At 42.5% G+C, this 144,179-nt stretch overlaps 2 protein-coding genes and 1 long non-coding RNA gene across 6 annotated transcripts; 2 read left to right on the top strand and 1 right to left on the bottom strand.

The window, feature by feature from the left end:
* Positions 1–25,256: 25,256 nt before the first annotated feature.
* On the top strand, positions 25,257–104,834 carry gfod1 (glucose-fructose oxidoreductase domain containing 1). 4 transcript variants are annotated; one of them, XM_052016442.1, is made up of 3 exons: positions 25,516–25,651; positions 37,630–37,711; positions 103,908–104,834. In XM_052016442.1, the coding sequence occupies exons 2-3, from the start codon at positions 37,630–37,632 to the stop codon at positions 104,825–104,827; spliced, it is 1,002 nt and encodes a 333-aa protein (XP_051872402.1). In that variant the 5' UTR covers positions 25,516–25,651; the 3' UTR covers positions 104,828–104,834. The 4 variants fall into 4 exon arrangements, with proteins under 4 accessions (XP_051872401.1, XP_051872402.1, XP_051872403.1 ...); XM_052016443.1 differs by lacking the exon at positions 37,630–37,711 and adding an exon at positions 73,202–73,307 and having other exon boundaries at positions 25,634–25,651; XM_052016441.1 differs by lacking the exon at positions 37,630–37,711 and having other exon boundaries at positions 25,257–25,651.
* A 574-nt stretch (positions 104,835–105,408) lies between these two features.
* Positions 105,409–133,656, bottom strand: LOC127570671 (uncharacterized). The gene is made up of 3 exons (XR_007956375.1): positions 133,448–133,656; positions 128,083–128,175; positions 105,409–105,548 (listed from the first exon to the last, which is right to left on the bottom strand). It is a non-coding gene; the product is annotated as an uncharacterized LOC127570671 (long non-coding RNA).
* Positions 133,657–133,784: 128 nt separating this feature from the next.
* Positions 133,785–143,278, top strand: smim13 (small integral membrane protein 13). Its single transcript, XM_052016027.1, has 2 exons — positions 133,785–134,121; positions 138,442–143,278. Exons 1-2 carry the CDS (start codon positions 134,046–134,048, stop codon positions 138,633–138,635), a joined length of 270 nt encoding a protein of 89 aa, XP_051871987.1. The 5' UTR covers positions 133,785–134,045; the 3' UTR covers positions 138,636–143,278.
* Positions 143,279–144,179: the final 901 nt, after the last annotated feature.

Genomic DNA, 144,179 nt, shown 5'->3' with positions numbered 1-144,179 from the left:
CTTGGCCCATATTCTTTTAATTACTTTGCCTTTGTGTGACATGTTAAATTATTTGTAATTGCATGACTGTGTTTAGAATCATAGAATCATACAGCATGGAAACAGGCCTCTTAGCCCAACCTGTCCATGTCAACTGTGTTGCCCAGCGAGCTGGTCCCATCTGCCCACGTTTGGCCCATAGCCCTCTAAACCTCTCCGTTCCAAGTACTTATCTATATGGCCTTTAAATTTTGCTAATGTGCCCGCTTAAACCACTATTTCTGGCAGCTCATTCCAAATACGCACCACCCTTTGCGTGAAGAAGCTGCCCCGGATGTCCCTTTTAAACCTCTCACCTCTGTCCTTAAACCTATGCCCTCTTGTTTTTAGCACCCCTTCCCTGGAAGAAAAACTATGTGCTTTCACCCTGTCTATACCCCTCATGATCTTGTATACCTCTATCAGGTCACTCCTCAGTCTCTTACATTCCAAGGAATAAAGTCCTAGTCTGTGCAACCTCTAGCCCTTAATTAACTTTATATTTTATTTTATAAAACGCTGTGATTTTCTTTTCCCAATTATTTACTTCAATGTTAATGCTTTTTGCCTTTTGCTGAATGTTAGGGACATTTATAAATTATTAAAATCGATGGCAGCTCCCCTCCAGCTTTGCCATCTGCCAATGCTTGTCAGGGACATTGTGAGGAAGGGATTGCCTCTATTCTATCACTACCCAAGGTCCAACTACCATCAAGACCATGTGGCCTGACTCGGGGGTGCAGACGCCCAGCAGGATTAGCCCTTGCATCCTGTGGGGTATCATTGTCAAATGGACGGCATCCTGCGGGGGTCAGTTGGGGTCCTGATTGTGGGTCCCATTCCATGAACATGTTTTACAGGCAGACACTTAAGTGTAGTGCTGAGGGCAAACTACATTGTCATGAAAACACCAAGTCCTTTTATATCCATATTGCTATTTCAATCTTTTGCAAGCATTTAATCACCATGAGAATGTATATGCCTTAAACCCCTTAATAAAGTACATCAATTCCAATTCTTGCTCATCTGAAAGCTCTTCTACCTCATTGCTCTCTGGTTCAGCAGTCCAGCCAGGATGTAGGTGTCTTCAGGTGGTGGGCTCTCACCTCCCATACTCTTCTCTCTGTCTTTGCTGCCAGAAGTTATCTTCTTATAGTCATTTTGGCCATTCCAATAACGTTGCCAAATTGTGGTCCATGCTTTTAATTAAGCCATCTGTACCAAATCAAAATCAGTAGCACCGGAATAACACCACAGCATCACACCCATCAGAACCTAAGCAAATGATGACTCCCACCAGCAAAGGAAAAGAAAGGCAGATGCTGGTTCAGAGAATGCTAAAAACATTCAGCGGGTCAGGCAGCATCTGTGGAAAAAGAAACAGTTAACATTTCGGGTTCCTAAAAGCATGGACCACAATTTGCAATACTACTGAAAAGGGCAAAATGACTATAAGAAGATAACTTCTGGGAGCAAAGGCAGAAACAGGAATGGGAGAGTGTGGGATGTGAAAAAGCTTTCAGAGGAACAAGCATTGTAACTGATGTGTCTTACTTAGAGAATTAAGGCATACATTTTCCCATGATGACTAAACACTTGCATGAGGGCAAAAGAGCAAATAACTGTGGGCATAAATGGATTTATAGAGAATAGATCTATAAATAAATTTATAGAGAATAGGTTTATCAATCTATTCTCTGTATGTTTATTTACATCCATTGTTATGTGTGGTTACGTGATAATATCTTTTGCCCTCAGTACTGCACTTAAGTCAGAACTGGGAAAGAGAGAAAATAAATTAGTTTTCAGTAGCAGAGAAGCTGGGGAAGGATGGATAGAAGTAAAGCGAATATCTTGGATAGGCTGACACCAAATGACTTAATGCGACACCTAAGTAGAAGATTATGCCACAAGAAGGCATTTGGTCTCATCCGTCGGTGATATTCCCCTTATTCAACCCATTCCTCCCCACCCCCTCTGCTACTGAAATCAAATGTTTTCTTCACGATAACTGTTTCCCTTTCCACAGATGCTCCTCACCTGCTGAATGACACTTACCAGCTCGTCTAATTCAAAGTTGAGCAAAACTTACCAGTTTCAGCAATATGGTAGTTAGTGTTCACAACAATCGCTTGATTCAAACATTTGATTGTACTTCACATCTGTATCTCTTTCTTCCAAATTGAACACAATTAGGGTTGAAGTAGCGTTGAAGTAGAATTAGATTCATCAGATACAAAGTTAAAGATCCATGATTATTAATTGTGTTGACCACTCAACAATAAGACAAGATTGAATAGGCAAAATAAAATCCATCTTCCAGATGTAAATTTACCTGAATCTGATCATTACTGTACTGCAAAACCGTAACGAGGACTCAAATTATACCAAATCAGCAAATCCACAATCACAGATTCGTTTAACTTCAACAATGCATGAGAAAATAGATTATTTGAGTAAATTAGAAAAATATATTTAAAAAAATGGACAGTTTGACTGTTTACTTATAAAAAGAGATTAGTCTGAGTAAATGTTTGACCCTTGGAGGACAACACTAAAGAATTAATAATGAGAAATAAGGAACTGGCAGATATTTTAGATAAACATTTTATATCTGCCTTCATGGTGGAAGACACTAAAAACACCTAAATAAAGGCAGAAAAGGATGAAACAGGTCACTATCACCAGGGTAAAAGTACAATGCAAACTAATGGGACTAAAGACTGATAAGAAATCATCTTATCTGAATGCATCACAGCTTGGTATGGCAACTGCTCTGCCCAGGAGACCAAGAAATTGCAGAGAGTTGTGAGCTAAAACAGCCTCCCTTCCATTGACCCTGTCTACACTTACCGCTGCCTCAGGAAAGCAGTCAGCATAATCAAGGACTCCTCCTACTCCAGTCTTTCTCTCTTCTTCCCTCTCCCATCGGGCGGAAGGTACAAAAGCTCAAGAACCTGTACCAAAACGCTCAAGGACAGCTTCTTTCCTGCTGTAAACTACTCTTATATGGACCTCTTATATGATAAAGATAAACTATTGATCTCTCAATCTACCTCATTATGGCCCTTTTTTTGTCTACCTGCACAGCACTTTCTCTTCAACTGTAACACTATATTCTACATTGTTCTTTTTTCCTTTTAACTACCTCAATGTACATATGTATGGAATGATCTGTCTGGATGGCATGCAAACAAAAGCTTTTCGCTGTACCTTGGTACATGTGACAATAATAAACCAGTTACAATTAAGTCCCCTGGACCCAATGTCCTGCATCCTGGGGTCTTAACTTTCCACTAAATAAAGGATGCATTGGTTTGTGATCTCTCAAAATTTCCGAGATTCTGGAAAGGTCCCAAGAGAATGGAAAACTGCAAATAAAATTCAAGATAGGAGACAGCAAGAAAGTGGGAAACTATGTGCCAGTTAGTTTGACCTCTGGCACGGGGAAATTGTTGCAATCCATTATTAAGAAAATGGTATCTTGATATTTAGAAAATCAAGCAGAATCAATATAGTTTTATGAAAGGGAAATAATGCTTGTCAAATTTATTAAGTTCTTTGGGGATTTAATGAGTAAGGTGGATACAGGGGGACCAATAGATGTAGTACATTTGGATTCCCACAAGGCATTCAGTGAAGTGCCACAAGAAAGGAATTATGGCACAAGAGCTCAGGGCACTGGGGTGATTGGCTAACCATATTAATCTATATTAACGACATAGATCAAAGGGCTGAGTATATTGTAGCCAAATATGCTGCTGTCATAAAGGTAAACAAGAAAATAAGATGTACAGAGGATATAAAGAGTCTGCAAAAGGTTAAATGAATGAACAAAAAAAATTAGCATATGGAGTATAAAGAGGGAAAACTGTAGGAACTGTAGGTTATTAACTTTAGTAGGAAGAATAGAAAAGCAAAACATTGTTTAAATTGAGAGAGACTGCAGAATACTACAGTATAGAGGGATCCAGGTCTCACTGCATACAATACACAGAAGGTAAGCCGAAATAAAAACAAAATGCTGGAAGAACTCAGCAGACTCAGTAGTGCCTGTGGAGAATTTCCTGATGAGTTTTTCCTGAATTTTTTGTTTTTATTTCAGACTTCTAGCATCTGAAGTTTTGTTTTAATTTTAACAGGAATAAGCATGCAGTTTTAGCAAGTAATTAGGAAGGCAAATGGGCTTTATTCCAAGGAGAATGGAGTGTAAAAGTGGGAAGTCTTGCTACAACTATACAATCGCAGCCGGAATTTTGGTTTCCTTATTTTACAAAGGATATACTGCATTGGAGGTAGTTTATAGGAGGTTCACTACGTTGATTCCTGAGATGAAGTAACTGAGTGGATTGAGCTAATATTCATTAGAGTTCAGCAAACTGTGAGGTGATCTTATTAAAACACATAGGATTCTGAGGTCTTTTGACAGGGTAGATTGGTGTGAAGGTGTTTCCACTCGAGAAATAATCTAGAACTGGGGCCTTGTTTCAGAATTAAAGGTCACCCATTCAAGAGAGAGATGAGGAGGAATTTCTTCTCTCAGAATGTGAATCTCGGTTCTTTAATCTGGAGGCTGAGTCATTGAATGTCTTCAAAACTGTTTCATAGATGGTTCAAGATTAGCCATAGTCTTATTGAATGGCAGAGCAGGCTCGAAGGACCATAAGACTACTCTTTATTTCTTATATTCTTCTACAATATTGTTCCACGTAGAAGAATCCTGAGCAAAGGGTTCAGGGGAAAGCACATACCACTAGACTCAAGGACAGCTTCTATCCCGCTGTTATCAGACCCTTGAACAGACCTCTCATATGTTAAAGATGAACTCTTGATCTCCCAATCTACCTCGTCGTGGCCCTCGTATTTCATTTGTTTACCTGCACTGCACATTCTCTGTAGCTAAAGCCGTACATTCTGCATTCCATTTTCTTTTTACTACCTTGATAAACTTATGCATGGCACGATCTGCCTGAATGGCAAACAAACAAAGTTTTTCACTGTATTTCGGTGCACATGACAATAATAAACCAACACCGATTCCAATACCAATAATTGCAGAACTACTGAGGAAGAACAAAGGAGTCAGCATTAACTTGAAGGAGGCCTAATGGCCTCCTTCTTTGCTCTAATTATTCTATCATTCTAATTACCATTGCCCTGATAGGAATTACTAAATATATACCATCAAACTTGCAACAAACCACAAAACAGTTTCCATGTCCAAGTTTGCTCCTTTTAAAAATAATCTACATCTGGTTCTCTGTGACTTTATTATTAAAGAGACAAGATTTACAGTGGGAATCATAATTCACTCATTTCCATTACAGTGACGCAAGACCAGAAATGAGAACCATCAAACTGACAATCCTATAAAAGAGCTTTAATTAATTCACGCCCAAGCAGTCTCAGAGCATGTAAACCAAGTTCAGTGGCCAACACTGCTTGAATAGATGTCAAATAATATTCCTTACAATTCATACAAAGTTAATTGCACATTTTGCCAAAGGCTGTCTCACCTCTGCACCTTTAAATTTGCTAAGACAGTCAAAACTAACTAGATTTTCTGACTGAAATTAGTGGAGGCATTGATCAGGATTTTCCAGTCCTTACTTATAATAATCTTGCTGTACCCATTCTTTTATGTCAGCCTGGATCATTGCCAGTAATTTGTTATATACTCAAATTCCACTATGCTCAACAGTAATACAATAATTTACTGTTGGTATAACGTTACCAGTAGTAACAGGCAAATGACTCTGATGTCCTATCTGCATTCCCATCTATCTCCATAGTCTCTTGTTTAGACTTGGATATGGTTTCTGTATATAGGACAACTGGGTTATTCAATTAGAGCTGATCTGAAATCAGATCTTTTACCATTAAAATCAGCCAATACAAATCAATATGAACCTAACCTAGAGACTTGTCGAGGGCTTGAACTTTGGGGTACCTTTCCTGGGTAACATTGTCCAAAATTTAGCATGGCAATAACATTCCTAAACTACTTTCTGGGCTTGGCTTCAATAGAGGAGAATTTTTGTAGAATTATAGAAATTACAGTGAACACTGTGACCATTCACCCCAGTTCTGGGCCCCTTTCCTGTAAACCCCATCCACACCAGTTTCTTTAATATTCCTCTTCTCGATTACATATCCTTTCCCCAGTTGTTTATTTTCTGCCTCTATAGCCACAGGTAACAAAGGAGTCTGTCTAATCGTTCATAAAAATCTTCCTCCTCCCTCCTTGGTTCTTGCAATGAGCAACTTTGGTTTCCATTCTCTAGTACCCCTTTATCCACCTCCAGAAATTATCTTTCACTGTTGACTCACAGTAAGATTTTCATATTTCACTTACTTATTCACTGGCTGTCCCAAGAGAGCACACCAGTGCCTCTATTTCCTCAGAAGACTAAGGAAATTCAGCATGTTCCCAATGACCCTCACCAATTTTTATAGATGCACCAATGAAAGCATCCTATCTGGATTCATCACAGCTTGGTATGGCAACTGCTTTGTCTAAGATTGCAAGAAATTGCAGAGAGTTGTGGACACAGCTCAGCACATCATGGAAACCAGCCTCCCCTCAATGGACTCTGTCTACACTTGTTGCTGCCTCTGAAAAGCGGCCAACATAAACAAAGACCCCTCCCACCCCAGACATCCTCTCTTCTCCTCCCTTCCAATGGGCAGAACATTCAAAAGCTTGAGAACATGTACCACCAGGCTCAAGGGCAGCTTCTATCATGCTGTTATAAGACTTTTGAAAGAACCTCTTGTATGCCAAAGATGAACTCTTGACCTCACAATCTAGCTCATCATGGCCCTTGCACCTTATTGTCTGCCTGCATTGCACTTTTTCTGTAACCATAACCATAACACTATACTCTGCATTCTGTTACTACTTTTCCTTTGTACTACCTCAAAGTAGTTATGGAGACATAAGAGAGTGCAGATGCTGGAAATCTGAAGCAACACACAAAGGAGCTGGAGGAACTCAGCAGGTCAGGCAGCGTCTATTGGAGGGAAATGGACAGTCGATGTTTCGGGTTGAGATCCTTCATCAGGACTCAAAGTACTTATGCTCTTGAAATGATCTGTATAGATGGCATGCAAAATAAAGTTTTTCACTCTATCTCAGTACATGTGACAATAATAAACCAATACCAATACTCTCTGTGATGCTCCCAATCACGGCATTGCTACTGCTTACTGATGCAGCAAATTCTGCCCCCCAGACGCAACTTCATTCTCTCCCTCTGCTTCACATGCAATCCTCCAGACTCCTTGCCTCTCCTGACCTGTCATTCCAAGCTCCATTTCCTATCACTCCCAAAGCCCAACCCCCCCCCAAGCTCCCATTCTCCCCTCCCCCCCCATCTTTAAAGTCTCCCTACAGTCTTCCTGCCAGACTCCATCCCCACATGCATAACCTCTGGCTGATTTTTGATCGCTCTAAGTTTTCAGAGCCAGCCTGATTTCAGAGCCCCTTGATTCCCTTTGTTTTAAAAAGTTATTTACTTTTCCAATGTCAAGTGGTACCTGTACACCCAGAAATTGGTAAAAATCTGGGAATTAAGTGAGGCAACATGTGGTGGATGAGGTGAAGGGTTACAGCAATAGGTTCAGCCACCGTGATATTAGCCCATGAAATTCGGTCTGCTGCTATCCTACAAACAGTAGCTGAACTGGTTCTACTCGTTTGAACTTCTGGAGCTATGGACAGAAGGTTGATCCTGCTTAATTCTACCATTAGGAATGCAGGGAGCAACCTGCACATTTTTTTGATTTCAAGTTTGCAAACAAAATGAGCAAGAGAGTGCATTCCCCAAAAATTTCAGCTGGATGATTAAAAGCTTGGTTGGTAGATCTTAAAGTAGATATACAAGGTGATATTCTTTTACAAACAAGAAAGGAAGTCTTCGAAGCTGTAAGCTGCCACAAATTTTTTTCTCCCTGAAGCTTCTATTCAGGCACAGTAGCGTAGCGATTAGCGTAATGTCATTACGGCACCAGCAACCCGGGTTCAATTCCGGCTGCTGTCTGTAAGGAGTTTGTACGTTCTCCCCGTGTCTGTGTGGGTTTTCTCTGGGTGCTCCGGTTTCCTCCCACGTTCCAAAGATGTATGGGTTAGGAAGTTGTGGGCATGCTATGTTGGCGCTGGAAGCGTGGCGACACTTGCGGCCTGCCCCCAGAACACTCTACGCAAAGATGCATTTCACTGAATGTTTCAATGTACATGTGACTAATAAAGATATCTTATCTTATCTTATCTTAATAAACTTTGGAGATTTTGAAAGTTTCTATAAAGCTCCAACTTGCAAACTTCTCCCAAAACAGTCTTGATTCTCAGTTGATCTTTCCTTGGCTCTCTAAACATAAAACCCCTTTCAAGTACATGCAGTCCCCAGGCTTTTAATACCTGACTTATGGACATCCCTACATATGAACGAGCTCCCATAATATTATTAAATTCAAAACTCCAACGTATGTACATGCTTTCACGCATACGAACACAAAACTAGTTTCCTCTCTCTGTCCACTTTTAGTAATTGTTCTTTCTTAATAGTCTTATGTGCTTTTGATGCCATTCGTTACAATACTGTGCAGGCATGGTTTCCATATGAGGTGATTTATATGTATTTTCAAACTTATGGACAAAATTGACTTATAAATGTCTGTATAAGTGGAACCCATTTGTTACCCAGAGATGGCCTGTATTGTGAATATCAAAAGATCAATCCTAAATGGCAGGAGTGCAATTTTCAACATGCTACATTTAAAATAGGTTAAAGTATCTAAATAATTCAACATTGAGGTGAGTTGGAGCCATGGCAGGGACAGCTTCAGGGAGAAAACACTCAGCAAAAAACATGGTCAGCACAGATCCCTCATTCTATGCATAATTTCACAATTCAGATCAAATTGCACATTGACATAGAGGCAGAAAACACAGGAGATATTTGATAAGGCTGGACCTGGAGAGCTGCCCACCATTGTAACAAGTTGGTCACGATTCATGCACAAAATGCAGATGATGGATGTATTATTTATGATGTGTTACAACATAGAGTCAGAGTCATACAGCACAGAAACAGGCCCTTCAGCCCACCTTGTCCATGCTGACCATTTTCCCCATCTGCACTAATCCCATTTGCCTACATTAGGACCGTATCCTTCTGTGCCTTGCTTAGTTAAGCATCTACTAAATGCCTCTTAAATGTGGTATTTGTCTCTGATTCCACCACCTCCTCTGACAGCATGTTCCAGATATCAACCTCTCTGCATAAAAAAACTTGCCCTTCAAATCCCCTTTAAAGCTCCTTCCTCTCACCTTAAACCAATACCCTCTTGTTTTTGATATCCCTACCAGTAGTAGCGCTATCAAAAACAAGAGGGCAAAAGATTCTGACTATCTACCTTACCTATGCCTCTTATAATTTTATATACCTCTATCAGATCACCCCTTGGCCTCCTTCACTCCAGGACAAAACAAACCCAGCCTATCCAATCTCTCCCCATAACTAAAGTCCTCCAAACCGGGCAACATCCTGGTGAATCTCCTCTACACTCTCTCCAGTGCAACCACATCCTTCCTACAGTGTGGTGACCAGAACTGCATCCAATACTTCAAGTACGGCCTTGTGTGCACGCCAGATGCTATCGCAAGAAAGAATACCTGTGTCAAGTTTCCATGGGAGATCCAAAAGCTGTTAATAGCTAGTGTCAAGGTTTTTGTTTTGCTGAGCATAATAACAAGAGTGCTAAAGGAAAGGGACTAAATCACTGGGGAGCCAAGACTGTGGCTCAGAAGATCCGTGGTATGAGCATGACCAAGTATAAAATGTGGAAAAGGCAAGTGGAGAAGATGCAACACTTGTCAACAGCCACGTCAATGCCACCAAAGCCAAACACTCAGAGACCAAACCCTTTGAGACTGTTGAAGGAGATCTGATCAAAGCTAGGGAAGCTCAGGTTGCACTATGGATTGAACACAGGTGTTTTGCAAAGCCATCACCCAATTTGCGCCTGGTTTTTCCAATGTAGCAAGACACTGAATGCAGTAAACTAGATTGGAAGAAGTGCACGTGAATTGCTGTTTCACCTGGAAGAACTTACTGAGTCCCAGAATTGTGGGAAGGGAAGACGTGGAAGGGCAGGTATTTGCCCTGAAATGTTAACTCTGTTTCTCTTTCGACAGATGCTGCCTGACCTGCCAAGTATTTCAGGCATTTTTTCCCCAATTTCCAGCATTTGCACTGGTTTTGATGTTCATGTACTGGTATAACATTCTTAATTCAGCCTTCCTGCTCCTGCAGAACATGCAAGAAACCCTAGTTACACAAATAGTCACTTTAAAGCCAGGCCCCAGTAAAGTATCCCTGGGAAAACAGGTGCTGAAAGCAGATCCTGCTTCAAGAAACTCTCGTTAACTTGCAAGGAAGCCACCAGGTAAACAATTAATTGATAAGAAAAATTTGAACATGATGAACAAATGCAACACGGAAATGTATATCCTTGTCGTGGAGCACTTTGCTTGTTGTATTACTGTCCTCTAAGGTTCCAGTTCATCTTCTGGTGACAGGGCAAGGTCACCACAGATCAACATTTTTAATTTGCCATATTCCCCAAGCATAGTGAAATTCAGCTCAATGACTGTTGAAGCAAAGAACTGTCTATACAATTAAACGATCCAATGAAAACCCATTTGTCAAAGTTAATTAGACAGAGCAAAATGCAGGGCTGGAGCCGCCTGATCACGAGATTTAAAATCATTAGTGCGTGATAAAACAATTCAGCAAAATTTCTGGTTACTCACCTGCCAAGAGAAAATGCGCCTGCTATTTCCATGGTAACACTGCTGCTTCTCTGATAATTGCAGTCAATCAGAGTAATGAGTCTCTTAGTGAATGTACAAGGTCAGCAGCACAAACAATGTTCATCGCCAAGCTCTAAAGGGCAAGTTCCTCGATGGGGAGGGGTACACGGTTCCTAAAGTGCAATCCTACTAAAGGCAATTGATTGAGACCAGATTTTGGTGGGTGCATGTTGTTGTCAATTCCAAATTCAACTATCCTACAGTAAAAGAAACCCTGGAAACTTGAGCTATTAGCCCTCATTTAAATGCTGCCATCCAAATTACCCATTAGTTCCAGGTAAAAGGTGGTGCAAGTCCTCATGGCCAGAGCTGGCCTGCTCAGCAGGTAACTGAGGGACCAGTCACCTAGCAATCCCACTGCCATCCCCACAAATCTGTAGTGGGAGCCAGACTGCAACAGTAGAGGCCTCAGGTTTCTTTGTACAGCCTGGGTTTACAAGGATATTTAAAACAATTTCAAACTTTGCAGGTTTTTTTCAGTGATGATGCAATCAAACAATGTTCTGCTGAAAATATATATTGTAGTCTCAGTCATTGAAATGCAATATATCTAATCAGATGTTAGTTGCTGCTGACTTTAATAGGATATAGAACATAGAACATAATATAATCCAGCACAGGAACAGGCTTTTTGACCACGATGTTGTACCAAACAAATTAAACTAGTAATTAAACACCTAACTAAACTAATACCTTCTGCCTACACAGTGTCCATATCCCTCCATTCTCTGCATATCTAGGAGCCTCTTAAATGCCTCTATCGTATTTGCCTCCACCACCACCCTTGACAGCACATTCCAAGCACTTACCACTCTCTGTGTAAAAATCTTGCCCCACACATCTCCTCTGAACTTAGCCCCTCTCACCTTAAATGCATGCCCTCTAGTATTAGACATTTCAACCCTGGGAAGAAGATACCGGCTGTCTATCTATGTCTCTCATGATTTGACAAACTTCTATCAGGTGGCCCATCAGCCTCCGCCGCTCCAGAGAAAACAACCCAAGATTATCCAACTTCTCCTTCTAGCACATGTCCTCTAATCCAGGCAGCATCCTGGTAAACGTCTTCTGCACCCTCTCCAAAGCCTCCACATCTTTCCTATAATAGGGCGACCATTATAAGTATAATGAACTTGCGTTATTAGGCTTTTTTCATGTCTTTTAAATATCTTAAAGCTCTTTGCAGCCAAATGAGATACTTTTGAAGTGTAGTCACTCAGTCAGGCAGAGCAGGCTCCCACAACTCGGTGGCTGGTTATTGGCATGAATTGTTACTGCAGAGAAATCCAAAATTTGCTGTCATGTTACCATGCTTACTTGGAAGAGGGTTAGACTGAAGATCTGAAAGTGCCTGGTTCAATCACATGGTAGTTTTGTGGCAGCTTCCAGTGTATTCCTTCACTCCATTGGGTGAACTTTATCAATGCGATCTGAATTAAAGATCTCATGTGAACTTTAGTGCTTTACACACTTTGCTCATTCTAAAAATGATTGAAGATGTTAGTCCTCGTTGGCAGGAGTAGCTATGACTCTCTTAGCGGCTATGACCTACGTAGTCACTATGGTTAAGATCCAAACTAGTTACTGGTAGCTGTGGACTTCCACAGTGAGTCACGCCTCCTTGCTGTACCACTGGGCAACGCCACACGCCACCCTGTGTGGCAGCCAAAGTGACTTTTAGGAACCCAGGACGAGTGCGGTGTATGCGGCAACAAAAGAAAAAGCGTGACGCAGCTAAAAAGTGGGCTTGCAGTGCTGGATGAGTTGGGTACCGGATAACTAACAACCTCGCAGAGGTACTTGCAACCGTACATTGTGTTAAATGCATTTGTTGCACAAGGACCGGTACTGCTGCAATACTGGCACATGTGACTACTCGCTAACCAATGTATTCCAGGTATCTGTGAAGGGATGTTTATTTCACGTCTTTGGAATGTGGGAGGAAACTGGAGCACCTGGAGGAAACCCACGCAGACATGGGGAGAACGTACAAACTCCTTACGGACAGTGGTGGGAATTGAACCTGGATTGCTGGCGCTGTAATAACGTTATCCTAACTGCCACACTACTCTGCCTGCCACTAATATAGAGTCCCTTGAATTCCTATGGACTGGCTTCTTTGAGATCAGAAATGAGCTTCATCTCTTCACTCCAATCAGAATTTCACAATCAATTTTTAAAAATGTTTTGCATTGGGGCAGACTCCCTCTGCAACCTTGTGGGGTGCTCACTGGAACTGTCAGAGAGTAGGCCTGGAACTGGTTATACTGGAAATGCTGTCAACCACAAGGCCATCAGTGTATGGTGAGCTGAGGCAGGTCTAGTCAAATGTTATGATGCTGGAGGAACTCAGCAGGCCAGGCAGCATCCGTGGAGAAAAGCAGGCGGTCAATGTTTCGGGTCAGGACCCTTCTTCAGGACGCTTTTCTCCATGGATGCTGCCTGGCCTGCTGAGTTCCTCCAGCATCACAGTGTTTTTCTTCTAGATTCCAGCATCTGCAGTCCTTTGTCTCTCTAGTCAAATGTTGTTCAATTTGAGTCTCCGGGCATATTTAGTGAATTGGCAGTTTCCAGTTTGGCTGCATGAACGTTGAATTCTCAAACATCTGGTAACCACTCCCCCTCTGTCCCTGTTCCCTTTCCTCTTTTCTCTCTTGTCCTGATCCACCTGGCCCCCATCATCCTATCTCTTTCTCCTCCCCACCCTCTCTATCTGCTCGTCACCCACACACTCCTCCCACCAGTTTCCCTCCTCATCTCCCTCCTTTATTCCATGTTCTACCATCCTCTCCCATCAGATTCCACATCAGCTCCCAGCTTCTGATATCATTCCCACTCCCCCCCCCTCCTCACCTGCCTATCAACCCCCTCACCTGGATCCACCTATCACCTGCCTGCTCTTGCTCCACCCCTTCCCCCCACCTTATTATACTGGTTATCTCCCCTCCTTCTTGCCAGTCCTGATGAAAGGTCTCGACCCGAAACGCTGTCCATTTCCCTCCATAGGGGCTGCCTGAATCACTGAGTTCCTCCACTGTGTGTTGCTCCAGATTTCCAGCATCTGCAGTCTCTTGTGTGTCCATCTCGCCACAGATACTGACTGACCCGCTGAGTTCCTCCAGCAGCTCATTTTTTGCTCGTGTATCTGGGTCATGGGGTGGGTGTTTTTGTTTACACTGACTGGATCAGTGCAAGGGCTTGAGTATGGGTAGAGGTGGGGCTTAAAACTGCAAGTATATCTGGAAGCAGCTCCACCCTGCAATTAGCTCAGTGAGTTAACCTGATTGCATCCATTCCACTGGGGAATATGGTTTGTTTGTTAATGTATGTTAATCACGCAACTGAAGTGACATTTCATGCCATGTTGACATTGAATGGTGCATCCATTAATGAAAGCAAATTTAAAGTATAGCATGGGTGTAAGGAGTTAATGATGGATCACACAGTGTTTCATATTCACTACTGACTTCCTGTTAGCATGAGGACTTGTCTGCAGCAGTTTTGGTGAGAGCTTACTTTCTGCATTTTGGAGGCTTTCTCATTCACAGCGGGAAATGTGGCGGGTTAGAGGGGCGGAGAGCAGCTGAAGGGGGGGAGAGTAGAGAAGGAAGCAGAGAGAGGGGATGCAGCCCATGGCGGAACAGCAATGGAGAGGATGGAGGGTAGCAGCAGAATGGGGGGGAGAGCAGAGATGGGAGGAATAGAGAGGGGAACAAGAGGGGGAGACAGAATGGGGAACAGATAGGAGAGCAGCAGAGAGGGGAACAGTAAAGAGGGGCGAAGAGGTGGGTGGAGCTGCAGAGGTGAACAGTGGGGAGCTGAAAAGGTGCAGTAGAAAGGGGAGTAGCAGCGTGGGCAGGAGCAGAACAGGGAGATCTGGGAGGAGAGCTGCAAAGAGGTCCAATTTTCTGCAGAGAATGCCCATGAGAAAGAATATACATTAGAGGCTCAGTTTCCTTGACGTCCAGTTATAGATCAAAGATCATAGAACATTACAGCACAGTACAGGCCCTTCAGCCCACGATGTTGTGCCGACATTTTATCCTGCTCTAATATCTATCCAACCCTTCCCTCCCAAATGTTAACCCTTCCCTCCCATTTCTCCATCATTTACGTGGCTATGTAAGAGTCTCTTAAATGTCCCTAATGTATCTGCCCCCACGCACCTACCACTCTCTGTGTAAAAAAACTTAGGACTGACATCCCCCTTGTACCTTCCTCCAATCACCTTAAAATTATGCCCCCTCACATTAGCCATTTTCGCCCTGGGAAAAAGTCTCTGAGTTAGGCTCAGATTGTCACCTCAGCAGTCACTGCAGCCTTGCAGAGGAATGCTTACTCCTTGGAGGACTTGCGTTAATAGTAATCATTGGAGTCGCTACTCCCTTCAACCTGCCCAGGTTCTTTCAGAGACTCATCCAGGATTCCCATCGGCAGTCCACAAAAGCAGAAGGCAGGTAACTGATGGTTGGTTTCCCAGGTCTGGATATGGATTTAATCTGCAGTGACAAGAGTCAGAATGAACTGGTGCTTGGATTTACACCTCTGGGTGGCTCTCCACTGCTGAGGGCATTATTAACTGCAGACACAATGTAATACGAACAGCTCAGATCAACCAAGAGTGTTCAGCAACCACAAAGGCTACAACTCCATCAAAGTGCAGCCGGTGAGCAATCACAGTGAGGTCCTAATGTACTGTATGTGAGCACAAGGTATCAAGAATTAAGGTCACAAGGATTCAAGGGTATGAGCTATAAGGAGAGTTTGGGGAAACTTAGGTTGTTTTCTCTGGAACGTCAGAGGCTGAGGGGAGACCTGATAGAAGTTTATAAAATTATGAGAGGCACATATAGAGCAGACAGTCAGAATCCTTTTCCCGGGGTAGAAACGTCAAATACTAGAAGGAAGTAAGAGGGGGAAAGTTTAAAGGAGATATGCTGGGCAAGTTTTTTACACAGAGAGTGGTGGGTACCTGGAACAGGCTGCCAGGGGTAGCGGTGGAAGCTGATATGACAGTGGCGTGTAAGAGGCTGTTAGATAGACACATAAATATGCAGAAAATGGAGGGATATGAATCATGTGCAGACATGTGCAGAGATTTAGTTTAATTTGGCATCATGTTCAGTGCAGACGTGGTGGACCAAAGGCCCTGTCCCTGTGCTGCACTGTTCTGTGTTCTATGTTCTATGTCTCAAGAAGCTAGCTTGCACCATAACTGCACGAGATGTAACACCAGTCCTTTCACCTCTTCTCTTCTCATCATCCAGGCATCCAAACAGTCTTTCCAGATGAAGAAGTGATCCACTTATATTTCTTCCAATCTAGGGTACTCCACTTGGTGTTTACAATGTGGAGAGTCCTCTTGGCAGATTGGGCGATTGGTTTGCTAAGCACCTGTCTCCAGTCCACAGGAGATTCCTGCCACATTAATTCACCATTTCACTCCCTATTGGCCTGTGACTTCTTGCACTGTTATGAGGCCCAATGGGGAACAACACCTCATCTTCCATCTGGGAATGCTGCAGCCTTCCAAACAATGTTGAATCCTCCAGCTTTGAATAACTCTTTCTTTCTGCTTGTATGAGAACTGCCCATTGTTGCCTGTCATAATTTTGGCTCAGTTTTTCCATTTTTTTGTATCGTCTGGCCTGCCTTTAGCAACACATTACACATATAAAGTAGCTCAATTTAATCTTAACTGCTACTTAACATTAAGTAATTTAGTCTCACCCTATTCTCACCCTCTTCTCCCCCTCCCCCACCCACCTACCTTCCCCCTCTCGCCTGGACTCACCTATCACCTGAACTCACCTATCCCCTGCCTGCGTGTGCTCCTCCCCCTCCCCCCACCTTCTTATTCTGGTTTCTGCCCTCTTCCTTTCCAGACCTGATGAAGGGTCTGGGCCTGAAACATCGACTGTTTATTTCCCTCCATGGATGCTGCCTGACCTGCTGAGTTCCTCCAGCACTTTTTGTGTACTGCTCCAGATTCCAGCATCTGCAGATTTTTTTGTGTCTCTATCTAAATAAAGGGAGGATAATATTACTTCCATTTATCACCCTAAGCGTGGATGGTGTCAGATTTGTGTCACATGTGGGTGTGAAATTCATCAATCATGTGCTTCATCATGCTAAACAGAAGTGTCATGACAATGCTTAGTTACTTCATATGGGTGTATCCCTTAAGAAGAGCAGCAAGCCTTACACAGGACCGCCTCATATACCTTGGTGTCCCTATCCAATTTACCCATTAGCAGATAATTAATCCAAGTCTTCATGTAGCACGTCTTAACTGGAGAAGGAGTATTAGAATGAATGCTGTAGTTGCTCAGAAGATAAAGGGAGACTAAAAACAACATGGGCTCCATTAGTGCTCCAAATACAGGACATACTAAAATAAGAAACATACATTTACCATGGGCAGAACAGCAGAGAGTAAAATGGTTGGTAATTTTACATGCCATCCAAGTTTCATGTCCAGTGAAGTCAAGAAGTCCTGGATAGAGGTTCAAGATACAGCCAGGGTCTGGGTACCAAAATTGGTAATCGGTTTATGTACCGAGTCTCATGTATCGGTCTCATATACTGAGATGCAGTGAAAAACGTTTTGCAGGCCATCCATACAGATAATTTCAAAACATAAGTACATTGAGGTAGTACAAAGGGAAAAGCAATAACGAAATACAGAATATAGTGTTACACTTACAGTAACAGAGGAAGTGCAGTGTAGGTAGACAAATAAGGCTGTGATGAGGTAGATTGAGAGATCAAGAGTTCATCTTTGTCATGCAAGAGGTCCGTTCAAGAGTCTTATAACAGTGGGATAGAAGCTGGTCCTTGACCTTGATGTTGTGTGTTTTCAAGCTTTTGTATCTTCTGCCTGATGGAAGGTGGAGTGGGGGGAGAAGAGAGAATGACTGGGGTGGGAGGGCTCTTTGATTATGCTGGCTGCTTTCCTGAGGCAGTGGGAAGTGCAGACAGAGTCAATGGAGGTTTTCATGATGGACTGAGCTGTGTCCACAGCTCTCTGCAGTTTCTTGCAGTCTTGGGCAGAACAATTGCCATATCAAGTTGTGAAGTATCTGGATAGTTGCTTTCTATGGTCATCTACACAAATTGGTGAGGGTCAATAGGGATATACCAAATTTCCTTAGCCTTCTGAGGAAGTAGAATTTTGTCTTCCTTTAGTGTTTGAGCTCCATTTTCACTGCAAATCACATGGGTTATTGGAGATGGGAATTCACTGACTATCCTGGGCTGGGTTCATTATGCAATCTCAATTCATCAGTTGAGGTGGATGCTACTGGGAAACTCGTAAATGTTGTGCAGAGGGTCTGTGATGTGCTGCTTCTTGAGTCATGGAATGGTAACTTGTAGGCAGGGACAGTTATCTATTAGAAAAAGAAATCATATGTTGGCCTTTATTGCAAGGGGATTGGAGTACTTACAGTGATATCCTGTTGATTTTGTACAGACCTTTGTTGAAGCATCATTGAGCATTGTGTGTAGATTTCATCTGTACAATGAAGCAGGTGTCAGTGTAGTTCTGAACACTGGATTATTTCTTGGGGTGAGAGGGTTGTCCCTCAGACAGAGTCACCTAGACATCTCCCCCTTGGCTCTTGCAAGATGTTAGGCATGGCAGTGACTTAAAGTGAACTCAAGAGAGTTTTTGAATCAAATTCTGAGATAGGCGAGATAGGAGTCTTACCTTGCACAAAGAAAGGTGGTTGTGGTTATTGGAAGTCAATCATCCCAGACCCAGGACATCACTGCAGGAGTTCCTTGAGACAATGCCCTTGATCAATCATCTTCAGTTGCTTCGTCCATCGTAAGGTCAGAAGTAGGGATATTTACTGATGATCACACAATTCTCAATTCTATTTATAACTTCTCAGCAAAGCGGTCAGCGTAATGCTATTACAGCACCAGCAACCTGGGTTCAATTCCAGCCACTGTCTGTAAGGAGTTTGTACGTTCTCCCTGTGTCTGCGTGGGTTTCCTCCCACGTTCCAAAGACATACAGGTTAGGACGTTGTGGGCATGCTATGTTGGCGCCAGAAGCGTGGCGGCACTTGCGGGCTGCCCCAAAACGCTCTACGCAAAAGATGTATTTCACTGTGTTTCGATGTTAGTGTGACTAATAAAGATATCTTATCATCTTAGCTTATCTAAATGGTCTCTATCTGCATGTAGCAGGACCTTAGACAATATTCAGGCATAGACTGGTAACTGGCAAGTAATATTCATGCCACAAAAGTGCCAGGCAATGACCATCTCCAATACGTGAGAGTTTAACCACCTATCCTTGACATTCAATGGCATTACCATCATTAAGTCCCTTACCATCAACATTATCAGGGTCACCATGGACTAAATATTCAACTGGAACATGCACATAAATACTGCGGCTATGAGAACAAGTCAAGGATGTGTATTCTGCAGTGAGTGACTCACCTCCCAGAGCCTGTCCACCATCTTCAAGGCACAAGTCAGGAGTGTGATGGGATAATCTTCACTTTCCTGGATAAGTGGAGCTCCAATAACTCCCCAGGAGTTTTACCCCATCCAGGACAAAGTACCCACTTGATTGGTACCCCATCCACCATCCTAAACTTTCATTCCCTCCACCCACTGGCACAAAGTGGCTGCAGTGTGTACCATCCACAAATTACATTGCAGTTACTCCCCTAGGCTACTCCAGCTGCACCTCCCAAACCAGCAGAGGATAAAGGGTGGTAGTGCATGGGAACACCACCACTTGTAGGTTCCCATCCCAGCTGCACACCATCCTAACTTGGAAATATATTGTTGATCCTTCATCGTCACTGGCTCTAAATCCTGGAATTCCCTTCCCAACAGCACTGTGGCAGCACCTTCACCAGGAGGATCGCAGCAGTTCAAGAAGGTGCCTCACCACCACTTCTTAAGGACTTATGGGGTGGCTTTAAACAGTGGAACTACAGGGCTGTCACATTTGATCGAAGAAATAGCCAACCCTAACCTGTATATAAAAGAAATAAAAGGATGGTATGCATGCATTTGTTAGCTTTCACGGCCTTGGCAGATCCAAAATTGCGTTACTTCAAAAGAAGCAGGGCAGACAATTTGTGTACAGCAAGATCTCACAAGCAGCAATATAGTAATGATTAGATATCAGTTTTTGTGATATTGATTGAGCAGTAAATGTTGGCCAGGACAGTGGGGACAACTTTCCTTCTTCTTCAAAGTAGTTCAGTGAAATCTTTTATTGAGAGACCAATTGAGAGACCAGACAGGGCCTCAGCTTAATATTGCATCTGATTAATAGCATCTCTGACAGCATAGCACTTCTTCAGTTCTGCACTAAAATGTCAGTCAGTCTAAATTTTTGAGCTTAAGGCACTGAAGTGGGACTTGATTCACAGTCAATTGAGCCTCAACTGAAAGTAGAGCCATTGAGCATCCCTGTGTATAGTATAGGTGGGGGTGGGTCTTTATGGTGCGTAATCTCATTTCAGTTATGTGAGTTTAAGAGAGAGCATAAGCTGGGTGATGGAACTCTAAAATATTTGTGCTGGTGCCAAGTGATATCACAATCTGGCTTCTCAGCATGTTATATACATGCATACTCAGTCCTTGACCAAATGATGGTCGGTATGTTTTGTATCAGAGGTGGGCACCCATGCCTCAGTTACCATCTTGGAAACTTCAAAGTATTAATATAACCCCAAAAAAAGACCTTACTGAACCTAATCTCACCCCAGTCTTCTCTCTATGTTTATCTTATCAAATCATATTTTGAAACATTCCATAAGGCTAACCTTCAGCATTCTCCTCTCTAAAGAAAAGAACTCCAGGTCCTTCCTGATCATAATTCACCCAGTCAGACAATGGAGGAGGTGTATCCCAGGAGGATGGTATGGTCAGCAATGCCAAAAGTGGCAGGCAGGTTGAAGGGACGGTGTACCATTGTTGCACCAAGTGCCACTTGTGGTTTCGAGTTTGGAGTTGTGACTGGGATTGAATGTAGAGTTGATCATTGGTCTGAGAATCAACAACACAATCAAGGACATTGGAAAGGAAAAGGAAATTGGAAATGGGTCAGTGGTTTGCGCGGATGGGTGAGCTACAGAGCATTTTTTAAACAGGTTGAAGTTGGCAGCTTTGAAAGAGAGAAAGAACCAATCAGATTGTCAACATGAGTGCCGATAATGGCAGATGGATGCTCAGCAACTTAATGGGAATGGGATCAAGGTAACAGAGGAAAACAAAGCAGGCATTGGGAAGATAGAAGAGAGAAAGAGAGAGAGAGAGAGAGAGAGAGATAGAGAGGGAGAGAGAGAAAGATAGAGAGAGGGAGAGAGAGAGGGAGAGAGAGAGAGGGAGAGAAAGAGAGAGAGAAAGATAGAGAGAAAGATAGAGGGAGAGAGAGAGAAAGATAGACAGAGGGAGAGAGAGAAAGAGTGTGAGAGAGAGAGAGAGAGAAAGAGAGATCAGGTCAGGTCTGCTGTAAAGTCCTGGGAAGATCTTGGGTTACTTGGCAAGCAGCATGGCACAAGCAGCAGAACTGACTCTATTTTAGTGACAAAAGTCCATGAACTCCTCACTTAGGTAAGTGTCAAGGGGTCATTTTAAGGGTTTAGGTAGGTGGTTGGTGGTTGAGAAAGTAAGCCAGTGTCATTAGAATTCTCCAGTAGTGGATAGTTTTGGCAGAGGAGACAGGAGATAAGCTGACTGTACACCGAGCTTGCTCAAGGAAAGTCCTTTGGGTCAGGAAGGAAGATACAAATATGGTACTATGGATGGATGGATGGATGCAAATATGGCATCATGGGTGGGAGCAGGAAAAGGTGATCAAAAATCAGGTTATGAGAGGAATTGATATGGAGCTCAATATTGTGAGTTGTTACGATGCAATAGTTAGAGAGAAACTGCTCCCACTGACGGGATAGTCAGGAGTATGTCGACACCGAATGGAGAATTATTAAATTCCAGAGGAACTGAGGACTTTTTTATACAACAAGTTGTTATGAATGTTGCTAGAAGTTTGAAGAGCAACTTTCAAAATTGGATGTACTTGATAAGGTGAGCTGGGGAGGGTGATGGGAACAACGAGGGTGTACAACTAATTGGATATCTTTTTCTCAGTCCCAACTGCCTTGCCTTTGGCTGAACATCAACTACCTATTTACCTATATGTTTGACCTCCATAAAACTGAAACTTGATGATATTATGTAAAACACTCATGCCTGTGTTCTTATCTAACTGGAAGTCTTCATTAGACTAAAAACTGATCGGGTTAAAAACAACCTGCAGGTCAGCCAGTAACTGTGGAGAGGGAAACACAGATGCAGCCTGAGCTGCTGAATATTTCTGACATCTATTATGATTTAAGATTTCCAGCAGCTGCAACTTTTTACTTTTAGAAATCTCATTCCTTCTCTTCCTTGGAGATCCAGTGTGGTGCACCCCTGTGGCTTCAACTGGATAGAGGCAGTCTGGTCAGATCCCTGCCCTGAGGGCTGAGATATTCTTGACAACCTCTAGATCTTGAGGCCTGTGAGAACACCTTCATAGACTGTTCCACCTGCACGTGTACACAGACCGAGTCAGATACAAGTGGCCACTGGACAGCATGTGGACACTTACTGAAAGTGACAACATTTGAGAAGGAAGAGAATTTGATCAGAATCTCCACCACTTATCACCACTGTTCTTCTTTGTTCCTGTCATTGTAACACTGTTGGCATTTGTCTATCATTGTCATTTCAGTCTCTGTGTGTTGGTTTCCATCACTGGTTCTGAGCCTGTGTCAGTATGTCAGTGCCTGTCACAATCAGCGGGTGAGTGTCAATGCGTCCGTATCTCTGAGCCAGTATGGAAGTATCTTCGTGAGTGTCACTGTCTTGATCAGTTTGTTTGTCAATGTCTGATGTCAGTATGTTGGAGACTGACACTGTTTGTATGTCAGTATTTGTAGTCGATTTTTATCACTATGTCAATACCTCTGTGTCAATACCTGTCATTACCTGTGTCCCTGTCCCTGTGTCCAGGGTCTGTGGGACTCTGCTTCTGTGCCTGTATTGGTACCTCTCTGTCTGTGTATGACTGCCAATGTGTCTACATTGGTCTCTCTGTTGACCACTAACTGTGGTTCTGTGTCAGTGATAGTGTGACATTGACTGGGTGTCACTTCCTGGGGACACTGCTCATGTTCATTAGATTCTACCTGTGTCTGTATGTCTATTTCTCTGTTTGTCAATGCCTGTTCGTATTTTTATGTGTCCCTGAACCTGTATGTCAGTGTCTGTCAATGCTTATCACTGTCTTTGTCTTTGAGCCTGTACCTGTGTGTCAGTATCGGAGTGCCTGGTGCCTGTGCCTTGGTGTGTGTGTGTGTGTGTGTGTGTGTGTGTGTGTGTGTGTGTGTGTGTGTGAGTGTGTGCGCGCGCGCATGAGTGTCTCTATACCACTATCAATTTCTGTGTGCTTGTGAATTTGTGCCTGTATGTCAGCATTTATGTGTTGTGAGTTATGTCTGTGTTTCTATGCCTATGTCAGAGAGGTTGTGTCTTCATGTCAATGTGTCTCTCTCTGCACCTGTGTCTCTGTGTATGTCTCTCTGTACCTGTGCATCAGTGCCTGTCTACAGTTGTGTGCCAGTGCTTGGATCTCTGTGTTTGTCCCTTGTATCTGTCTGTATGTGTCTATTTCTGTATGTTTGTACTTGTGTAGCAGTGTCTGTGTGACATTATGTGCCAGTATCTGTCTCTCAGTGTCTGGCTCTCAATGTCTGCTTCAGTATGAATGTATTAGTGTCTCTTTTCAGTTGTGCCTCAGTGTCTGTGTGTTGGTGTCTGATAGAATCTGCTTATGCCTGTGTGTTAATGCCTGTGTGTCTGTCAGTCTCTGTCTACGTCTCTGCATATCAGTGTCTAGCTCTATTTTTCTGCGCTTATAGGTCTGTATTTGCATGCTGACTTGGCAATGTTTTTTTCTGTGGCTGTGTGTCAATGTGCCTTTGTTTCCATGTGTCATTGTTTATCACTGTGTCTGTGTGTCAATGCCTGTGCCTATCACTTTCTGAGCCTTTGCGCATGTGTGTTAGTATGTCAATATCTATTACTGTCTGCTCCTCTGTGCCTAGATCTGTGTATCAATATCTCTGTCTCTGTTTCATTGTTAGTCTGTATGTGTCTCTGTGCCTTTGTCAGAGCATGTCAGTGTTAGTCTCTGTGTTTGTATGTCAGCATGCGTCAGTAAGTCCCTCAGTACCTGTGTGGTAGACTGTATCAGTGTGTGACAATCTACGCCTGTGTGCCAGTGTCTGTGTGCCTGTCTATCAACATGTGTCTCTCCACACCTGTACTTCCTCTCTCAGTATCTCCATCCTGTTATGCCTGCCAGTGTCTGTTTCTGTGTGTCTGTACCTAAGCACTTGTATGTGGGTCAGTCTGGGTATCCATCGGTTCATCCCTGTATCCAGGGGTCAGTGCCTGTATCAGTGGGTCAGTGCCTGTATCCATGGGTCAGTGCCTGTGTCTGTGGGTCAGTGCCTGTATCCATGGGTCAGTGTCTGTGGGTCAGTGCATATGTCTGTGGGTCAGTGCCTGTATCCGTGGGTCAGTGCCTGTGTCTGTGGGTCAGTGCCTGTATCCATGGGTCAGTGTCTGTGGGTCAGTGCATATGTCTGTGGGTCAGTGCCTGTATCCGTGGGTCAGTGCCTGTCTGTGGGTCAGTGCATGTGTCTGTGGGTCAGTGCCTGTATCTGTGGGTCAGTCGCTGTATCTGTGGGTCAGTGCCTGTATCTGTGGGTCAGTGCCTGTGCTTGCGGGTCAGTGCCTCTGTCTGTGGGTCAGCGCCTGTATCAGTGGGTCAGTCGCTGTATCTGTGGGTCAGTGCCTCTCTCTATGGGCCAGAGCCTGTATCTGTGGGTCAGTGCCTGTACCCGCGAGTCAGTACCTGTATCTGTGGGTCAGTCGCTGTATCTGTGGGTCAGTGCCTGTATCTGTGGGTCAGTGTCCACGGGTCAGTACCCGTGGATCAGTTCCTGTATCCCTGGGTTAGTACCCGCGTGTCTGTGCCCATCTGCCTCCCCTTCCCCGCCGACAGGAGCCCCGTCAGCCGCCCTCACCCACTGATTGGGCGCCGATTGCGACCTGCGACCGGGATAGAAAAGGCGAGCCAGCCCGTCGCAGAGGAGCCCGCGGACGGGGCTGAGCCGGAGCTGGAGCCGCGCGTCCTTGGGTCAGGCTGCCGGGGCGGTCGGACCTAGAGGGCAGTGCAGCACCGGCGGAGGGCGGTCCCTGCACCCTCGCTCGCTGCAGACTCACCCTCTCTCTCTCTCTCTCTCTCTCTCACACACACACAGACAAGCGCGCCAGGAAGCGCGGAGCCGGAGCCCCCCGGACCCTTGCAACAGGAGATGAGAGCGGCGCGTCTGCCCATCGTGCCGGGACGGTGCTGCTAGCCCCGAGGGGGGCGAGCAGCTCTTCCGCAGGGGTGGGGAAGGGAGATCACCATGCTGCCCGGCGTGGGGGTGTTCGGCACCAGCCTCACCACCCGGGTGATCGTCCCTCTGCTGCAGAGTCAGGGCTTCCCGGTCAAAGCCCTGTGGGGGAGGACGCCAGAGAAAGCCGAGGAGCTGGCCAAGGAGATGGATGTGCCCTTCTACACCAACAGGATCGACGACGTCTTGCTGCACCACGACGTCGACTTAGTTTGCATCAACCTGCCGCCTCCACTCACCCGCCAGATCGCCGTGAAGACCTTGGGTAGGTGGCTTAGGGGTCTGGGATAAGATGGTCTACAGGGGTTTAGTGCAAGGTGGGCTGGATTATGGCAAGACCATACCGTGTATCTTGTTCCTTTATTTCTTCTCTCCCTGCGTCTCTCGGAGTCTCTCCGCGAGTATTGTTATGTTAAGGTGTAATTTCGTGTAAACCCGTTTGTCATTCCCATTGCAAACCACCCCCCAACACACATACACACACAGGTACACCTTTGGCCAATTCAGTGTCGGGCTGTGCTGCTCCTCCCCAGTTCCCCTTCCACTGCAGTGACATTGTAAGCGCAAGGTAATGGACAAACAGAATGAGAGCTATCGATTTGTACTTGATGAAGAAGAAGGACTCCCATTAGTCAAAAGAGCTTTTACTCGCCAGCAATGTAAATAGAGGATGTGTCATAGCTAGTGGCAGGATATGATAAATATTGCTACTGACTAGATAATCGGATACAAAGCCACAAACGGCTTGAGCCATTCTGTTACATCCCAAACTGTGCCGCTGGTTGTGACATTATACTCCTGCTGTAGCATCCCAAAATAAATTCGTGTTTTGGTCCCCCACACAAACTGCAGAGATAAAAAAAATGGCTTTACACTTCCTAGAAATGCACATGGTCCAGGAAATGATGTGTCGCTTTCTTCACCTGTTCAACACTTATGTGTGACCACTGCAAAACAATATAGGTCTGGTTGTTTTCTTTTTTCAAATGTAACAGAATAATATGAGAGATTTTGTTTGGTTGAGCAGTGGCAAGAGCTATGCCTGTACAGGTGTTTAATTTTTGGCAGCCAGGAACCTGTCATAAGTGGACCATAGTTCTCCAAATCAAGCTACTGATATTTCAGTTTATGGTTCTCCCAATTATCGAAACTCAGAAAACCTAGATAAGGGTAGGTTGGACAAATACTTAGAATGTCCAAATGTGTTCTTGGGAACTTCCAGCATAAAATATTGGTAAGCATTCTTCTATTTCAACAGCCTAGACCATCCAGTCTGATGTGACTGGAACAAATCCTTATCGTTCTTTTCTGCAGATGCCATTAATAAACCAGGCAGGCTGGCCAGTCATCTATTATATTGTTACCTCAGCTCTGACTGGTTCAGGTATTGGATTAAGTCTATCACAGATGATCGATTCACATCATTTAATCCTGGAGACACCTTGTCTCCAATTTAACCAAGCTTCTGGTTCCTGAAGCAGAGTTGCCTATGTGTAGAAACAGAGTGAGAATGTGAATGTAAATTTAATCTGTCATATTGTCAGTAATATTTTACCTTCAGTTAAATCAATTACTCAAGGCACCCTGATGCAAGGCTAACTTAGCATTTAAAAAAAATAAGTCATCAGCTAAAGAATGTGGGATGGTTCTGAAGGAGCAACAATGTCATGCGCTCTGGTGTGAAAGTGACTTCTTTCAGTCCTGGGAGACACCTTCAGAGTTCATACTCGTGGCCTTTATTAGACCGGCTGCAGTTTTACTGGAGTGCTATCCTTAATCTGAAGTTGTCAGTGTAACTGTTGATCGTGCACTTCTGCCAATTATTGCATACTGTTTGGTGACATTCAGCAATGTTTTTTTGGATTTTGATGATTTTGCAATAAGTGACCAAAAGGGTAAATGGTGTGCTACAGGGTAAACTGGAATTTTTTAAATGCTTTCTTAGGTTCAGGCTCTGCATGCTTAAACATCCAGGGGGATCCATATGATCTGCACAACAATCACCCCTATCAAGTAACAGTGCATATTTTCAACACATCTGCTGACTTTGTTTTACCTTGTCTGACTGTATTTTTAAATGCTAGACTCTTTTCATTCAGTGGTTCTAAGCAGCTTTTCCATGTTGTGGAAGGTCTTTACAGTGTACTCTTTCAGTACAGGGGGCACTTGGTAGGGGTCTCCAGGCAAAGGTTTCTGTATTAGCATTTGGATTTTTCAGCTGTTGCTTACATGGTTTAATGCATCATCCAGATGTAGAGCAGTTCAATGTCATCAAGGTATTCGGGCATGTTATAGGGTTGATAACTTTATAGGGTAGATCCCCCCATGGTTCCTGTTGTTAGTGCAGGGAAGAACTATAGCCTAGAAGTTCAATTGTGAGGTGCTGTTTATTTCAGCACCATGTGGAGTGAAGCTCTATAACCATCCTTTCCACATCCTTTTGTGTTATGACCATAGTTTGACCTGGCAGTTTCCAGGTGTGTTACGCCTGCACATCTGATGAAACGTTAGCAATGCATCTTTTGGGCATCTATTTATACATTTATTCACTTTTTTTTTCTGGATCTGAGCCTGATTGGTAAAGCAAATATTTATTGTCCATACCTATTTACCCTTGAAGGTGGTGCAGAGCTGCCACTTTGAACCACTGCAGTCTGTCTGGTGATGGTACTCCCACTGCTGTTGGAATGGGTGTTGCAGGATTTAGATTCAGTAACGATGAAGAACCAGTGATATATTTCCCAAAAGGCGTGTGACTTGGAGAGGAATCTGACGTTGGTGGTGTTCCCATGTGCTGGCTACTCTTGTGCTTTCTGGTAGTTGAGTCATGGGTTGGGGAGGTGCTGTTGAAGTAGCCTGGATGACAAACAGTATACACTGTGGCCACTTTATAGCGGTAGTGGAGGGAATGAATGTTTAGGATGGTGGATAGGGTACCAATCATGCGGGCTTCTTTGTACTGGGATGGGATAAAGCTTCTGGAGAGTTGTTGGAACTGCACTCATCCAGGCAAGTAGAGAGTGTTCCATCTCACTCCTGAGTGGTAGATGGTGAAAAGGCTCTGGGATGTCAGAAGGCGAATCACTTACTGCAGGATATGCATCCTCTGACTTGTTCTCATAGCCATTTTTTTCTGTAGAAGTTCCACTTGAAGTTCTGATCCGTGGTGACCTTGACGATGTTGATGGTGGGGGGATGCAATGATGGTGAATGCTGTTGAATGTCAAGGATGGGTGGTTAGACACTCATATGTTGGAGATGGTCATGGTTTGGCACTTTTGTGGCATAAATGTTACTTCCCACTTACCAGTCTATGCCTGAATGTTGTCCAGGTCTTGCTACATGTAGGCATGGACTGCATCATTTGTTGTGGAGTTGGAAATTGAATTGAACTAGACTCATAGAGTTACACAGCATGGAAACAGGTGCTGTAGTCCTACTTGTCCACTGTCACTGGTCCCAAGCCTCTGAGGCCTCTTTACGACTATCCCCGCCCCTCCCCCTCTCCCCCAGTGGAACACCGGCCAGAGGTTCTGACTACCTGATGGTGAAAACGTCCCGATGGAGGCCCCTAATTCACCCGTCTTACCAATGGACAACCAAGTAGGGTACAGGGCAACTGGTTTTCTCTTCCCCTGGTGGTGCCCTCAATCCGGTATTGCATGTTTCCACCTGAGCCTCTGCAGGATGAAATGTAAGAGTGGCCCAGTATCTATCCAGTCATTGGTCTGCCATGCAATGACCAAACACTGCGCTGTAATGGTCTAGAAATGGCTTATAATCATTTCAAGGCCAGATGATTGTGAGTGGGATATGATATTTGGTCTGATTCTTCAGTCTGTGATTTACTGGTGTAGGAAAATTGTATATTGCACAAAAGGCCCCTCATTAAGCAGCTGAACAAAATATAAATCACCAAGTGCTGCCATTTCCTGGGTTTCTCACTGGGTAAGTGTTGATATCTGCTGAACCAATAGAAAATGGGCTGTACCAAGAAGTCATGTAGCGTAATTGTAGAGCTGTGGGAGTCTCAATGACTGGAGTTCTAATTTTAGATCTGTTTTCCTGAATTTTATCTCTTGTTTTCTTTTGTTTTTTCCTTTTTTTTCTGGTTTGGGTTTTGCCTTGTTGGGACAAGCTCTATTGTCACATTTACAGTAAGACTTTGATAGCAGTACAACAAAGATCTTCACTTTTCCATGTGGCCGGTTTCTCTAGAATGCAGGCTATCATAGATAGCAAAGATGTGCCCAGTACCTCTGCTATCAATTGAGTTGCTGTTGAAGCTGCAGTGATTTAAGTGGTTGGATTACAATAGTAGTCCTGCGGAGGTTATAAGTAATAAAATAAGATAAGATATTTACTTATTAGTCACATGTATATCAAAACACACAGTGAAATGCATCTGTTTGCGTTACTGAGAATGTGCTGGGGGCAGCCCGCTGGAGGATTCATTCCACTCCTGATTAAAATGGTAGGCCAACACATTCACATAGTTGTTGACTAATTTAATCAAATATGCCCAGAACTTATTGGTAAATGTGCTGTATAATAATACTGGCACATTCCACTCTGTCTCAAAAGTACATTCTGGTAACTTCTAAGGATAAAATTCTATGCAGTGATAATTTTATCTGTCAGGTTGTAAGTGCAAGATTTGTGGCATTACTAGAGGTATTCATCAATTTATGAGTTTTCACTAAGACACTTTTGGTGCTCATGTCTTTAACTTTCAAAGCTATTTTTCAGTTTAGCGACTCTCCAGAATGCAATGCCCTTACCACATTTTCACCCAGTTTTCTCGATTTATGAAAGTTTGCTTAATGGAAGATTTCCAGGAACATGTCCCTTTTATAAATCAATGAATAGCTGGTAGTTACATTGCCAATATGATAGTAATATCTTACCTGAGATCCTGGGGCAGTGTATGGTAACCAAACCCTTGAAGCCATCCTTACTTGATCATTTTGAATTTATATTTCTTATGTGCAACTTGAATTTGCTGATCTGAAATTTTGCAGAGTTCATGTTTTAGCAACAGAGCCTTTTTGTTGGATAAAATCCAAATCAGAACACCAAGTTCTATCGCTATCAGAACCTGAATTGTCTGCAAACTAATGGGAACATAGCTCATAACTCTATTTTGTGTTGGCCTGAGGCTCTATTCAGATAGTACATCTACAAAGAGCAAAAGGTTGGACAGTCCTTCAGTAGATGTGTTCATCTGAAAAGTTGCTTGATGAATTGGCGATGGAAGTAAAGATGATGGGCTGAGAGTTTTTCTCTAAAAGCTCTCACTGCATAAGTGTAACCATAACACAAAAAGTTATCTTGGAGATGCAGCAGGTGATTAAGGCAAAAGGAATTTTGGCTTCTTACATGGAGAATGGAATGCCAGCGTAGGGCAATCTTGCTACAACTGCAACTGTACAGGGCATTGGTGAGATCACACCTTGAGTACTGCATACTTATTTAAGAAATGATAAATGTGCCTTGGAGCCAGTTTAAAGGTTCACTAGGTTGATTCTGGGATGAGGGGTTGTCTTCTGAGGGAAGGTAGATTAGATTGAGCCCATCTACTCTATAGTTCAGAAGAATGAGAGATGATTGTAGTGAAACGTACTGTGAGGATGCTTTGCCAAGTGGAGGAATCTAGAACTAGAAGACAGTCTCAGAAGAAAGGGTTGCTCATTTAAGACTATCTTGAGGAGGAGTTTCTTTTTGCAGGTTCTGACTTGTTGGGATACTCTTTCCCAGAGAGCAGTGGATGCTGAGTCATTAGGCTTACTTAAGGCTGAGAGAATTTTTTGGAATGCAGAGGAGTTGAGGATTGTAAGGAACAGGCCTAAGAGACTAAGGTCAGATTAACCACGATTGTATTGTATAGCAGAGCATGTTCGAGGGCTATATGACCGACTTCCGTTCCTGTTTCTTAAGTTCTTATGTAGATCCACCATCAGGTCTTAAAAACCATGGAACTTGTGCTTTTGTTTCTGGTTTGGGTTTTGCTTTGCTGGGGCAAGCTGTAACTGTAACACTATATTCTGCATTCTGTTATTGCTTTTCCCTTGTACTATCTTGATGTACTGATGTGATTAAGTGATCTGCATGGATGGCATGCAAAACAAAGTTTTTCACTGTACCTCGGTACATGTGACAAAACTAAACCAATTACTACCAATTACTTTGTGACTGACTCATAAAAATACAGCTGAATTCTGCAGTTACAGCAACACGTATTTTGCATGCTAATACTCTGGTGCAGTTCAAGTATTCACTAGTATAAACATCTGTTACGGATTAGGTTACTATTTGGTGAATGTCCCCTTAAGACATAGTACAGTAGTGTGTGCGTGTGCGTGTGTGTGTGTGTGGCGTTATTACGACAACAACAGGAGATAACGAGGTGCTGACGTTTTGGTTTAGTCAGAGTCAGAGAGAAGGAGAAGAGAGAGAGAGAGACACTGACTGCTGGTCTCTGTATCGATGGATGAAAAACAATAACTGTGTCTGTCATTACAATCCATGTATCGATTTTTGGAATAATCTGGTGGAGTCCATTTTGTCGTTAACTCATGAAAAGAAACAGGTATTTGTGTGGATGGCCACGTCTCGAATGCCTTTCAGGGTGGCAGATACTTCGGAACAAAACAATGGAGATCATCAGTGACGGTATGGGTTCCATCGTGGAACATTTGGATTTTGTAATTTCTCTCTATTCTCTCTCTACATTTTCTCTTCAGTCAACGGTGGTTTTGCAAAAGCCTTTGCTCACGTTTCACCTTATGGCTTGCTGAATTGAACTTTGAGAAATATTCCTGGACTTGGAGTTTGGGAATTTGCCACACACACATTTTGGGTTTAGTTTTTGGAGTTAATGTTTAATATCTAACATTTTTACTTCTATCATTCTAACAGTTTTACTTTTTTTTCCTTATTATCATAAGTAGTTATTAATAAAATAGCTTCTAACACTTATACATGACTCGGTGTGTTTCTTTTGTTGCTGGTACGTAACACATCCAATTGAGTCCAGTTCTAGTCACCTCATTTTACGAAGGATGCACAGGTGTTAGAGAGCATGTAGCAAATATTTATTCGTGTGGTTTCATGGTTCAGAGAATTTGGTGATAAGGTTAGACTGGATAAGCAGGAATAAAAGGGGAAAATGCTGGAAACATTCCACAGGTCAAGCAGCATCTGTGGAAAGTGAAACAGAGTTAACGTTTCAGGCCTGGGACCCTTTGCCAAAACTGAAGCATTAACTCTGTTCCTCTCTTCACAGATGCTGCCTGACCTGCTGAGTGTTTTCAGCACTTTCTGCTTTTATTTCAGATTTCCAGCATCTGCAGCTATTTTTTGATTTTGATGGAAAAGGTGGGTTTGTTCTTGAAGCAAGGAAGGGTGCAGGAAGGTTTGATGGATATCATGGTTGCTTTCAACAGGGTAAATGAAGGGAAGCATGAATGATTCAAGGACTGGGGGGCACAGGTTTTGGCCAAAAGATATAAAAGAGATGTTCGGAGGAACTTTGTTAGGCATAGTAGTTATGACCCACAGCTAACTGCCCATAAAGGTGGAGGAAACAGAATCAATCGGAGCTTTCAAAAGAGAATTGGACAAGCACCCGAGGGAAAAAATATTTTCAGGGTTATGGGGAAAGTCTAGGGAAATGGAACTAATGAAATTATAATAGGAGCTGGCACAGACTCCATTGGGATTTTTTGTAACAATTTTATTATTCTGAGGTTAGTCATGAAACTAAAAGGCCAGCCTCTGAAGTGAGCAGGAAACTTAGCTGCTTGGGCTAAATGTTTGCGATGGGCTCCATCTTCTTAGAGTTATACAGTCTGGAAACAGGCCCTTTGGCCCAACTCGTCCATGCCAACCAAGATGCCCATTAAGCTAGTCCTACTTACCTGCATTTGACTAATATCCCGCTAAACCTTTTCTATCCAGGTACATGTCCAAATATCTTTTCAATGTTGTTAATGTACCTGCCTCAACCAATTCCTCTGGCAGCTCATTCCATATATGTATCACCCTCTGTGTGAAGAGATTGCCCCTCAGGTTCCTATTAAATCTCTCCCCTCTCACCTTAAACCTATGTCATCTAGTTCTTGATTCCCCAACCCTGGGAAAAAGACTGTGTGCATTCACCCTATCTATGCCCCTCATGATCTTATACACCTCTATAAGGTCACCCCTCAGCCTTCTTCGTTCCAGGAAAACAGTCCCAGCCTATCCAATCTCTCCTTGTAGCTCAAGCTCTCCAGTCCAGGCAACATCCTTGTGAATCTTTTCTGAACCCTTTCTAGCATAATGGCATCTTTCCTTTAACAGGGTGACCAAAACACAATACTCCAAATGCAGCCTCACCAATGTTTTGTACAACTGCTACATGACATCCCAACTTCGATACGCAATGCCCAGTCTGATGAAGGCCAGCGTGCCAAAAGGCTTCTTCTCCACCCTGTCTACTTGTGGTGCCACTTTCAGGGAGCATTTATGTGATAGGTGATCTCCTAGTTTCTTTTGACTATCTTTTGACTGGATAAGACTCACCACTGTATTAAACATGGTTAGATCACACTTGGTACACTCTGCTTAATTACTGTGGTGCACACCATAATCCATGAAAACAATAGTGAGAAGCTGGATAAAGTGCACCAATGGATTTACAGGAAGAATCCAGTGATCATGTGAGGATGAACCGGCTGGAGTTCCTTTTTCTGGGAAAGACAAGGAGACTGGGTGGAGGTCTACAGAACTATGATTGGATAGATACAGGGAAGATATCTTAACAAACAAGTATCCAAATAAACTTGTATTATAATAAAAGGTAACTACCAACAAATCAAATAAAAATCAGAATAAACTTTTTACACTTGGGTGGTGAAAATATGAAACTCACTACTGGTCCTCTTTGGGTTACAAACTCCCAATTTATGGACATCCCCTACATAGGAACGTGTGTTTGGAAGACCTTGCAGGATGGATTTGCCGGCTGCTGCGGGGCTGCAGGCACCTTCTGCTGGGTGGGAATGGGGCATTTCCATGTGACTTCTCTCACAGCCACACACCCCAACCGCAAGCCACAACCGGGGCTGGGTGGAGCCAAACTGAGCTGGCAGCGCTGAGTAAACTCACTCACTGAGTCAGTGAGGCCGACTGGTGGCTGCTCTTCCCGCACTTGCCTGCTGTCGTGTCAGAGCTGTCTCTGTGATCCTCTTCCACACACTGTTTCTGTTCATTTCCAACTTACAAGCAGCTCGGGTTATGAACAATTCTCAGGAACTGAACCGTGCCATAACCTGGGGACTGCCTGTAAATATACTTCTATAAATTGCTTTTGATGCTTGCTAATATGGAGCAAGGTAGCTAGGAATAAAAGGAGGATTTTTATACCATGTGCCCTATATAAATAATACACTAAGGAGGTCAAAGTATTTTTATCAAAATAGGAAAATTGACAAATGAATCTGGGGCTCTTGAGGATTGATAATATGATTAGGGAAGTGTAATCTGCAGAAATCCTCGCATGTTTATTCTGCATCACTATTATTACATTTTATGTAAGCTTCTAAAAATTAATTGAAAGTTTACGACTGTAAATGTTTTTATTCCAGTAAGGGGTGGTAAGAAAGGTCAGAATTTGATTGTGCTGCCTGTACAAGATGGAGTGGACGTGGCAGTTATCACAGAGGTACCTGAGAGCAAGCTGGATAAAACGAAAGATAAATATATAGGTTGACCAGGTGATCTGAAGCAAGTCAGGAGGAGGTATGTGCATAACTTAAACAGTCATAGACCCATTGGCCTAGAAGGCATGGCTTCTGCCCTCTATGTGATTATTAAGAAGGGTCAAAACATTGAAATACAAATAAAGGTATCATTTAGCGGGCAGAAGAATTGGCTTCACACTACTCATTTAGATTAGTATTCTATGCCACTACATATTGACTTAGAACATAGAACAGTACAGCACAGGAACAGGCCCTTCGGCCCACAATGTCTGTGCCAACCACGATGCCAAATTAAACCAAATCTCTTCTGCCTGCACATGGTCCATATCCCTCCATATTCATGTCTCTTAAATGCCACTCACGTTTCTGCTTCCATCTACTCTACCCTGCCAATTTCTCTACAAATATATCAATGAATGGTTGGGCCCTAGGGAGTATTGAGGAACAGAAGGACCTTGGTGGACAAATCCATAGAACCTTGAAGATGGCAGCACAGTTATAAGGAAACAGGAAGCAGCAGGTACAAGGGATCAATCTGTCGATAGTCCAACGAGAGGAGTGGCCATACTGGACCTGGTGTTGGGTAATGAGCCTGGCCAGGTGATCCACCTCTCAGTGGGAGAAGAGTTAGGGAACAGTGACAACTCCTTCAGTTTTAAGATAGCCGTAGATAAGGATAAGTATGGACCTTGCAGGAGAATATTAAATTGGAGCAGGACAAATTTTGATACTTGCCTTCATTAACTGGGGCATAGAACGCAAGAGCAGCGAGGTTGTAGCTGCACTAGTGCAGACGCCTGGGTTTCAGGAGGGATCTGAGGTTCTTGAAGCCGGTAGACTTCATGGGTATTCTAAAGTGAGGAGCAATGTCATTTTCATGTGAATTTGACCCAGAGCTAGATGCATTGGAGTTAGGCCCAGCTCCATTTATAGTAGGGAAAGCCACCGCAGTGGATCCAGGAACAAAAAAGGCCCAGGGTTATGATGCTTCACATTTTAAAAGAGTCCTTTCTGGGCCAGAAAAAGAACGGGCGATTTATCTTTCATTTTGTGGAGGCCTCAATAGAAATCATTGTTCTCCTTTTCACCTCCCTGCGGCAATAATTTTGACAGGCGCCTCTGATATTTCACGGCGATGGTCTAATGTTACATGATTTCTGCCGTCGTTGCCAGCTGTTGTCAGATTCCAGTTTGAAAGGGCCAGCACACGGATAATAATCTGGAGGGGGATTAGCATAGATCTTATAAATGGCAGAGTTAACAACACAGGAGTGGGAAGAGAGACCAATGTAGGTGCTTCTTTGGATAGCTGAGAATGGAATCAGTTGACCAGTTGAATCAGTTCATCCAGTTGAATGGCAATGGAAAGGCACTGGAGGAAGATGGTGTCATCAAATGTATCAAAGGCTGCAGGCAGCTCAAAGGAGGAGAACAAGGAATCATTTACATTTGTCGTATTTAGGTGAAATCGATCTAGCCCAAGGCTGCACTAACCACACGGGTCTCTTCATTGTAGCAACCACTTTCTCCATTTATTCTGGTCCATCCTTGTACAATCATCTTTTTAATGCTGTCCAGTCTTTGATGTTGGTCATCCAACTTGTTCCAGGGCTTGCTCTTTCTCTTGGTCTCACCAGCACTCCCCGAAGGATGATGCTAGTGATGCGCTGGTGTTTATTGTTACCTGACCAAATCAGCGCATCTTTTTTTGTACCTTATGATGTTGAATAAGGGTTGTTTTTCCAACTTCTGATTTGACCTTTCACAGATTCATTGTTCCAAGTTCAGTCCAGGGTACATATAAGGGTGTTTCAAAGGACTGCATTTCAAGGGTCCCAACTTGCTTTTCTTGGGAGTGATGTTGAAATGGCATAAAATAGGTGAAGTTTTATTTTCATTGCGATGTTGCTACCAGTTCAGCTCGTCTTCAACGTTTCTTGTGGTCAAAAGGTGATGACTATTTTTGTCTTTACTTCATCTTCTGTGATCTTCTGTATTTAAAGTATTTTTATCTTCTTTGTGTTCTCATTGCCAAATTTTATTGCAACAACATTACAACTGTATGATGACATTATTAGCTTGCTTTCCTCTATGGTAATTTTCTCTCTGCATCTCTCTGGCTGAATGCAGCCTTGCTATTAGTTCCTTAAGCTTTTCTACAGCCATACATCAATGCCATCCATAAAACAAAGGCCATTAATTTCTCATCCTCCCAATGCCACTACTTCAGTGATATTAATGAAGATGAGAAGAAATTTGTTCCAGGTCTAAATGAAATAAGCAAGAGGCAACAACAACTGACGTCAGCATTGCAGTGTACTGTCACAGTTTCAAAGGATGTCTTTTATGACTTTGATCAGAAATGTTGTTAGCTTCATTGCAGAGTTAGAAACCTGATTGACAAATGCAGTTCCAGGGAAGGTAGGCATGGCGATGCTGGAGGAACTCAGCGGGTTAGTCATGATCTGGAATGTTGACTGTCCATTTCCCTCCATAGATGCTGCCTGACTCGCTGAGTTCCTCCAGCGTTTTGTGTGTTGCTCCAGATTCCAGCATCTGCAGTCACTTCTGTCTGCAAGGTAGGCATGTATTTGGAAGGCAGTCTTCAAGGCTTTTGGAGAGTCGAAGGAGATTGGAGATGGCAGGTAGCTTGGGACAGAGTGTTAGGGGAGTGTGGATGGGGGTGTGGGCGAGATTGGTGGTTGGGGTCCACTTGTCCCTTTCTGAAAAGAATAATGACAGCAGATTTGAAGGTGGGGGGAGATAGTTGTTGATATTATCAGCTAACATGAGAGCCAGGAGGGGAAAGGGTTTGGTGGGAATATGGTTATGGGTAGGTCTTGTGGATGAGATAAGCTTCCAGAGTGTATGAGAGGTGAGAGGAGGGTAACTAGAGAAAGATACAAGTTCAGGCCTAGGAAAAGGAGAAACCTTGGAGGAGATTTCTCGTGGTACGCGACAAGAAGACAGTGATTGAGGTAACCAATTCTGTCGAAGTAACGAGCTCCACACTCTTGTTGTTGGAAGATGGAGAGAAAGCTTTAAAAAGGTGTGAGGTTTGAACTAAATAACCCAGAATAAAAGAAGGTTGTTAGCCCATGCTGAAGATTTAAATATGTAAAAAATATTTTCCTCTGGTAATTGAGCAGTTTTAATTTCATAAAGGAAACTCTTGGTGTATTTCCAGTGAAGGCAATTGCTAAAACTAAGCACAGAATCTAAATAATGGGTGAAACCAGTGGATTAGATTGTTGGCTTATATTACTGACTGGTCTTTGCATTGAGCTGGTGTTTGGGTGCTGCTCCACTTACAGCTGGAATCAGTTGCAGCTCATCCCACGTGTAACTGATGTCAAATTCCCTGACACACAAATCAGGCTGAGAAAAGGAATCTGAGCAGAATTCATTTTAATAAATTATTTTTTTAAGTGAAAATAGAAGCTTAATGTCAGTATTGTAACACAGAGAATAAATTAGAGCTCTGCATTAATGACAGGTTTCAAAGTGAGGATGGGAGAGCTGGAGGAAAGACAGGCAAATCAGACGGAGGGAATTGTGCAATTTACACATTTGCATTACATTATTCTGACTTTTTGCATATGTGTCTCTATGTTACATCCTTGGTTCCACTACTTGTCCAAATTTGGCATCAATGACAAACTTTACTTTGCATGAGCTCTCTGAATCCATCACTTTATGTAAAATAGGATCAGTGGTATTTCCCTATCTGATGTCACACCTCTTGCTTGTGCTCTTTGACTAAGGAATGCACCTGAGCCATGCCATTTTCAGGTGCTTTAGTCTCCAATAGCTGGCAAAAGATTCCCCCCTTTCAAGATGTAAATATACCATCTATCATTTGGAGTGGGTGTTTAGCCAAACATGGAGAGTGCTCACCAGAGTAATGAATTATTTCCATCAATAAAGGGCCTATGTTCTTGAGGATTTTTTTCTGATTTTGGTATGGGCCAGTGTATGTGTAAAAATCATGGTATAAACAGGTGGCTAACTCTTTATAAAGGCCTCATGTATTACTTATAGAATTGTTGTTTGACATTCAATTTTATTTGTTACTTTCAGGGAATTTTTTAAAATCGCTCTGGAACATTAAATTTAATTGCTAAGAGCAGATGTTATGGTATAGCTTTGCTTGCAATGGGTGTTTAAATCACCATGGTGTTGTGGTAGAATGGCCTTTGGGACTGTGGAGTAGGGTGAGTACATTAAGAAAGAAGCAGGAGGAAGGCATTGTGCAGGAGGTCATGCCCACGGCAGGTATACAGGAAGCACTTCTCCTGTGTGAATTTTAACAAGGAGCAATGGTTGATGTATCTGTTGTCTTCCCTTTAATGCTGCAGACTATTTTGCTTCTGGAGCAGGTGACATTAGTGACATCATGCATTCCCCTTCATTGCTGTATCAGGGAGCACACCAAGCTTTTCCCAGTGGAAGGGACATTGACATCACGTGCCTTGTGTGATGAGAGAAGCGGAACAAATTCACTTGTTTCCCACACTACTAAACATCAGGGTGTTAGGCACCACAGACTCTAGCCAAATTGTCTTATGTGTTTCCTTGTCACCAGCCCAACATCTTTAATCATCTTTATCGTAAAGCACAGCATCGTGCCACAGGCAGCATATTCTGCAAATCAGTGGCAGCAGTCACGGTTCATTCACCCTGGATTAATCCCTTGATGCAGACTTTGTTTTAAGGCAGTAACCCTTACAGAGCTGCAGAGCTCACCTGGATGTGAGTTATGCTGCCATCAATGAACAAAAAGTTGTCACTTTAATGCTTGGACTATTAAGGAGGAGCTGTGTGACCTTGTGGTTGTCTGCTGCATGCTCCTTCCTGCTCTTCATGAAGGACTGAGAAAGCATTGATAAAGTGACGCTGGTTGGCAGAGCTCACAAGGACAATGAAAAGTGCTTCACATGAACCATCCCTTCCATCCCCACCGTACTAACACTGTCACATTCCTTACCACTGAGCATAGTGCTGCAGTCTGATATTTTCTATTAGTCCAAACTCTAGTGTGTGACCGTACACATATATGAACAGCAAATTTATCAACCACTTCATTTCTATCTCAGGGGTGATGGAAATTATTATGAATCACCCATGGGCAAACTCTTACCGGTTACAAATCCTTGCAGCCAAACATTAACCTCACAAGTACACCCTAACCATAATCCTGGCCTAGAATTTTGGTGTATTATTTTTTCATTCATTTATCAAAAATCCAATCATTAAGTAATCAAAAACTTCATCTGGAGATTTTTCTTGAGTCCTGTGTGTATATGACACATGCTTTGACAACATTTGGGCAAAATTCTTGTGCATCTATGCTGTACACCAAAACAGGCCTTTACTGGAAAATTGAGGCTTGCTTCAGCAACAGGTGAAGAGGGTTATTGGGAACTGACCTTACCTGGCCCACTGCTGGGAAATCGAACTCTATTGCCTTCCAGTTAAAACCTTTAAGTAGTTTTCCAACTGTTCATTTTCTTCTTTCCTGTAACTCATTGCCATTGGTAGCCTCAGGTAAACTTGTCGTCTCCTCAGTTCTACGATGTGTCAAGTATGCAGTGGATGAGGGTGTCCTGACATCCAGAACACTAACATTAGCCACAAGTTGCATCAATGGGCCAAATTGTTGAATTCCAGTCAAGTGTCTTATCCTCACTACAAAACATTGACAGAAGTAAGCAGTTAGTGTGTTGAGGGTTGTGTCGAGTTACATTCTTTGTACAGTGACCTATTACATCTTTCAGCAGCTCAATTAAAATATCTTTACTCATTTCAATATATGTCACATCATTTTATTTAATAATGCATGGCTTTGTCAACAAAATGTGCTTCCTTTCACCTTTATCTGAATCATTGTATTTAACAAAATATGAACACAATGGACATTTTATCAGAGAGTGGATTATTTCCTTGTATTATTCTGAACAAACAGTTGAACTCTGGAATCCCCTATTCTCAATCACAGGTTGTTCATTTGGTTTAATTAAGCTAGCACAATTTAAGGTTACTTATATATGGATGTATTTCTTTTGCCCCAATTTTTCTAACTGCTTTTCTGACAAGAGTATTTTGTATTGAGATATGGTTCTGCAGGTTTACTCGTATTTTCTCCTTCATTTGCACATAGAACGTAGAACAATACAACACAGGAACAGGCCTTTTGGTCCACAATGTTGTGCTGAACTAATTAAGCTAATGATGCCTAATTAAACTAATCCCTTCTGCCTGTACATGGTCCATATCCCTCCATTCTCTGCATATTCATGAGCCTCTATTGTATCTACCTCCACCACCACCCCTGGCAGCGCGTTCCAGGCACCCATCACTCTGTGTAATAAAAAAACTTGTCCCGCACATCTCCTTTGAAATTTATCCCTCTCACCTTAAATGCATGCCCTATAGTATTAGACATTTTGACCCTGGGAAAAGGATACCAGCTGTCTACTCTATCCATGCCTCTCATAATTTTATAAACCTCTATCCAGTCTCCATTCAGCCTCCACCGCTCCAGAGAAAACAACCCTAGTTTGTCTGACGTCTCATCGCAAATGCCCTCCAATCCAGGTAGCATCCTGGTAAACCTCTTCTGCACTCTTTCCAAAGGCTCCACATCCTTCCTATAATGGGGTGACCAGAATTTAATGCAATACTCCAGATGCAGCCTAACCAGAGTTTTATAAATCTGCAACATAACTTCCTGGCTCTTGAACTCATTGCCTCGACCAATAAAGGCAAGCATGCTAAACACTGTCTTTACCACCCTATCAACTTGTAATGGATAGGAAGGACATGAGAACACCATTTCCTGTAGGTTCCCCACCAAATCTCACACCATCCTCACTTTGAAACACATCACTGATCCTTCATCAATCGCTGGGTCTAAATCCTGGAATTCTCTACTCAACAGTACTGTGGGAGCATCTTCACCAAAAGGAGTACAGAAGTTCAAAAAGCTGACCCAGTATCACCTTCTCAAGGACAATCAGTGATGGGCAATAAATGCCAGTCTTTGCAACATCCTGAGAAAAGAACAAAACAAAATGTTTAGTCTCCATTTTATTTGTGACTGAGGTGCATGTGGAAAGCTCCTCTGTTAAACAGAAAGCTTCATAGTACTGTTAAACTGGCCTGGAAGAAGGCTGTAGTGAACCCCACAAGACACTATAATCTTTTTTGTGCAGTGGCTCCAATTACAATTTATGCCCGTGGGATCAACCGCAGGTGAAAATGCAAGAAGAACTCAGTACATGATTAATTTTCGTGTCATTTTTGCACTGAAAATGTAATTCTTTTCCTGCAGCTCTCAAGTTCCCGTGAGCCTCTGTAGTAATTAGTTATGATAAAGTGGGACACATGGCATTTCTTAAAAAAAGCTGTGACCTAGCTAATTTTATGGGTGGAATTTGTCCATTTGACAGTTCACTACATCTGATGATGTGCAGGTCCTCATTGTAGGGGTGGAGTCAGCTCTGTGTGTTGTAATAAGGATTGATTTATTTTTTTAAATTTCTTTTTCTTCTTCGACTCTGCTGCCAAGGCTGTTGAAAGCAGATAGGACAGGACAGGTAGGCCCATGTTCGGGCACTGATTCCAGTGGCGAATGGCCAGACCCCTGTAAGGGCAGGCACTGGGCTACCTCTGGCAGCACTATAACTCCAGTTCTTGGAGTAGACAGTGAAATTGTCTTCAGGGACTGTCTGTATCCTGAACACATCTATTCTGTATTTTCCTCAAGGGAGCCTTCCTAGTTTAATTGCTATCCTGCATAGTCTAATTTACTCAACTCTCACTCTGTACCCTTCAATATAGCACCCAGTTTTGTCTCACTGCTTATCTTTAATATCGATTCAGTCTGCTCCCAGTCTTGCTGCACCTTTTATAATCCATCTCGTCTAGCCTCATTCCAACCTCATTCTTTACTGCCTCACTCCCTCCACACGCTGTGGAACTATTAGGGGTCGCCCTTCTGGCCTGCTGTCATGGCTGGGACCCCACTTCTGCTCTTGCCCCCTTTGGGGAAGCGAGCACCAGTCAGGGCTGAGTTATCTGCAGAACACCTGCTGTCCTGCCGTCGTGGAACTGGAAATGGATTGTTGTAGGTTGGAAGTAACCCTACCAAATGGAAGAGTGGTCACCCAAGGGTAATGAACCATAGAACCATAGAACCATACAGCACAAAACAGGCCCTTCGGCCCACCGTGTCGTGCCGTCCATCAGACCACCCTCACACTACCTAACCCCTTCCTCCCGCATATCCCTCTATCTCACGTTCCCCCATATGCCTATCCAACAAGCTCTTGAACCCGTTCAATGTATCTGCCTCCACCACCACCCCAGGCAGTGCATTCCATGCACCAACCACTCTTTGGGTGAAAAACCTCCCTCTGACATCTCCCCTGAACCTCCCACCCATAACCTTAAAGCCATGACCTCTCGTCTTGAGCATTGGTGCCCTGGGAAGGAGGCGCTGACTGTCTACTCTATCTATTCCTCTCAATATTTTATATACCTCTATCATGTCTCCTCTCATCCTCCTCCTTTCCAGTGAATAAAGCCCTAGCACCTTAAGCCTCTCCTCATATTCAATACCCTCCAATCCAGGCAGTATCCTGGTAAATCTCCTCTGCACCCTCTCCAATGCCTCCACATCCTTCCTATAATGAGGCGACCAGAACTGAACACAGTACTCTAAATGTGGCCTAACTAGAGTTTTGTAAAGCTGCATCATAACCTCGCGGCTCTTAAACTCAATCCCGCGACTTATGAAAGCCAACATCCCATTGGCCTTCTTAATTGCTCTTTCCACCTGTGAGGCAACTTTCAACGAACTGTGAATATGAACCCCCAGATCCCTCTGCTCCTCCACACTGCCAAGTACCTTGCCGTTTACCCTGTACTCTGCCCTGGAGTTTGTCCTTCCAAAGTGTACCACCTCACACTTCTCCGGATTGAACTCCATCTGCCACTTGTCAGCCCAGCTCTGCATCCTATCAATATCCCTCTGTAAGCTCCGACAGCCCTCCACACTATCCACAACACCGCTTATCTTAGTGTCGTCCGCAAACTTACTAACCCAGCCCTCCACCCCCTCATCTAAGTCATCTATAAATATCACAAAAAGTAGAGGTCCCAGAACCGATCCCTGCGGGACACCACTAGTCACTGCCTTCCAATCCGAGGGCACTCCTTCCACCACAACCCTCTGCTTTCTACATGCAAGCCAATTCCTAATCCACACAGCCAAGCTTCCTTGGATCCCTTGGCCTCTGACCTTCTGAAGAAGCCTACCATGAGGAACCTTATCAAATGCCTTACTAAAATCCATGTAAACCACATCCACCACACTGCCCTCATCAATCTTCCTGGTCACCTCCTCAAAGAACTCTATCAGGCTTGTGAGGCAAGATCTTCCCTTCACAAAGCCATGCTGGCTGTCCCTAATCAGTCCATGATTCTCTAGGTGTTCATAAATCCTATCCCTTAGAATCCTTTCTAACAGCTTACCCACCACAGACGTGAGACTCACCGGTCTATAATTCCCTGGCCTATCCCTATTACCTTTTTTGAACTGTTGTGTATTTCCTCTTTTTCTTCAGCTCCTTCAGTGAACAGGTACCTGAGCTTTAGATTCATAGGATTATACAGCATGGAAGCTGTAGAAGGGTCCTTACCCAAAACGTTGACCATCTGCTTTTCTCCACGGATGCTGCCTGGCCTGCTGAGTTCCTCCAGCATCATTGTGTTTTTCAACATCTAGATTCCAGCAGCTGCAATCTTTTGTTTCTCTGCAGTCAGTGGAGCAGTGATAAGAAGATGGAGCCTGATCAATTATCCTTGGAGCTGTTGGAGTCCATTGTTGGGTCTGGAGGCCTGGAGGTTTGCTGTTTTGGGCAATGATCAGGATACCTGTAGCCTGTACTCTGAAGCAATGGAACACACTTTGAAGGGAAGGAGAAAGATGTTTAATTACAAATTTAAGACATAAATCCAAAGAAATTTGACACCAGACAGCAACCAACACCCCATCTAATAAAAGCCTGTATAAATAATAAGGAAACAGTAGTGGGGTAACTCATGGTGAATGGTGAACAATGTATACAGTTCATGAACAGCAGCCCTGCACTGCAACTAATGTCTCCTGCCTTCCATCTATCACCAACCTTCCAGGCAGCATCTGTGGAGGGATTAATGTTTCAGGTAGGTGACTTTGATGAGAGCTAGGAACAGTGAGGAAAAAAAGCATGTTTAAAGTTGCAGAGAAGTGGGGGTGGGGTGGGGTGGGGTGGGGGGGTTGTGGAGATACCTGTGATAGGGTAATGACCAAAAGGAATTGAATGACCAAGTGGTGCAGGCTGAGAGAGGGGTGAGGACTTGTTAATTGTAGGAGGGGATGACTGGGGACAGAGAAGAAAGAAAAGACACTGCTGGAACTGTGGGAGACAGAACTCTGAAGTAAAAGAGAGTACTGGAAATAGTCAGCAAGTCAGGCAGCATCCGTGGAGGAGGAAAGACTGAGATATTACATTACAAATTGAAGACCTTTCATCAGAGCATTGATGTACTGTCATAACTTGTAATGTTACAATCTTAAGAGAATTGGTATCATTGTTGTGGGTGTGGGGTGGGTTGATACAAATAGGAAGTGAGCTCCTTCCTAGGTTAGGATTTGGATCATTACTTGAATAACACGGTTTATCGAAATACAATGTTCATCACAATCTCCTTTTGATAATAAGAAATAACTGGGATAAAGGGCCCAGTCTTTTAGCAGAAACAGAAACTGAAAATGCTGGAAGACTGAGATGAGGAAGAATTTCTTCTCCAACGGTTGTGTCTTTGGAAATCATTGATACAGAAAGCTGTGGGGGCCCTGCCCTTGGGAATGTTAAGGGTGAGATTGGTAGATTTCTAATGAATAAGGGAATCAAGGGTGATGAGGAAAGGGCTGGAAAGTGGACTTGATGAATGTTGGATCAGCCATGAGGAGCAGAATGGTCTTCTCCTGTTCCTAGTACTTATGGAAATATCCAGCAGGTCAGGCAGCCTCTGGAAAGAGATGAACTGAGTTAACACTACAGGTTGATGACCTTTCATCAGAATGCTAAATCCAGTAATGTTGACTCAGTATTTCTCTCTCCACCAATGCTGCCTGGCTTGCTGGGTATTTCCAGCCTTCTCTGTTTTTATTTCCAATTTCTATCAGCTGCAGTATTATATTTTTGTCTTAAATAACCCATTAGATTGAGCAGAAAGAGGACTCTTCCTGGGTAACGGATATTTATACTAGGAGAAACCATGTTTTATGGAATACCACAATAAGAAACTTGATTTTTGGGAAGGAGATTCAACTTCAGCTTTTGCAGGACACCTTACATATCCTCCACCATTTTGTCCAACCCTGCACTTCCCACTTCTATCTCTTACCCAAGATCCACAAACAGGATTGTCTTGGAAGGCCCATTGTTCTGCCTGCTCTTGCCCCAACAAACTTATCTCCTTCTACCTTGATTCTATCCTGTCTCCCCTCGTCCAGTCCCTTCCCACCTACATGCAGGACACTTTGCATGCCCTCTGCCATTTTGCTACCTTGCACAACCCGCCTGTCATCTTACACCCTTCCTCAGTCCACCAATCACCTCGGACTCCTGTCTCACTTTTCCTCTTTATACTGGCCATCTCCCCTCTTCACTCTCTGTCCTGATGCAGGGTTTTGACCTGAAACACCGACTGCCCATTTCTGCCCACAGATGCTGCTCGACCCACTGAGTTCTTCCAGCAGATTGTTTGGTGCTCCAGATTCCAGCATCTGTAGTCTCTTGTGTATCAGCATAACTGGGTGACAGTCCCCATGCTGTGCTGGCTGTGAGGTTACATTATATAAAAAAATCAGGTTCTGAGAACATGGTCCAGCAGAAGATGGCATTCTTTTATGGTTTTTCAATGTCTCAATATCAGAAATACAGGAAGAGTTCAATAATCTGGCATCCAGTTGTTCAAAAATCCTATTTGGCATCTAGTTCACTTATCAGTCCAAAGTGTGAGCTGAGGGTCCAGAGCGTAAGCAGTGTGTGTGTGGCCAGAGGGGGAGTTTGGATGCATCCAGGGCAGGGGTCTGACTGTGAGCTGGATGTGCAGCCTGAAGTTGGGATCTGGAAAACCAGGGGTCAGGAAAGTGGTTTGCGGCTAGAGCTGGGGTCCAGGGTGCTTATATATATGTTCTGTTCCCCCCTAAACTCATTGGGTTCATGAGAACATTTATTATATCACTGTATTACATATGTTTAAGTTAAGAGGAGGAAGATTTAAAGGGGATCTGAAGGGCAAGTTTTTCACACACAGAGTGTGGAACAAGCTGCCAGAAGAAGTGGTAGAGGTGGGTACAATTACAGTGTTTAAAAAAACATATTGCTAGGTTCAATGGATAGGAAGGGTTTAGAGGGATATGGGCCAAACGGAGGCAAATGGGACTAGCTTAGGTAGGCATCTTGATTGGCATGGACGAGTTGGGCTGAAGGGCCTGTTTCTGTGCTGTATAGTTCTATCACTCTGTATAATTATCGGTTTCAATCAGAGTGATAAAAGTACAGGAAATGGAAGCTATATCTTGTTAACATCTGACGCTGATAGTAAACTCCCAAACTGGAAAGAATCCACACTTAAAGAAAGCACAGAAAGAAAACCCGGTTGTTTTTGTGTTGCTGTTAGGGGCCATGGTATCTCTGGAAGTATCCGTGGCAACCGTCTCTTCCAGCAGAGCACAGTCTGCAACACCAGCAATTCTGTCTGATTTATGTTAGATCAATATTTTCAGTAGGTATGCTGTTGGCTTTCTTTATATAGTTAGATTTTGTTCATTGATGTGGTGTTTTTCATATCACCTGAACACCCTAAAGACCAATGAGTTGCTTAATGAACACAGTTCACTGCTTCTGTCCAACTGACACCCATCAAGATTATGTATCCGATTACATTATGATAATGTCTGGAAAAATACTGAAGGTGCAGCACTTTTACAAGACACGAATAGATTAAACATGATTTGGGAGAATAATGGATCTCCCTGCCATTGATCTCGCAAAATTTGGCAATGGTTCATTGGACTGTTGGCTCGCTGTGAGAAATCTGGCTAAAGGCTTTAACAGACAAAAGAAAAATCTAAAAGTAGCTGATGTTTCTGTTTGGCTCAGTCAGTTACACCCTCAGCTTTGTGTCAAATGGTTGTGGGTTAAATCTCAGCTCAGAACAGGACCCCATATTCTTTGCTGCCAGTCCATTGGGAATACTGTAATAAGGTGTATAATTTTTGTATAATTTATGTTTATTTTATGTTGTGAATGTTGTGTGTCTGACACTATGTGCCTGTGATGCTACTGCAAATAAGTTTCTCATTGCACCTGTGCATACACTTACTTATGCTTATGACAATAAAATTGACTTTGACTTTGATAAAGTGCCACCTTCTGTTCTCTCTGTTCAGGAGGACTAAAGTGACCTTTGGCATTGTTTGAATGAGATCAATATATTCTAGTGTCCTATTATTGTCCTTTCCAACAAACACTGCCAAAATCCCTGTTGCTCACTAGTTGTTGAAGAATCTCACTGTACCATTGTTCTACGTTACAGGCAGTTCCCAGGTTACGATAGGGTTCCATTCCTGAGAACTGTTCGTAACCCAATCTGTTCGTAAGTCGGAAATGACCAGATACAGTGTGTGGGAGAGGATCACAGGAACGGCTGTGACAGGAGAGTGAGCGGCACAGGAAGAATGGCTGCCAGCCAGCCTCGCTGACTCAGTGAGTGAGTGAGTCTGCTCAGTGCTCCCAGCTCTGCTTGGCTTGACCCAGCTCCTGGTTGTTGTGGCTCGAGGGGTGGGGGGGGGGAGGGAAGAAGACATTCAGAAGTGCCTCATTCCCACCCAGCAGAAAATGCCCGCAGCCCCACAATAGCCGGCAAATCCATCCCCATCCAAGCTCCCAAGCGCTCGTCCATATGTACAGGGTATCCATAAGTTGGGTGTTCGTAACCTGGGGAGGACCTGTACAAAGTAACAGTATCTCTGTTACAAGATCCTGAAAGCAACTTCTTGCTTTAACAGAATGATTTAGGATTTCGGATGTGACAAACACATTAGATTAACAACGCTCTTCCAATGAAAGTTGGTTATTTCTGGAGTGGAATGAGATTATGACAGTTTCCAGACTGATTTTTTTCCCTTTGGCATTTCAGATGTCAATGACATGACTTCCACAACAGATGCGCACAGAATGATGTTATTCCTTGTGTATTCCTTCCTTAGAGCTCTGCCTCAGAAATTAGGTTATTGTGTCACAAGGTTCAAGGGGATGGGGAGAGAACAGGGATGTGGTATTGAGATGGATGATCAGTGATGGATACATTGATTGGTAGACCATGTTCTAAGGGCCGAACTGCCTACTCATGCTATTTTTCTGTACTTGCTGTCACCAAGCTCTCCTGGAACAACGAGGTGTTAATTGTGATTTAAAGTAGGGGCCTGGGAGACCAATTCAGGAAGACTGGCAGTTGGAGTTCAACTGGAAAAGTGTGAAGTGATACACTTTGGAAGATCAAATTTGAAGGCAGAATACAAGGTTAATGGCCAGACTCTTAGCAGTGTGGAGGAACAGAGGGATCTTGGGGTCCATGTCCATAGATCCCTCAAGGTTGGTGTGCAGGTCAATAGGGTTGTTAAGAAGGCGTATGGAGTGTTGGACTTCATTAGTCGGGGTATTGAGTTCAAGAGCCGCGAGATAATGTTGCAGCTCTATGGTTAGACCACATTTGGAGTATTGTGTTCAGTTCTGGTCGCCTCATTATAGGAAGGATGTGGAAGATTTAGAGATGGTGTAGAGGAGATTTACTAGAATGCTGCCTGGATTGGAGAGCATGTCTTATGAGGATAGGTTGAGTGAGTTAGAGATTTTCTCTTTGGAGAGAAGGAGGATGAGAGGTGACTTGATAGAGGTGTACAAGATGATAAGAGGCATAGATCGAGTGGACAGTCAGAGACTTTTTCCCAGGACAAAAATGGCTAACGTGAGAGGGCATAATTTTAAGGTGATGGGAGGAAGGTATAAGGGGGATGTCAGAGGTAAGTTTTTTACACAGAGAGTGGTGGGTACGTAGAATGCACTGCCGGCAGAGCTTGTGGGGGCAGATACATTAGGGACATTTAAGAGACTCTTACATAGCCACGTGAATGATGGAGAAATGGGAGGGAAGGGTTAACATTTGGGAGGGAAGGATTAGATAGATCTTAGTGCAGGATAAAATGTTGGTACAATATTGTGGGCCGAAGGGCCTGTACTGTGCTGTAGTGTTCCATGTTCTATGTTCTAAGACTCCTGTAATACTGTTATTTATTAGCTTTATTCTGGCTTCCCAGCCCATTCTACATTGTTCCCTCAAAGAAGCTAAGCCTTAGCAAACCCCCTACCTACCCCTAACCTGATGACCACTCCACCCCCATTGATTACTGCCCCCTCCTACACACCTACTTGGCCCCAATTACCCTCTTCCTACACCAGCCCTCCATTTCCCTCCATGCACAGGTTGGACTTCTGACCCTCAACCACAGAGCAATTAGTATCTAGCAACCCACAGGACCCAACCCCAGTTTCAAACTTGCATGCATTTTTCTTTCGCATTCTCTGCAGTGAAACTGCTCGCAAGGGTTGGAGGGTAAGAGCATTTCAGCAGTGCATACATCCTTGGGCACCACTGGGTCCATTATCAAAACCTGCCTTGGGTTGCCAAGCAATGACTATCCACCACGCCTCTCCAAGCACAGATAAATTTGTAGTATGTTACCACAAATTATTTTTGTAGTGTGTGCAAGGTGATTGGGTTTCTTGTTGGGATGAGTCTGTGGATTGGATCATCTGTTTTTTCAAGCAGTGAGCTTCCTGCACTTGGGTGGTTCCCTTCCTGCTAAATTAGTGCTCACGGGGAGCATGATGAGGAGCCAGGTTCATTGCTCATCCTTCACACACTATGATCTGCTAAAAGATTGAAATACATGCTGGAAATCAGAAATATAAACAGAAAATGCTGAGAAAAAACTCAGCAGGCAGGTACTGTGGAGAGAGAAAAACTGAGTTATCACTTCAGGACAAGTCCTTTCATCAGAGCTTGGAAATATTAGAAAATGAGCATGTATTAGAAAGTGTTTCAAGGTGTGGAGAAGAGAACAAAAAGTATGATGGGGTGGAAACCAAGAGAGGTAAATAACACAAGGAGCGGTGGTGTCAGCTGAGGGCAAGGGGAGAGGGCTTGTTCATTGTTGTTGACTCCGAAAAAACACAAGAAGTGTGGTAATAAAAAATGACAATGCTGGAAACACTCAGCAGCTCAGGGAGCATCTGTGGAAAGAGAAACAGAGTTAATATTTCAGGATGTAAATTCTTCACCAGAATTCTGGTCTCTAACTGAGGTGTTAACTCTGTTTCTGTCTTCACAGATGCTGCTTGACCTGGTGAGTATCTCCAGCATTTTTTGTTTTCATTTCGGGTTTCCAGCAATTGCAGTTTTTTGTTTGATTTTTAAAGAGGTGCAGATGCTGGGCTCTCTCTCCTGTTGTCATTCATTTCCTTCCATTTACATTGCCTCTAGACTAACCAACTGTGAATTTATGCCAGTTATTTTCTCATGCCTAAAAGGAAGTGTGTGCCAAACATTATATTTTGATAAGCTGAGTTGATTGTGAATTGATCCAAATTGTTAATCTAGGGTGGTACCTACTTCCTATTTGGTACCAACCCTCCAGCAACTGATTCAAATTTCGTTTGCTATGCGTAAAGTTTCACAAACTGACAGATGAGCAAACATAACTAGAAGTACTTACCCTGATGTGGAACAGAGAAATATAGTACACACTGAGAATGCTATTTATATTCTTGGTCACCGGTTGAACTATTTTTGAAAGTTAAGCTGGCAAATCTCAATCACAACGTTAAATTCTTGTTTAAGAGCAGTCAAGTGGTACTAATGTAATGTTTTTTGCTTGGGAATGGAGGAGAGAATAAATCCTAAGAATTGAGTTAATCTGGCTTTGTCATCCATGTGTTTTTGTATTGAGGAAGGAAGGGACAGGTTTCAATTCAGTAGGGTACATATACTAAATAATTTTGCAGGGCTCTGTTCCCAAGCTAAGTTGGAGGATCATTATGAAAAAAGGGGTCCTATACAAGTCCTTGCAAATTTTCTCTCTCCATTCAACAGTGCTTTCAATTCCGCAGAAGTCATAACATCCTCGGCACAAAGGCCTTAATTACATTTCATCAGCTCTGTTGGGCAGGCCATATCATTTCCATGTCGGATACCAGACTCACAAAACAGGCATTCTGTTCTGAGCAGTGTTCCAGAAAGAGGTTACCGGGCAGACAGATTCAAAGAGCAACACACAAAAAGCTGGAGGAACTCAGCAGGTCAGGCAGCATCTATGGAGGGAAACGGGCAGTCGATGTTTCGGGTCTGGACCCTTCATCTGGACTGAAAGGTAGAGGCTAAATCCCCTCTTCCTTTCAGTTCTGATGAAGGGTCTCGACCTGAAACAGATGCCTCCACAGATGCTGCCTGACCTGCTGAGTACCTCCAGCTTTTTGTGTGTTGCTCCAGCTTCCAGCATCTGCAGTCTCTTGTGTCTCTGGACAGATTGAAGGAAAGCTGAAAGCTTCCTTGGAAAAAATGCAACATCCCCATAAAACCCTGGCCACTCCAAGTGGAGAAAGAATGATATTTGAGCCCCTAGCCTCTACGCACAGGGAGCACCAGCGTTGCACTAATTATCCACCCGCCTGTCACTTCCTGCCCCATCTGCAGTAGAGTCTGCACGTCCCACATCGACCTCATTAGTAAACCCAGAACCTGCAGAACCAGAATGAGAGCAAGTCATCTTTGATTCCAAGGAAGTGCCTGAGAAGAAGAATTTGTCAGTACAGCAAGTCACCATGGAACAAGAAATCTTGTTTGCCAGCCCATGAACACTGGAAATTGCACAATGGAGACTAACGACTGCATTAGGAAGCTTCTGTCCTGCATTAGACTCAACACTAGGGGCAGCACAGTGCCACAGCAATTAGTGAACCTGCCACACTGCTCCAGTGACGCAGGTTCAGTCCTGATCTCCGGTGCTGGCTGTATGGAGTTTGTAAGCTCTCCCTGTGATTGCATGGGTTTCCCCTGGGACCTCTGGTTTCCTCTCGCATCCAGGAGAACAGTTAATTGTCTGATGTAAATTGCCCTTAGTATGTAGATGAGTGGCAGGAGAATTGGGGGACTTGATGGGGATGCAAGAAGAAATAAAGGGATTAGTATAGATGAGTACTTGATGGTTGGCATAAACTCTGTGGGCTGAAGGGCATGTTCTTGTGCTGTATGACTGTATGATCCAGGTATAGTGGATGAATAGGCTACGCCAAGGAAGATCATGAATAAGATGTACAGCTGCGTACAGTTTTGGTTGCCCTGTTATAGGAAATACATCATTAAACTGGAAAGACTACAGAGAAGATTTACAAGGATGCTAGCAGGACTTGAGGGTCTGAGTTATAGGGAAAGGTTGAGCAGACTTTATTCCTTGGAACGTAGAAGACTGAGGGGTGACCTTATAGAGGTGTACAAAATCATGAAGAGTATAGACAAGATGAATACACAGTCTTTTTCCCAGGTAAGGGGAACTGAAAACTAAAGGACATAGGATTAAGTTGAGAATTGAAAGGTTTAAAAGGGACCTGAAGGGCAACTTCTTCACACAGAAGGTGGTGCGTATATGGAATGCGCTGTCAGAGAAAGTGGTTGAGGCTGGTACAATAACAACATTTAGAAGACAGTTGGATAAGTACATGGATAGGAGGGGTTTAGAGGGATATGGGCCAAGTGTGGGCAAATGGGACTAGGTTGGTGGGCAACATGGTCAGCATGGACCAGTTGGGCTGAAGGGCCTGTTTCCATGCTGTATGACTCTATAAGGTGTGTTATGTCATCCACAGTTTTTCATCTGACACTATCAGTGACAATAGCATGGAAAGTTTATACCTTACACATCCTCAAAGCCAAAGTTGTCAGAAGATATCACTGATCTTGCAACCACTTTTCAGTAAAGGCCAGCATCCCATTGGGCTTCATAATTGCCTGATTTACTTGCATGTTATTTTTCTTCACATAGTGACTCCACACACCAAGAATATCAACAAATAAATGAATAGCTTTTATTTCCTGTCAGTGTGAGTAACCTCGTATTCCCCAATGGTTCAAGCCCATGTTGTTTTTTTGATGAAAGTTCCTTGCAACAATGGCTTCTTACTTCAGATACACAACATTCACGAAAACCCCCACAAATTTACAACATAAATTATATAAAATTATACAAGAAGGAACACAAATCGAACAAAAAAAGTCCATCAGCAAAGTGATCAAAGTGGTCGTAGTGTTGCTATACTGAGGCAGTTATTAGGATTGTGCAGGTTGGTTCAAGAACCAAATGGTTGAAGGGAATAGCTGTTCTTGAACCTGGTGGTGTGGGACTTCAGGCTTCTGTACCTCCTGCCCGATGGTAGCTGCGAGAAGACAGCATGGCCTGGATGGTGGGGATCTTTGATGATAGATGTTGCCTTCTTGAGGCAGCACCTCACATAGATACTTTCAATGGTATTGGGCTGAGTACACTAATCTCTACAGTTTCTTACGTTCCTGCGCATTTGAATTGCCACACCAGACCATGATGCAACCAGTCAGGATACTTTCAGTAGTACATCTGTGGAAGTTTGTTAGAGTGTTCGATGACAAGCTGAATCTTCTTAACCTCCTAAGAAAGTAGACGCTGGCTCACTTTTCTTATGATTGCATCTATGTGCTGGGCCCAGGACAGGTCATCTGATATGTTAATGCCCAGGAATTTAAAGCCGCTGTCTCTCTCCACCGCCGATTCCCCCAATGTAGACTGGCGCATATTCAACCTCCTTCCCCTTCCTGAAGTCAACAATCAGCTCTTTAGTTTTACTGATGTTGAACGAGAAGTTGATGTTGCTGCGCAACTCAACCAGGTGTGCTATCTCGCTCCTCTACGCTGACTCATCACCACTTGTGATTCGTCCAACAACAGTGGTGTCATCGGTGAATTTGTATATGGAATTGGAGCTGTGCCTAGCCACACAGTCATGTGTGTATAGGGAGTAGAGCAGGGGGCTAAGCACGCAGCCTTGAGGTGCACCTGTGCAAGAAGGAACTGTTACCAATACTCACTGATTGAGGTCATATTAAATGGGGGAGCAGGCTTGAGGGACTGAGTGGCCTACTGCTGCTCCTAATTTATATGTGCTTTGTACCCTCTTATGCGTGGGGTAGTTATACAATTCCTGTCCTTGTGCTGTTCATTTACATGAAACGGTGACTGTGATGGGCGATCCCTACTTGTGATTCGTAAGTCCAACTACCTGCTTCCTTGATTGAAGAAATATCTCTTCCTAAACTCAGGAGGGTTATGAATCATTGGTAACCTCTTCCTCAGAGGGCTGTGGTGGTTAAGTCGATTATACTCAAGGCTGAGATTGGTAGATTTTTGGATACTTAGGGAAACCAAGAATAGAGTATGGACCAGACTCCAAACCTTCCACAGTAGCATTGGGAGCACCCTGAGAAGACGTGGTCTTGCCTTTGGAACTGCAGCTGATGTAGCTGCCTACTCAATGCTTCACTGCATTGTGGAGAACAATTCTGTGTCCCTATGCTTTCTTGCCATGAGTTTGGAGTCTCATGTTAGCCTAACATGTTGCGTAAATTGATATCTGCTACCTTCCTTTTAAACACAGCTACTTTTCTAATGGCTACCATGCTCTTTGAGAGCACCACAGTCCCTTGTGAGCCAGTTATAAATTTTGTATTATTTACTTAAAAGATTAATATTTTGCGGAGGTTGAATTTGATTTGTATACGTAGTATTCGCACTACAGCAACCTCACCTCAGTGAAGTTGTCGTTTGGATGAAGTTGCGAAAAACAGCCATTTAAAGCTGCATAAATTTCTCAGAATGTCTAAGAAACCAAGCCTCAGGTTTGTGCTTCCTTCTCAATACTCTCATGAAATAAAAATAGAAACTCTTAGATAGTTTCATAACCTTCTGGAAAAAAGATCTATTTCAGATTATTAAGATTTTAAACTAGAAGATGAAGTAAACAGCATTAGACAAACATGGTCTGTGCTTGACATGTATTATTAGAGAAATGAAAGAATGAGTTGTGAAGTTGTCAAATGATTTATAAATCAGCATAAATAAGCAAGGAAAGAGAAGGGGAATATAGCCCTTGATACTTCTGTTTTGGTGCAGAAATTCCAAGGTAGTCCTTGGGAAATTAAAGGTAGTGTGTTTATATTTTCTGCAATATTTGAGAATATTTCTCATCTATTCTGCCTCAGAAAGAAAGGACAACCCAGATGTGAACCAGTAGATGACAGCAGTGATTGGGTGGGCCAGTTGACCTGTGTCCATTTATGTAATTTCTTAATCTTACTGGACAGGGGCAGATCAGAGTTTTAGTCATTGTAAATTAATGCCTTAATTTGCAAAAAACTCAGTTCTTTAGTGATAATGTACTCCTGTTTAGTTTGATCATCTGATAAAAGACTTGAAATGTCTGGGCTTTAATGTCAATGAATATTGGACATGTTATATGACATAGGTGATACAGCAATGGGGTTTGGAGGAACTAATGATCACATCCAGAGGTACTGTAAGTCCCATGCTTTGCCAGTGGCATTGGATCATGGAATCTATTGCTGTAATCTGATTTATAATAGAGTTAAAGAAATGTTTGCTTGAGGACAACTTTCAAGGTTAGTAAGTGAAATAATTATTTATTACGGCAAAGAGGGCCATTTAGCCTATCAGGTCCAGCACAGCAATCCCATCTGCCCTCTCTCCTTATTTCCCTTAGGTGTACAACTTATTGTCTTTCATATGTCCATCAATTACCCTTTGATTCTTTTGCCATTTACCTACAGTAGGGGTCATTTACAGTCAACAATTAATAGGTCTTTGGGATGTGGGAGGAAACTTGCAGTCACAGAGAACATGTAAACCCCCCACAGACAGTACCAGAGGTCAGGATTGAACTTAGGTCCCTGGGCTCAAGACAGCTCGGATCAGTGATTTGATGATGTTAAGTATCTGTTGTTATTAATGTTCCTGCTGGTTGGTATGACTGTATTACAGTAGAGGGAAGAGTATGCTACTTTATTTTAGCATATGTAATGTCCAGTCTCATGTTAAAATGTATCCAGTGAGGACGGTCAGTCCTTTTTTAACTGCCAGTTTCTTTAATGTACTTATGAAAGCTTCCCTACAACTCAATGCAGCATTTTTTTCATTAAAGACACACTGCTTCTCTCTTTCCAGTTCTTGCTAGATTGAAAAAGACATGAAAGAGGCAGTAAAACAGCATTAGATGATGCAATGTGCAATCAAATTCTTACCTTTCTCACTGCCCCTAACTGGAATAAAAACACTTACAGTCGGAAACTTTCTATTAATTTTAAGAAGCTTACATAAAATGTAATAACAGTGCTACAGAATAAACATTTGAGGATTTCTGCAGTTTACACTTCCCTAAACATATTATCAACCCTCAAGAGCCCCAGATTCATTTGTCAATTTTCTTATTTTGATAAAAATACTTTGACCTGCTTGGTGGATTTATATAGGGCACATTGTTACGTACCAGCAACAAAAAAACACACCAAGTCATGTATAAGTGTTAGAAACTACTTTATTAATAACTACTTATGATAATAAGAAAAATAAAAGTTAAAATGTTAGAATGTTAAAAGTAAAAATGTTAGATATTAAACATTATCCCCCCCAAAACTAAACTCAAAGTGTGTGTGTGGCAAATTCCCAAACTCCAAGTCCAGGAATAGTTCTCAAAGTTCAATTCAGCAAGCCATAAGGTGAAACGTAAGCAAAGGCTTTTGCAAAACCATCGTTGACTGAAGAGAAAATGTAGAGAGAGAATAGAGAGAAATTACAAAATCCAAATGTTCCACAATGGAACCCATACGACACCTCAATCACTGATGATCTCCACTGCTTTGTTCCGAAGTATCTGCCACCCCGAAAGGCATTCGAGACATGGCCGTCCACACAAATACCTGTTTCTTTTTACAGGTTAACGACAAAGTGGACTCCACTGGATTATTCCAAAAATCCATACGTGGATTGTAGTGACAGACACAGTTATTGTTTTTCATCCATCGATACAGAGACCAGCAGGCAGTGTCTCTCTCCTCCTCTCTCTCTTTTCTGACTGAACCAAAACGTCAGCACGTCATTATCTCCTGTTGTTGTCATAATAACACCCCCCTGCCCACACACACACACACACACACACACACACACACACACACACACACACACACACACACACACACACACACACACACACACACACACACACACACTCTACTATACTATGTCTAAAAGGGACATTCACCAAAAAGTAACCTAATGCGTAACAACATGGTGTAAAAATCCTTCTTTTATTCTTGGGCACTCCTTTCCATATCAGCAAGCATAAGAAGCAGTTTATAAAAATATATTTACAGGCAGTCCCCGGGATATGACAGGGTTCAATTCCTGAGAACTGTCCGTAACCCGAACTGTTTGTAATTCAGAAATGAACAGAGTGTGGAAGATGATCCCAGAAACAGCTGTGATGGAGATCGAGCAGGCGCAGTAAGAGTGGCCACCAGCCGGCCTCACTGACTCAGTGAGTGAGTCTGCTCAGCGCTCCCAGCTCTGCTTGGCTCCACCCAGCCCCCAATTGTTGCGGCTGGAGTGTTGGGATGGTGTGGTTGAGGGGTGGTGGTGAGGAAAGAAGGCACGTGGAAATATCTGGTTCCCACCCGGCAGAACGCGCCTGCAGCCCCGCAGCAGCTGACAAATCCATCCCCATCCCGCCGGTCTCCCAAACGCTCGTTGGTATTTACGGCTGTCAATAAGTCAGGTGTTCGTAACCTAGGGAAGAACTGTATTTAATGTTAGTCTCTTTCATTCTGCTTGGCTCCTCTGGCTGGGGTTACAATCCTAGTTCCTGTTCCAAACTGATATTGTTTGTTGGTGAACATAAACAGAGATCTTCTCAGACCATTCAACTGTAGCAGATGGCACAACAGAGGTTCTTTCTTGATTTCCACATACATGGTTACTGGATAGTATTCAGGAACACGAAATTCTGAACTAAGTTTTACCTCCTCAACCCAGGATGCTGGGCCAAATACTTATTCGTGTTTGTTCCTTGAAATCGAGGAAAACTGGACACCATGAAGGAACTGATCACCAGAACAGATTGATTTATCTTTGTAAGGACTTGTAGGACTTAAATTATTCAGTTTTTACTTTTGTTTCATTTTGGGATTGTTTGGAAAAATCTTGTATTCTCAGTTATTGAAAAGATAATCATCTTTTGGTTTAATTAATAAATTACATTTGGTATTGGTTTATTATTGTCACTTGTACCGAGGTACAGTGAAAAACTTGTCTTGCATACCGATTGTACAGGTCAATTCATTACACAGTGCAGTTACATTGAGTTAGTACAGAGTGCATTGATGTAGTACAGGTAAAAACAATAACAGTACAGAGTAAAGTGTCACAGCTACGAAGAAAGTGCAGTGCAATAAGGTGCAAGGTCACAAGATAGATTGTGAGGTCAGACTCCATCTCATTGTATAAAAGAACCGTTCAATAGTCTTATCACAGTGGGATAGAAGCTGTCACTTAAGTGGGGACATTCAAGGTCATCTGTTGCCATTCACGTTTTTACTTTTACAGGTTCCTTTTCCATTGAGTTACCCCAGTTATGCAGTCAGTGGCATGTTACAATTAATCCGTGCAAATGCCCATACTTTGAAAGCCACATTCCTTAAAGCACAAAGCATAGTCATCCTAAAATATATCGCCAACTCATGGGTGTAAAACTAACAAAAGCACAATTTTGAGTTGGTTATTTTGGTAATTGGCAATTGGTTTATTATTGTCACATGAACTGAGGTTTTGGATGCCATCTATACAGATCATTTCACAACATCAGTACATTGAGGTAGTACAAGGGAAAAGCAATAACAGAATGAGGAATATAGGGTCATAGAGCAATACAGCATGGATACAGGCCCTTCGGCCCAACAAATCCATGCCTACCATGCTGCCTAACCATCTAGTCCCAACTTCCTGCGTTTGGCCCATACCCATCTAAGCCCCGCCCCTGCATGTACCTATCCAAGTGCTTCTTAAATTATATTATTGTACCTGCCTCAACCACTTCCTCTTGCAGCTCGTTCCATATACTCACCACCCTCTGCGAAGAAAAAGTTTCCCCCCCAAGTCCCTTTTAAATCATTTCCCTCAAACCCTAAATCTATGCCCCCTAGCTTTGGACTCCCCTACCTGGCAAAAAGACTGCTACCATCCACCTTATCTATGCCCATCATGATTTTATAAGCTTATATAAGATCACTACTCATCCTCCTACACTCAAGGAATAAAGACTTAGCCTGGTCAACCTCTCCCTATAACTCAGGCCCTCTAGTCCTGGCAACACCCTTGTATAGTGTTACAGTTACAGAGAAAGTACAGTGCAGGCGGACAATAAGGTGTAAGGCCATGACGAGGTAAATTGTGGGGTCAGGAGTCCTTTTAGGTTAAAACCAAAAAAATTCAAGCCTCAGTATAACCTATATGTGGCCACCATTTTATGGAGTTGGCAGGTTGGTTGACTGCCCCTGGTGTAGTTGGCTGGTAGGAGAATTGGGGGAGTTGATGGCATCTGAGAGAGAATAGAAATACAGGGAAATAAGTGGGAGGATGGGACTGACAGGATTGCTCCGAGGGCTGTCATAGACTTGATGGGCCTCCATCTATGTCATAAGGAAATATGAAAGTAAGCAAGAAGTCCTGTTTGGGGAATACCAGAAGCTAGGATAAAAAGCCAGAAAATGGACGACGGTGGGAATATGCAGCGAGAAAAGTTCTGTCCTCACCTGTTCCCAGTTTTATAACAGCTCCTTAAGATTATCCAGACCTCTGATGCTGAAGGCACCACAATCTGAATATTGGATACACAAGAGACTGCAGGTGTTGGAATCTGGAGCAACAAACAATCTGAGGAGGAACTCAGCGGGTCGAGCAGCATCTGTGGGAAGAAAGGAATTGTTGACGTTTCGGGTCGAAACCCTGCATCAGGACTCTGCGTCTTCCAGCAGATCATTTGTTGCTTCAATCTGAATATTAACTCCTCTAGTTCTGAAGAAAAGCAGTCACCCCTCAAAAGCCACATGTGCTAAATTGCATATCTCAAATCCACAATTTCCAATCTGTTAATCTGAACAGAAAATTATATTTTAGGAGCAAGTAACTTCCTAACATGCAGAAACTGTATTCTTAGTTACTCATTTGTATGTAGGAATTAACAAAATTAGGCTTTATACTAGGGGAAATTTTTATGAAGTAATATTCCGCATTATGAACCTTAAAACCCTACACAAACACAGAAACAAAACAGCAAATGTCAACTCAGAGTTTAATGGGTGTAAAATCAAACAAAATGTATATATAGGTGGGAGGAAACTGGAGCACCGGGAGGAAACCCACGCATTCACAGAGACTATGTGTAAACTCCACATAGACAGCACTAGAGGCCAGGATTGAATCTGGATCTCTGGAGCTGTGAAGTAGCAGCACCACTTGCACCACCTTTTTCACAAGATCACAAGACAAGGGAGCAGAAGCAGGCCATTCGGCCCATCGAGTCTGCTCCAAGGAAAGGGAAATAGAAATGAGAAATGGGGAATGGGGGAAGAAAAAAAAACTATTCTAATCCCAATTTCCAGCCTTATCCCCGTATCCCTTGATATCCTGACTATTTAGATATCTATCTATCTCCTCCTTGAACGCCCCCACTGATCTGGCCTCCACTGCTGTACGTGGCAAGGAGTTCCACAAATTCACCACCCTCTGGCTAAAGAAATTTTTCCTCATCTCTGTTTTGAAACTGTACCCTCTAATTCTAAGATTGTGCCCTCTGGTCCTGGACTCACCCACCAAGGGAAACAGCCTAGCCACATCTACTCCTTTCCTATCAATATTTTAAATGTCGCTATGAGGTCCCCTCTCATTCTTCCGTACTCCAGTGAGTACAGTCCAAGAGCCGACAAACGCTCCTCATACGTAAGCCCTTTCATTCCTGGAATCATCCTCGTAAATCTCCTCTGAACCCTCTCCAACTTCAACACATCCTTCCTAAGATGTGGGGCCCAAAACTGCGAACAATATTCCAAATGAGGCCTCACTAGTGCCCCGTAGAGCCTCATCAACACTTCCTTACTTTTATACACTATACCTCTCGAAATGAATACCAACATAGCATTCGCTTTCTTTACCACCGATCCGACCTGGTGGTTAACCTTTAAGGTATCCTGCACGAGTACCCCCAAGTCCCTTCGTACTTCCGTGCTTTGGATTTTCTCTCCTCCTAGATAATAATCTGCCTGCTTATTTCTGCTTCCAAAGTGTACAACTGCACATTTCTCAACATTGAATCTCATCTGCCATTTCCTTGCCCATTCTCCTAAACTGTCTAGGTCCCTCTGCAACCTTCCTATTTCTTCAATACTCCCTACTTCTCCCCCTATCTTGGTGTCATCTGCAAAAAAGTTTTTAAAGTTGTTATCTAGGGTGGTGCGATAGCATAGCGGTTAGCATAATGCTATTGCAGCGCCACCGATCGGGATTAAATTCCCACTGCTGTCTGTAAGGAGCTTGTACGCTCTCCCCGTGACTGCGTGGGTTTCCTCCGGGTGCTCCAGTTTCCTCCTACATTCCAAAGACGTATGGGTTAGTAGGTTAACATGGGTGTAATTGGGTGACGTGGGCTCGTTGGGCCAGAAGAGCCTGTTATGGTGCTATATAAATAAAGTTTAAAGTTTAATTAGTCCCGCACCCATCATTACTGTTTCTGGAATCTTGTTGTGCATATGTTAACTGGGCCATTTCAAAAGTACTTCATTGGCTGGAGGGCATTTTGAGATATCCTGAGATTATGAAAGGCACAATATAATTGTTATCTAACTCTGTTTGCCAATCAAGGATGACAGTGGATAAAATCTTCAGTAAAGGAATGGAAAAATAAATCTGCATCTATATTAAAATATCTTGACTCTTTTCATATCTGATTAACTTGGCACGTTATAAATACCGGAGCACCATTGCTGATGGGAGATATAATTATTGCATGGTCCATTAACATAGACAGTTTCCTTCTTAAATGTGGATATGTTAGTTTATAACTGAAATATAAAGGACAGAGTATGTAACTAGCTAACTCAGCACTAAAATAAAAGCAGAAAATGCTGGAAGCAGTCATCAGGAACGGCAGCATCTATGGAAAGAGAAACTGTTTATTGTCACATGCACAAGTACATGTAAGCACAGGTGAAATGAAAAGCTTACTTGCAACAGCATCACCCGCACATAGCATTAGATACACAACATTCATAAGAAAAGTATAAATTAACAACATAAATTATACAAAATTATACAAGAAAGAACACAATTAGAACAAAAAAGAACAAAGTCCGTTGTAGTGCAAAGTGGTCAAAGTGGTCATAGTGTTGCTATACTGAGGTAGTGATTAGGGTTGTGCAGGTTAGTTCAGGAACCAAATGGTTGAAGGGAAGTAGCTGTTCTTGAACCTGGTGGTGTGGGACTTCAGGCTTCTGTACTTCCTGCCTGATGGTAGCTGCAAGAAGATGGCATGGCCCAGATATCTTTGGTTATGGATGTTGCCTTTTTGAGGCAGTGCCTCATGTAGATACTTCCGATGATGGGGAGGGATATGCCCGTGATGTGTTGGGCTGAGTCCACTCCTCTCTGCAGCTTCTTAAGTTCTTACACATTCTAATTGCCATACCAGACCATGATGCTACTAGTAAGAAAACTTTAGATTTGAGAACAAAAGTCTTCTAAAAGTGTAAGAGCCGCGAGGTAATGATGCAGCTCTATAAAACTCTGGTTAGACCACACTTAGAGTACTGTGTCCAGTTCTGGTCGCCTCACTATAGGAAGGATGTGGAAGCGTTGGAAAGGGTGCAGAGGAGATTTACCAGGTTTATGCTGCCTAGTTTAGAGAGTATGCATTATGAGGAGAGACTAAGGGAGCTAGGGCTTTACTCTTTGGAGAGAAGGAGGATGAGAGGAGACATGATAGAGGTGTACAAAATAGTAAGAGGAATAGAAAGAGTGGACAGCCAGTGCCTCTGGTTTTTTACCCAGAGAATGGTTGGGGCATGGAATGCGCTGCCTGGGGTGGTGGTGGAGGCAGGTACATTGGTCAAATTCAAGAAATTACTAGTTAAGCATATGGAGGAATTTAAAATAGAGGGATATGTGGGAGGAAGGGGTTAGATAGTCTTAGCTGAGGTTTAAAGGTCGGCACAACATTGTGGGCCGAAGGGCCTGTATTATGCTGTACTGTTCTATGTTCTGTGTAAACTAAAAACGATTGGCAAATTGGTTTATTATTGTCACATGTACTGAGGTACAGTGAAAAACTAGTCTTGCATACCAGTTAGACAGGTCAATTCATTACAACAGTGCATTGAGATAGTACAAGATAAAACAATAACAGAATGCAGAACAAAGTGTTACAATTACAGAGAAAGTGCAGTGCAGATAGACAATATGGTGCAAGGTCATAACAAGGTAGATTGTGAGGTCAAAAGTCCATCTTATCGTACTAGGGGACAGTTCAATGGTCTTATAATAGCAGGATAGAAGCTGTCCTTGAGCCTGGTGGTACGTGCTTTCAGGCTTTTGTATCTTCTGCCCGATGGGAAGGGGGAGAAGAGAGAATGTCTGAGGTGGATTGGGTCTTTGATTATGTTGGCTGCTTTACCAAGGCAGTGAGAAGTGTAGACGGAGTTCATTGGAGAGGAGGCTGGTTTCTGTGATGTGCTGAGCTGTGTCCACAACCCTCTGCAGTTTCTTGTGGTCGTGGGCAGAGCAGTTGCCATACCAAGCTGTTATGCATCTGGATAGGATGCTTTCTATGGTGCATCGCTAGAAGTTGGTGAGTGTCATAGGGGACATGCCAAATTTTTTTAGCCTCCTGAGGAGGTAGGGGTGCTGGTGAGCTTTCTTGGCCGTGGCGGCTACGTGGTTGGACCAGGACAGGCTATTGGTGATGGTCACTCCTAGGAACTTGAAGCTCTCAACTCTCTCAACCTTAGCATCGTTAATGTAAACAGGAGCATGTGCACCACCCCCCTTCCTGAAGTCAATGACCAGCTCTTTTGTTTTGCTGACATTGAGGGAAATGTTGTTGTCTTGGCACACGTCACTAGGCTCTCTATCTCCTTCCTGTACTCCGACTCATCGTTATTTGTGATAGGCCCACAATGGCAGTATCATCTGCAAACTTGTAGATGGATTCAGAGCAAATCTGGCCACACAGTCATGACTGTATGGGGAGTAGAGTAGGGTACTGAGGACACAGCCTTATGGGGACACCAGTGTTGCGAATAATCATGCCAGAGGTATTGCTGCCTATCCTCTGATTGCATTCTATTGGTCAGGAAGTCAAGGATCCAGTTGCAAACGGAGGTTTTGAGTCCCAGGTCTAGGAGTTTGGAGGTGAGTTTGCTTGGAATTATAGTATTCAAGGCGGATGTGTAGTCAATAAACAATAGTCTAACGGTGGGGTCTTTGCTGTCCAGATGCTCCAGTGATGAGTGTAGGGCTGAGGAGATGGCATCCACTGTAGACCTGTTTCGGCGGTAGGCGAATTGCAGTGGGTCGAGGTTGTCTGGGAGGCTGGAGTTAATGCGTGCCATGACCAGCCTCTCAAAGCACTTCATTTTAGTAATGTCAGAGCTACCGAGCGGTAGTCATTAAGGCATGTTACCTTGTTTTCCTTAGGTACCAGGATGATAGTGGTCTTCTTAAAGCAGGTGGGAACCTCAGATTGAAGCAGAGAGAAGTTAAAGATGTCTGCAAAGTACCCCTGCCAGCTGATCTGTGCAGGATCTAAGGACATGGCCAGGGACACCATCAGGCCACATGCTTTCTGCAGATTCACTCTCTGGAAGACTGATCTTATGTCTGCAACAGTGACTCTGGGTTCAGGTGCATTGGATGGGGGTGGTGACATTCCAATCCCCTTCTGTTCAAAGCATGCATAGAATGCATTAAGCTCATCGGGAAAGGACGTGCCGTTGTTGGCAATGCTGCCTGACTTTGTTTTGTAGCCCATTATAGCAGGTAAGCCCGCCACAACTGATAGCTGGTCTGGGACCATCTGGCATTGTCTCTTGGCACCTCTGATATCTTTACAGAGGTTGTATCTCGATTTCTTGTATAGGTCAGGGTCACCTGATTTGAATGCCGTAGTCCTGGACTTCAGTAGGGAGTGGTTCTCCCAGTTCATCTATGGTTTCTTGGATTGTTATAAATTATAAATTTACCAGGGATCTAGCTCCCTAATCTATTGAAAGAAACCCACTCGGAGAATGCTCTTCTTAGTCTGGGAGACTATTAGATAGTTTCAAAGGGCTCTGACATTGTTAACTAAGCAGGTATGGGTACCACCTTCCCGATCAATATACTCATATCTTGTTGATTGCGCTAATCTACCAAGTCAGCTGTGTGCTAGGGATTTACACAGTCTGAGATGAGGATGTTATATGTTTAAGCCAGCAGCATAATATTGACTGCAGAGCATATTCTATATCAGCCTTTGATACATTTTTGTACCTTGGTTCTGTTGGAGATTGGACAGGGAAATGATATGAAGGGAATGATTAGGGTCATAGAGTCACAGAGCAATACAGCACAGTAACAGGCCCTTTGGCCCAACCAGTCCATGCCGACCATGGTGCCCACCCAACTAGTCCCAATTTCCTGTGTTCAGCCCATATCCCTCCAAGCCCCACCCCTCCATGTCCCTATCCAATTGCTCTTAAATTATACTATTGTACCTGCCTCAACCACTTCCCCTGGCAGCTCATTCCATATACCACCTTCCGCCTGAGAAAGTTACCCCTCTGGTCCCTTTTAAAACTTTCCTCTTCACCCTAAACCTGTGCCCCCCTGTTTTAGTCTCCCCTACCTGGGGAAAAGACTGTTACCATCCACCTTATCTATGCCCCTCAATTTTAAACACATAGAAGTATTGCCCCGCATTCTCTGACATTCCAACGAATAAAGACCTAGCCTGGCCAATCTCTCCCTATGACTCAGGCCTTCTAGTCCTGGCAACATCCTCATAAATCTTCTCTGCACTCTTTCCAGTTTAACCACATCTTTTCTATAATGAGGCGACCAAAACTGTACACAATACTCCAAGTGCGGTCTCAACAATGACTTATACAACTGCAACATAACGTGCCAATTCCTTTACTCAATGCCCTGACTGATGAAGGCCAATGTGGTAAATGCCTTTTTATACTAGTTAAAGTAAGTGGCTTAAATAACCTCTGTTCATACAAGCACATGGAATAGAGGGATGAAATTCAACAAGCTCACTATTACTGAGACATGGCTACAAGATTGCCAGAACTAAGTATGCCATTTAAAGGTAATGACAGGGAAAATGGTGAAGGGGAAGAGGCAGCTCAGAACAGGGATCAGAGCAGGTTGCTTCCCCTTCTGCTGAAGTCACTGCGGTTGTATGAGGAAGAAAGAGATCACAAGTGCATAATAATAGAGGCTGTGCCTTGTTATGGGTTGCTCAACCAACCACGCACCATCCTAGTACAGGTCCGCCCCCGGGTTACAGCAGGGTCCTGTTCTCGTGAACTGTTCGAAATGCAGCCGCAAACTGTGTTCCCATGTGGCAGAAGATGCCTGCGGCCCAGCAGCAGCCTGCAAATCCATTCTGCTTGTCTCCTGAATGCTCCTCCGTAGGTAGGGGCAGGATATAAGTCAGGTGTTTATAAGGTGGGGAGGACCGGTAAGTGGGTATGGACTGTGTCAAAGGAACTGTTCAATGCACCCTAAGTCTGGAAGGAGAAGTGAATTCACGGGGGAGGCTAGAGTGCTCCAGAAAGAAGGAATCATGGCAATAGCTAGTTGCCTTCCAAACAATCCTCTGGTTGCTGAATTGATGTGTGTCATATCTGTATAGGTTGTGTGCAGAGCAGGGCGTCAGTGAGTTGGACACCTCTGCTGTGAGCCCCTCTTGTTTGTGCCACTGTGGCTTGGCTGGTACTGATTGTCCAGCCTGTTCCTCTTCTGTGTCCAACAGGATTGCTTCAAGTCCTGGTGGATACCTCTTAACTTCAATAAGTGTGAAGAAGGTACTAATATGTGGACGTTGGACAGTCCCCTTGAAGCTCTATCCAAAGTCTGGGAAGGAAATAACCAGCACAATTCCTGTTTGGGGGTTGAGAAGAGGGGAAGTGTCACTCTAGGGAGGAAGTATTGTAAAATGAGATTGCCAGCTTCTCCAGTGCTCTCTTCTCTCCCCAGTGCTTCATCTGCAAATTTCAAAAATCTGGACAACCTGAGTGCCCTGGGACACATTTACAAACTGGAATTAAAGTTGTTCTTAGTGAGCTGGCTATTTAAATGACCATTGGCACTTTCCCCGTATTTGTTTTTGATTGGCGCTAGGGCCACTGGGATTAAACAGGTAAGGGTAAGTTTATGTTGGGTTGCTGACCAGCTTTTGTGGATTTAACATCTGCACCCACTGCTCTTGGGGGCCGCAGCCACCATGGGCCCCCTGTTTGTGGAGACTCCAGAGAGTAATACAGTGCAGGGAAGAAAAGTCATTGCTTTTAGCTGTACTCAGATACGTAAGAGTGGAACCAAGCACGTACAATCCCATTGAGCTGATTAACGGAGGAGGTTGTTGAAGATGATGCATCATAACCTACAGAAAAGTTGAGAGGGAGAAGGAGTGATAATGCATCACTGCCAGACACAAATGATCTTTAAAGTTCTTCCACAAGATTGGAATTGGAATTGGTTTATTACTGTCAAATGTACTGAGATACAGTGAGAAACTTCTGTTTGCGTGCCATCAAGACAGATCATGTCATACATAAATTCATCAAGGTAGTAAAAAGAAAATCAGAAAGCAGAATATTGTGTAACAGTTACAGAGAAAGTGCAGTGCAGATGGACAAATAAAGTGCAAGGGCCACGACAATGTAGAGTCTAATAACAGTGGAACAGAAGCTGTCCTTGAATCTGGTGGTTCGTGTTCTCAGGCTTTGTATCTTCTCCCCAGTGGGAGAGGGGAGAAGAGAAAATGGCCGGTGTGGGAGGGGTCCGTGATCATGTTGGCTGCTTTCCCAAGGCAGCAGGAAGTGTAGAATGGAGGGGAGGCTGGTTTGCATGATGGACAGGGCTGCGTTCATAACTCACTGCAACTTCTTGTGGTCTTGGGCAGAACAGTTGCCGTACAAAGCTGTGATGCATCTGGATAAGATGCTTTCCATGGTACATTTGTAAAAATTAGTGAGGGCATCACCAGCTAAGCCTCTTTGCACATCCCTAATTTGCTTCTAAGAGTGGTTTGAGGCCATTTCAGATAAGTCATCAACATTGTTGAGAGTCTAAAATAACATGAAGGCCAACTTGGGAAAGAACAGCAGACTTCTTTCCCTGAAGGACACTAGTGAATTGGATGGAGTTTACAACATTGAACTTTTGAACTTGGACTTTTTTATTTAACCCTTTCACTAACTTTAAATAATTTTTTTTAACTACATGTAACTTCCCCACATATCATGGTGGGGTTTGAACTCCTTTCTCCACAATATTAATCCAGACTTCAGGATTACTTTATCGGTAACATGAACTGTGTGCCACTGTAATCCATGTCATATTACCAGTTGTGTCTCTGGTTAAAGCCTTTGTTGTGTGAGAAAATACAACCAAAGAGATTCAAGTATGAAGCAGTGGAAAGAAATTTCTGACATATTTTGACAACCCGTTTAAGAACATTGGAGAAGAAAAGAATGTTGCAGATGGAGCACAGTTTTCTGGGATGGAAAAGTTGAGAGTTATTTGCGAAGGAGTGACAAAGGAGGTTTTCAAAGGTGGGAACTTTTTTGGTGGAGAGGGAGTCACTATCAATGTCAGTGAAGGGAAGTTGGTTGGCCAGGAGGAATGGGGTTCGAGCAGAAAGGAGATGGATTTACTGGGAATAATAAGTTCAAGGAGAGCATTGAGGGGAGAGAAAGAGAAGAGAAATTTGGGGGAGTTATGGATTCAGGACCATGGCAGGTGAGAGGTTGGTATGATGGCGCTGTGCAAGGGAGAAGGCAGATGAGGCAATTAGGTATGTGTGATTGAAACTTAGTCCATGCGCTCTTTACTATTATTGGAAGCGAGCGTGGACAGGGCAGGGGTGAGATGTTTGGAAAGATGGTTATCTGTGGAGAAAAGGGCATTGCCCTTGTTCTCCAGGTGAACACTTGAACTATGCCTGGTTCAGAGAGAGAACAGTAGTGTAGGACGCAATCTGGGCAGACTTGGTGAGGTATTACCAATCAGTTGCGTGCCAGAAAAACTCAAAGCTCCTCACTTGGATTTGAGAGTGAATGTTATTAAGCCGATGAACAGCTGCAGGAGTGTCCGAATGAATGGAAGGCAATTGGGATTTGGGAAGTGTAAGTATAAGGGAATTGGAGAATTTTTTAAGAAAGGGAGGTGGATGCTTGTCGTGAATGGATATGAATGGATGTGACTGGAGACAGCCATGTGCCTGATTGATACAAAGTATAGAGAGTAGCAGGTCGCAGGAGATAGCAAAATCAAGGGTGTTGTCATGAATAAGAAATTATTTTATTCTGACAATCAATACACACTCAACATATGAAAGCATCAGTGATGACTACTGCATTTAGAGTCTAAATTATATAGGACATTTAGATTAAACTGTAGTGAAATGAATAATATAGTGCCCTTGGCAAGGATTTACCAATGTTCTTTCATCTTTATTTTGTTTTATTAGCAATTCCTACATTTGCAAGAAAGGTCTATTTTCACACGCAGAATCAAGGATCGATTGCGGAATCCTATGAATCCCAAATGAGTTGGGAATGTCAATGGATTGTGGAGCTCTCGTGGATGTTATTAAATTAATCACTGTGAAGTGTTCATGCATTTTAATGAGAGTAATCACTTAACCATTGTGATATGAAAGTGCCAGAGCTCATTCAAACAAACATGTGACATGCCTGGGAGAACAGTAATGCCCACTAACACTGTATAAGTTCCACAAGGTATAACAGTGCACACTGTATAAGTTCCACAAGGTATAATAGTGCACACTGTATAAGTTCCACAAGGTATAACAGTGCACACTGTATAAGTTCCACAAGGTATAACAGTGCACACTGTATAAGTTCCACAAGGTATAACAGTGCACACTGTATAAGTCACTTCAAAGGAAATGCGGTTTGGAAGTAGATATTTCCAAAAAGTATAAGCTGCTTCACATTATCGCACATGCTATTAAATACCAATAACTTAATCCATGAATTTAAACATGTATTTGTCTTTGATCAACACAGTGTGGGAGGAGGGTGCAGGGTCTGGCTGTGGGAGTTGGGTGTGGAGCAGGGTGTATGAGTGTTGAGAGAGGGGTCAGTATTGAGAGGAGGCAGGGTCTGGCTGTGGACCTGCAGTCTGTTGGGGTCAAGGAAGGGGTCAGAGTTGGGAGGAAGGAGGCAGGGCCTGGTTCTGGGAGTAGGGTCTTGGGTCAGGGGTGGAATGACAAGGGAGGGGTTAGTGTTGGGGGGAGGAGGCAGAAGATGCAGCACATGATGCTGCCGTCTCACAGTTCCAGTTACCTGGGTTCAATCCTGACCCCTGTTGCCAACTCTGTGGGTTTCTTCTAGGTGCTCTGGTTTCCTCCACATCCCCAGGACATGTTGTTGGGTGACCTGGCCACTGAAAATTACTCCTGGTTTAGGTGGCAGGTGTGGACAGTCAGGGTGAAATTGATGTGCATGTGAGAGAGAATAGATTACAGGGAAATAAACTGGAGAATTGGTTTGCTTTGAGAGCTGGCATCAACTTGATGGGCCAAATGGCCTTCTTTATCATAAAGAAAAAGTAAAAAAAAGTAAAATAACTTCTCCTATACATTTTATTTAATAAACCAAAAGGAAATACCTGTCTGAGTTCCTGATATACGCTCCCAGCAGGCAAGGCTGCTGGATGGAGACATAAGAGACCACAGATGCTTGAATTCGGAGTGACAAACAATCTGCTTGAGGAATAGGTTTCGATGCAGGGTTTCAACCCGAAACGTGGACAATTCCTTTCCTCCCACAGATGCTGCTCGACCTGCTGAGTTCCTCCAGCAGATTGTTTGAAGGCTGCTGGGTGGATATGCCGAGGGGGAATTTTTAACCTCTACAATGAGATCAGTGTGGGCAGTCAGTGGCTGTTTCCCACTCTGTTCCTCAATGATGGGAAAGGACCTACTAAAATGGAAATGGGGTCCCCACAGTGCCTACCCAGCCAGTGAAACCCATTGGAGGCCCAATTAATTAAAAACTAGAACTTTTGGTGGTTAAGAGTTTGGGCATCTGTTGCTCTGGACTGTCCACAGTCAAGAGACCTCTGGAGAACCACTTCCCCCACTTGCCTGACCCCTCTTGGACTTGGCACAGCTTTCCAATGATGAGGATGGATCTTTGCCCATTGCTATTGACTTACTGACAAGTGTCAAAGGAGTTGATCGGAGGCTTTGCATTTAAAATCTGTTAGCATTTCACATCCCCCTCCTGCAGGAGGGTCATTTACAAACTCAGTGTCCTGTGGGAATTAACATCAGAATTGGTCCACCAAACATCTGTTTCTTGGCCATTAAATGAAAGGCAACTATGTCTTGTATGGTTAGTCAAAGTATTTTTTCCCACCTTGTGAATTTAAAAAGTAACTTTTTAATGACAATCATATATTTTATGAAGACTGACACTGTTTGTGCTTGTTCTTGCTCATGGTTTTACAGCCAACGAATTAATGGATCAAACATCATGGGTCGTTTGAGGTTAAATATCCTTCAAATCAATCCTCTGATTGAATGGACAGCATCCCTTCCAACACCACAACCACAGGTGCCATTTCACTTCTCTAACTATTCACAGCGCCTGTTTTCTGGTTAATAGTTCAACTTCAGAATGGCCCATATTTGCATCTTTGTAAAAACTATGGTTGACTCCTGATGGCACCACGTTGGCGAAGCAGTTAATGCCGCTGCCTCACCGTTGCAGTGACCTGGGTTCAATCCTGATCTCAGGTGCTGTCTGTGTGGAGTTAGCACATCCTGCCTGCGACTGTGTGGGTTTCCTCCAGGTGCTCCGATTTCCTCCCATATACTAAAGCCGTGCTGGTAAATTAATTGGCATCTGTAAATTAACTCTTCGTGCAGGTTAATTGCAAAAGATTTAAAGGGGAGTTAATGGGCATGTGAGAGAAAATAAATTAGAGGGGTACAGGGAAATAAGGTGAAAGGGGATATGACTGGTGGGATTCTTCTGCTGGGAGCCATCATTGCCTCTTTCTGTGATGATGAATAAGTAAATAATCATAGTGTTCTATATGCAGGATACAGGAGCCTGAGGGCACATATCACCAGGCTCAAGGACAGCTTCTATCCCACTGTGATAAGACTATTGAACGGTTCTCTTATACAATGAGATGAACTCTTGACATCGCAGTCTACCTTATTATGACTTTGCACCTTATTGCCTACCTGCACTGTACTTCCTCTGTAGCTGTGACACTTTACTCTGTATTCTGGTATTCTTTTTACCCTGTACTACCTCAGTGAACTGTATAATGAATTGATCTGTATGAACAGTATGCAAGACAAGTTTTTCACAGTACCTAGGCACAAGTGACAATAATAAACCAATACCAATATAGTACTTGCTAATTTGTGTCCTACAGCCTCATGGGAAAAACATTTGCAATACTTTATAAAGATGGGTTATTAACATAATGGAGATACTCTGAAAAATGTTATCAGAGGTGATTAACTGGATGAGGTTGAGTCTACAATATTGGCAGATTGCATATAGTCAGTTAAAGAGTTTTTCCTGTTAACTAATTAAAAAATTTTTAAGCACATGTATATATAACTGGAAATCCTCTGAAGAAGTTTCTGCCCATGAGTATCCTGCCACAATATTGCCAAATTTATGCTGGAAACTTTTCTTTGCAATTCTACAGTTTGAGACTTTCTGTTAGCGCTGTTCACTGGTAAAACTTTGTGTTTATTGCACCACTTCCCCTCCAACTGCCGTTGGAGCCAACACGTCAACAGGGAATTGATTCTTTAGACAGCACATTTTTTTAGACCTAAATTGCCCTTTCCAGGAAGCATTAAAGTTTGGTTATTTCATTAATATGGCAAATCCACAGGGATATTTAAATGTTTGTGAGCTTTCATCCTAGTCGACAATACTTGGATCAGCAGAAGATGAGATTTAATCTCAGAAGATTGTAGATAGTTGTGAGGAACATAAAACACACAACTTGTCCTAAATTATCTCAGGGCTAATTTTACAATTTGGGAATGGGGCCAGTGGGAGGAGAACATTTGCTCAGAATATGTAAGAGAATGAGTGAGCCAGATACAAGTTTTTGATATGTCAGGGTTACATTTTCCTGGTTCTGTTTTCAACCGGAAATGTTTCTCAATGATGTTCAGAATTAACATTTGTCAGTTATTTCCTGAAACCTATCTATTCAGTATGAAGAAATCAAGATTTGCAGCTCAAACTCTAAGATGCCCAGATGGGCTTATTCGATAAATTGTTTAATTCAGGCAAGTGTGAGGTGTTGCACTTTGGGAGATCAAATGTAAAGGGAAAGTATACATTTAATGACAGGACCCTTAACAGCATTGATATACAGAGGGATCTTGGGGTCCAAGTCCATAACCCCTTGAAAGTGGCTGCACAATTTGATAGGGTGGTAAAGAAGGCGTAAGGCATGCTTGCCTTTATTAGTCGAGGCATTGAGTTCAAGAGTCAGAAAGTTATGTTACAGCTTTATAAAACTCTGGTTAGGCTGCATCTAGAATATTGCATTCAATTCTGGTCACCCCATTATAGGAAGGGTGTGGAGGCTTTAGAAAGGGTGCAGAAGAGGTTCACCAGGATGCTGCCTGGATTAGAGGGGAGGTGCTATAAAGGGAGGTTGGACAGACTAGGGTTGTTTTCTCTGGAGCAGCTGAGGCTTGGTGGGAGACCTGATACAAGTTTATAAAATTAAATGAGGCACAGATGGAGTAGCCAGGCGGTATCTTTTCCCCAGAGTTGAAATGTCTAATACTAGAGGGCATGCATTTAAGGTGAAAGGGGTAAAGTTCAAAGGAGATGTGTGGGGCAAGTTTTTTACACAGAGAGTGGTGGGTGCCAGGAATGCGCTGCCAGACATGGTGATGGAAGCAGATACGACAGTGGTGTTTAAGAGGCTCTTAGGTGCGTGAATATGCAGAGAGTGGAGGGATATAGACCATATGCAGGCAGAAGGGATTAGTGTAATTAGGCATTATTGGTTTAATTAGTTCAGCACAACATTGTGGGCTGAAGGGCCTGTTCCTGTGGTGTACTGTTCTATGTTCTATATTCCAAGCAGTTGAGCCGTACTGCAGTAAAACTCTGATAATCCGGCATGTTTGGGACTTTGATGGTGCTGGACTGGCAAATTTTCTGGACTATTGGACGATATCAAGTCAAGTCAAGTTTATTGTCATATGAACAATTATGCACAAGTACAGTGAGGTACAGGTACAATGAAAAACTTGCTTGCAGCAGCATCACAGGCATGTAGATTCAGACAACACACAGAACATATAAATTAAACATAAATTATACAAGACAGTACAAAAAAAGACAAGACATTAGTGCAAAAAAACACAATCAGAGACAACTTCATGGTAGTGTAAGAGGTGGTACGTTGTGTTCCATTGCTGAGATAAGACTAGAGTTGTGCAGGTCAGTTCAAGCCCCTGTTGGTTGTAGGGAAGTAGCTGTTTCTGAACCTAGTGCTGTGGGACCTAAGGCTTCTGTACCTCCTGCCTGACGGTAGCAGCAAGAAGAGGGCATGACCTGGATGGCAGGGATCCTTGATGATAGATGCTACCTTCTTGAGGCAGTGCCTCCTGTAGATGCTTTCGATGGTGGGGAGGGATGTACCCGTGATGGACTGGGCTGTGTGCACCACTCCTATTCATATTAATGCCCTAAAACAACCTAAGCTAATATTACAGATGGTTGACTGATGAAGATCGAGAAATATAAAGTTACTTGAAGTTGTAGAATTCAATATTGAGTCCAGAAAGCTGCAATGTGCCCAGGCAGAAAATGAGTGGCAGACAATGACCATTTCCAAAGAGAGGGAGTTTGACCATTAATCTTAGCCTTTGGTGGCATTACCATCACTGACTCTCCCTGCTGGCTCCAGCCTCCCCACTCAAGCACAACACCAGCATCAAAAACAACTAAGATGCTGGAGGAACTCAGCGGGTCAGGCAGCATCTGTGGAGGGAGATGGACAGTTGACACTTCAGGTTGAGACCCTTCATCTGAACTGAAAGAGTAGAGAGGAGATAGATACATCCTCAAATTAACAAAAAAGGCAGTCCAGATGAAGGGTTTCGACTCAAAACATCGACTGCCCATTTCCCTCCACAGATGCTGCTCGACCTGAGTTCCTCCAGCATTTTGTTTGTTGCTCCAGATTCCAGCATCTGCATTCTCTTTTGTCACCAGCAGCAAAAACGTGGCTAAATATGGCTAAGGTGATTAAAAAGTCAAAGATTTTATTCGCTATTTTCTAAATACAGTCATTACTCAGTTTCTGAAAGGGATGCTTTCCTGTAAAGGTTTTGTTGTGCAAAATTTCATATTTTGAAAGGGCTGGGTGAAATGCATTGCAGGTTTTTTAGTGCAATATATTCCTACTCAATACTAAGAGAGTGGCACACTATTAATTACAGTGAAAAATAGCTTTGTAAATTGAAGACACATATCCCAAGCAATTAGTGGCAAATTTGTAACATTTCTAAGTCAAACATACTGTATGTAAGTCAAAGAACTACCACAGAGAAATAGACTCCTGAATTTTATCTTGAATCTATGATATAAAGCTCCAGATGCCTATTTTCCCATTTGATCTCAAATTAGATGATTATAGATGGCTAGCTTTATTAATAGGTATTACTACACATTCAGGAAGACATACAGCTCTAAACATAGGCATCCATTGACAACAGTTTAATCATATCGGACAAAAACATGAAAGCTTAGCTTGACATGTGTTAGTCCTTCTTATAAATCTGGTATGTTTAAATGTGCTTTGGGCCCCAGTAAAATGGCTGTACCCGATACGGCAAGGTGTTTCCACTGTCTTTTTGCACAGGATTTTGATCCCTAAGATATTCACTATTTGCAGCCTTGTGCTCATAAAACTGGTTTCACCTGAATATTTAGAAGTCTGAACTTGTATGATAGGAAGGTTATTATTAACTATCTCAAAAATCCATGAGGTGCTAAGGGATAATTTCAGATTCAGATTAGTTTATTGTCATACACACCAGGGTGCATTGGAATCCCTTGCTCACGTGAAGCTCACTGGATTTCAGTGTTTTAAAAGGGATAGGGAGGGGGGAGAAGAGGAGGAGGGGTGGCGATACTGGTCAGGGACACTATTACAGCTGCAGAAAGGGCGGATAATGTAGAAGGATCCTCTCTAGACTCAGTGTGGGTGGAAGTTAGAAACAAGAAAAGAGCAGTTACTCTACTGGGAGTATTCTATAGGCCCCCTGGTAGCATCAGGGATACTGAGGAGCAGATTGGGAGGCAGATTTTGGAAAGGTGCGGGAATAACAGGGTTGTTATCATGGGAGACCTCAACTTCCCAAATATTGATTGGCACCTTCTTGGTAGCAAAGGTTTAGACGGGGCAGAGTTTGTTAAGTGTGTCCTGGACGGATTCCTGTCACAGTATGTTGACAGGCCGACTAGAGGGAATACCATATTAGATCTAGTATTAGGTAATGAACTGGGTCAGGTGACAGATCTCTCTGTGGGTGAGCATTAGGGGGACAGTGACCACCGCTCCATAACCTTTAGCATTGTCATGGACAAGGATAGGAGCAAAGAGGATGGGAAGATATTTAATTAGGGAAGGGCAAATTATGGGGCTATAAGGCTAGAACTTGAGAGTGTAAATTGGGATGACATTTTTGAAGGGAAATGTACTATGGAGATGTGGTCGTTGTTCAGGGATCTCTTGCAGGATGTTAGGGATAAATTTGTCCCAGTGAGGCAGAGAAAGAATGGCAGGGTGAAGGAACCGTGGGTGACAAGAGAGGTGGAACAACTAGTTAGGAGGAAGAAGGCAGCATACATAAGGTGTAGGCAGCAAGAATCAGATAGGGCTCATGAGGAATATAGAGTAGCAAGGAAGGAACTTAAGAAGGAGCTGAGGAGAGCAAGAAGGGGACATGAAAGGGCCTTGGCAAGTAGGGTTAAGGAAAATCCCAAGGCTTTTTCACTTATGTGAAGAGCAGAAGGATGACGAGAGTAAAGGTAGGACCGATTAGAGACAAAGGTGGGAAGATGTGCCTGAAAGCTGTGGAAGTGGGTGAGGTTCTCAATAAATACTTCTCTTTAGTATTCACCAAAGAGAGGGGCCTTGATGACGCTGAGGACAGTGTTGGTAAGGTTAATGTTCTGGAGCATGTAAATATCAAAAGAGAGGATGTGTTGGAGCTGTTAGAAAATATTAGGACAGATAAGTCCCCGGGGCCTGACGGAATATTCCCCAGGCTGCTCCGTGAGGTGAGGGAGGAGATTGCTGAACCATTGGCTAGGATCTTTGAGTTCTCGTTGTCCACGGGAATGGTACCGGAGGATTGGAGAGTGGCAAATGTTGTCCCCTTATTCAAAAAAGGTAGTAGGGATAGTCCAGAGAATTCTAGACCAGTGAGCCTTACGTCTGTGGTGGGCAAGTTGTTGGAAAGGATTCTTAGAGATAGGATCTATGAGCATTTAGAGAATCATGGACTGATTAGGGACAGCCAGCATGGCTTTGTGAAGGGCAGGTCATGGCTCACAAGCCTGATAAGATTCTTTGAGGAGCTGACCAGGAAGATTGATGAGGGTAGTGCAGTAGATGTGGTCTACATGGATTTTAATAAAGCGTTTGACAAGGTTCCACATGGTAGGCTTCTTCAGAAGGTCAGAGGACATGGGATCCAGGGAGGTTTGGCCGTGTGGGTTCAGAATTGGCTTGCCTGTAGAAAGCAGAGGGTTGTGGTGGAGGGAGTGCATTCAGATTGAAGGGCTGTGACTAGCGGTGTCCCACAAGGATCGGTTCTGGGACCTCTACTTTTCGTGATTTTTATTAATGACTTGGATGAGAGGGTAGGAGGGTGGGTTGGCAAGTTTGCAGATGACACAAAGGTCAGTGGTGTTGTGCATAGTGTGGAGGACTGTCGAAGATTGCAGAGGGATGTTGATAGGATGTAGAGCTGGGCTGAGAAGTGGCAGATAGAGTTCAATCCGGAGAAGTGTGAGGTGGTACACTTTGGAAGGACAAACTTCAAGGCGGAGTACAAAGTTAGTGGCAGGATTCTGGGTAGTGTGGAGGAGCAGAGGGATCTGGGGGTTCATATCCACAGGTCCCTGAAAGTTGCCTCACAGGTGGATAGGGTAGTTAAGAAAGCTTATGGGATGTTAGCTTTCATAAGTCGTGGGATCGAGTTTAAGAGCTGCGAGGTAATGATGCAGCTCTACAAAACTCTGGTTAGACCACACTTAGAGTACTATGTCCAGTTCTGGTCGCCTCATTATAGGAAGGATGTGGAAGCATTGGAAAGGGTGCAGAGGAGATTTACCAGGATGCTGCCTGGTTTGGAGATTGTGGATTATGAGGAGAGACTAGGGAGCTAGGGCTTTACTCTTTGGAGAGAAGGAGGATGAGGGGAGACATGATAGAGGTATACAAAATATTAAGAGGAATAGATAGAGTAGACAGCTGGCGCCTCTTTCCCAGGACACCAATGCTCAATACAAGAGGGCATGGCTTTAAAGTAATGGGTGGGAAGTTCAAGGGAGATATCAGAGGGAGGTTTTTTACCCAAAGAGTGGTTGGGGCATGGAATGTGTTGCCTGGGGCGGCTGTGGAGGCAGGTACATTGATCAAATTCAAGAGATTGTTAAATACTGTAAGCATATGGAGAAATTTAAAATAGGGGGATATGTGGGAGGAAAGGGTTAGATAGTCTTAGGCGAGGTTTAAAGGTCGGCATAACATTGTGGGCCGAAGGGCCTGTTTTGTGCTGTACTGTTCTATGGTTCTATGGAGTAAACAGTACACATGGTATTAATAACTACAACAATAAATACAGCAATGAGTGCACAAACAACAGAATGACGCAAGGTACAGTAGTGCAAACTGAGGCAGTGCAAATGAGAAATGCTAAAGTGACATGACATGGCAGCACCACCAGGAAGGGGGATGGGAAAGAGGTGATTGGTTCAGAAGTCTGACAGCAGTGGGGAAGAAGCTGTTCTTGAGTCCTGTCATTCAGCCTTTCAAGCTTTTTTGTTGCAAGCTATCATGGTTGGCATGGAGCCTTGTTCAGACAGAATTCCAGAATGCCCACTTTAAGGCATCAAATATTCAGGTATTAATCAGAATTCAGAAAAGTTTATGAATTAGGTACACTAATCTTCCTAACTATCCCACCATAAACTTACTACCTTGAGAACAATGCATGTTAGGTTTATCCATTTGGTAAGTAATTTGTCTGTTTCAACAATTTATAACTATTGAATTGTGAGTCAGGAATAATTTAGACAATGGGACTAGCCAGGATTTCCTGCAAAATATGAATAGCAATGTGCCTAATAAAAGAATGATTACTGGATTAGCCATTTGTCTTTTGGCAGCTGTACAGTATATTATCTCACCTGATGGATCTTATTGTTGATGCCAGTGCTGTAATGTGTTTTGACAAGAGTTCTACTTGTGGCATGTTGCATGAATAGTGACAAGTTTCTATCCCCTGAGGGGAATGCATTCATAACATGTACAATGTACAACCCATAATAGGACAGTTCCACAGAAATAGAATTGGAAAATATGAAAAATCTGCCGGTCTGTCAACAATACAAAGAGAAAGATACATTAATATTGTTTAGTCAAGCTTTGAGATATAATGAAGACCCTTTCTCTGAAAAGTTAACTGATCTATTCTGGGATAGTAAGGGTAATACACTATAGTCAAACCGATAGGCCACATTATTGTATGCTAATGTCTCACCCTCTAGTTAGTTAGTGGTAAATTGCAACCTGATTGCTAGAATCTATCAACAAACAAAACAGGTATTTTGTTCAGCTTATGGGGGATAGAAGGAATATGTGAGGGGAAAATGTGCAGGCAAAAGAGTTTAGTTTAATTTGGCACATACATCATGGGCTGAAGGGTCTGTTCCTGTGCTATACTGTTCTATGTTCTATAAGACTATGCTGCCCTCTGATCACCAGGGCTGCCTTCAGTAAATCCCGGAATGGCTGAAGTAGGAGTTGTGGAGGTAGATTGTACCACGACCACAACAAAGAAAAAATTGCATTTATATAGCACCTTTCCAAAAAGTCAGGATGCTTCAATTGCTATGTAAATATTAGGGCAATTAATTTGTACACACTAAGGTCTCATGAAAAGCAGTATAATAATGAGTCCATGAGTTGTTTGTGGTGAAGGTGGTTCGGTGATAAATATTGGCAAGGCACTGGGGAAAACTCACCTAATCTTTGAATAGAGCCAAGGGATCTTCTTTAAGGTCCCTCACCTGAGACGACTGTTATCTCAACTGAAGTGTCCATCAGTCACTTCCCCCTCTCCTTATTTCTCTGTACCCCGAGACTCATTCTGACAACATGGGTGCTGCACTGGAGGACTGGCCTGAATAAAGGACAGCTTGAGCCCACAACCTTCTGGCTCCGGTGAAAATCTACAGCTGAGCTCTGCTGACGCTGTCAACAGCTACCATTCAGCCAGAGCTAAATGTGGAAAACGGATGACGGTAAATGGAAATAGATCACAAAATACGCAAATAAAACCACAGCCTCAAAGTAGGCGAGGGAGGTAAATTCAAAACACTCTCTCACCAAATGACAGATGGGTTCCAGAGCAAGCTGCTACTAAAACCAAGAGAGCAGCTTCAAAATGACTGTACTGTTGTGGTTTACATAGTGAGCTTTTTAAAATTATTTAAACTACACAGAGGTTCAACCTCTGTCACATGCACTGAACATGCACATTTGCCTACTTATTACAACTGAGTTCTGACTGGTTGCATCATGGTCTGGTACGGCAATTTGAATGCACAGGAGCGTAAGAAGCTGGAGAGAGTAGTGGACTCAGCCCAATCCATCACGGGCACATCCCTCCCCACCATTGGTAGTAATTACATGAGGCGCTGCTTTCAGAAGGCAACAACTATCATCAAAGATCCCCACCATCTGGGCCATGCCGTTTTCTCGCAGCTACCATTGGGCAGGAGGTACAGAAGCCTGAAGTTCCACACCACCAGGTTCAAGAACAGCTACTTCCCTTCAGCTATGTGGTTCTTGAACCAACCTGCGCAACCCTAATCACTACCTCACTATAGCAACACAATGACCACTTTGCATTACAATGGACTTTGTTTCTTTTGTTCTAATTGTGTTCTTTCTTGTATAATTTTGTATAATTTATGCTTATGAATGTTGTGTATCTAATGCTATGTGCGGGTGATGTTGCTGCAAGTTTTTCATTTCACCTGTGCATACATGTACTTGCACATATGACAATTAACCTCGACTTTCTTTCTTGATTTCCTTTCTTCAACATAAAAGGAGGCCATACAGCCTATTGGGGCCATGTCAGCTTTTGAGGAAGCAATTCCATTGGTCCCTTCCCCCTCTCCTTATTTCCCTGTACCCCGAGACTCATTCTCCCTCAGACACCAATCGTTCCCCTTTCGTTTCTTTTGCCAATTTGGTACAATTGAAGTCAATGGAGCCAACTTTTGACAGTGGACTACAAAGGCATGGGCTACCATATTGTACATTTGGCCCCTGAGTTTAGTCAGTTTGTAATAACTTCAGGGAGGCTGCTCAGTCTGATTTGCTGCTGTGCAAGACAAAAAGAGTAAGTGTTTTACTGAGGTCCTGTTGTTAAATTTGATGTTTCCAGATGTCTGGTTGTAGCATGTGCTCACTCTCTCCTTGTGTACTAGAAATATCTGAACTACTGAGTCACAAGAACGACACTTCAGCTTTTGGACTTCAAACTATAGACAAAAAGAGAGATTCTGACCTTTAAGAAAAATGTTTAGCGCCAACTCCCTCAATGTGCAGAATAGAACTGCTTGGTGGAAAAATTTATTTCTTCACACAATAAGCATGTACAACCACGGCAAACCTGACCGAACTTCTCAAATCATTTTCTTATTCATTTGAGTGAAAATACATCTACTCCCTCAACTGGTCTGCATGAGTCATTTCACAAACACAAATGATGGTAGGGTAGTCAGTTTTAAGAGTGTACCTCCGCCTGACAGATACATTTGTTAAGGGCAGGTCATGCCTGATTAACTTGATTGAATTGTCACAGGAAGTAACAAAGAGGATCGATGAGTTTGGCACAGCTGATGTGGTCGACTGCAGCTGATGTTGTCCACTTGGATTTTAACAAAATATTTGACAAACAGAACACTATGGACCACCTCTTGCACTGCTATGCACTTGTCTCTGATTGTGTTTGTTTTTTGCACTAATGTCTTGTTTTGCATAGTTTTTTTCTTTTCTCTTCACTGTCTTATATATTTTATGTATAATTTATGTTTTGTGTGTTGTGCGCCTGTGAGGCTGCTGCAAACAAGTTTTTCAATGTACCTGTACCTCACCGTTCTTGAGCACATGAACTCCCATGAGGCAGGCAAATGGGCAAACCAAAGCCCACGGGAAAATGGCACTGGATCCAAAATTGACTTACTGGCAGATAGCAAAGTGTAATGGTCACCAGGAGTTGCAGTGATGGGAAGGCCTGTACGGTCTGGTGGACTTGTTGCTAGGTCTTTGCTTTACGTGGTATAAGATTTAGACTTAAATGTACTAAAAGAAGGAAGCCAAAATGATACCAAAATTGGCAGTGTGGTTAATGATGAGGAAGCAGGTTGTAGGCTGCAGGAAGATGTCAGTGAACTGGTTAGGAGGACATAGAGGTGTCACATGGGATTCAGTCTGAAGAAGTGTGAGGTAATGTGCTTGAGGAGAGCAAACAAGGCAAGGGAATACACAATAATTGATAAGAAATTGAATGTTTCAGAGGATTAGAGAGATCTTATGTTGCATGTCCACCAGTTTCTGTAGATAACAGGTGGTTAAGAAGACAAATAGGCTACATGCCTTTATTTGACCAAGAGGCAGGGAGGTCATGCTGGACCTGTGTGAAGCACAAATTAGATCACAGCTGGAGTAAAGTTTTGGTCACCATATCCCAGCAAGGATGTGATATCACTAGAGAGGAAAGAAGTTTATGAGGATGTTGCAAGAGCTAGAGAATTATGGTTATGAGGAGAGGCTGTTTGGGCCAGGGTTGTTTCCTTTGGAACAAAAGAAGCTGAGAGAGGTTTTAATCAGGCTTCAACAATGACGAGAGGTCTAGACTAATTGCATAGGAAGGAACCATTTCCCTAGGCAAAGCCAGGGCAGTGAATGTAATTTGTGAAAAGATTAGAATGGGTGTGTTCAGAATGAAAATTTGTTGAATTTGGTGGGATTACAAGATTGTAAAATGCATTCATTGAACATGACCACATCTTTTTGCAACCAGATCCTCGGGGTTCGGCCTGATTTTGACCACCACAGCCATCTCCTCCTGTGCCTTTACAGTCAGGGCTCAGAGGGCTTACTGGCCCTTTGCAGAAAAAAAGATACCTCTCTTACTTTACACTTTCTCTATCCAGGTATGCAATGTTATGCTGCAAAGCTATGGAATCCATTCTCTTCCATGTTGTTCTATTGCCACATTGCTCCTCCCCCTTAAGAGGTGCAGAGTAGTGTTAAGAATTTTTTTTCCAAGTGGTGCTGCTCAAAGTTAGACCCACTGTAGTGATCAGCCAATGAACAGCACAGTCCTTACCGACCATATGCACCAATTGTGTAAGTAAACAGGTGGCACAAAGTTGGGGTGCTTTCTAGACCACCGGGTCAGATTAGTAGCTCATTTTGATCTCCATGTCTATTTATAGAGGCTAGCCCATTTAAACCCCTCTACCATCTGCAAGAAGAGGTTCCTATTCTATATGAGATTGAATTAATCTCAGGTTTTTGACAGGGAGTGACAGCTTTTTGATCCAATCGATTGCAGTAAGGTCCTGATGCAGGGTTTCGACCCGAAATGTTGACAATACCATTCCCCCCACAGATGCTGCTCGACTTGCTGAGTTCCTCCAGCAGATGGTTTGTTGTTTCAGATTCCAGCGTCTGCAGTCTCTTGTGTCAGCAGTCCAGCAGGTGTTGTGTTTAAGTATCTCCAAAATGCAGCAGATAGATTCTTCTAAGTTCATGCAAAATGAGGATGAACACTACAGAGTTTGTAGCAATTTTCCTGACTGAAGGGGAACAACTCCATTTAGTTTGTTATCAATGATGTTTTAGAACAAACTAGCATAACCGAGCTCTCAATACTATCCACAGCAAATGTATTGAAGATGTTCCCAATAGGTCTTTTTTATTGCAAAGTTGTCATTGTTAGGCCAAGGTAGACACAATCCTTTGCTATTTTTCACCCATACCAGTATCCACACATTAAGTAAATTCTGAGGAGGCGTAGACTGTGGTACACAAATGGAGAATAGGATTTGATGCAGATCAAGTTTTACATTCCATGAAAGAGTTAAATCCAGTTGTTCAATTGTTTTTGACTGAGAATGGCTCCAGTGTAATTTCCCAACTGGGCTACAAATTTTTAATTACTGTCATCCTGCCATGGAAGAGATTCATTATGCCTATTTTTGTAGAGTGTTATCACCATGTTTAATCTCAAACACTAATATGGAACTCAGGCAAGAAACTGCTGATAGTTGTGAGAAAAGTCAAGTTCCAACATCAATAAGTGTAAGCAACAAATTACAGTTAATTATTAAATATCTGGCTTTACTGGGGAAACACCTCTACAATTACCTGTACATGAGAGAGTGGGGAACTGTGTACAATTACCTGTATATGAAAGACTGTAGAATAGTCTCTACAATTACCTGTACACGATAGAGTGGGGAACAGTCGCTACAACTATCCATATGCGAGAGACTGAGGAACAGTCTCTACAATTGCCTGTATGCGAGAGGCTGCAGAACGGTCTCTACAGTTACCTGTACATGAGAGACTGGGGAACAGTCTTTACAATTACCTGTACACGGGAGACTATGGAACAGATTATACATCTGTTGGGGGGGGGGAAGGGTTGGTAGTGGAGAGCATTGGGGTGGCAGGAGGTAAGAGAGATGATAAGGATTATAAGCAACAAGGTGGAATGGGTGGAGACAGTTCCCCAAGAAGATCCTTTAAAGGAGAACCCTGTGTAAAGGTTTGCTTCAGTGTGTGAGGCTATGTATGAGCAGAACAATTCTGCACATGTGTCGCCTTTACTGTGCATTGTGTTTAACCTCAGTACACACGCCCAGTGGCCTGTTTGCATATTTGCATTGTGCACTTGGAGGACCTGAAGCAAAAATCCAGAAATGGGCTGCCAGCATTCTAAGCAAATTCCATTCTGCAACACATAAAGATGTTGCAACATGCAAAGGAATTTCTCTATTATTTCTCATCTCCCCTAACTATTGAATACAGCTGATTGTGACAAGTAACTATCCATCAGCTGCGCTATAAGATGTAAATAAGGCGCCTTTACGGACCCATACTGTACAGCCCAGCATCACTGCTTGGGCAGGTTCAACAGTACAAAGCAGACAACATGGCAGATGAAATACAAAGCATATTTATATACAGGATAGTTCACTGAATTCTGCCCCCTACATAATTTGCATAACCCATACTCTGACAGGAACTGTAAAATTACATGCCTTCACAAACTGGTTTCCAGTCACCATAATTGCTATTATTATGATTTAAGAGTAAATTCATTTTCCCATTCAGAGATCAGCAGAGCTGCGAGTTTCACCACCGATGGAAGAACCACATACTGTACGTCACCAGTGAAGTGGAACCAGTGATCTACCAGTTGTTGCACCATGTTAATTCTATCTGTGGCCGGAGTTCTAAGTTAGATCGCTGCAGGGACTCCATGCACACAGCTCCAGGCAGATGGGGAAGAGCATGCCCAGTGTCGCGCTAATCCTCATGACTTTCCTTGGGCATGGCTGCCTCAGGAGGTATGTAGGTCCTCTGCAGGCAAACACAAAGTGCTACCCCACACTGAGGTTCTACCTGTTCTACCAGAAAGCTGGGCCTGGTCGTGTTAGCCAAACAGACACGGGACATCCTGGCAGGCTGGAATATGTGCCCACATCTCTCTCTGCTGGAGAAGTTCTGGAAGGGGAATTCCTTCCGCTACAAAGCTGTCAGGCACTGGTCATCCAGAAGGCACATGAGAAGGGAGAGTTGACCCAGTGAACATTGCCCCAGTCAGATGGCTGATGCCATTTGGGAAAGTATCTCATTGCTAGATGTGTCCAGTGGGCACCATGGTATAGCCTGGTTGGTGTTGTGAAAGACCCTCTCTGTGCAATCCTTCCAATATGACTGGAACAAAGCATTCTCCAAGATCCTGTGGAATGGACTCAAATAAGGTCCTAGCTATGCAAGAACCTAAGGGTTGGTGCAGTGTTTTGTCACCACAGACTAACCTCCTTTGCACAGGATTGTCAAGAGGACACGGTGACAATCCTTAGTGAACTAGATATGTGTGTCCCAAACAAAAAAATGAGATTGTTCAAGGTACAAATGTATTGACTATAAATATGTAAACTATTGCTACTGTTTGTATGAACCATGTAAAAAATATCTTTCCATGGAAGTTTTATTTCATGAAATTAAGCATTTAATTTTGTAAAGAGTATCTTCCACTTGTTAAATAAGCAGTGAGTTATTAGGTAGGTTGGAAAAAGATATCAACTAATGAGGTTTGTTTTGGCTTGTGTATTTGAATTGACAACAGTATGTTCAATCATGCATCCCATCACATTAGCCAAGCCAAGGTGCTACTTTGAAATGAAAAAAGAAGCATTTATTCCATTATCACATTTTATTATCCTTCACTCAGAACAGAATCTCTTGCTTGGCTACTTTAAGGACCAACTACAAGGTGCAGGTCCGAAGACTGATGGAGTATGGATGACAGAGTCCCTCTCCTGAAGGACCATTAGTGAACTAGATAGGTTTTTACTGACAATCCAGTAATGTTCTGTCACCATTACAGGCCATTGCCGGGTAGTGAATGGGTTCCATTTTTACTTACGTTGATAAGTCAATTTTGTCTGTGTTGGAAAACACACAAAAATCACTCAATATGGCAACCATACCTCCACAGTATTGTAATGAATGGCGTCAAAAGCACATAAAACTGATAAGAAAGAACAATTACTAAAAGTGGAGAGAGAGAGGAAACTAGTTCTGCCGTTTGTAGGAGCGAACGGATGTGTGTACATCAGGCTTTTGAATTTAATAACATGGGAACATGTTCGTATGTGGGAACGTTTGTAAGTTAGGCATTCGTAACCCAGGGGCAGCCTGTATTTAGTTATCAAGGGAGGGGCCAAATGACCTACTCTTTCTGCTGTTTAATTACACCAGGAGAGCTTCCTGCTCCCCTTCAAAGTAACCCATTTGATCTTTAATATTACTTCGAACAGGCAGTCTGGTTGTTTTTATAATATTTCATCTGGAAACTCAGTACTCAAAGAACATCATACCTGGTTAACATTACATGTCATACAAGCCTTAACTAGGTGCTGAAGTCTGAAGTCACAATGTTCAGATCCACAGCATGTGATCTTCAAGTGGGATACATTGCATCCAATGTGCCATTTGAGGTAGAAGTCCTGCCAGATGCTTCATTGATGAGTGCATTATTTCATTCAGAGCTAACACCCACTGAAGGTATGAAGATCGTGATGTCAATTTGCATGCAAATTGGTATAGTCATTGCTGCTTCGAATCATGCCTGGCCAATAATGTGTTCAGCATGAGGAAGGATTGCTCGCCTTCTTTCAGCCAGAGAGTAGTAGGCAGAAGAATCATGCAGCTTGGCATTCCAGGTTTCTTCATGGTGCAGGAACCATTGACTGCACACCAATGATTTGCAGGCAGTATTTTGTATGTATCACGCCTGATTGGGATTCCAACTCTTCAATCAGTGCTATTTGATAGAGATCATCAATGATATTCAACAATGTTAGTTGCTGTTTGATTTCTGCTGGGTTTTGCTATGATTTTGCAGATGTTTGGAACTTACCAGAGTTCTTAAAAGGCTGCTAATGTCTACAGGGAGTGTGTGGTGAATGCCTGTGGGCATTGACCAGATTTCATGGCTTCTGCACAAACTTGTTATACCCAGGCATGGATGTTTTCTCCTTGTGTGACTGGGCGAATGAGCAGAGGGCATGAGAAAAAGGACAAGCTGCTGGAAGCGGCAGAAGAAGGGCTCTCAACACAAGCTGACATCTGCCCAGGTTGTTCAGTGATTCTCCAACCGAGCCTCAGTGAGATATCTGTGCCTCAGCGGAGTAGCCTTCACTGAAGTCTGCTAACTGTTGTAGCAACATCAAAGCAAGGGAAGTGTGCCAGGAATTGCCAAGGTAAATGCAGTATGAATTTTTCATGCAATGGGCTCCTTTCAGGCTGTTGTGTAAGGGAGGACACTGATGCACTGCATTAAGAGAGCTGGCCACATTTCATTCTCTCTTGTCAGGGGGCATTGGATAAAACATAGAATAGTACAGCACAGGAACAGGCCCTTCAGCCCATGATGTTGTACTGAACTAATTGACACCTCATCCCTTCTGTCTGCACACAGTCCATATCCCTGCTGTCTCTGCATATCCATGTGCCTGTCTAAGAGCCTCTCAAACACCTCTATCATATCTGCCTCCACCACCACCCCTGGAAGCACATTCCAGGCGCCCACCACTCTCTCTGTAAAAAAAAACTTGCCCCACACATTTCCTGTGAACTTTCTCCCTCTCACCTTAAATGCATGTCCTCTAGTATTTGACATTTGGACCCTGGCAAAAAGATACCAGCTGCCTATCTATGTGTCTCATAATTTTATAAACTGCTATCAGGAAAAGCAATCTGGAGATGAATATTGGGCATCGCACTGTTGCTATTGTCATTTGGGGGAGTTATATGCTGGGACCAGATTTCTAGTGCTCACGAAAATCCACCTGGAAAATCAAAGATTTCCTTTTGGATGCCTTGAGCCCTGGAAATGTGGGCCTTGCTCTGGGTTTAAGCCTACTTTCAGCTGTACAGCAGGTTTGTGCTGTGCAGAGCCACAGCCATACCCTGGACTAGTACCCTGGCAGCCTCAGTATCTGTTGTAAGGCTGGATTGCTGTGACACCCTGCAAATACTTTGCTCACTGTGATCCACAGCCACTGTGCCGACAGTATGAACGTGCATCTCAGCAAGAGTACCCTGCAGGGAGAATTCTGAGCATCCACTGCACCACACCAGTGTCAGGTGCTTTTGCTGGCTCGGGAATGCAAGTTGGAACATCAGGGATCAGATATTGCATTGTGGCTCAGTGCTCATGCTGGTGTCCTCCATTGCTTCCAAGGTGGAACTAATGGGCCCAAGGTCTGCCAAAGCCTTCTTCAATGTCAGACTTCTCCGTGCTCCTTCTTTATACACACATCCTTTGGTGCACCTCCCAATGTGTCAGATAATTCATTGGCAGAACCATCGTCCTTCTCCTTCAGTCTGTTAAATCAATGAGCTAATCTGAGTCCTCCATTCAAAAGTTGACGTGTGGCTTGCCCTTCGTGGAACTAGCACCAGTATCACTCTTGTCCCTTGGAGTGGCTGCAGAGCACAAAGCCCAGTGTCTAAACTAGATAACATGCAGGTTTAGTGTCTGAGCTACTGATAGTGAGCATGAAACCAAATGAAGGTATTTCTTCTCCTCACGATGCTCCTGATTCACCAGGCTAGTTCCTGGAATGGGAGCATTCTCCTATCAAACGAGGCTAAACAGGTTGAGCCTGAATCCTTTTGAATATAGAAGAAGGAGTAACCTTTTTGAAACAGATAAGATTCTGAGGGGTCATGATAAGGGTCGATGTTGAAATGTTTTCAGTAGTAGGAGAGTCTCGAACAAGGGGACATAATTACAAGATAAGGGGCCGGTCATTTAAAATGGAGATGCGCAGAAATTTATTTTCGCAGAGGGTGGTGAATCTCTTAAATTCGTTCCTCCAGAGGGCTGTGGAGGCTGGATCAGTAAGGTGGAGGTAGGTAAATTTTTGGAAGTTCAGGGAATTGAAGCTTATGGGGAACTGGCACAGAAGGGGAGCTGAGGCATGGATAGATCAACCATGATCATATTTAATGGTAGGGAAGACTTGAGGGGCCTGGTGGCCTACTCCTGCTCCTATTATCTTGTGTCCTTGCTCTGGAGCTGCTGCTGTTCCACCATCCACCAAGTTTCAGGTCCTGGTTATCTGAAAGGAGAAAGAGGCGTGAGGTGAGGGGAGTGATGGAAACTGAGATTTGCATGCTTCCCTCATCTGCTGCTTGAAATTCAGAAGACATTGTGGGATGAGGGTGAAATGGATTTAGGTAGAATTAGGTATAAGGACATTGTCACTCTCTGTCACTTCAGCCCACAATCTCAATAATAGGATCTTCCACCAATGGCAAACATATTCTCTTCTATAAACATGTGAATTTGATGTAGGAGGAGACTACCCAGCCTCTCAAGCTGATCCGCTATTTGACAAGATTATAGGTGGTCTGATTACAAACTCTGCATCCAATTCTGAATTTCCTTCTGCTTGCAATAACCTTTCACTCCTTGCTTATCAAGTATCTATCCACTTCTGCCTTCAAAATATTCAAAGACTCTTTGAAGAAGAGGGTTTGAAAGAATCGTGACCATCTGAGAGAGAAAAAAGAAATCATTTCATCTCTTTCTTAAATGGGTAAACCCTTATTTTTAAACTATGACCCCAATTCCAGATTCTCCTACAAGAATATTCTCTTCATAAACACCCTGTCAAGGCCCCTCATGATATTGTATGTTACAATCAAGTCTTCTCTCAAAACAGTTTTAAACTCCAGCAGATGCAAATCTACGCTGACCAAACTTTCATTGAAGACAACCAACCCACTGGTCTGGTAAACCTTCTCTAAATTGCCTCCAACACCTTAACAACCTTCCATAAATAAGGAGATCAATATTGTACTTCAGTTGTGGTCTCACCAATTCCTTATATAATTGAAGCATAACCTCTGTACTATTATATTCAATTCCCTTAGCAATTCATAACATTACGTTAACTTTCCTAATTACTTGCTGTACCTTTACACTAGCCTTTTGCAAATGATGTACAAGGACACCAGATCCCTCTGCATCCTGGAGTTCTGCAATCTCTTACCATTTAGAAAATGTGTTTTTATATTTTTTGTGCCAAAATGGACAATTACATCCTTCCCCAAATTATACTCTTTTTGCCAGATCTTTGCTCACTCACTTAACCTATCCATACCCCCTTGCAGCCTGCTATATCATCTTCACAACTTACTTTACTACCTGGAGTAAATTCAGCTACTCCTATCCATCAATTAGTTGTTGCTATCTCTCGTTGGGTGCTATCTGGTCCTGTAAGAGAGAAGAACGTGAGTTAGGAAGTGTTGCAGAATGTGTTTGGTGATCTGGTTGTCATCGTTGAATAGCTGGCAGTATATCCATCCTGTGAGATGTGGTGGTGAAGCATATGAAAATTAGGTACAAACCCTGATTGATAGAGATTATATGTTAGTGATGGGGATGCAAGCAGGGTTTAATGCTAGTGATTCAGTTGGTGGGATATATCATTCAAAGATGCATCCACTGAACGTGATCATACTTATGAGGTTATTGAACTTCTTGCTGGACTGCATACAGATCTTCAGGGCTTTCTTCCTTCTTCACATTGACTGACAGAGCTATCTCTACTGACTGCTTCTCATTGTGTGTTGCAAGAACCTTCTGGCTCCTTGTGAAAACAGGACAGTTCACCTTCTTTCCATCTGCTGCACCGAGGACTTTTTTGCAGAATCAGAAGACTGTAAAGCTTGCACTTTGTTTACAGCCTTCTTGCACATCTTTGAAATCATAATGAATGACAGATCAAAATCAGCTCCGGAACATCTTCCAAGATTTACTGCAGTAACAATGAACTGAAGGGGCAGGCTGGTTTTGGTTGGGTTTAGGTGGTACATGCAGAGAATGGAGCCTCTGGCAGAAGCAACTATCCACTGCTGTTGTTGGCAGTGATTTCTAGCAGTTATCATTGTAACCGAGCAGGCGACACAAAGTTGGAAAGCAATGGGTGGGGATTTTATTGAAGGCTTTGTATCAAGACCAGCTATAATCTTGTCAAATAGTGGACCGGCTTAAGAGGCTGGGTAGTCTCCTCCTACATCAAATTCATATGTTTATATAAGAGAATATTATTTGTATCAGGATCAAGGGTTGAGTTTAAATGATGATATCTGGCATCTCCAAACTGGAATTACTTTTTGTTTGGCGTTGTTTCCTCCCCTCACCCCCTCGAGCATCTCCTTCTACAGCTTTACTAGGACTTCATATTCTCCTGTAAAGCCTTTAGAACCTTCCTTAAAAACCTACAGTTATTTTTGCCCCCTCTGTATGGCCAGCACCTCCTTATAAGTGTCATCAGTTGGTATGTTCAAAGTCCCTCACCAGCTCCCTCCCCCCAGCTTCTCAGATTGGACAAAGTCTAAGCTTTTCTTGGAACTGTGAGTTATTAGGGTAAGTGAACAATTGCTACACTGAATACACAAGATTCCCAGCTCTGGATCTGAATGTACTCAGGTCAATAAATATATGGTCTGGTTAAACTGATAATTTGGACAATGGTATAAGGAAACTATTAAAGCACAGGAAATAATAAACACACAGACAGGCATTAGACGAAATTCAATGAGCCATTCTTTCCAGGTAATAATGCTCGACATTTGTTCCCTGTTCCATCAGAAGTCATCTGACTCAGACTAGAAATAAGATAAGTGAAGGGGAAACCCAAAAGAAGTTGTTAAAACCAAGTAGGGGTTTGATAAGGTGAAAGTGGAAAAAATGTTTTCACTTGTGAGGGGAAATCCAAAAGTAATGATGATAAACGTATGATAGTTTCTAATAAATCCAATAAGGAATCCAGGAGAAGCTTCTATTCCCAGAGAATGATACAGTGTGAAATAGTTTAAATAAGAAGTATGGATCCATTTGGTTTATTATTATTGTCACGTGTACCCAGATACAGTGAAAAGCTTTTGTTTGCGTTTGTTTGCATGCCATCCAGTCAGATCATGCCATGCATAAGTACATCGATGTAGTAAAAAGGCAAACAGAATGCAGAATATAGTGTTATGGTTACAGAGGAAGTGCAGTGTAGGTAGACAGATAAAGTGCAAGAGTTCATCTTTTCGCGTTAAGTGGTCCATTCAAGAGGGACAGGTAACAGTGGGATAGAAGATATCCTTAAGCCTGGTGGTTTGTGCCCTCAGGCTTTTGTATCTACTGCATGATGGGAAGGGGGAGAAGAGAGAATGACCAGGGAGGGAGGGGTCTTTGATTATGTTGGCTGCTTTCCCGAATGGAAATGTAGATGGAGTCAATAGAGGGGAGGCTGGTTTGCGTGCGTTTAAAGGGAAACCTCAAAGTACAGTGAGGAGGAGGGAATAGAAATCTTGCAGACAGAGTTAGGGGAAGTAGGATGAGAAGAGGTGTGTGTGAAACATTAATACCAACGTTTACTCCAGCCTTTGATAGAAATTGCAGAAATATTTGTTGTACAAGTCCGCAGCTCCATGGACTACAATGAGCTTTACACCTCAGTTCCTGATAGGCCTGAAAACTATAGCACAGGTGGGGGATTTCCTGCTCTTCAGATGCAGCTCCTGATCTTGATTCATAGTGTATTGGCTGCATGTGAGCAGCCTAATTTGAGCTGGCAACAGATCTGTTCTGTAAAGGTTGATGTCAGCAACTGCCTGTTCTGCATCCCTCTAACTCTTGCATACAACAGGAACAGAAGAGGTCTACTCAATTCACTGCTCAGCATGAGGCCCGATACAGTGTTATGACTCTGGACCAACTGGGGTCTGTAGGACAAAAGCAAAAGGCATAAGCCATTCAATTTGTAGGGCCTTCTTCTTCCACTGGCATCTCAGTCCTCAGGCCTAGAGATTGACTGGTGAATCACTAGTCTAAAGTAGGCTTTTCCAGGTTCCCTTTAAGTGCATCCATGATATTATTCTCAACTATTCCCTGTGCATTCACTCTTATGTTTATGATCAGTACTTTTGGATTCCCCCTCACTAGTGAAAACATTTCCCCCTTCTGTCCTATTAAAACCCTAAATGATTTTAACAACTCCTATCAGATCATCCTTTACCTTTCTCTTTTGTGGTCTGAGATCAGACTGAGAGGCATTTAATGGTACATCCAGTGAGTTTAGCTTGCATGCAAGATAGATTTTATTGTTCAGCCAATGCGACATTTTCATTTTGCATGTCTTTCATCCTGATAAATTCTCTTAAGTTTTCTATTAAATACCAAAGAATATTGAACTTAAAGTGGGGTTATGCTGTGGATTCATATCCATTATAAAGGGAATAAGATTACCCAAGCTAATTGAAGTTGGAACATTTCACCTAGCACTGAGACGTAGTGTTAAAAAAAAGAAACATATAAAGTGGGAGAGAGGGAGGGGGAGAAAGAGAAGTAAAGAGAAAGAGGACTTTTATCTTTATAGTATGCATAGAAGTTGAGTATATCCAGCTGCTGCCCACCACAGCCTAGTTTAGCTTCATTCTATTTCATATTGAAGGGGTTTGCCCTTCATTTTTTTTCTGATATGTTTCTGTTGACTTTTCCAAAACTTTTTGGACTTGGGTTTACTGTCATCTATCACAGATAATGTTTGATCTGGCTGCTCCATCATCATGAACATCTGAGAATTACCACTGGTAGGTGTTAGAGAGTCTGTGGATGAGTTGGAGAGTCGGCGGACGTGTTAGGAGAGTCAGTGGATGAGTTGGAGGGTCGGTGGACGTGTTGGGAGAGCCGGTGGTCATGTTGGAGAGCTGATGGACATGTTGGGAGAGCCGGTGGACGTGTTGGGAGATCCGGTGGGTGTGTTGGGAGAGCCGGTGGACATGTTGGGAGAGCCGGTGGTCATGTTGGAGAGCCGGTGGTCATGTTGGAGAGCCGGTGGACGTGTTGGGAGAGTCGGTGGATGTGTTGGGAGAGCTGGTGGATGTGTTGGGAGGGTCGGTGGACGTGTTGGGTGAGTCGGTGGATGTGTTGGGAGAGCCAGTGGACGTGTCAGAGAGCCGGTGGACATGTTGAGAGAGCTGGTGGATGTTTGGCGAGCCGGTGGACATGTGGGGAGAACCGGTGGATGAGTTGGAGAGCCGGTGGATGTGAAACAGAGTCTGTAGACATGTTAGAGAGTCACTGACGGTGATGGGAAACAAGCAGGACCTGCAAATATCTTGTGGATTTGATTGGACGAGAGACAGAATACAACAACTGATGCTCATTCTGGAAAGGTAGATTGATGCATTGCTAAAAGCACAAACCACTTGAAAAAACAATGTAGACATTCATTGTTCTATCCATGAAGTAAACTGAGCTAATGTGGCAAAACCTGCTGGATTGGAACTACCTGTGCTGTAACAGAGGCCATGGTCTCTGCCATCATACACCAGGGTTATGTGACATACAACTGACCACCACTTTCCTGCTGTATTCCAGGCTCTTCTCAAAACTGTGTGCAAGGTTGAAGCTAGGAGAGGAACAATGCCTCTGGCTTCTCCATGTGCACACTCATCAGCCTTTAGCTACAGGCTGCCTATCGTAATCTTCATCTGAGGGCTGCCTATCGTAATCTTCATCTGAGTCCATTGTGGCCGAACTGGAGGCTTCCAGGCCTTTGGCAGCTAGCTACACTTTCTGCTCACCTACCTGAAACCTTCAAATGAACCTACGAATTAGGAGCAGGAGTCAGCCACTCAGCCCCTCTCAAGTTTGCTCCACCATTTAATAAAATCATGGCCAATCTGATTGTAACCTTAGCCCCACATTCTTGTCTGCTAGCAATGACTTTTCACTCTTATCAGGAATCATTCTACCTCTGTCCGAACCACATCCAAAGCCTCTGCTTCTGCTGCTTTTTAAGGGAGAAAATTCCAAAGGCTTGTAACCCTGAAAGAGAAAAAAAATTGCCTTATCTCTTTCTTAAATGCAAGGTCCCCTATTTTAAATAGTGACTAGTTCTAGATTTTCCCATGAGAGGAAACATCCAACTGTCAAGACCCCTCAGAATCTTATATATTTAAATCGTCTTCTCCCCTTCTTCTAACCTCCGGCGGGTACAAGCTTCGTCTGTCTAACCTTTTCTCAGAATGGAACTCATCCAGTGCAGATATGTCTAAAATCAGTCAATCGGGAAGGGCATTTTAAGCCCTGAGATCAGGTGTGTTTTGCAGGAAACAGGGGTTTAAATAGCTGGAGATACCAGCAGGTCTAAGGTCTGATACAAACCTGCTATATTCTAGGTTTTAAGTCTAAGCACATCAGGCAACAACTCAACAACTTGGTAAAGGCAGGTTGTTGAATTACACACATTAAATGCTAGAAGGACGAGTTTGATTGCAGTTCTTTGAATTTGTAGTGGCACAGCCATGGAAATGGGTGTTTTGGACAGTGTTAATTTTCCATTGTAAAAATTCTCTTAAATGAATTCTTCTGTCACCACTGCAGAATTATGTTTGTTAATTAGCATATGGCCTTTTGGCTTGTGTGGAATGAGAAGCCAGGATTAATTGCAAGCAGTGGGAATTGGACAAAGCATAGGTGGATGCCTGGTTTGTGTCGGCGACGAAGGAGGGAAAAAAGAGAGGTTACCAACTAGCTTTCGTATGTAGCTTGAGTAAGTCCCTGGCATCTCATGTAGTAATGTCCAATGCCATCTTATTGATTAGTTTCATAGAGGTAGAAAACCATTGTGTCCAAGATTAAGGAGTTTGTATGTTCTCCCCCTGACTGCGTGGGTTTTCTCTGGGTGCTCCAGTTTCCTCCCACATTCCAAAGACGTACGGGTTAGGAAGTTGTGGGCATGCTATGTTGGCGCCAGAAGCATGACAACACTTGTGGGCTGCCCCAGAACACCCTACGCAAAAGATGCATTTCACTGTGTGTTTCGATGTACATGTGACTAATAAAGAAATCTTATCTTATTAAATTCAAAGAAATGCAATCAAACTCATCTTTAGAGCATTTAATGTGTTTAATTCAACAACCTGCCATTACCAAAGGGTTTCCCATTTGTTGCCCACTCTGTGTAGGCTAAAAGCCTGGAAGTTGACAGGCTTGCATCAGGCTTTTGACCTGCTAACATCTCTAGCTATTTAAACCCCTGCGTTTTGTGAAACACACCTGATCTTGGGTTAAAATGCCCTTCCTCTCAATACAGCATTTTGCTATCTAGTAAATACCTTTCCCCTGCCTTCTGCCATGTAACCGCCCCAACCTGCATTGGCAGTTCACAAATAGCACTATCGTATTGCAAAGTGAGAGAAACAACGCTCACAGTGTCACACTGCCTGAGGCAGTAGAAATCAATACTCCAGTTCAAAGGAATTCTCACCATGATTAATATTTGGATTATAAGAACATTATGATTTGTTGTAGCCAGAGAAACATAAAATGAGCTAATGTTTTCTTAGCCAGCTGGCACATTAGTGTTTATCTTACACAGACTGCATTCCCCCAGTTACAGCATCTAATTTAATACTTGACTTCAGTTTACCAAGTCCTGCCTTACTTTTGTGTTAATTTTCATGATGAAACCCAAGGTGGTTTGACTTACGCTGCCCTAGATTTGCCTTTCATTTCCCCTGACGTGGTGCGTTGAAATAGTAGCAGCCTAGTGCATACATCCAGTATAACGTTAGCAATGATCTGGATTTGAATGAGAGAAGATGGCTACATTGCATTGAGAGTTGTATAGAACTATCAAACATAAATTTAAATTTCTATCTTTTATCACTGCAAACCCACCATACTGTCACTAGTGAGAGTAATGAAGGATAATAATTGGTGGATCATATTCTCTGCCTTTTGGATGTCTAGAAATTTGTCCTCACAATACTGAAACAAAAATCGATGCTGTGCAGTTGAAAATAGGCTTCATTCAGTGAAGAATTAATTGCACCTATTTATAAGTCTCCTGGTACCCAGGGAACACTTTGATTCCCTGATTTTGCAACAGGATTTTTGTCAGCACTAGAAACATGGTCCAGGGTATAACATTCACCCAAATTACATCAGTAGGAATACAATGTTCAGTTTTCATCTCCAGCATGATCTTCAACCTCACTGGTCTGACAAAAGACAGTCCTTTGTTTACCTGCAGAACAACCAGCATTTTCTGATCCTGGTTCTCCTGAATCTATACTGTTTAATGGGCCAACGCTCCAACTGCCTGGCTGCTTCACAACACTCTGCAGTCTCCCTGTTCACTCTGCACACTGCTCACACTTAAGACCAAACCTTTCAACTCCAGTGATTTCCTGCACTCAAATTTTTCATACAGAGATTTAACCAAACTGGATGAAATGTCTGATGAATTACCCTTTGGCATCAGCGTGGCTCCCAAAGACCTCGAAGGCTTTGCTACAGTTACCAGCCAGCCAAAGGTTTAATCTATGAGAGTCAAGTAAATCTCAGACAACAGAATCTGAGGACCTGCAGCAGACAACCAATGCTGTTGTGTGTGTCTATACTGTTTAATGGGCCAACACTCCAACTGCCTGGCTGCTTCACAACACTCTGCGGTCTCCCTGCTCACTCTGCACACTGCTCACACTTAAGACCAAACCTTTCAACTCCAGTGATTTCCTGCACTCAAATTTTTCATACGGAGATTTAACCAAACTGGATGAAATGTCTGATGAATTACCCTTTGGCATCAGCGTGGCTCCCAAAGACCTCGAAGGCTTTGCTATAGTTACCAGCCAGCCAAAGGTTTAGTCTATAAGAGTCAAGTAAATCTCAGACAACAGAATCTGAGGACCTGCAGCAGATAACCAATTGCTGTCAAAGGCATTTCCAAACCTGTTCTTTAATGTCTCTGATGACCAAAGACAAATACATTTGAGATTGATTTGAATAATTGAAACAACTACAATTTATTTAAAATAATAATGAAAATCAATTAAGAACACATTATTTGAACTTAATTAGTTAAAAACATAAGAATACTCTGAAATAAAGAAACGGAACAACTAAACTTGCCTTCTTTATGAAGCTCGGCAAGCCAATTGAAATGAATGGGTGTACAGCATACTTGGCTGATGTGGAGGTGAAGGGCCAGATTCAAAATGTATTTGGGCCCTCAGTCCAGGTGATGGGCAAGTCCCCGGGTGGAGTGACAGGTTGGATGCCCTGCAATTTGACCTCCAGTGCCTTTTGTAGTTCCAAACCTCACAGGTATTAAAGGGCAGGCACCGCACAATTCACTTTGCACACTGTGCTTGTGTGAAGAAAGATCATGGTGGAGGTCAGGTGGGGGAGGAGAGAGAGATGGGAGGAGAGAGAGATGGGAGTCGAGGTCCGATGGGCAATGTCCGAGGTGGGTCGGGTCTGTGATTGGGATTGGAGCCAAGGTGGGTTTGGGGCAGTGCTTTTTGGCAACCAGGATAGAGACTAGTGTTGTCAGGTTTTGATCAGAGAATTATGGCTGTGGGGAGGCTTGGATGTTGAAAACGGGACCCGGAAGATGGGGCTGAAGATTGTGGGTCAGTTGGGGGTCTCAGAAGACAGTGGCCTGGAGGTGGGGAGAGGATCAGGTTGACAGATCCAAGCCTGGGGGGGGGGGTGCAAGGAGTAGGAGAATCAGTGATCTGAGGGGTGGGGTGGGTTGGGTGAAAAGTGCTCGATGATCGGAATCAGGACCCTGGAGGATGGGCAGCACCCACACTTTGGCAAATGGTTTGGGGACAGGCTAAAGCAGGAGAGAACCTTAGACCTTTGGCAAGGTTTTGAAACCACATTTCCTTAGCATATGGTGACTGTTCTAGCACATTGGGTAAAGAGAACCAATCAGATGCAATGGACATGAAAGCAGTTCACCAGTATGGATCACCATAAGGCACTGATGTTTCATGGGTACACAGTACAGCTGAGGAAGTCTCCAATTTGAGAAGATACCCTATCCATTGTTTGGTCAGACTTGTGCAGATCTAAGATCCTTGCCATCAGCCTGAGAGAAGAACTGCTCTAGTCACAAGAGACATCGGTATTGTTGGACTATACGAGACTAGACCCCTTCAATAAGCTTGGAGATTACTATACTTTCTTCTAGAAAGGGACAAGATTGGTTGCATGGAATTGGATTCATTGGAATGTCTCTCCAGAAGCACCTTCCTAACTGCCTGCAAGCCTGAACGAAAAGCTCATGAAACTTCGATTCCTCCTGAATTCCGTATGGCATAGCGTGGACACATTGGCCAGCACAGGAGAATGCGGGGAGAACTTCCACTCTGACCGGGACTCCAGTCTCAGACTGACGTCTGCAGATGACAGGCTCATCTGGCTGAAAGATGCAATTGGGAGAAACAGCAGCGATTGGAAAAGTGTGATAAGAGTGAGAAGGATGAACAGAAAAGAAGCTGTCTCTTGCCAGGATGGAGTCCTAGAAATACTAGTCTTTCTGAGAAAGTAAAATTGGACAGCATATAAATCAGTTAACCAGTCTGATTGAGGTAGTTACCAACCAGGCTGGTTAAAATGATCCTCCTTTTGGAGCTGATATAACATGGCAGAGACCTACCATAGCACTGCCTATGGGCATAGCTGGAACTGCAGCCAACCTTTCTGATGGATTTCCCAAAGACAGATCCTGACCTTGGAGTTTTCAGTGCATCTTCAAACTGAATATTGCACCTGCCTCAACGTTTTTAAGGATAATGAACATACAGGGACACTCTCTGGTTTCCAGCTATAAGTAAGGAATTATTTAAACTCTCCACACTTTTATACCTTCCTGCTGACATACACACCAGCTATGGACTCACCTTTGTTGGATCTGCCATTGCCTGGTCTTTACAATCAAAAGTGATGATACTCCATGCATCGGCACAGCCTTGTATGACATAATGCTGCGACTGGTGAAGGTAGCCAGAACAAGCCCTGCCTACAAAATACCCTGAAGAAATTGTTTCATCTGTGCTGTCAAACCCAGTAGAACCCAGATGAAGGGTTCTCGACTGTGTATTTCCCTCCACCGATGATGCCTGACCCGCTGAGTTCCTCCAGTATCTTAATTGTTGTTCCAGTAAAACTTGCCGCCATTTACCAGCAAGTTCCATTCCTTATTTTCCTCTACAAGTTGTATTGTTTCTTAAGAATGATACAGTGGCTGAAAGGTTTCTGCTTTTTTGTTTGTTATTAATATTCACTCCAGTTCCAAGAATGTGCTCTGGTATTTCATTGAAGTAGCGATTAGTGACATGAGAATGAAATCTTCAAGTTATTTCATTGGAGCTTGGTGTTTAACTTGCCCAACGTTCATTAGTATACCCAGATGAAGCCAGGAGAAGGAAACCTAGACACATGCCTTTCCCATAGTTAGGAAAATTTGAAACATCTCTGTTACTTTCCTCAGCTACTATCCAGAACATGTACTTAAGATGAGAGGGGGAAAATTCAAAGGAGATGTGTGGGTCAGGATTTTTTACATAGAGATAATATGTCTTTATTAGTCACATGTACATCTAAACACACAGTGAAATGCATCTTTTGCATAGAGTGTTCTGGGGGCAACCTGCAAGTGTCGCCACTCTTCCGGTGCCAACATAGCATGCCCACAACTTCCTAACCCGTATGTCTTTGGAATGTGGGAGGAACCAAGAGCACCTGGAGGAAACCCACGCAGACATGGGGAGAACGTACAAACTCCTTACAGACAGCGGCGGGAATTGAACCCGGGTCGCTGGTGCTGTAATCGCATTACGCTAACTGCTACATTACTGTGCCTGCCCCAGAGAGTGGAAGTTGCCTGGAACAGGCTGCCAGGGGTAGTGGTGGAAGCAGATGAGATAGTGGCATTTAAGAGGCTTTTAGACAGGCACATGAATATGCAGGGAATAGAGGGATATGGATCATGTACAGGCAGAAGAGACTTAGTTTAATTTGGCATCGTGTTCAGCACAGACATTGTGGGCCAGAGGGCCTGTTCCTGTGTTGTACTGTTCTATGTTCTAAGTTCTATGTTAACTCAGCACAAGCTACAGATCATCTCTGAGAAATCAGGTGTTTTTCTGAGGTGGCCAAACACGAGGCAAATGTATAAATGACTGCACGCTAATATACTTTATTTTTCTTTTTGATTTAGGAATTGGAAAGAATGTCATCTGCGACAGAGCTGCAACTCCTCTGGATGCATTTCAGATGATGTCAGCTGCACATTATTATCCCAAGCTTATGAGTATCATGGGCAATGTTCTTCGTTTCCTTCCTGCTTTTGTTAAAATGAAGCAAATGATTCAAGAGGGTTATGTGGGGGACTTGATGATCTGTGAAGTCCAGGTTCACAGTGGAAGTCTCCTGGGTAAGAAGTACAACTGGAGCTGTGATGACTTGATGGGTGGTGGAGGACTACATTCAGTGGGAAGCTACATTATTGATCTTTTGACTTTTCTGACCAGCCAAAAGGCTGTCAAAGTCCACGGCTTCCTGAAAACCTTTGTGAAGCAGACAGAGCACATAAGAGGGATCCGCCAGATCACTAGTGATGACTTCTGCACCTTTCAGATGGTCCTAGAAGCTGGTGTGTGCTGTACTGTAACTTTGAATTTCAACGTCCCTGGAGATTTCAAGCAGGACATCATTGTGGTGGGGTCCACTGGCAGATTGATAGTAAGTGGCAGTGATTTGTATGGACAGAGAAATAGTGCAACTCAGAAGGAATTGATTCTGGAAGACTCAACTCCTTTAAGCAACGAATTGCTCCCAGAAAAAGCTTTCAGGGATTGCCCGATCCCGTTCCTCAGGGGTACCATCATGATGGTTCAAGCCATTCGACAGGCATTCCAAGACCAAGAAGATCGACGGACCTGGGATGGGAGACCACTAACTATGGCAGCAACATTTGAGGATTGCTTGTATGCACTGTCTGTAGTGGACACCATTAAAAAGTCAAATGAAACTGGTGAATGGCAGAACATTGTGATCATGACAGAAGAACCAGAGATTAGCCCTGCATATTTGATCAGCGAGGCAATGCGTCGCAGTAGAATGTCCCTATTATACTAACTTTTAATTACTTTTCATGGCAAGTAGTTTAGGCTGAGGATGTTAAGAGAATCTTTGGGTGAGCATGTTGATGCTATACTAATAGGATTTCCTGGTTTAAATAAGGTTGGCACATCTACAAAATTTACTTGCAAATGCCAAGTAATTTTAAAATGATGTGTGTGGTAAGTATTATTGAAACAAACAAGTGCTGATAACTATTGATGATCATCCCAACTAGGGTTATTGTAAACTTTTGAAAAGGCAATTGTTTTTCATTACTGTTTGATATGTTGACTTCTGTTAGAATTCATCATGTTGGGAAAAGGGGTACATTTTACAGTTTAGTATCCCAGAACTTTGCAGAATTGCAGCAAGTATCTTTGCATGCAGAAATCTATTAATCATTGTCTGCTGTGAGCCAGAAATGCAGAACCTCTTTGCGTAAGTTCTTTATATACATTACCCTTGCACAAAGTTCTGTGACAGGAGCACTAAATCTTAAAATTACCCCTCACATCAGAAATTATATATTTTTTTACATTTTGCAGCCAGAAGGCACAGTTTACTATGCAATGTGTATGTAATATCAGTTGCTTTCACAGTGGAGTGATATAAAGAAATTCCTGTAATGTGAAGCATTACAGGGAATGCTTGGTGCCTGACTGGAGAACACCACTGGTGGACGCTTGACTGCAGGCTGCTTGGCTACCCTTTCATCAAGTGCATTGCAAGAGGAGACCTAAAGAAAAGGAGAAAGTGTGAATTAAAAACTGTTTTAAAATAGTTGTTTAAATATCCAATGGTGATATAGAAATTTGTCTGCTGTTGTATGCATTAAGTACACAATGTGGTATGGTGATTACATTGGATTCGGCTTCTGAATTGTTATTACACTCCACATTTAGTGAATACGACAAAGGATGGTTTTCCACCTCAGTATGTTTTACAATCTTGTGTGACAGTGTAGTGGTTGCATTACTCGACTGGTTATGCAAAGGTCTGGATTTATAATTCAGGGAACACAAATTCAAATCCTACCATTATAGTTTGACCATTCAGTTTAAAACAAGTTTTGAAATTAAAATAAAATCCATAAAAATGTGACCGTGAAGCTGTTGTATTGTTGGAGAAGCATGCTGGCCAAGAAAATCTTTCTCGTAGTGCTGCATTTACCTGACACATGGGATTAAATTTCTTTGAAGAAATTTTCAGTAAAGAAAGTCAGAGCTTACTGCATGGATCAGAGTCTGCAATTTTCCACCGAAGTTCTTGTGCACAGAAATGCACAGTGGGGGCCAACAGCATGTACCGAACATTTGCACACCAAATCAGTGATATTCCATCTCTTGTGTACAGGCAGTGTCATGCTTTGTCATTAACTAAAGCTAGTGTGACCACTGACCCATACCCTCCACTCAATTATGACTCCGATGGCCTGCAGGAACCATCTGTAACCCAGTCCTAAAACTCCCTGATGACCCAACCCAACCCTTGAGGTCCTGATCCACCCCTTCCGAAACCGAACCTTGCTCCATTACCCCATTGTGACTGTACACGTTTTCTTTACCCGCTGCACACTGGTGGAGCTCACAAAGGAAGCTCTTGAGTTTTTGTCTTCTGGCACATCACAAAATTAGCACAAACCTTTCCAGGTGCCAATTAATTTCTAGGCTCCTAGACTCACTGATATCCTCTTAGGTAGCAAACCTGGTTAATATATGACCCCAGCCACTCTAACGTGATTAGCTCTGAACCAGCACATCAAGTATGCCACTCAGGCTGTCAGAGGTTAGGAAGGCCTATTGCCTGCTAATGTAATTAGGAATAGAGAATCAACATCAACCTTGTCAGCAACATCCACCGCAAAGGTGGTGCTAGTTTCTTTTTATATGGTGTGTAACTTACTCTCTTCAATACAAAGGTCAAGTGATGCTTGGATATTTAAACAAAAACTTGAAATAGGCAAAGCTCACTGGTGCAAGAGCCATGCCATAGCTTGGACAATGGATGAACACCTCATTCTTTGCATCCAGGATCAAAATTTATCTATCTACAACCTCTTTCGAAACCCATGGTATCTTAGAATTAAATTTTCAAGATTTAAATGTTGTGAGAATTTTTTTAAAAATTGTGAGTTTGAAAAGCAAAGGTAGGGCAGTTTTGGCATGTGCCCTGGCTGTTAATCATCCCACAGCCAAGGTCAGGTTATCTGGTCATTATCACAACGCTATTTATCGGCACAAATTGGCTGCTATGACTACATTGAAACAGTGGGTAATTTCAGAATTGGCTGAAAATTCTTTCAGACACCCTGGGATTGTGAAAGGCGCTATGTAAGTGCAAGTATTTCTCTAACATAAAGTTCTTCTAAGCTAGGCCAATGAAACTTTTGTTATTGTGTACATAAATAATGCTAACAAAATAGACTTGTGATTCTCTTCGTGATACAAGGCATTTTTATCCCTCTTATTGCCCTCTTTAGAGAAAGGAAAACTATATTTTCATGAATTTAGAGGCAAGGATGTTTGAAACAGGTAGTGCAACTTGATGTGGGTTTGCAAGATGGTGTTTTGGTATGCTTCACTTCCCTCAAACATGCTGTTATGATTGTCCAATGTGGCAGCTCTCTGCTAAGGTACCACAAAGAAACCACACAACTCCCTGTCCCTCCTATCCCTCCCTATTCTGGCAGTGAGAAGGTGCAGTCATAAGGGAGCATACACAAACAGGCACAAGAAAGCATTGGGCAGTCTGGCACTGAATATTCCTTTACAAATCCAAATGCTGGAAATGAAAGTTCTGAAAAATGTTTTATTTAACCTTAGGCAAAAAAAAAACTAACTGCAAATTACTGATGTGGGTCATAAAGGCAGTAAAACATAAAAAGATGCTTTTTTTCCCCTGAAAATATTCACTTAGAAATACATTGGGCACTCAGTTTGATCCCTGAGTATTCTGTCTTGAATTGGCTGGTGGGAAATTCTGCCAATTTCTAATAATAACTTTTCTTGTTCCATGGAGAAAATGTTAGCTTACATCCTGCAATTGTGTGAAGCAAGTTTTACACTTTTGTTGAAGTTATGTTGGAAAAGGTCAGGAACAGTTTCTCTGCTGATCTTATCATTGGGGAATTTGGAATCATCTTCTGAGGAATGGCTCTCTTCCTCCAGCAAAATCTACAATTTTTTACTTTGCTGGACAACATGATATGTGGAGACTGTAACCCTTTTCCCATGGCTCTATACTTGAAATATCATAGAAATCCATAGATGTGGACCAAGCTATTTTTACTCTTCTTGCTGCACTGGTTGTTCAGTAGGAGTGTAGATTATTAAACTTACCCAATGAGGGTAATTTTAATAACCTACATGCCCTCTGGTAAACCTTACACATCTTATGCATATACCAATTCAAAAACAGAAAATTAAAATCAAAACCAGATGCTGGAAATCCAGAATAAAAACAGAAAATGCTGGAAATACTCAGCAGGTCAGGCTGCAATTGTGGGAAGAGAAACAGAGTTACCATTTCAGGTTGAAGACCCTTCCTCAGGCAGAAAATTGTTTGGTCAAATTCACATTGCTTATAGGTACTCCCAGTTAGGAGTATTACTGTAAAACTACCTTATTGATTAACAATTGAAAATAATAATAAAATACTTACTTTGGTCATTCTGTAGACAAAAGATACATGCAATGAAAGGCTAAAGAGAGCCATAAGGTAGATGAACTGTTTATATCAGTTGACTGGCATTGGAGAGTGCCATCTGATTTTCTTCCAGTAGTAAGTTCATAAGCAGTAAGCCCAATACTGACACTAAGGAAGTGGTATCCATTTCTCTGTTGGAGAGTATTCATGGTGATTGGAGGAAACTAGGGTGTGTTTGAAAAAGTTGGGAACAGTTTATTTTGCAATATTACAGTATTTATACATCTAAACTAATATGTGTAAGAAAATGCGGCTTTATACAATAAACTGTCTAAGGCAGTGATTGTAAACTATGTGTGATAAACATTCTGGGATAACACTATACCTTATTTAAATTTGGCAGTCCAACTCCATTAGTATAAAAAGATTATCTATATCGTATAGCAGAATAAAGAATCCAAACCTTGCAAAAGGGTAGAACTACACCCAAGCCCTAATTACATGTCTTATGAATTATACTAATAGAAAAATTCAAAGACTTAAATCTGGATTTGGTGAGCCCTAGTTGAGGCTGACTCACATCGTTCAGACAGCAGTTTTCTAACTTACATACGTCTGTACAATTTGCCATCAAATGTATAACAAATTAGGAACACATTAATGAAATGTGCACTCCAGTTAAATATAATGTCTGAATTCCATAAAACAGTTCTTGGCTGTGCTCACTCAAAGAGCTGTCTGCATTTGTATTTGAAATTAAATGTTATTAATGATAAGGTGAAAATTAATATTCATGACTAAATGTGTTGATTTAATGTCTTGAAATGTTACATATATGTACAGAGGAGATGTCTGTGAAATCCTTATGTTATTTATGGTCATGTATTTTTAGCATGAATATCTGTATATATGCAGGAAAGATATTTATCAAGGTTAAAAAAATAAGTACCAGAGACTGTACAAAATTTATATTTTATATATAATAGATAGGGCAGATCAAAACATACTTAGTTTGTTAAATACTCTTATTTAAAATATGCATAAAGCAATGGGATTTTAATATCATCATACTGTGAAGAGAGTTAAAGATGCTGTATTGTTAGCCAAGATTAGTCTCTGTCTCTGCTTGTTAGACATAGTTTGTGCTTTTTTTGTTATGCTAAGTAAATGTGGTGCTCTTTGTCTGGGCTTTCTGATATGTGCAGCTTGTAATATGCAAATAATTCTGTATGCACTGTGATATTCTGTTACTGTTTTTGCAGTCTGTCCTGGTCAGTTTTCTAATGTTACATGCCCTCATTAACAACCCAAGGAATATCGCTCACTGAAGGAATAATCAGAAATGGTGTTATGTCTTTGAAGAGAATGCAGTCTACTTTATTGTAAATGTTTGTATTCTTAGGACACTGGAGCTTAGAAATTGGATCCATCAGCACCTGTTTTTCAGGTGCAAAGTGCACATGACAGGGATTTTACCCAGGGTAGATGGCACCAGTAGTTATTCCTGGGTGAATTTGTGCTCAATGGAAAATATGCCTGCACACTTCCCCACATAAATGCTGAATTTTCCTGGTGCATCTAACAATGTCATAAGCAGCACATCACGTTTTCTCCTTTACCTACAGCAGTTCTCATTGAACACTCTTAGCATACCTAGAAAATACGTTAAGCCGCTTTGTTGCATTTAAGTCTATTTAAAGGGATACCCTGCGGACATTAAGGGAACTGACTGGGCACCTTCAGAACTCATCGGAGACTACCTCTCAAAGGCCACAGAATGTGCTCTCCCCAGAATTTAACTGCTGAGATATCCATGGGTGCCTCACTGGTGACACTGCTGACTCTATATGCAACCTTTCCAGCTGAGGAATGGCAAAGTCTAGCAATGCCAGCAGCTGCCACACAAGTGTCACTTATCTCTGCGCAATGACTTATGTTATTTCTCCCAAAATCAGACAGATTTCAACACAGCTAATGTGTTCAAAATCATTTATAACAGAAAAAATAAGTAAAATTGTTTACTCTCATGTCGGTCCCATTTGATAACATTTTATGAAGTTCAGGATGTATAATTATCTCATTGACCCCCGTGTGGCTACAACCAGGCTGCTGGAAAGCCCCCTTTCCCTTTGAATTACATGGATATGACCCATAAAAAGCTCTTGGATTAGCTGGGCTGGAGTCAGACTGCAGCCCACGGCTGGTGGTGAGGCGTGGGCGAGTGTGCAACCTGAGAGACATTAGTGGGCAGTAACTTGGTGCCTGCATGAGAGGAGTGCTCGGACCACTCCAACATTCCACTTCCAGACCCAGAACTGAGCTAACTAACAGACCCTGTTGTTCCAAGTTAAAGACTAGAATCTTTTCCTCAGTTTTCTGCTTAATTGGAGCAGGACTTTGTGAATGAGGTGGGAAGACAGGATAACAGAACTGTGCTTCTGTAAAAGAGCGACGAGTTACTGGGCGTTATTTTTCTGTAGGAGAGTGATGTACACATGCATGGCATCTCTTTGCTCCCACAGGAGAGCAATTTGCTCACATTTCTCTGTTCATGGAGAAGAACTAACTGCTGTCACATGGCATCTCTTTTCTCCTGGAGAACTACGAACTGCTCACAGATAGCATTGTTTTACCCACTGAGAGCAGCGAGCTGGTTATGAATAGCGTAATGCGGGTAACTGAGGATGTTAAGCTGTGGTCCTGATGGTTTATTGCTGTTCCCTCACAGTTTCAAGCAGGTCCTATGTAGCCGAGATGGGTGAAACTGCATAGAACCAGTTGATAGAGAAAAACAGATATACTAGACAACACCAGTGCAGTAGATGTAATTTAACTGTGTGTGAGAGTGTCAGAAATGATAGGGTATGATTCCTGTTAGTCTAGGTCTTGTCCGGACAAGACCACTACTGCCACCTCCTGTGATACTCTTCTGATTTTTATTTTAATTCATTTTTTGGGATCTGGACATAACTGGCAGGGCCAGCACTTAATGCTCCTTGACAAGGTTATGATGACAACTGAATGGCTTGATTGGCCATTTCAGAGATCACTCAAGAGCCAACAACTAAGGATGGTAGATTTCCTCTCCTGAAGGGGTTTTATGATGATCCAATTGTTTTGTGGTCCTTGTCACTGAATCCAGCCACTATCATTGTTCCAATTTTTAGTTGTTAACTAAATTTAAATTCCACAGCAGTCCTGGTGGGATTTGAACTCAGGCCTCTAGATTACCAGTCTGATGATACAGTTGCTGTTCCAACAGCGTACTGTGGTTGGGGGGCCTTGATTGGTCTCCTGGCACCCCTGATGCACAGGATCCCCCTTCTCGGTTTGGTCACAAGGACGATGTCACTCAGTAATAACTGGAGCTTTCCCCTCCTCCTCTGCAATCTGTCTCCAATATGGCAGCTATTGTGGACGTTGTTGGTGTCTAGCTGCCTTGGGAAGTGTCCAGATCCCTTCTCTAATTGGTGCAGAGCAGTATGTTTTCATCTGTGTTACACTGGAAGAGGCTGTGCCTGGAAAAGCCTCCATTTTAGCACATAATTCTGTACAGTATTCTAAAGAATTTAACCATATTTTCCTGGGGTATCTAATTGGGAATTAGTACTATATTCACCACATGTTTAAAATCCAATTTCTACGCATTGTTGTCCTGTGGATCATAAATTGGATTCTAGCAAAATGAGCGCAATGTCATCAAAAGCCTATTATCAATTATTAGTCATCTATTATACTAAGGTAGCTATGAGAGAACGTGGTTCAATAAGCTACATGTATACAATCCATTTGTGTCCGCTCTAAACTAGTGGTATTAAATATTCCTTTATTGTAATGATAGCATGAAGCATTATTCTGCATATATTGCATTATTGTTGACAATGTTAAAACAATAATGTTTTCCTCTGATAAAAATAAAAATAATTAAAAGAACTTCTATTTTAAGCAAATGGATGTGGTGCTTTTAAAATGACAGGCTACAGCATTTCCAACAGTGGGGCCTTTCTCTTACAGCCCCTCATAAACTTGTCACTACAGAGATGTTTGTGGTTACAGTTCAATACCTTCAGCAACTGGGAGAAATTCACCAGTACTTTTCATGAGGAAAATCAACTAATTTTGGGCAACTGGATGATTAATTTCTACTGGTATTTATACTGATTTTACTGGTGTTTGGCACTATATAAAGTTATTTAAAGTTGCTAACATCTGCAGTGTGTGGTGTGATGCATCTGGTGTAGGAGGACATGTAAATCCTAGTAATTGCACTTAACTGTATCAATACTTCAACCAGCAATTTTTAGTACTATCAGTTCCTTGCTCTACGTAAGTAAGCTCACTATAATTTGTCTATTTCTTGAATTAAATAACAACTTGCTTATGTGAAGAAAAGTGGAGGGGAGAAGTAGGATTAACAGAAGTGACCAGAAAGTTGGTTAAAGGTATACACTGAAAGAAACTTTTAATATAGAAAGGGAAAGTAAGAAGCAAACAGGAAGGGCAATGGGGGCATTGGGAAGATATTTTAAGACTCCATGGTAAAGGCAATTGTTTCAGAGAAAGAAGCGTTCATAATAGTGTTATGATTCACCATTTTGCTGACATCAATGTTATTGCAAGAACTGGAGGAGGTAAGGTTTGCAGCACCTGGCACTGTGATTATAGCTGTTCCAACACGGTATTAGTGACAGAAAAATTCTGCAGACTGCTCGAGTATGATGAGTTTGACCAAAAAAAACCCATGATAATCAACTGAAATTAACACAAGTCAAATAAAGGAGGCAAGTGTTAAAATGAAGGGAAAATTATCATCTGCAAATAAAGGTCTATGTTGCAGCCTATGCTTTTTTGGAGACCATAGGTACAAAATCAAGTCATCTTTTTATTTATTTATTTTATCTATTTATTTATCGGATTTATTATCATGCACAAGTACTGTGAGGTACAGGTACAATGAAAAACTTGCCTGCAGCAGCATTATGGGCACGTAGGTTTAGACAACACAGAACATATGGTGGGGATCCTTGATGATAGATGCCACCTTTTCGAGGCAGCATGTACAGGGTGATGCAGACATGCGTGGCTCACATCCTACCACAGACAACATTGGTGAGGAGGTTAGTTCATGCACATTTAACAACTGCACAGTTCAATATATTTAGTGTCTGGGAGAAGTCCACCACCATTTTTCAATGGGACAATCAACTAATTTGGGTAAACTGGCTAATTGATTTCTAAATAATTATGATTTTACTGGTGTTTGGTGTTCATAAAGATCTTTAAAAGTTGTTAAAATCTGCAGAGTGTGGTGTGGTAGATGAAGGCTTGTACTCATTGAAGTGATTTGATAGCTTTGAGCATTGTTCAGTCTTGAGGGCATGGCTTAGCTGGCACCCAAGCAGGTCTTGACGTTTATGTCTGGAAGACCCTGTTCTCAAGTTGCTGATCAGGTTGAAGCTGGGATCGTAGACCAAATTGCCACTTGCTCGAGGCAAATGCAGAGCTAAGGGTGGTTGGGGGCAGAAATGGGGACAATTTGCCACCTCCAGGGAAGTCCAGGCCAATATCCATTTTGAAAAGACTTCTAAAGATGTTAGAAAATGTGGGGAGAATAATACAAGTACAGTAGTCCCCATAATTCCAGTCATTTTTAGAAACACATTCCCCATTTGGGGTTTGGGGAAGGGGACAGATATGTGAACCAACACTGGTCTCCTCTCCCAGGCTAACACTCCCACCATTAAGACCCTAATTATATGAAGTCAGCTCCGATGGTAAGTCATGTCATTCACATTCCCAACACCAGATGCCCAGAACAGACACTCTGACCTCCATCTTGACAAGGGATTATCAGCTGGGCAGAGGAAACTATCTAAGGATCTTCTCAAAACCTCCTTGAAATCACGTAACATTCCCACTGATGCCTGGGAATTCCATTACTGTGTAAAATGGAAGAGTAATGAGACTGGCATTAAGAACCTTGGAAGCACGTCAAAGCTTAGCAAAACTGAAAGCAGCAGATCAGCTCCCAAATTACCCACCCATCCACAATAATCCAAAATATTCTGAAACAAAAACAGAAAATGCTGGCAAACTCAGCAAATCAGGCAGCATCTGTGGAAGGAGGAACATTTTTTATTTCAAAAATACACTTTATTCACAAAAAATATATATACAGGAAATATGATACAATCAGTACGTCTTTTTTACATTGTCATCAGATAAATCCATTCACAGCATGTCAGTACGTACTGTTTACAAAGCGCCAATGCCATTCATGTGGCCTCTTTTATAAATACACCTATTTAGTGTTTGTGGGGCTGTTACATTGGACTCAGCTCCCAGCATCTAGTGGCGGCATGATCTTAGATTGCAGTCCTTCCTCACAAAGCTGTTGTGTTGGCTGCACCAAGCTTCAGTACATACTCCTGCAGCCTGGAATGTGCCAGTCAGCAGCATTCACTTATGGACATCTCGTTGTACTGGGAGATCAACAAACTTTGGGCAGACCAAAGTGCATCTTTCATCAAGTTGATGATCTTCCAGCAGCACTTGATAAACAGTCAACGTTTCAGGTCCGTGGGAGAGAGATGCAAGTATGTTTTCAGTAGGATAGAAGCTGGGAGAGGGATGTGTAGAACAAAGGGAATGACTGTGATAGGATGTCAAAATGGCTTAATGGGGGCAGCTATCAGCACACTAATCTACAAGGCCCTACATAATGGGGTTTTAGTGGTAAGGTGGTGGGACCTGCCTGACAGGCTAGACTTGTGCATGTAGGATAAGGAAAAACAAAACAGAAAATGCAAAGTGCTGAAAAAACTAAGCAGGTCAGACAGCACCTGTGGAAAGAGAAACAGTTAATGTTTCAGATAAGGGATCCTTCATCAGACCTGAGAAAGAGAGAAGCAAGTTAGTCTGGATAGCAGTGAAACCAAGGAGTTTTCTCTGATAGACTCAAGATGTGGCAGGTGGGATCAGGTACTATGGTAATTTTAATTGTTGCTGATGTGTTCTGGTTGAACAGGGACATGTTCAGCAGGCCAGACTATACACAAGAGGGGAAACAAAGGATGGCAGGTGGAAATGGTTCTGATATAGACAGGAAGAAATGGCTTTTATCTAATCGATGTTAAATCTTGAAGGCTGCAATGTGCCGAGATGGAAGATGAGGTGTTGTTCTGTGAAATTGCATTGGGCCTTGTTGTAACAGTACAGGAGGCCACAGACAGAGAGATTAGATTAGGAGTGGGATGGTGAATCAAAATGGCAGGCAACTGGAAGCTCAGGGTCATTTCTGTGAACTGAGTACAGGGGGTCCACAAAATAATCGCTCAGTCTGCGTTTGGTTTCTCCAAAGTAGAGGAGACCACATTGTGAACACCAAGTGCAGTACACAAAATTGGAAGAAGCGCAGGTGAATTGCTGCTTCACCTGGAGAGTCTGTTGGGAGAGATGGTGGGAAGGGAAGAGGTGAGAGATCAGGTTTTGCATCTCCTGCGGTTGTATGGGACGATGCCATACGTTGGAGAGTGGTAGGTCAGGATAGGAGAGTGGAATCATGAAGGGAGTGATCTCTATGAAATGCTGAGAGGGGAGGGGAGGGGAATATGTGTCGAGTGGTGGAATCGTGTGGAGCCGACAGAAATTGCAAAGGATGATGTATTGAACACTGTTCCTGCTCTGTCCGGGGGGAGGAGTGAGAGTACAGGTGTGGGAAATAGATGAGATGTGGTCAAGGGCTCTGTCCACTATGGTAGAGGGGAAGCAATGGTCAAGGAAGAGGCAAAGCATTTCAGAGACACCTATGGGGAATGTCTCATCATCGGAGCAAATGTGATGAAGAAGGAATGGAGTTTGATATTTATTCTATTTTAAACTGGCATAAATCTTCTGGATTTCTCTAAAAAGGAGTGGATTGTATAGCTCACCTTTGGGGATTTAGAGATGGCCCAATTTTATATTTAGGTCTTGCTTTTGGAACTGTGTGCTCCAGATTCAATGAGTTTTGTTCTAGAGCTTCAATTTTGCACTCCAGCTGCTACACAATAAAATGGTTACCAGTAATAAAAAAAAGTACGATGTTGTCTGATAGGTTATTTGGACAAAAATTCCATGAAGGCACCTTTCTTTGATTAGATTTCTAATCTAATAAATGGGGAATGGACTGGGATGTTGTCCTCACATTGATTCACGTTCCTGTGTATATTTCCATATCATTGTGATGTCGTACAGAGTTTCAGTTTTCTTTCAGTATCATGAACATAGGAATCAGGAGGCACAAGAGACTGCAGATGCTGGAATTCAGAACAACAAACGATCTGCTGGAGAAACTCAGCAGGTCAAGCAGCATCTGTTGGGGGGGGGGGGGGGGCGGAGGGAGGAATTGTTGATGTTTTGGGTTGAAACCCTGTATCAAGACCAGAGCGAGGAATCAGGAACAGGTATGGACGACTCAGCAACTAAAACTTGCTCTGCCGTTTAGTAAGATCATAGCTGGTCTGGTTGTAATCTCAACTTCCAAATTCCTGTCTACCCATATAACCTTTCACCTCCTTGCTTTTCAAGAATCTATCTACCTCTGCCTTAAAAAATACTCAAAGACTGCTTCCATCTCCCTTTGAAGAGAGCTCCAAAGACTCACAACCCTCTGAGAGAAATAAATTGCACCTCAACTGTCTTAAATGGCTAACCCCTTATTTTAAAACAGTGAATGCAAGTTCTAGGTTCTCCCAAAAGATGAATCATCCTCCCATTCCAGGTAATAGTCCAATAACCTTTCTCTGAGCTGCTTCCAATGCATTAACATCCTTCCTTAAGTAAGAAGACCAATAATGTGCCTAGAACTCCAGATGTGCTCTCACCGGTGTCCTAAACAACTAGAGCATAACCTCCCTACTTTTGTATTCAACTCCCTGACAATAAAGAATAACATTGCACTCTTTGTGAAGTTTTCCAGTCGTATCTGGACCTGGGAGAACATAGAGATTAAAAAACAAATGGGAACAGACTCTCTATGCTTTTCTGACTGCCTTGCTAGCCATATTTTAACTCCATTTAGGCCACTTAGTTCTATATTTCTTAAAGATTTTGTACAGCAAGTTCAATGAATTTGAAAGCTTGCTGTTTTATAAAATGAAAGATTATTAATCCAAATTGATCGACCTGGATGTTAATTGAAGAGCATTAAGTAGCCTGAGTGGATGGGTTTCAGATGGAAAACCTGGAAGCCTGTAACTCCACCTCTGGCCCTGGAAGGTTTTCTGCCTGGAGGGCAGCCTGATTGACAGGGTTGCCTTGCCTACAGGCGGGGAACTAGATGCAGCCTAGATAGGTTGTTCATAATCCCTGCTGGGGTCTGATCCACAGGCCTGGGAAGCAGACCGGGGTTGAAGGTTGTTGGGATTGTCCAACTAAACCACTGGGGTAGTTGTGGGATGGAAGGTGCAGGGTTAATAGGGAAGAGCTTGGGGGACTGGGGAAAGCACTCTGTCCTTCTGGCCCATAACCAGTGCTATAAAAGTACCCACCTTCTTCTATAAACAGCCTTTGTTTTACTTCAACTGCAATGTTTTCTCAGACCAGTTCACAGTCTTTTTCCCAGGGTTGGGGAATCAAGAACTAGAGGGCATAGGCTTAAGGTGAGAGGGGAACCTGAGGGGCAATTTTTTTCACCTGGAGGGTGGTCCATAAATGGAATGAGCTGCCAGAGGAAGAGGTTGAGGCAGGTACATAAACAACATTTAAAAGGCACTTGGACAGGTACATGATTAGGAAAGATTTAGAGGGATATGGGCCAAATGCAGGCAAATGGGACTGGCTTTTATGGGCATCTTGGTCAGCATGGACCGGTTGGGCTGAAGGGCCTGTTGCCATGCTGTGTGACTCTATTACTCTATGAACTGTGAAAGTTAGACAGAAGCTACTAACCTAATTAATTTATTTGAAATGACAAACCACTTCCTGGGACTGGGGTGGGTGTCTACACCTTGCCATACCTCGAAGAGGACAGGCTGCAGTTGGCTCCCTGAGGACTCAAGAATCTTCACTGATTTATCCCTACACCTATCTGATTCCATTCACTAATCCAAGTTAAATGGTACCCTGCCTAACCCACCATTATCTCTTATTCTCTCTCTGCAAATGCTGCCTGATTGCTGAATATTTCCCATGTTTTAAGTTCTCACTTCAGATTTTCAGCACTCAAGTATTTCGCTTTTCAAAGACTCAACAATCCCAGTTCTCAAATCTTTAATGATCTCAGTCATCTTTGGTGGAGAGTTGCATAGGTGTCCTATGTCCTGACATAAACAGGCAAGTAAGGAGCCTGACGTCTCCTTCAGGTCCCCGTTGCCATGGTGTTTTTTCTGGAGAAGGCTAATGCCAACCCAGGTATTGCCTAAGTGAAGAAAAAAATGCCAATCTCAGCCTGAAGAACTAGCTTCCCTAACTATGATCAATCCTTCAGGCTATTATCTCTCACCCTTTGGCCCCCAGGTCACCTTTGGAGGACTTCAGCCACCACCTTGCGTCTGAAAATTTCCCCAGGAGCCTCATACTGTCCCTTTGGTCTCCTCTGAGGCCCTAATACAAGCTTAGGAGTTTTAATCATGTTCCAATCCTCTTGATTGTCATTTGCTTGTTCTTTACTTTGACCAACGTAAGGGTAAGGTCATGTACTTAGCCAAAATACTGTAATGCCAGTCTTCAAAACATCCAAAAAGCCAAAGGGCCTTTTGGGTCAGTACTGAACTGCAGCAACCTTAAACTATGGTAACAAACAATGTGTGGCATGTAAACATCTCAACATCCAAAAAATCCTAACTAACAGGGCTACAGGAAAGACAGCCTTGATAAACTAAAGGATTACCTGTGAACAGTAATTCAATGTAAACGGTGCCTCATTGTTTATAGGAGACTCTTTAAGAATTCATCTCACAGGTCACCTCAGTACTATTGGGACAGAAAATGAGGACAAACCTGTCAGCAGACACTTTCTGAACATGAGGTTAAGTCCCTAGAAGTTCCAAGCCTTGAAACCAAAGTGAATTGATCATCCAAAAAATGCAGAAAGAAATTAGATTGAAAGATCACAAACCCACTCACTAATGGCTTGAACCATGTATAATTCAGACAAATGGAGATAATCTTCAAAACCAATTGGCCAGTTCTGTGATAAGAAGTGAGAGGGAGAGATTAACTAAATTACAGCATAATTAAAAAAAGTTCCTGAATCAGATATAGTTTGGATGGATACAAGTGCACTCAAAATTCAAACCTCTAAAAGAAATAGTTTAGGCAACAATGAAACCAGCCCTAGCCAATGTATGTTGTGCCTTTTGAAGATTAAAAATAACACCCATATCTAACGTAAACCCCACACATCAAAGCTTGAAGGCAAATATTTCTGAGCCATCATTCCGAACATAATTGACTCCAGCCTCCCAAACCAGCCTGCCTAATTACTAAGCATGACTGCTCTTTAAAGAACATCTGCCCTCCTTCGAAGAAATGGGATATTTAGCCTGAATTCTCTGGTATAACCTGAGACTGGGGTGAATGAGGGCAAGTAGAATTGGACCAAGAGAATGAAGAGATAGGCTAGATTAAAGTTGCAGTTACCAGTGAGGCTAGTGATGGGAATAACAAACACAAAGAGGGGCAACTGACACACTAATCATGATTTGTCTCCCAATCCTCTCAGCTCAAAAACCATAGTGGCCAAAATTTGGAGAAGCTCATCCTTCCTGCAAGGTCATCTTCATAATGATGAGTTTGAAGGCCTCATATCCAGAAGACCTTGGGCCTCATTATTTGTCTTGGAGAAAATAATGCTGCTTTTGGGGATAGCCCTTTTATCTCTTCCTTCACACTATCCAGAGACCTCAGTCCTTATAGGTGAGGCAGCGATTTACTTGCACTTCTTCCAATCTGGTCTGACACACTCAGTGCTCACAATGTGGTCTCCTCTATATTGGAGAAACCAAACACAGATTGGGTGACTTGGCAGAACACCACTGTTTTATCTGCAAGGGTGCCTCTGAGCTTTCAGTTGCCTGTTGTTTTAATTCTCCGTTCCACTCCCACTTTGACCTCTGCCTTTGTCCCCCTATATTGCTCTAACAATGCCCAATGTAAGCTTGAAGAACAGTATCACATCTTCCTTTGCAAGATTTGACCTACTACTGAATTTTACAATTTCAGCTAACTGCTTCCCACCCCCCCCCCCCACTTGCTTCATAGATAAGGGTGAGTACATCTATCATTTTCTGCTCATATAAAATATTTAATAAGAATTTCTTTACAGATAAGGGTGAATTTGTAATATAGTGCCACATGAAATGGTTGAAGCAAACATCACTGATGCATTTATGGGCGGCTTGATCCACACTTGAAGGAGAATAGGATAGAAAAGAAAGGACATGGCTGGAAGAATCAGAATGGGATATTTTGTATGGCATATGATCACTAGCATAAGACGTTATGGACTGCTCTTATTACATTCACTAAACTGGTGCTGCACAGGGAACCACATCTCTTTTTCCCACTAACGCATAATTTTCTGTCACATCCCTTAAGTTCATTTAAAACATGTAGCACATCAATATCCCTATGCCTTATGTTAATTGTTAACTATTAGATAAGTACTGTGCACTATGAAACTGATCCTGTGCTAATTGAGAAAAAGGCTCCAGCCCCTAAAAGGGACCTGGCCATGAAGGTACACCAAAATTGGAATTCATTTTCAAGCACAGCACTAAAATACTATGGATGATCAGCCAGGCCAGGAGCAGGGAAGCAGATTTCCTGAGAGCAACCTTATTATCCTTGTCAATGAGGTTGAGGGTTGCAAAGGGATGCAATCTCAGAGTGAAAATGAGATAGCATTTGAAGGTAGCGGCTAGAGAGATAAATCCCAGGAATGAGCTAATTGCAGACCTGGGTCCAGTGCAGGAAGAGGTTCCATGAGCTCAAGGTTAGTGCCTTAATCTCAAATGACCTAATCTCAAAACCTCTGACAGTTCCAGCATCGCAATACTTAGGCTCACCCACAGCTGTAACCACCTATAGCTCACAACTGAAAAAACAGGCACAGTTATTCAACCACAACAGCCATATCTTGACAACACACTAAAAGTTCCTTTTTACTTTATCTTGCATGTTAAAGTGTTAAATTGAGTTAATTGTCCTCTGCATAAGTACAGTCAGGTACAGGTACAATGAAAAACTTGGTTGCAGCAGCATCACAGGCACATAGGTTCAGACAACTCACAGAACATAAATTATACCTAAATTATACAAGACAGTGAAGAAAAGACTGTGCAGAAAAACACAAACAACTGGTTAAGTTACTGGATCAGTGTCTAAAAGTCTGGCCTGTTGATCCAGAGACCTGAGAGTACAAGAAGCATGAAAGCTTACACTGAACATTGTGCTTCATGCTCCAGCGTAGCTTGAGAACTTAACTTCAAGTAATTAAATAAATCTGAAATAAAAATCTAGTATCAATAATGTTAACTACGGAACTACTGGATTGTTGCTCACTAATGTTCTTCAGGGAAGGAAATCTGCCATTCTACCTAATCTGGTGAGAAATACAACAAGATTAGTGAATCATTGTGTGCATCACATCTTCTCTTCATTGAATGTTGCATTTGACCTTGGCCAGATCAGAAAGGTGATCTTCCTGTGATAATGGAAAAATCAGTGTGATTTTGCAGACCAGTCCCCTTCTACACATACAGTGGTGCTTGAATGGAGGAAAGGGTAACATTGCTTGCTGTGGGCCTTGTGTCAGCATAGGCATGCAGGTTTCACATAGGAAGGAAATAGCTTTGCAAAAATAGCTCTGTAATTTGTCCATTCTGTGGCAGGTATTTGTGTACCTCAGTGAGAGATTACTCTGCCTTTACAGCAATGAATCTTACAGGTCTTTACTTGCAATGGTACTTAATCTTGTACAAGTCCTTGATTTTTCAGAGTGCAGGGAAGTGAAGTGACATGTGCGGTGAATGAAGAGCTGCAGTGACATGGCAGGTAGCCTGACAGAGTGACTGGTGAGCCTGTTGATATCGACCCAAGCAAGGCAGTGCAATCTCCTTCCTGTGGTGAGTTGCACTTAAAGCAAATAATGTATTGATATTAATCTTCTTGCAGGTGTTACACTTCATTCTTTATCATCATTGCCATCTGCTGACCTGCTTTTCCCCTTCCTCCTCCTCCTCCTTTTGCAGCAGAGAAGTTCAGAAATATTTAAAAAACTGACAGCTTTGACAGCTGGGAAATGTAGGGGTAGGGCTTTACCATCAGTCAAAGCTTTCAGGGATGTTTTGGGGGAAAGGCTTCCCCAGAATGCCATTTCAGGCCCTGCTGCTGTTCAGGGCCTTCATAAGAGTTCAAAACATCAAAGGCTAGCAAGGTTGCTTGCTATGGGCCTTGTGTCAGCATTGATATGCAGGTTTCACACAGGAAGCAAATAACTTTGCAAAAATGGTTCTGTAACCTGGAGTCCATCCTGCGGTAGGTACCTTGTGTACCTCACTGAGGTTTACTCTGTCTTTAAAGCGATGAATCTTACAGGTCTTCACCAATTAGGTAACTGAGTCACTCTAATGCTTAGGAAATTTTCCAAAGGTGTGTTGGAATGGGATTAAGTGACTGCACACCTGAGCGTAATTCACTAACAGATATTAATGTGATTTTGAAGTCAGAAAAGGCAGTTTGGTGTAATTAATTATTCTCTTTCTTGGAGTAGTTTGTTTACCAGTCTGCAAACATTTTAAGAGAACTGCACCTGATAATCTGACCACTGCTTGATTTATGGAGAGATAAGATCTCCAGACTGCATCCTTTGAAGATCACCTAAAAGCCAAAGGTTGGCTCGCAACTGGATAAACTGGCATGTTAACTGAGATACAGCAGTTAATGTACAATTGTGATTGGTTGCTGGTGAGGCAACATGCTGTGGAAATACATGGTGACTTTGCACTGAAGAACATGCATGGTTACTTGATTAACAGCATATTGTGAAATGGTTAATGTGGCACAGGAGAGAGATAACTGTTTAAACCATCATGGCACTGACACAAACCCCACAGAGACACAGATTCTGAAACAATTAAGTTGGTCAAAATTTATGGTACTTAAAGGCAAATCAAAATTGGGAGTCAAAAGGGATAGAGATAACTGAAGGCACACGAGAGGTAATACTTTGCAACAATAGCCTAAGGGATGGAAAAGTTTGAAAAGGAACACTGAGAACATCTTTAATATCCACCTTTCTATTGAGGCTTTATCTGCATATGATTTATATCATGATAGTCTGTTAAGTCAAAAACAATGCTAACTGCAAAGAAAGTACTGAAACAGAAATGATGTTTTAAAAATTGTGTGATGTGAAAGCCAAAGCACTAATTTAAACTGTAAGACTCTGGCAGTGCAATTGGCAGTATAAATAGACTCAGGAGCAAGAACTACATTAAAGAATATACTAACAAAGTATGATATCTGGAACAAGTAAAGCGAGGGCAGAAAACTGATTTAGAGTCAGAGAGAACAAAGGAGAAGTTGAACTATCCAAAGGGCCATGTTGCTGAAGCAAACAACATTTGTCACAGAATTCTAGACAATTATTGTAAGGTTACCATTCAATGAGTGGCCCAAACTGCAGAAGAGAAAGGACAAGTAATAAATGAAATATAAAATGTATTTTTGAAAGGAACAAGGTTATAACACTGGGAATTGGTCATTTTCAGGCAAGATCAAAGAGGAGGAGCATAGAAACCTGAGAGAATCCTTGGAGAACAGATTAAGGATAAGAAGTGGAAGAGGAATAGGACAATGAGTTTGATGCGAGATGCAACATATTATACAGATTGGGATTATGAATTCATCCTTTCTCAGATGATAAAATATCAGAGCAGGATGGAAGGCTATCAGAGTTATAGAATCAGATTGAACTTCTGCAGTGAGAGTGACCCAGGCCTCTGTGATTATATAAGTACTGCTCAGGCTTACTCAGTGATGCAGAATCTTGAGGAAGCCAGGTGTTGAAGGAATAACTTGACTAAAGATTTGAAGGATGCATTGGGGAACATCAAGAGAAGCTTTCCAGTGTCCCCAAAGAGAGATGGGGGCAATATGTATTCAAGAAGTCCCTAGTTTCTTCCAAACTGTGTGCCTGATCACTGCTATGAGGCAGAGGAATCAAGTCACATTATCAAGTGATTTACTTGGATGAGTTGTCAAGTACAAAAAGTGGGATTACATTTCCGAAAAAGGGCACAGGTTTAAGGTGAGAGTGGAGAAATTTCAAAGAGATCGGAGGGGCAATTTTTCCCACACACAGCGTGGTGGGTATATTAAATAAACTGCCGGAGGAAGTGATAGAGGCAAGTACAATTACAGTGTTTAAAAGGCATTTGAACAGGTAAATTGATTGGAAATGAGTTACGGGATACAGGCCTAATGCAAGCAAAATGACGTTAGCGCAGATAGGCATCTTGGTTGTATGGATGATTTGGGTCAAAGGGCCCGTACCTGTGCTGCACAACTCTAAGATTCTATGACTCTACAAGAAACAGCATGGGGTTTGAATATTGGAGCAATCTCTAACAATAGGGCAAGGCCTGCTTCAGTATTCCTTAAAGATCATGTCCCTATTTGGGCTTACATTTTTGAATCAGTTAGAGCAGCGATGTCTTCAAGCAAGCTGGTGTTCCAGGAGTTGTCAATCTTGTAAAAAGTGAATCTGTCACATTGGTGAGCACTGGCCATCCCAATCCAGGATGCCCACATTCAAAGGCATAATATTCTTTCTACTGGCTGTTGGTGGTATATAATAGTGAACGATGCCCCAGCCCAGCATGGCACAACCAGCTGAAGCAGGGCTTGCCAAAATGTCTTCAAGAATGCCTCCCAAATCTGTAACCTCTAATACTATCTCACTTCCAAGTCACACATTATCCAAGCTTGGACACATGGTAGGCTCCATTTCTTCAAGAATATTTTGGATGTTGAATCCTTCAGTGACTAAATGATCTGCGCTTCTTGCAATATCTTCTCCTTCATGCCAGGTGAAAAGGAGCCTATGATTCAGTTTGCGAATCTGCCCTGATCATTTTTCTGTACATGTTGCACTCAAGATGCCAGCAGTACAGTCTCCCATTTGATGCACGGATGATTCGTAAAAAGGTAAAAGATCACTTTCTTTTGTTTTAATGTTTATTTAAAAATAAATACATAAATTATTCCACAACAAGAAATCTGGTTTGTCATTTCCTTGAGATTATATTGGCTTCATTATTCTGATGATTTTATTGCATCACTGCACACCACCTTATTAAAGGAACAGTATAGCAAAGTAGCTGGGAAAGGTGATATACTGAAGCAGAGATATTTTGTTGTGTAGCTGTTGTTAGAGATAAATATTCCAGAGAGACCATATTTTTTCAATGTGTAAATTATTCTGAGCACACTTTAAATTCTCACAATCTTTCTTTCATTGGTTAAGACTTCTACAATAATCACCTAGGAGGGAGTTAAGCATTCGTTCATAAATGCCATTGCTACAATTCCAAGGCCTAAATGCTTAACTCTTGTAATAAAACGACAGTAGGCTTGAACTTGCTGAGTGCTGATGCACATACCATGAGTGCTCTCACCAATTCAGACCTGTCAGCTTGAACTTGCTGAACAAAAGGGTCCAAATGCCTTATTGTTGAAGCCCTAACTGAAAGAATGTCCAATGACGTACATGAAACATCACCTAGGGTGTCTTGGCAGAGGAACAAGACTCTTCCCTAAAGCTCATAAGAACTATTGATAGAGGCGAGAAGAGTTCAAAAATGTCTGCAACATTGCAAAGCTTCTAAATACCTCTAAAATGTAAAAGAATAAAGATTATAACAATTTTGAAAAAATGTAAAACTGATGCAGATATTTGGAAGGCTTTTTTTTAAACAAAAAATATAAATGCTTAGAAGTCATTTTCACAATGGTTGTAAAAATATTAATAAAAAAGAAAGTTGGATCGACTGCAGTAGAGCAATTCTATACACAGTTCTGGCTATCTGTGTGCTTATATGGAAGTACCTTTACTTTTTAGTGGAACTTGTATCTTCTCTAGCACATTTTGCAGCATGAGCTCTCCCAAATGATATCAACATTATTGCAACATACAAAAACTCACCTGCAGCAAGATTATTAACTTCACTGGTCTGAAAATTACTAATTCTTATTACCATACAGAACAACCGGGTTTGTTAAATGTGTTTCTCCTGAAAGAGACAACACTCAAACTGAATTCATTGTCCTCGCTGAAATCTATGACCCCCCCATAGTTTAAAATAACAACCTCAGGTGCATATTTTAAATGTTTTGCCCGTGATAGTCAGGAACATGGTCACCCTCAGCTCCTGAGCCTCAGGACCATTCTAGGCTGATGCTGCTGATCTCTGCCACTTCTCACAGTTTTCTGCTCAGTGCTGTGTTATGTTCATCACCTGGGCTCCAGACTTAAAGGGACTTCATCAACTTTTCCATCAGTACATAGGATCAGGCAAAATAAGCACGGGGATTTGCCTAAATTGCAGGCTTCCCCAAAGTGCAGGCACACATATTCTTCCAGACACCTCTCTGGCAATTTTCTGCACTGAACAACTGACCATGAGCCAGAGAATGCCTCTTTATCACTATCTCCTGTTTCACATCATTACTGAATCCATTTATTCATTGGTAACAATCCTCTGTTGATGGAAGATGGAAGGCCCTTAGACTGTAAAGGGCCTGCAGTGCTATGGCGTAACAACTGCATGAATTTGCAATTCATCAATAGGGAATGCTGTGCTGTCAATTTTAAGTATGGCGTTTTAACCTGGCATTTCTGTGCGTGAGCTGCTTGCCTGGATGAATGTTGCTTCAGCAACACTCAAGCCAAAGCAATCTGCTTAGTTGGTACTCCAGCCATCACACTAGGCATTCCTTTTCTTCACCATTAGCACACAGTATGTAACATCTATAAACTTCACTGTTTCCTCCTTAGGCTACCACAGTAGCACCTCTCAAAACAACAAATACTATCATTAAGATAAACAATGACAGAAAGGTACCACCTTCTTCTTCAGCACTCCCTCAGCACCAAGGATGATTTGCTCCCACTCCAGTCATGTGGTTTCTGAGATGAGGCCAAGGTGGGGCCCACACACTCTTCCACAGATGGGGTAGCAGGTGCCTGATGGGGGTAGGTCAGTGAGTAATTTATGAGGTGGTGTGCTGTTTCCACTGCTTACGCATGGCTTCAATGCGCTCCTAATGCATAGCCTCAGATTCTCAATGCCACCCCAAATGCACTTTCTCCATTTTAAGCAGTGATGGGCCAGAGGTGGTAGGGATGTTGCATTTTTTCCCCAGAGGCTTTGAGCACATCCTTTTTCTCTGTCCACCTGGTAATCTCTCTCTTGGAAGAGAGTGCCCATTTCAGGAATCTGACATCAGGCGTGCAAACAACATGACCTGCCCAACATACCATCCTCCCTTCTCACGCTGCACATGTAGCCCATGTTCCAAGATCCCTGGTTCCGGCTGCAACATGGCACAGTCCCCAGACCCTGCTGTTGACCACGTACCTGGCCCATGTTCCAAATCCCCTGGCCCACATTCCTTCATTGTCGCTGAGTCCAACTCCAGTAGTAACTTCTCCAGCAGCACCTTGGGAGCACCTTCATCAGAATGACAGTAACAGTTCAGGAATACTGCTTACCATCACCTTCTCAAGAGCAAACCATGGATGGGTAATAAGTACTAGCCCTGCCAGTGAAGTCCAGATTCTGAAATATATATCTGTGGAAAAATTCACTCATTATGCGACTTCCACAGTGTTAGTGTAACTCACGAGTAGCATTTATTTTGCAACATATTCTAAAACACAAGGTGAAGCTGAATTTGAACTCTTAAATGGGTGCACAGTGGCAGCAGCTAGTAGGGCCATTGCCTCACAGTGCCAGAGACCTAGGTTCAATTCTGACCACAGGTACTGTGTGAAGTTTGCATGTTCTTCCTCTGATCCTGTGGGTTTCCTCCGAGTGCTCCAGTTTCCTCCCACATCCCAAAGACGTGCCCGTTGGTAGGCTAATTGGCCATCGTAAATTGCTCCTAGTGTGTAGGTGAGTGGTAGAATCTGGGGGGAGCTATTGAGAATGCGGAGAGAATAAAAAAAATGAGATTACTGTGGGATTAGTCTGAGCAGGTGGTTGATGGTTGGTGTAGACTTGGTGGGCTGAAGGGCCTGTTTCAGGACTGTATATTTTCATGACTCTAAATAGGTTTATGAAATGGTCTTAAAAATGTGTACTTACAAAAAGAAAATATATAGGACAAATACATGATTTGTGAGTCATAACTTTAGTGATGAAAGGCAGAACCTTTTCTTCAGTGAAGTTGAGTTAAGTGAACATAGCTTTGGGGGAACTAGAAAAAGCAGTGGAGACACATGAAACTGTACACGTTGGAATCTGGAGCAACAAACAATCTGCTGGAGGAACTCAGCGGGTCAAGCAGCACCAACCCGCTGAGTTCCCCCAGCAACTTGTTTGTTGCTCTGGAAAAAGCAGGCCTCCTTGAAAAATTAGCATGTTAGTGTAGAGGGAGTTGTTAGAAGTTGTGAGTGTAAACTGCACTGTACCATGGAATGCTGCCAAGCCAAGGGAAAATGAATTTTAACATTTTAAACAAACATTTTTCTTATGTTATTGATACAATGAACAAAAAAATGCCTTGTTTATTCATGGGATAGGTGTACATGATTCAAAATAACATCAAGTGGTCAGAAAGTTCAGTTGCCATTGACGACGGGCTTCACTAATGGTTTGGACAGATCTTGTATTGGGGTGTGAAATTTCAATTAGTGACTCGATGACCATCTCCAAGCATTTAAATTGTGTTTTTATCCTGCACTCTGGCAAAAATTTAACTATTTATTTCACTTCCACATGGATGTCCAAGTTTAGGTGGTGGCTTGACTCCTCTGATGGAATTGAAGAAAGGACCATTGAGTATCAGTATCAGTTTAGTCCAGTGCCCAATAAGATATGGGAGTCAGGGATATGTCACATTCAGCTTATTGGAAACGTGCATGTTGGCTGTGATGTGCAAGGAGAAAAAAAGTGAATAAACAATATTTCAGCTTCTGTGACATGCCAGAGAAACAGGCTTACCACTGTAAATTCTAATGTTTCTCATCCAGCAGGCGGACAGCCGTGTTTGTATCCATAGACTCCAAAGGTGATCGAAGAAGTTTTCAAACATGGGGCCTGAAGAACCCATAGACGTGGCAGTTACAGATGAGGTGATGTGGTCTGGAGTAGGAATGAGGACTTCCTCATTCAGAGGGAGTAGAGAACTGGCACATTGGCTAAGGAGGGCAGACCTTGTCACTTCTATCCTCACGTTGTGCTTTGAAGTTTGGTGGCGCACTTTCACAGTCACGTGCCTCAGCTATGCATCTCCATCAGCCACACGACCTGCAATAAGACTTAATGCAGGGTTTTGACCCAAAACATCGACAATTCCTTTTCTCCCACAGATGCTGCTCAACCCGCTGAGTTCCTCCAGCAGATTGTTTGTTGCTTCAGATTCCAGCATCTGCAGTCACTTGTGTCTGCATCTCCATCTCCTGGCAAGCTACTATCCACAGTGCCAGTAGGCCAAGGTATGGCTGGAGTAGTGTGGGGACCAGTAACTGTCACAGCAGATGCAACCAATCCCCAGCGAGACAGTGACTTACTTTCTGTGAGGAATTTTTACTTCTTACAGAGGTGAAGTAATTAATAAATGAAACCAGTCTCATGTACTTTGAATGTACTATCTCCATTAGACGAGAGTTAGGAATTCCTGCCAGTTTTATTTCCAGTCAGTATACCCTTTGGCGTGGGAACATTTCTACCCAGTACATGAACATCAGGTCCATTAGCAAGAGTGTGAATAGCCCTAGTCAGGCACTCCTAACAGTCCCACCCAGCAAGCACTGCTGTGGTGCTGGTGACAGAGATAATACATCTCCCCATAGTGCTTGCATTTCCCCAGGTAGTCAAACTATTGCGAAGGTCCAGGGCGAGCAGTTGTACCTGTGTGTAACACACACTCAAGCACTTGCACACTAGCTCTGAGATTGCTACTGACGGTCACAGAGAAATGTACATGTGACAAGAGGGACGAGTCTTGGTAATGGGGAAAAGGCAATGGCCAGGAGGTAGGTGTATTGGAGGCTGTTGGATTCCATCTTCCATTGTCTCCAGCTTTCAGCTGCATCTCAGTGTCCCTCAGGTTGTGTGGAAAGGGTAGGTTGTCAATTTTTGGAATTCTAGTGTAATTTATGATTTTAGTTTTTTAAAATCAATATTGGTCCTAATAATTTTAAATTATAGCCCAAATGCATTTCAACTATTTGCAAAAAACAGCCAATCATAATCATAATTTTACCCATTACCTCACTGCCCCAATGGCCCAACCCAGGGAACCCCACCTTAAATGAAGCACCAATTTTCCCTTTATTTCCAGTCATCCCTCAATTGCGAGCCCACCCCACTTGTGACTTACCAGAGTGAAAATACACTGTATTCACAAGATTTGCACATATATAAAAAATTGTATATTTATATGATGCCATTCTCGGTATATGCTACATTATTCCATTTGCTTATGGGATTTGGATTATATTAGCATAATGTTATTTTTTTCCTTAACGGAGGTTTCATCATCCACTGCCGGCAGGGCCATAAATGGTGGCTTTTCCCATATAGCCTTTGTGCTGACCAAGCTTCAGCACATTCTTTAACAAGCAGTACAGTAGTTGTACTGTGCCAATCTGCGATATCCTGCCATGGACAACGTCTTGCACTGCAAGACCAGCAAATTTCAGGCAGAGCTGAAAGTGTCTTTTTACCAGATCGATGACATTCTGGTAGTGGTTGGTGTTTGTTTCACTGTGCGTATCTGGGCACATCCCGTAGATTACAGAGTGCTGTGTTAAGCAGTTGTTCAGGATTAACCTCAATAAATACCAATGCATCTTGTTTCAGACCTCAGGAGATGGATGAAGGTTTGATTCCAACTGCCACCATCTCAAGGGCTGTGTGCAGCATTAGGAGACTCTGGCTGTGCATGAAGGATCTGACAGAAAGGCCCTTCTTACCACCAGCCAAGCATAGTTATCCCAACTGAAATCTACCATCTTCTGCAGCTACCTCCAAGCAGGGCAAGGCCACAATGCTAGTAGCTATCAATGAGACCATGACTACTGACTTAATACATGGGTTCTTTCTCATCAGGAGCTAGAGATATTTGCAACAACTTGCCATTTTCTGTCTACTGTTGCTTAAGGGACATCACTAGCATTCTCTCTATTCAAAGAGAGCCAACCATTTTTATTCCCTTCTGCTAGAGTCCAACAGGTGGAGGGAGCACGTGGTTTTGCCAGGATTGCTGGCCTTCCCATGTGCAGGGTGCCATTGATGAGCACACATCACTTTGGAGGTGTGTATGCCAATTTTGCCCCACACCACAATCAAAATAGATTCCCCCAATATCCATTTGGTATGACCACTGGCAGTAAATCACGCAGGTCAATGCCTGCATTTTGGTTACAATCATGACATTTTCATTCTGCACTATATCCTTACTATACGAAGCAGAGCAAATCAAAGGTGTCCTGTGAGCTACAAGGACTATGAACATGCCTACAATGAAAACCCCTTTGCTACATGAGGTCTGATAGAGCAAACTATTGACAGATTTTATTTAATGAGGGAAGGGTATTGGGGATAGAGATCTGGGGGAAGTAAATTGAATAGATGTACAAGAATACCACAAACTAATTACATGACATACAAGGTTTCTAGGGCTAAATTACATGGAATGTACAACATAGAAGTAGGTCAGTCAGCAGAACTGGTCCATATAGCATGCCTACTCCATACAAGCCTCTAATGACCCCTTATCCTCTTGTTCCATTCATTTTTCTGTGACTCCCCCCAAGGAAAGTGAAAAACACCACTTAAGTGCAACAGGAGATGTACAAGATGATAAGGGGCATAGATCCAGTGGACAGTCAGAGACTTTTTCCCAGTGCAACAATGGCTAATGCAAGGGTACGTAATTTTAAGGTGATTGGAGGATGGTATAAGGGGGATGTCAGGGGTAAGTTTTCTACACAGAGAGTGGTGGGTGCGTGGAACACACTGCCTGCAGAGGTTGTGGGGGCAGATACATTAGTGACATTTAAGAGACTCTTAGACACATGAATGACATAAAAATAGGGGGTTATGTGGGAGGGAAGAGTTAGATAGATCTTAGAGCAGGATAAAATGTTGGCACAACATTGTGGGCCGAAGGGCCTGTGCTGTGCTGTAGTGTTCTATGTTCAAACAATCTGCTGGAGGATCTCAGCAGGTCAAACAGTATCTGTGGAAGGAAAGGAATTGTCAACATTTTGGGTTGAAACCTTGCATCAGGTTCTAGCATCTGCAGTCTCTTGTGTCACCACTTAAGTGCAACTTGTTTGTGCACCTAGAATACATACTGGGAAACATATCGTTGGTTTTGTTATGTTCCAGAAACACAAAAGGATTAACATTATATAATCAGCCATAATATTACTCATTGCAACAAGAAGTGTCATAACATTGGTAGTTATGGTGACAAACAAGCAATGAAAACATCATAACCTGTCACGGATATATTCGAATCTTTGCATTACCAAGTATCTTTTATAAAGTATCCAGCTTTAACTTTAGATTTATATTACCTTAATACTTTCATAGTTTAATGTTTGGAGCGATTTAAAGCAAAAATTACAGCACGCTTTCTCTCCTTTTAGTTAGCTGAATTTTAATTATTGGATGCATACAGAGCATATTTAATTACTGGGTGCATACAGAGTAGTTTTGCAAGAACCAGCTCAGGTTAATCAATGGTAACCAGAACTGCTGCACTCACCTTTGAATGCGTTGGCCGCACATCCTCCACTAACCCGCGACAGCTGGCGTCACCTAGCAACCGCCAGCCATTCGGAAGCCACCGCATAGAAACAAAGCCTTAAAAGGAGGCGGTTAACTGAGTAAACGAGCGCTATTTATAAACTATTTATATGTATAAGTTTAAAGCATTCTACGCTGAGCAATCGCTGCAAGTCCAAGGCCCGTGAATTAAACAGCAGACGCTGCTTTTGGAGCCCCTCGAATGACGCTGTGGAAGGACGGGGCGCAACGCACGTCGGGAATTGTAGTCATCACCGGCCGCAGGATGAGGCGTGAGGAACGTTGACGTCGACGCCGCAGGACTACAGTTACCAGCGTGCTCCGCGGAGACGCAGGAGCGGAGAGGAAAGCCAGTCGGGGCGATCGAACAGGTCGCCGGTGAACTAAGTAAGCGGCGGATCCTGCGCGCCGCTCGGGCCTCCGGCAGCGGCCGCCCTGCTCGCGGTGAAAATCGGAGCATCCTCCTGCCCTCACCCCACGCCTCCCCTCCCAGTGAGGCCGATGTTGGGCCTAGTGGTTGGGTACATCTGTCAGTGACAGGCACGCACAATCACAGTATGTTACAGAGCATTGGTCTGACCCTGCTGGTCTTGGTCGCCACTCTCCTCTGTGTCCTGCTCTTCATGCTGTTCGGTGAGTAGTACACGCCCTAGAGGGGCTCCTTCTCCTCCTCTGCAAAGAGGAGACCCGACTGGAGGAATGACTGGTTTAGTTAGACACAGATTTAGAAATTGGGACCCAATTTTGTTTAAATATTCAGAGTACGTAGGATCTGTAAGTATGGCGCATAATTTTAAGAGCTATGGAGAAAGAGACGACTAGATCATTGAGACCATGGCTACTGACTTTAATGCATGGGTTCTTTCTTGTCTCGAATTGGAGATATTTGCAGTGGTTGGCTGTCTTTGGAGAGGGAATGTTAGTGATCTCCCTTGAGCAGTAGTGCATGGCAAACATCAAGTTGTTGCAAATACCTCCAGTTCCAGACAAGAAAGAATCCATGCATTATAAAGTTAGTAGTCATGGCATAGATTTGGTTGGCTGAATGGCCTTTTCTGAACTGTAACAATTTCTTGATTCTAAGTAAATGCATTGATAGGCAAGTGGTATTTTACCAGCATAAAATTCAGGCATCTCTGCACAAATACCCTATGTAATATGCCAGGGTGTTTGCTTTTGACAATTTCCAGTTATCTATGTCTAAATGTACTTTACTGAAGTTGCAAATGTAAGTTTCACTTGTATTATAAAACTAGTTAAAACCTGGACAACACATTGATGTGTTTCATGGAGATATGATTTTGACAAATGATTCCAAGCCAAAGTATATGATGGATTACCAAAAGTTTGGTTGGGGAGATGGGTTTAATGATGAATCTTAAAAGAGGTGGAAAGTTTGAGGATTTTCAAGAGGGAATTCCAGATCATGAGGACTATATGACTGAAGATGAACCCTGTTTTGCTTGGTTGTGTATAGTGCCAATGCACACTCAGATCTACTGGACAAAAACAAGAAATGGGCAAGAATACATTAAAAGTAGCACTGTGTCATTCTATACATGTGCACAAAAAAGTGATCTATGCAGTTCTGCTCAAGGGCTACTGGGAAAAATCACAGTTCCCATGTCACTTCTGTGCTGACCACTGGGAAGTGAGTAGGTGCTTAAAGAACTCTGATAAGGCTGCTGTAGAGGTAAGGGAAACATGGAGGAGAGTGGAACTGGTACTGTCCAGTGTGCCTGTACACAATTGGACTGGTCCAGTCGGCTCCCATGCCATGAGAGTCCCAAACCATTGCAAACTGGAGGCTGGTCAGGGCACTAGGGACTGCAACATGCTGGTTTGAATTGATTTTCTTTTACAGAAGTCTGTGTGTATATAAAAAAAAATTACAATCGGTGAAGTGCATCATTTTGAAAAGTGAAGCTGGTAAGTGCTCTGTGTCTGATGTTCTTGTGAAGTGCAGATCCTTTCATTGCTATCTTATTGCCAGACCCTTCATGAATGTACTCACAGTTCTTCTGTGAGTCATCAGCAAAGGTGGTAGGTTACACCCAATCCTCACAAGAAAAAAATTCCAACTTCTACCAGCAATGGAGGAAATGTGCTCTGGACAACATGTAACATTAGATGCAGGACTAATGGGCATATGTCGGTTTTGGTAGGTGAGTCATGCAAGGTGTGTCAGGGGCAATTTCCTGATGGTCTTAATTTGAGCAGCAAATGATCATTCTGGGGATCTAATGCAAGGAAAATTTCTTTTATGCATGATTTGAACATATTTTTGTAAATGTGTGTGGATGGATTCAATTAGTAGGTCTTTAACAAATCCAAGCTTCTTCAAGGCAATTAATTTTGTTCTTGGAAATGTTTTTCAGCAGTTTTCCCACTATTGACATTGGACTGAATGGCTTATTGTTATCATGCTTTTCCCACTCTCCTTTTGTGAACAGCATTTACAATTCTTATTTTTCTGGCATCATGCTGACGTTCAAGGAGGATTAGAGATTCTGCTCAGAGTTTAAACTACTGTATCTCCATCTTTCATAGAACAATTACAGCACAATTCAGGCCCTTTGGCCCACAAAGCTGTGCCAAACATGTCCCTACCCTAGAAATTACTAGGCTTACCCATAGCCCTCTATTTTACTCAGCTCCATGTACCTATCTAACAGTCTCTTGAAAGACCCTATCGTATCAGCCTCCACCACCGTTTCCGGCAGCCCATTCCACGCACTCACTACTCTCTGAGTAAAAAAACTTACCCCTGACATCTCCTCTATATCTACTCCCCAGCACCTTCAACCTTTCCTTCCTTGGTAATCTAGGATACGCAGCAGATGACTTGGAGGGTGGGGGAGGATGCAACAGGAAGTGCTATTGTCTCACAGCTTCAGTGTTCTGGGTTTGATCCTGCCTGTTTGAAGTTTGCATGTTTTCTCTGTGACCACATGAATTTCTGTTGGGTCGTCTGGTTTCCTCCCAGATGTCAAAGACATGCTGGTGGGTAGGTTAATTGCCTCTGTAGGTGGGTGGTAAGAGAACTGGGGGGGGGGCATGAGAGAAAGAATGGGTTACAGGAAATGGGTGGGAAAAGGGATTGATGCCATTTCTGAGAGATGGCAAGATTCAATAAGCTGAATGACCTATGTTTTGAAGGAATATGAGAAATATAATTAGTGACTAAGCATTGACAACAAAACAATTCCGAAACCAATGGATGAAATCAAAGATCTGCGCATCTAGCTGTGAATGGAGGTGGGTGCACAGACGTGGAGTCTGAGTAAGCATCTTGTTTCAGCAAGTTGGTTGAAACCCAACTCATGAATACAAAAGACAAAGATGAAGTGCTTGCAGCCCTCTTCAGCAGAAGCATCAAATGAATATTTTTTATGACATAGAAGGAGGCCATTTGGCCCAGCTAGCAGAGTAATCCGATTCCTCCACTAATTTTTTTTCCTCTGTAAACTATACTCCCCACATTCCCATTAACTCCTCCCAGATTCTACCACTTAACTATGTACTGGGGAAAATCTGCAGTAGCCAATTAGCTTATCAACCCGCATGTCTTTGAGATAGGAAATTGGAGCACTCGGGAAACTTGCCCTGTCAGAGGGAGAATGTGCAAACTCCACAAACGCAGCACCACAGGTCAGAATTGAATATGGATTGCTAGAGCTGTGATGCACTAGCTCTACCATTGTGCATCCTTGGCCTCAAGATGGGGTCTATCCATACTGTCATAGATGTCAGCCATTACCCAATTTAATTCATTCCATACACCTAAGAGAAAAGGCCATTTAATCCATTGCCTGTTCTGGCATTCAGTGAGCTATTTCCAAAAGCTTGCCTTTGCGCCATACCAATTTATACTTCTAGTTAGTTTCAGCTACTGTTCTTGTGTCTAGAGGGAACAATTGATCTAACATTAATTGCAATTTGAGGAAGATATTTAATAACTTCAGCCACTCTGTGTCTAAAAGTGTGTCCTAACTTCACTCTGATTTGCCAGAAATTGAAAGTAGATGGTGTCCCTAGTGCTAAACTTGCGAATTAGTAGGAATGGTTTTTCTGTCAGGGCCATCAGTTTCTTGTAAGTACTTCAATCTGGTCCTTATTTAATCTTGCAAATTTCAGGGAATACCACCCTAGTTTGTTGACCTGAAAAATTGACTCTGCTTCCATCTGCACAGAGGCTGTCCGACCTATTGAGTATTTCCTGCATTTTGTATTTTATTTCTTTGTATAGATGTAAAATTTTTGCTCCTTTGTTCCATTTCTCCAGATATAAGGGCTAGCATTCAGTGAGCCTTTTTGATGCTTATCCTTGACAATTTAATGATCTGTACACACGTTTATGAACCCTCTGAGTCTCTTCAACCTCTATTGCTTTTATTATCATTACTGAGTAAGTAATTAATCAGCACATTTGCATTTTCAGCATATTTGCATTTTCTTGTTTAAATCTTCAGTATCACTGTTAGCAGTTTTTAAAGGGTCAATATTACTCCTGAGCAATCTTTTTCCTAATATATTTGCCATTGTCATTATGCTGGGATGGTCTTTATTCTTGAAAAGGTAGAAAGAACACTTCACCTGTTGGATGAAATTTGCTTCTGCAAAATCCGCAATTATCATAGCCACTGTGCTTGGAGATACTGCTTGTATCATAAATTATCATGATTTTTAACTGTGCCTTAATACACTGGTTGCAGAAAATGCAATGGGCCCTGACAACATCCCACTTGCGATGCTGGAGCCCATACTGTACAATACCATACTGTGATCCAAGCTACTCCGTTACACCTGTTGCTAGATAGAAAATTCTTAGCTGTGGTTTAAATACAAAAAGCGGGACAAATCTCATCTGACCAATGATTGCTCCATCACTCTCCTCTCACACATCAATCATATCACTGTCTTGAAAATGAATGGCTTTCTGTTGCTTTCCAGGTTGGTATGTGGTATGGCAGCTATTCTTGTCCAAGTTCAAATTCCTTCGTGAACTCGTAGGTGATACCAGCTCACTCCAGGGAGACAGTGAGCCATCGGAGAATGTAAGCATAGGAGAATTGCCACCTACACCTCCAGGGCATAGACCTAAATCAGCACGTCTACGGAGGCCACCAACTGAAGGCACCACATAGAAAACCAAATTGGAGCATTGTTCCAGTCATTTGGAATCACTTATTGGCATTTAAGCACGACTTCAGTCTGTGATTGACATGGTGTGCTTTTATTTAATTGGTTGACTTGCTAAAAATATAATTTCTCATATGGAGAAATTTACGATCGCTTGGGTCACACAGAAATGCATAATGCTTATTTAATTTATCAATGTAGGGTCATCTATTTCTCTCCCATTGCTGAATGAATCAATTTATAATTAATTGGTAGGTCACTCAGTCCTGGCTGCAGGAGTCATGAATCAAATTGTGCTACCAACTTTACTCTAATTCTATTGAATATGATTCCACTTTGTGAATTACTGTGTTAAGTACTAAAGATGGTTTATGTTGTGAAGTAGCATTTTTTTAAGATGTGTATCATTTGAACTTTGCTTTAGGTGCTTCTAATATTTTTAACTTTTCACAATTATGAAGAAACACATTGAACATGTTTACATAACAGTTATTTAATTTTCTGCTGCAACTTCCTTATTTTAACATGTCAATTGAAACAACCTAACTTGCTTTCATTGAAATGGTTAAGAACATAAGACCTGCCTAAACTACCATTTTCTTTTATATATTAAAAAAAGTTACTATAAACAATCAGGAGAGAAATGTGGGATTTCAGTTTTCCCAAAAACTGACAGAGGACTAGAAATGGGTCTGTGCTGCTAAAAGATTATTAAAGGGCTGTACACCAACAACTATTTTAATTGTGTGCCAACTGCTGCTGGGTTCCATAGCACCTGGCCTGATGCCCAAGGCCTCGAGTGCTACTGTTTGTTCAATGGACACTTCCTTTCACCTCCTGCAGAGGGTGATGGCAACGAGATCAGAGCACTGGTGAGGTGGAGGGTAGGCTCTTCCAAATGTGCCCAATGGTGCATAACCTCAGAAATGCATGACTTAATTTCCTGGGCAAAACTCCAAAGGGTTAATTTAGAGGGAATAATGTAATCCTTTGTGTGACTGACCAGGAAATTGCATCAGGCACACAAGGCTGTAGCATCACTGGAATTGCCAGGACAAGTTTCCAGAATTGCATTATTTCACTTGGATTTTGGCTGTGGTCACGCTCCATCCTGAAATTAAGTGATTTTTATTCACTTAGAACTGCAGAAAGCAGAGCTATCTGTCTGAATTTCTAGGCCATTGTTTATTATTAGCATCCCTTTTGGTTTCATTGATTGTGATTAATTTATAGATTCCAAAAATTTTGCTTTATTCATCCATTTTGACAAAATCTGCCATTGCATTTTCCCAGCTTCTAAATGCCATGAAAATTTGTAAATAATAGAGTTTCATAATAATCATGAAGGATACAGATTGAGATGTGCTTATTTGCTTTGGCTGAACATTGTGGTGGGTTAAGGGATTGTCCTTTTCACCTGTTTGCCCAAATTCCAGGCAGATTTCTAGAGTGACAATCACATCTGTGTGTCAACAGCAAACTTTGTCTAACAGCTGGAATTAAAGTTGTGGAAAAACAGAAACGTTTTGTATCGGAAAGGTAACTTTTTTTTTACTGAGTTAAAGGTGTATTATTGAAGTAGAGTGCCTATGCTCTGCAGTAACTGACTTAGAAATGCTTGATGCTACTTCAAGCTGTCAATGAATCCATTCCACAGCAATAATGTTCCTTTTGTTATGAATGGGGGAACTTATTTTCCTCCTCCCTCTGCCCCTTTCCCCCATCTCCTTAATTTAAACAAAAATGTTGGAACTGCTGTCTTGTTCATTGTTCAGTTGCAGCTTTGGGTGGGCTGTCCTTGTAGCCTGTGTTTGAAAAAACATGATGCAAAAAAAAGATGTAAACTGGGATAGGGAAGGAAGTAAGGGAGAGATAGAAGCAACTGATTTCAAAATGTGAAAATAAGACAGGTCTGGCTAATAGTTGATTTTTCCCATCAATTTTGCAGTACTTCAAGCTTGTCAATGCTTTTTGTGGCAAGACTATATTGGATGGTGTTTGTCTTTGTTTTGCATACTATATGGTCTTTCAATACATCCACAGAGTACCTCTGAAGGATCATGGCAGGAAACTTTATTTTCTAAATGGACTGCAGCAAAATGCACTGTTCTTTTATTTGGCATTTTAATTTTTTATTTTAAGGGAAGTTCATTGATATTGGGTATCTCGGATGATGTAGTTTAAACATTTGTAGAGACTTTATGGTAAGAAGAGGAATTTAGAAGTGTACATTAGTAATCATATGAGCATGATACAAAAAAATGTACATTAATATTACTAGCCTCATTCACCTAAACCTCTATGGCTTTGACACAATAAATCAATCCATGCTTCTGGCTCTTTACTATGCCACAGTTGTATCATGGTCCTTTTGCTATTTTTCCAACAAAGCTAGTACTTTATTGCCTGTGGATCCCACTCCAACTATCCTCTATGGTACATCTCTTGCACAGCCATATAAAAGTTCCATTCAAGTAATCTTATCTGTGATTCTTTGTCCCTCTGCCCCAATTTCTGCATTATCTCTGATTTGTCCAAAGCTCAGTTCTCTCCCTTCTGTCTTCCATGTGGATGGTGCTCCTTGGTAACATTAGTGCAGGGTCAGAGGAGACTCATGATACTGCAAATGCTGGAATCTGGAGCAACGTTCTGCTGGAAGAATTCAGCAGGTCAAATAGCATCTGTGGGAGGAAAGGAATTGTCGAAACCTGTACGTGATGCAGGGTTTTGACCTGAATTGTCGACGTTTTGAGTTGAAACCTGTACATGATGCAGGGTTTCGACCCAAAGTGTCATCAATTCCTTTCATCCCATAGGTGTTGCTTGACCCACTGAGTTCTTCCAGCATATTGTTTCTTAGCACAGGATCAATTCCCACAGATGTAGGTCACCCAACTTTTCTTTCTCCTGTCAACTGTCAAGCCCAAAGGTGCTACTATGCTGTTTGAAAGAAAAAACAATATACAAACATGGAGACGAGGTTCTGCTGATGCTGGAATCTGGAGCAATACACAAAATGCTGGAGGAACTCAGCAGTTCAGACAGTATCTATGGAGGGAAATAAACAGTCAACGTTTTGGGTCGAGACCCTTCATTTGTCCTGCTGCATTACCAAAATCCATCTTGACAATTTTGTCACCTTTAAGCTTGATCCCACTAACTCATTCCAAAACTCTACCCTGTGTAAATTCTGTCTTTTGCTAATTTTTTCAGTTCTTGAATTTAATGCCACATTCGTATCACTTTCATCCACCCATGATTCATTGACTTTAAAATTAGCCTTGCTCCTCCATACCTGGATAGTATAGGTAATTTTTACAATCCAGTCCTTTTTACTCTTCGGACTCTATGTATTCCACACACATTCTTCCCCCCCCCCCCCCCCCCCCCCCCCACTTTGCTAGTCTACCACAGCTATCTGCCTCTGCTCTCTACAACTTGCTGCCTAACCTCTTCTGCATTAGTGCATCACTTCCCACATTCAGAACATACTTCAACCATCACCCTGTATTCTTCCTGTTTGTCCTTTCTGAGGTGCTTTTCATTGTTGGAAAGGCTCCACAAAAGTGATTGTTCCTTATTTGAATGCACACTACTTTTAGTTTCAGGAGATACTTAGCCAATATTTACAGGGACAATGTTAATGGCCAGAAGAATTATAAGTTGAGGGATGCAAGGGTTCTGCTGAATTTAACACTAGAGCCCTATTATAATTTTCTAGTCCTATGGCCTAGTTAATTGACATGCTCTCTGACCACTTTAGGAAAACCAGTAGAAGGCTGTAACTGTGGACTCCTGGGAATTGGGCAGGAGGGGCTGTGGGGAGGGTAATATGGATGGAGCACAAAATTGGGAGTTATGGAGAAGATGCTGGTGAGAGAGATTTGGGGCCAGATGGGGGAAAAGTGCCTGTGATGATGACAGGTAAGAGAAACCACAATTGGCTGTGGGGCTGTAATAAACCCTCCACATTTTTTTGAGGCTAGAAGCTACTATGTCCCTTTTCATAGCTGCATTTACAGAGCCTGAGGAACCCAATGTGGCACCTGTTAAATTTAAATCTGGCTCCCAGTTTAAATATGTTAACAAAATATCCTGTCCCTCATACCTGCAGTGATTTAAGAATTTGTTTGCCACTTTTAAATTCTATGCCCTGCTCCTGTCTGTCATGAAGGTATATTATCAAAGTCAAATATTTAGAAGGTGAAAATCTGCTGATTTTTCCCCAACTGTTATTTGTATAATTAAAGAGGCTACCTCAAACTCTATAAATGGTAGGTGCTTGTAGTTTCATGGAAGTAACTTTATATTTTAAAAAAACGTTTATTATAAATACAGAGTGAACTGCCACTTTGTATTAAGTTACAAATATAATGGTTACAGTGCAAAATTAGATGTTTTGAATTAGTTTCTGGTTATATTTGAATCTTAGTTTGAATCCATGTTACACTTAAGTTATTAGAATGCAAGTTGGACTGTTTATTTGACTGAAGGAATGCTTTCACAGTTGTATGGTCATGTTCACATAGTATTATAGATAGAAGTCATTTAACAATGCATTTGAGTGTTAATAACGTCCTTGGTATGTTTTCTGTTTCTTAAACTGACTGTTGTGTAGAAACAATGAAATAAAATGGAAAAGAAAGTTTTCATTGTCTTTTTCTTCTTTTTTCCTTTTGTATCTTCAACTGTCCTTCCCATACCCTCTGAAGAATCCCCTGCATTTTTTTGAAGCAGTGCAATGTTTCTTTCTGTAGTTATCAATTTAAAAAAAAATCCTGATCATTTATTACCTTCTATGCAATTACTAGTTTCATTTCTCATTTACATCAACCCTGGAGTGTCTAATGCATTATTCATCATTTGCATTTAATAATTGAATTATTTGTGAGTAAGAATGTTTGTACATTTTTGTTTACAACTTTCCTGCCATTAATGTATCTTTAACTTCACCAATACCAATGCACCAGTTCCTAATCACAACAAGATTGCAATGCCTGAAAATAAAAAAAAAACCTGCAAATGCTGTAAATCTGAAATAAAAACAAAATGCAAGGGAAAACTCAGCAGGTCAGGCAGCATCTGTGGAAGTAGAAAGAGTGAATGAGTCTTTGTCAGAAATGGGAAAGAGAATTACATATTGGTTTTCAGTAAGAGAAGGTGGGGGAGGAATGTGTAGAACAAAGGGAATCCCTTTGATGGCTTAATGGGGGCAGTTACCAGAATGTTTAATATTGACTATTTCTGTTTCCACAAATGCTGCCTGACCTTCTAGATTATAATGCCCTCCTCTGCTGATTTTATTTTTGTATATATAACCCTTTTCTGAAAAGCACTACTCCAGCACTTAATTGCTTACTCTGTATTTAGAGTGCAGGAGAGGTTACTGAAGTCTCCAGAATAATAAAAAAAATAAGCCAAAGTTTAGAAAGGGATAAGAATTTAACTTCAGGCAACATGGAGACAAATTTTAGAGGGGTGGTGAATGCAGGACTGACGGTGTTATATTTGAATGCATGCAGTATATGAAACAAGGTAGATGAGTTTAT

This window comes from Pristis pectinata, chromosome 5 (assembly GCF_009764475.1).
Source record: "Pristis pectinata isolate sPriPec2 chromosome 5, sPriPec2.1.pri, whole genome shotgun sequence".
Taxonomy (NCBI): Eukaryota; Metazoa; Chordata; class Chondrichthyes; order Rhinopristiformes; family Pristidae; genus Pristis; species Pristis pectinata.
The sequence above is the reverse complement of the archived record's forward strand: the minus strand, read 5'-3'. Positions and strand labels throughout refer to the sequence as shown.

Excerpts from the sequence above, each read along its gene's own strand:
- gfod1 (XM_052016441.1), top strand. The coding sequence starts at position 25,399 with ATGCTGCCCGGCGTGGGGGTGTTCGGCACCAGCCTCACCACCCGGGTG. Across the intron at positions 25,652-103,907 it reads GATCGCCGTGAAGACCTTGG|GAATTGGAAAGAATGTCATC; the intron begins GTAGGTGGCTTA and ends TTTTTGATTTAG.
- smim13 (XM_052016027.1), top strand. The coding sequence starts at position 134,046 with ATGTTACAGAGCATTGGTCTGACCCTGCTGGTCTTGGTCGCCACTCTC. Across the intron at positions 134,122-138,441 it reads CCTGCTCTTCATGCTGTTCG|GTTGGTATGTGGTATGGCAG; the intron begins GTGAGTAGTACA and ends GTTGCTTTCCAG.